Source organism: Gambusia affinis, linkage group LG04 (assembly GCF_019740435.1).
Source record: "Gambusia affinis linkage group LG04, SWU_Gaff_1.0, whole genome shotgun sequence".
NCBI classification, from domain to species: Eukaryota; Metazoa; Chordata; class Actinopteri; order Cyprinodontiformes; family Poeciliidae; genus Gambusia; species Gambusia affinis.
This window is the reverse complement of record NC_057871.1, coordinates 15,589,798-15,732,311: the sequence shown is the minus strand read 5'-3', so window position 1 is coordinate 15,732,311 and position 142,514 is coordinate 15,589,798. Positions and strand designations below refer to the sequence as shown.

The 142,514-nt window shown below is 37.1% G+C and overlaps 3 protein-coding genes and 2 long non-coding RNA genes across 10 annotated transcripts; 2 read left to right on the top strand and 3 right to left on the bottom strand.

Annotated features, from left to right (window-relative positions):
- Positions 1-12,047: 12,047 nt before the first annotated feature.
- On the bottom strand, positions 12,048-16,877 carry LOC122829024. Its single transcript, XR_006370315.1, has 2 exons — positions 16,627-16,877; positions 12,048-15,505 (listed from the first exon to the last, which is right to left on the bottom strand). It is a non-coding gene; the product is annotated as an uncharacterized LOC122829024 (long non-coding RNA).
- Positions 16,878-21,253: 4,376 nt separating this feature from the next.
- Positions 21,254-38,337, top strand: LOC122829023 (TBC domain-containing protein kinase-like protein). Its single transcript, XM_044113187.1, has 4 exons — positions 21,254-21,389; positions 35,665-35,828; positions 37,122-37,281; positions 37,947-38,337. The coding sequence occupies exons 1-4, from the start codon at positions 21,306-21,308 to the stop codon at positions 38,055-38,057; spliced, it is 519 nt and encodes a 172-aa protein (XP_043969122.1). The 5' UTR covers positions 21,254-21,305; the 3' UTR covers positions 38,058-38,337.
- A 536-nt stretch (positions 38,338-38,873) lies between these two features.
- Positions 38,874-54,924, bottom strand: LOC122829021 (arachidonate 12-lipoxygenase, 12R-type-like). The gene is made up of 15 exons (XM_044113180.1): positions 54,871-54,924; positions 54,445-54,621; positions 53,649-53,853; positions 53,450-53,531; positions 45,787-45,909; positions 45,600-45,703; positions 45,053-45,219; positions 44,807-44,950; positions 43,117-43,320; positions 42,814-42,900; positions 42,551-42,720; positions 41,715-41,836; positions 41,180-41,280; positions 40,352-40,522; positions 38,874-39,520 (listed from the first exon to the last, which is right to left on the bottom strand). The coding sequence occupies exons 2-15, from the start codon at positions 54,595-54,597 to the stop codon at positions 39,341-39,343; spliced, it is 2,013 nt and encodes a 670-aa protein (XP_043969115.1). The 5' UTR covers positions 54,598-54,621; positions 54,871-54,924; the 3' UTR covers positions 38,874-39,340.
- On the top strand, positions 47,009-49,536 carry LOC122829025. Its single transcript, XR_006370316.1, has 3 exons — positions 47,009-47,059; positions 49,358-49,379; positions 49,485-49,536. It is a non-coding gene; the product is annotated as an uncharacterized LOC122829025 (long non-coding RNA).
- Positions 54,925-76,831: 21,907 nt separating the features above from the next.
- On the bottom strand, positions 76,832-140,744 carry npnta (nephronectin a). Of its 6 annotated transcripts, XM_044113181.1 has the most exons (14): positions 140,348-140,697; positions 139,158-139,169; positions 126,731-126,837; positions 119,346-119,396; positions 115,061-115,153; positions 99,348-99,467; positions 97,519-97,638; positions 94,691-94,825; positions 93,812-93,934; positions 91,763-92,149; positions 84,579-84,668; positions 83,359-83,457; positions 81,428-81,687; positions 76,832-80,304 (listed from the first exon to the last, which is right to left on the bottom strand). In XM_044113181.1, exons 1-14 carry the CDS (start codon positions 140,425-140,427, stop codon positions 80,194-80,196), a joined length of 1,788 nt encoding a protein of 595 aa, XP_043969116.1. In that variant the 5' UTR covers positions 140,428-140,697; the 3' UTR covers positions 76,832-80,193. The 6 variants fall into 6 exon arrangements, with proteins under 6 accessions (XP_043969116.1, XP_043969120.1, XP_043969118.1 ...); XM_044113185.1 differs by lacking the exon at positions 99,348-99,467 and having other exon boundaries at positions 140,348-140,698; XM_044113183.1 differs by lacking the exon at positions 119,346-119,396 and having other exon boundaries at positions 140,348-140,696.
- Between the last annotated feature and the right edge of the window lie 1,770 nt (positions 140,745-142,514).

The window sequence follows — 142,514 nt, the reverse complement described above, 5'->3', positions numbered from 1 at the left end:
CAACACATAACTTGGATGCAAAACTATTTCTCTGCATAGTTATTTGATTAAAATCCCTTCTTACCATGTTCTTACCATGCAAAAGGATTTAGCAAGAACTTGTAAAAAGGACGGTCTTGTAAAAAGTCAACAAAAAGATGATTTATTTGCACATTATCTGTTGCTGATCTTTTGGCAACATTATGAAACTATTCATTTCCTCATTTAGCAAAAAGCTTGATGTTTAATGCAATACCTGTGATGCAGTATCTGACAGTTATGTGTCATGTTTGGTAAAGTACAGAGATGACATTTCACTTGCCGTAAATGTAACCTGTTCTCGACCTATAATGTTTAGAGAGGGTTTTGGATGCTATTTAATCTAGAAACCATAAAAATTGCTGGACAAAAGCGAAAACTTGTCTGCAGTCTAAAACTGAACGTTCAGGTTTCATAACTCAATTTTCTGGTGCGCGTGGAGTAACTGTCGCTCTGTTGTGCAAATACCTGTGGTAAAATAACTGAAAACGTGCTTAACGTACCACAAGCTTCTGTCACACATTTTACCCTGACTAGCTGAATTGTTGTCTATGTTCAGCATTGTTAAAGCACATACCAACTATGGTAAATGTTCTTCAATCCATTGATTTCAACAAATAGAAACAACATGCAAATAAAATACTGTTAGATGAAACAGTTATTTCTTTCATTTGGTTTCTTATTGCAAATTTAGCTCTGGATCAAAATCTTATGACAGGGGAACAAATAAGTAATACACACAACACACATGTAGCATCAGTATTTATCTAAAAACATATCAGTTTTATTAATTAAAATAGAACTTTTATCAGTCTCCAATTGTTTGTCATTGCAATGAACAAATTACAATGCAAAAAATTTGAAAACCTTCAATCACACAATGCAGACAAAGCAGCAAACAGAACAACTTAAAAGACCAGAAAGTTAAAAAAAAGTGTTTAAAAGTCATATTGAAGCCATTTAGGGCTAGTGGAAATGTTTTTTCTAAGGCACTGCAAGTGCATTAAACATAAAGTAGGGGGACGATTTTGCTCTGCATATTTAATGGCTGTGGCAATATTTTTCAGAGTGCACCCTGGTTGTGGTTGTGATTTAAATGCAATGTTTAAATGCAGTGTTTCTGTGCTCATATAAATGAAATGCTGAAAGGTAACCCAGACCTCTGCAAATAAAAACACCTTAACATCCCACAGTAGTTGAGCAAGATAGAGGATAGAGGAAGTCTGTTAAGTTGCACCAGCTGTATGTAATTAAGTGATGAGAAACAAATCTGTAACCAACAGATTTAAAAGTTACAACAGTAACAACATATTGTAATTGAACAATATCCTACACAGTTCATTAAGACTATTTTTGTAAAAAAAAAAAAAAAAAAAAAAAAACCAAATAAACAAAAAAACAAACAAACAAACAAAAACACATTATGGTCTCAGTTGTTGGTATACGGTCATTTCATGGAAGTTAAATGCTCAACCAAGTTTTTGATTTTATAATATTGGTGAAATAAACTTAAGTTTTCAAATAATATTAGTGTTCTCACATTTTACAATAAGTTAATACTAAAGAAAGCAACCTAATAAAATTTATTTTAAATTTGGGTTTGAAGAAAAGTGTGACTATTAACTTTAACATAGTAATAGCCTTCAACTTGGTGTCACCTAATTCCAAAATTTAATTATTTCAGATTGATCTTGATTGGTCTTGATTTTATTAAAACAAATTATAAGAATTAGTTAGAACTTAAAAGTGAACGGGCAACCTGAAGCTTCGTTTTAGCCTGCTGAACATGCCTCTCACTACAACTAGTTCATCAAGTTCTGTAACTTTTTAAAGCAATTTTGAAAACCGTAAATTAACAATTAATGTTCTATGTTTCACTTGAATCTAAAGGGAAATGCCTTTGACTCAAAACTCTGGCTGTGAAAGCTGTAGCAACAAAAGCTTTCATGTAAATAGCTTAGTGATTCTCAGTAAGATAAAGAGAAGGAATGCTAAAGGACAAATCAAAGCACACAACATCTAAACTTTGTACTTTAGTACTAAGCAAGAGTGCTTAATTGTCTTGTCTGTTTTTGCTAAGATGAGTCAGAAAGCAAGTTTGAGGGAGTAACTTTCAGAAAATCTGGTCTGATTTTATCTTTGACTGTGATGTAAATGGGCAGAAACAAAACCTTTCCTATAAGAGAGATAAGAGCCGATCTAATCTATTTGACTTTTGATTTTTATCTGTCTGTATTTTCAAACTCTAATTTATATAAAAATAGAAAGGTTCAAACTTTTTAAAGCACTCCATGAAGACCCATTCATCGACGTCAAATAAATAACTCATTGTCATGTGCTAATGTTAAATATGTTGTACACAGAGCAAACATTATTATTTTTCACTTTGAGAAAGAAAAACTAGCAAAATAATAAAAGAACTTTTGTAAAACAGCATGAGTTGCTATAAATTTTTAGACTCTGGGAAAACAATTATTATTACCATTTTTACTGTTTCATATAGCAAACAGGAACAGAAAATCTGTTTTCTTTACTGGCATGGGCCTTAAACACACAGAGCTGTGGGGTGAAGGAGCATAAAATAATGAGCACTTATACTTTCCCTTTAAATGCCAGTAAAGGGTAAATGTAAAACTTTTGATAGTAAGGTCGAGGTTGCAGCTCACAGTAAGTGGATGCATTTCTTTGCAAAAATGTTGATGCCTATTCTGCAGTAGACTGAAATTTAAATCAAATTCATTTTTTTTATTATTCCCTTCTGCATATTTGATTGAGCTGCATCACCAAAATCATAAAACTCAAAACAACATCTTATTTGCCATCAAGTATTATTAATTATGAAAGTGAGAACCCCGGTTTCTATTACTTTATTAAAACGTTGGTGAATAATTCTCTACTTATCTATTTTTCTATTATATTTTAGTTTGTAATTCCATGAGATATACACAACAAAATAAATTCAAGAAGTAATTTTGTCCTTTTGGAGATTTAGCTAGAAAGGTGTAGATGCAGAGAGCCTCAAGCTGAATGGGTTACTTGTAAAGGTCTCTTTCAACAAATAGTAAAATACATTTGATGAATGAAAAACAGACTGTGACAAAGCTCCAATCTATAGGTACATATAAATTTCAACAAAACTTGCAATTCATAGAAAAATCGACATTACATTACTGTGATTGTTTAAGGAAATACAAGTAAAGATGTGTTAACAAAATATGCTATTATGTGTTTTCCAGTCACATAGTGCCATTTTGTAGCACAATCAAGAAACTTTGTTACCTACAGTCGCTATAAAAATGCTCAATCTATCAAACTTAACTTAAAAGAAATTGATTTAGCAATTTGACGCCTTTAAAACGTATATTTACGTATTTGTGGGTTTCAGATGCACATATCAAATTTGTGGCTAAAGTATGGCAGTGTAAATCAGAGCAGTTAATGAAAATCCCTTTAAACTACTTGAAAATTGTGGTAAATGTGTAAAAGTCCTTAAATAAATGCGTCTTTTATTTCAGTTGGCATAATATGACAAAGAAGATTTTGACAAACTGAGCGATTAATGTGATTAGCTTACACAGTGGATGTAGACTGCGTACATTTAAATGGTTTTAATAAAGTTTATAGCTGTTGCTTAAATTATATGTAAAGCCTTTTTTTCAATCTAAAGTTTACTCTCTTAAATTTACCAGTGTCTAGGAACATTCAATTTGTACTTCTTCTTTTGACAAAATCTGCAAAGGTGACATAGTAGCACATTTCACCTAACCATTCTTCGAAACAGGAAAGCAAGAAAAGAAAAAGTCTTTGTTAGAAATGAATGCAAAACATAGCCAGTCATTCAAACACATGGAGTCTAGACAATGACCCAAATTTATTTTGCTGCCATAAACGATCAAAATAAAGGTCAGGGAAATTTTTTTTTACATTTTTATTTTTAAAAAATATCCAAGGCTCACAGTAAGAAAAACTGTTGCCAAACTTGCATCTTGGGATCGCCTAGTTTCCATATAAACATTTGTTGTAGAAAGCTTTTGTATACATTTTACCAATGCTGTTGGGAAATATAAAACCGATATGCACATTTGTTCAACTATCAATAAAAAGTTTTGCATAAATCCGCTATTTTGCAGAGTTTAATGCTCCCGAGTGTTAAAGCTATTTGTGCCACATTGGCTTTATGCAATTTAGCTTCTTTTTTCTACCGTGCTCTCATCTGCTTTTCTCTGAGCAATGAAAAAAGGAAAACAATTAAATTTCTCCTGCTAGCTTAACAATATTTTCCCTTGAGCATTGTAAGACTTCTAAATGTTCACTCAGCAAACACTACAAGGTTAAAAACAAAAACAAAAACAAAAAGACAAAACAAAGAACTTCATTGCTATTCAGACAGGGGGTGACTGGTGTTTCCCCAGTACAATTCTGAAGAAACTTAAGAAATCCACACACATACTTAGAGACTGGATTTGCCCTGAGTGCTCTGCCTTGTCGAATAGTGTTTGTGTTTGGTTTATCTTTTTGAAAGAAATGTAGGCTTACCCTTCCGGAGTTCAAAAAGACGCCTTTAACAAAAGTTGTTTCTTCAATCAGACTGATTTAATACTCAGTCTGATGGAACTGGATGAATATCTTTGACAGTCAGTACCTGAAGTAATCTTCTAGAAATTAACTTTGATGTCATAGCTCCTTTCATGTTAATACGCTGAAGCTGTCACATTTATGTCAAAGTACATATTAGATTTTAAACTTAGTGCAGTCCAGATTCAATAAAGAAATTGTAAAACAAATTGTTAGTTTAGATGCCATATGCTCAACGTTCTTGCAAACAGAAAGAATCTTTTCCTGTCACCTTTTCTTTTTTCAGTGACAACATATTGCTACACAAGCAGTTTCAAAGAGGTAGAAGCTCCTTCAGTGCTTTTGAAGTCTGTTGTCATATGCCATAAATCACATCTTGAGCTTTCAACACAGCCATTACTCAATAACTACTTCCTATTACACATATTACGAACTCTTGCATCATTCGATAAAGTGACACGATTACAGAAGATAAGTATCACCTACCGAGGCAATCTTCAATTTCACAAGATATATTAGTACGTTTTATCACAAGACTTTGTTTCATAAAGACAACTATAGAGACTGCATGGCACTACCCTGACTCACATTATGTTGCCCAAACTGTCCCAACACCATAATTTCCTGAGTAACTTTTAACCCTTCGTACATGTTACTTTGACACAAAGCTACCAAAGAGATGGCGTAGGTCCCTCTCAAGGACAGCACCCTTCACTGGAACACCTCAGAAACAAAGTGCTCACAACAAGAACCTGCCATTCAAGCTCCACATGGTTGCTATGACAAATATTATCCATAGGTGGAAACATGGTAACTGGCAGGTTTCAAAGAAAGTTGAAAAAAGTGTTAGTCAAATTTGAGGTCAATTTAGAGGGTGGATAGATCAAAACCATCCTGGAAACTTAAAGAAAAACAAGATGTTACACAAGGGGATCATCATTTTAGTGCTGAAACATCAAAGACCTGGTATTTGAGATGGTGTTACTTGATCTGAATTATAAGCAGTGAAAGGCACGTGCTTTTATATAGTACCAAAATTACCTTCTCTTTTTTGTCAATTAAATGTTAGGTGGAAACAATAACTCAACTATGTTTCCACTGAGGGGTTCAAGAATTCAAATTTTTTGATTAAAATTTAAGAAACAGGAACAGAAAAGAATGTTGAGATAATAACACTCAAATGTTCTTATAATCAATGCACATTTGTTTTAGTAAGTGAGTAAAATGTCTGAGATATGTGAAACTGCCATAATATTGTAGAAATAAAAGTGGATCTTGACCAACTCATAGAAAATTTATAACAGTTTCACACTTGGATCTGAAGTCAAGCACTTCAGTTAGATTAAATTAGAGATTGATTTTATTAATGCATGCATCAGGTTTTAAAATTTAACCTAAAAGAGCTTCTGGGCAGTTGCTGATTAATGCTGATGTACGTATTTTGCTTATGTGGCAGAGCGTTTGTTAATTACTGAGGTTCCGCTAGGTTTCGGTAAGTTGCAGTGCCTTTCTGCATCATTGATGAGTTCCCTCTAAGTCAAACTCATTGCTCTTGCAGGCATGTGTACCCCAGGCAATCTACTCAAAAGGATACTACACCAATCACAAAGTATAGTATGTGAAGTTGGACACAAATAAAACAACTGGACTGAAACTGAACTGCTCTGACAAAAATATGTTACAAATTAAAATGTTGAGTTTTAATTACTCCTCATACAATTTTAGATGTTTTTTGCTAAAATTCTTTAATTACACAACTAAAAAAAGGGAAAGTCCTCAAACTGCAGTCAGAAAACACACACAAATAAAAGCAAAAAAGGAAAAAGGTTGTTGTAGAATCCAAATGTACCTAAGGTAATTTAAACAAGACCAGGGCACCAGTGTCCTGTCAGCATATTTTAGCATATTATTTTCTTGTCTAAACTCAAAGAAAAACTAAGTCAGAGTCTCAGTTAATGAAGCCTCTGGCTTCAGTGATAGGCCATGTAATCCACTTCACATTTGAATTTCTTTGTAAAGCAAAACACACTGATCTGCAAAGGACAAATTACTTCCCTGGACTGATGTTTAGTTTGACCGGTAATTAAACAGAACAAAACTGATTTTCTTTTAAACCGTGTGTTTGTGTATACCCCAATATAAGAACAAAGCACTTCAAATGTTGACTTCTAAAGAAAGCATGGATGTCAAAGGGGGTTACTTTGCTCCTCGATTACCTTTTGGATCAGGCATCGTCTCCCAGGTCTCCATCTTTGTTCCTGATCCAACCACAAAGGCTGCCATCAAAGGAACAGCTCAAGAAGCCTGAATGAGTAGAGGAAAACATTTTAGACAAAGTGAAAGGATAACAAACAGACTTTTGCACACAGCTTAAATGATATTTCATCCTTTATCCCTTATCTATCAGCAAGAGGACAGATGCTATATTAAAGAAAATGCAGTAACTGTGTAATGATTGGTGCTTTTGTAAAAATAAATTGTGTAAATGCAGTTGATTTAGTTTTATAATGGAACACGTATTACAAAAAAAAAATAAACTATAACAGTGATATATATTTAAGTTGTTGTGTTTGATGATGTTGCGGTGTTTTTATTAGTGTAAAGTTGGAAGGATTCAGACGCTGAGTGGTTTGGGTGACAAAATCCTTCTGAACCACTGTCCGTAAATTATGGACAACAATCAGATCAGGTGAAAGTGAAAGACCAATATGATGAAGACCTGGCAGCTCAAATCAGTTCACCTCACAATTCTAACCCCTGACTGAAAATAATTTATGTCACCAAATTATTTTTAAAACGTTTTGTTAGGGTTTCAAAAAAACAATTTTGAGTTCCACAGGGTAACTCTGATCAATCAGAATACTAACACTGTTTTGAGATAGAATTACGCATTAGCATTCAATGTCTGGCACAACCAACAATTAGTTTTAACAGTTATGACTATCCACTACTCAATTCAATCTGGAGAGACTCAGACGGAGATAGACAGCAATTAAAAAGGTTTATTGACGTACATGAATTAAAGTTCTGTGACACTCGGGCCCCGGCTGAGGACATCGAGCTGTGAATTGCAATAAGCTCGGATGAGCATTCCCGATGCTGGTTAGGAATGTCATCCCCCGGGATCCGACTCTGGAGGAGGAGGTCGGTGAAGGATGCGTGCCTGGAGAGCCAGGAGAGTGGAGGTGGAGAAGGGGCGGAGGTGGGTTGAGTGCAGCTGGAAAGCGGAAGATGTCATGGATGGAAGTCCTTTTCAACTGGCGCTTAGTCGGTGATTGGCCGTGAGGTGGCTTGGTCCAGTGTTGATAGGTCGTCGATGAAGAGCGGGACGCGCCGATCGGATGATGCAGGTGGGGCTAAAGAGTCTTCCAGTTTGAATTTATGCCTAGGCTTTATTTCTAAAATAGCTGAATTTCATAATAAGAGAAAAAGACTTAGAAGTTAGATGGAATCATGAGAAAACACTTTTTACAGGCTTTCAGTTTGGCCCCTTACCTGTTATGAAGACACCGGTGTCATGACCGTTCCAGATATATGTATCAAATTCACTTTGACTGGTGCCAGATGTTATTAGGAGAACTGATAGTACACAGTGGTTTAAAGCTTTAGCTTAAGAAAGCCATGGTTTTGCAACAGAGAGCCAACCATTAGACACCTTTGCAGTCATATAGCACAAACATTTCAAAAGGTTCTGTCTATTCACAAAGCCCTCAGGTGTTATTAAATGAAATCCAAGATGGAGGATCACTTTCTGAAAAGAGTGGAGCATTTTTTGGGAGCTTTTTTTAGGATCTGAGGCAACTTTTACACTGGTAGAGCCAGATTTCAGTTGTCTTATCAAAACTCAGCTGGTCATTATACTGCCTGACCTCTACAAGCAGAACTGCAGGTGTTTAATGTCAGTCTCATTCTGCCCACAGACCATTTTGAGTCCTATATGATAACGTGTTAGCAGTTGTGCCTGCCATAAATGTCATGTTTGTCAGTCAAGGCTTTCTCTGAGTTATTTCTGAGCTCATTTTCAAGATTGGTGTCAAGTAAAGTGTTCTCAGTTTCTGAAATCCAATAGATTAGCAATGGGAAAAAAGTTTGACAAAGGACTATAAGAAGTAACTATTCTCACTGAGTCATTTGCTTAGAGCTGTTGTATGAGTTTAATACATTACACAACAAAGGACTTTACAGAGATGAAGCAGTGTCACGGTTTAGTGCCAACAAACCCAGAGCTATGCCTTGCAAAGTGCTTGAAGCAGCGCACCAAAGAAAACATTTTAGAATGACTCATGAAAGTCATGGGAAATGAAAGTTTGTCTGATGCTATATCTGAGTAAATGTTTGTACTTTACAAACATTCCATAAACACACCTTAAAACAGCCTCTAACCTTGCCCATTAAGGTCAAATTAGTCAAATGTTCAAGGCTTGCAATGTAATGTGGTGGATTTAATAGGCTTTGTTGTCCTTTGCATACTTACATCTGGTCCGATGCTCCCTGCACAGAACCTAGAAATCTGAACAGTGCCACTAACATAAACCTGCTCTCTTTTCAGGCTGAAAGCAAACATCATCTAACCTGTTGCATTTAAACATGATTTATTTCCACTGAAGCTTAGAATCCCCAGATAATAAAAATGATTTAAAATCCAAAAAGCAGTGAAATAGTTTCTTGTGCCAACATTAGAATTGAGAGTAGGTTAACAAAATATTGTAACGATGTATAATAACACACAGGCACAAAAAGAAACAATTTGTCTTGTTAGTATGCTCTGTCCAACACAGAGAGTGGTTTGGTGGCAGAGCATGACATTTTTCAAAATTCATTTGCTAAAAGGTTCTCATAAATACTGATGATGACGTTACCTTTTAAATGTCAGTAAAGGTTAAATGTTACATTTTTACATTAAGGCAACAGCACACTGTGAGTGGACTCATTTCTTTGTCATAAATGTTAATGATAATGCTGTGGTGCACTAAGATTCGAATAGCATTAAAGCACAATTGATCTTTTTCTGTGTCTTCTTGATATTTGGCTGAGTGAGCAGTACCACTAAAAAGGTCTCAAAGATTTCTGATCGTCTTGTGGGGGGCACATGTAAACTCCTTATCAAACAGCAAATCAGAAGAACTTTTTAACTTTTGTTAATAGATTCAAGATGAGCTGGAACATTTGTTCCACTCATCCGCTATTTAGTGATAGGTCTTAGGAAGGCTTTACCTGGGAGAAACTGAGCTGTCCTAGTGTTTTCTCTTGACAGAATTCACACACAAGAAGAAATAAATCTCACTTTGCCTACAGCTTTGTCTCACAATTCATCATTTGATTAAATAATTAGTTCATCTTCTGTCTCAGTCTTGACTTTGATATTGAGTTATAAGATCTTAAAAGAATGGGAATTTTTTTATTCTCAGGGATTTTCAGAACCAGCTGTAAGCTATTTGGTACATAACTATGCACAGCCATATTCAATACATTTTTATATTATTAAGAAGTGAATTTATTTCAGTAAAAAAACAAAAAAACAAAAAACACTTTAGATTAGTTTCACACACACTGATGTTTTCAAGCCTTTTTGCTGTTATAGTATGATGATTCCTTTCTTCCATCTAATGAAAACACACTTAAGATTAGAATAAAAGTCAAACATTTTGATATAGAAATCTGGTCTTGTATCTGTAGCACGTGTTCACAGGTTGTTCATTAAAAACAAAAATACTTTTAATCTGACAAGCCAAATAGGAACACATACTCAGATTTATTGAATATGAGTGTATGTAAAGTTAACAAAGCATTGATGTAGGGCTGCACTGTAGCACAGTTGTGAGCATTGCTACCTTGAAGCAAGGACATCCTGGGCTTGACTCTTGGTTGGGGTCTGCTTTTTCCAAAACAAAAGATTTGGGGAAAAAAGTGGTTTGTCTCCAGATAGGTAGATAATAAAATGTCAAAATAATCATATTAAACAAATCTGAAGTTGTGCAGGGGAAATATATACTGAAAATTAAAGCATGAGTAAACATGAGAGACATAAGGAACATAAGATTACTCTAGTTGTGCCCTATTTGTCTTCCTGTTTAACGTAATCAACAATTTATATGAAAGAACCTGACATTAATATTCATGCTTTTTGAAAATGCCCTTTGAACTATATAACAAAGTCAATTTTATAAATAAATACATGAGCAACAAATTTCTGAATACTTTAACTATATTGGTCTTAAGGTGAAGGTTTCAGAAATTTTCATTGTGACACTTATTTGCATTAAAACCCAAGGTACTTTCTGTGTGTAGGTTACAGAAGAACAAAAGGCCCCAATATGAACAATGACAGAATAATCAGAGGCTGACAGAGCTCAATCTGAAATCTCATTGACAACCCACAGATAAGGGCATAAGTATCTCGACATTTTCTCTGGATTTCTAAAAATAAAAAATGAGTCATGATGTGGTACTTTATTTCAGAATTCATATTCTTATTTTCATGATGGAGCTAGTTCTGATATTCTGTGTTTGTTGTAAACTTCCCATTGCATCCAGGACACACACATTTTCCTAAATGTGCCACTGAGATTTGCAAAAGTTCGACCCATGAGACCATAGTGGGACTTTTTGTGGTCTAGCCATACAAATGTATTGATGTCTATATATTGATCCTCCGGTGCAGATCAAAGATTCGATCATAAAATCTCAGGTCTTCCTGATTTATCTAATAATGTCTAGTGTTAAGAAGCAATAAGATTTTCTGTAATGTTTGAATACTTGAGTGTGTATGATTCTTTGTTTGTGAAATGTTTGTTACCTTGTGGGTAACCTGTCTTACCAGCAAGTCAATAAAAAGGAATAAGATTCTAAGCTTCAAACAATGGTTGAAAAAAGTTGCTTTTGGATAAAGTTTTAATCCCTCCTTGTTTATAGTTTTGGGGTAGAACTGAAAAAGCTCCCTTCTTTTAATGAGAAGCAGGACTCAGCGTGAATTTTAGATGCATGGTCCAATTATATGTACACAGCACACATAATTAAGATGAAACACAATAATCACAAAATGATTTGATTCAGTTTTGAGATGAGTTTTATTCTGTCCCACCTCGTATGAATCTAATTTGTAATTTGTAATTTGTTTTCTACTTTTCATGCACCCAGAGTAGTCAGCTGAACATTTTTGAGATTTTCTTTTTACTAAATTAGCACTAGGGTTTGGCTAAAATGGCCATGGGAAAAGCTAGTAGTCTAGTTTTTAATGGATGTATCAGCTGCACCAAAAGGTCTGAATAAAATCCCCAAGATTAATCGCTTAGTTCAACATCCATGTTCTACATTTAAAGATACGCTTTACTTAATTCTGTCTTTTAATTCAATTATAAAGCAGGTCTGAAAGCATAAAATATCAGATGAAGCTTCTGAGCACATTGATATGAGATAAATTCCCTCACTATTACGGCAAACAAAGGGGTCACGTGTAAGGCTTCCACCGGGTCTTTAATTAAATACTGAAATACCAACCAAGTCCAATCAACATTCATATATGAATTTACATAACATATAAATCACACCAGCTTATGGCATTGTACAGAGTATGTACACATGAATACATTTACAAATATACCATTCTGCTCATCAATCAATGTCAGTAACAAATACATCTCATATAACAAAGCACAATACAAAGAAAACGTTCAATTGTGAGTGCCCGAAATCCTTTGCCCCTTCTTTTCGAAACACTTCAGGTAGTTCGTCTGCAGGGGGCATCAGACAAAAGTAGGGATGGGGATGGTACTGAACAACAAAATCATTTTGCAAAACGAAAAAAAAAAAAAAAAAGAGGAAACCTGGTGCTCTTCCAAGATATGCAGAAGTAACTACCATAACAAGTTATGTCAAAAACCAGGAATATTCAAAGGCTTTTTTTTTTTTTTTCCTTGGAATACTGAGCTTGTTCTTACAGGGTATGAATATTTAGACCACAATCGCATACAGGTGAGTGAGATTTTCCATGGTGAAAGAGGAGGCTGAAGTGGTAGAGCAAGATTTTCCAGGGGCAAACTGTAGAAGAACCATAACGTCTGCTTTCAAAATCACTAAATTGTAAAGCTATTTCTAAATGTAGACAAAACATTTTACAGTATGGTGCAGTGCATTCCAGGTATTATATTTGGTATGTTTAATATTCACAACAACCATAAAATTATGTATTTCTCCAAGAAATCAATGAGAACCGAAAACCCACCTGTACTTGACTGTACTTGACTGTACTTGTCTGAACTTGACTGTATTTGTACTGTCATGTCAGTAGGTTCTTGAAATAACATATAAAACAGTATTCTCAGATAAACAAAAATATGATTTCACAATTCTTGGGTGTTTTTTTTCTTTTGTTTTTGTAGGGGATTGGTCCATATGAGCGCTTGTGGACAGTCAGTATCTCACTTACAGGAAACAACAGAGAGGTCTCAGTTTGGAAAACTTATTGGAGTCAAAGATCAACTCAGAACTCAATAAACTCAAATAAAGGTTGTTTTTTTTTTACATCTATATTAGCTAAAATGAGAATTTTTAACAGTGGTTCTTTGTTCATTGTTACCGCTTTTGCATCAGTCAGTTTTTTACATCGAAGACTCTCCACACTTGGTACCAGAGCACAACTCTTTTAAAACATCACACACAACTAAATGATCCAAAAGCAATGCAAAGTGTTTATAACATGTCATTCGCCTAAACTACGAAAACGTATTCTTAGGTGAAAATATTTAATAAAAACTGAACTGTCCCTTTAACTTATCGGTTTCAAATTGATAAAGGAACAGAAGGGCTTCTAATCAATAAATAAACAATTTGTGAAATACATTTATATGTGACAGTTTTTAGGAAACTGCAATAAATACATACAAGAAAAGAAACTATGTATTTTTATTTAAATATGTCAATATATTTAGAATATACATTATAATTAAATGCAGAGATAACTAACACTTCAATTAATATGTGAAAATCATATCCTATTTCATATTTCAGTATCTATTTATTATTTAATATTTCTTGTGCTGCTGTCCATCATCACATTTAATAGGCAAAATTGCACAACCAAACTGTAGATTAATCCCTTTTTGTATAGCAGTGTTAGCTCTGCTCACTGACTTTAATGAGTTATAGTCTCAGTCAATTCATTGTGTGTTGCAAAACACACCCTTAAAACAAATACATCAAAGCTAAAACATTTATATCTTTTTTAACATAAGGTGAGTAAAAATTTTAATTATTTTCACATTTAATGTTTTGAAAAAAGCATTGAGTTAAATATCCTCAAATATGCATATATTTATTTGCATTAATTACATTAGAAATAATATTTTAGTCTCATTTCTATAACTGTTCACATATAAATATTTGACACCTCAGTTATGCATTCAAATATCATGTTGTACTGTAGATAAAAGAAAAATAAAAACTATCCGCAGAGACGTAAATCTTCACCAAAATCTGAAATTTTAAGATCAATTTCACAAATTTACAAGGAAAAACTTGACGTTTTAAATAGCAAGACAAAGGATACACTTCTTCATAAAATGGGCACAAATTTCCAACAACAAAACAAAGATATTTTCTGATATTATAAAGCCAGAAATTTGAAAGGTGCAGAAAACAAAGACCTTTATTGAGATTATAAAGTCAGACATGTGTGACAAAAAGTGACGGAAGTCGTCTAGGGCTTAAGTGGTAAATTTAAGAGATGCACAGGGTGGGTGGTTCTAGGCTCTTTTCCTCTTTCAGAAAGACATCTCCTGAGTTTAGACCTGACATAAACACTTCAACTGTGATTCAAAATGCACATCTAAGACAATGAGGGAAAAAAGCGTCAACATGGCTGCATCAGGTCTGAATGTGGGAAATGTCATTCTGATGCAAGAAAAGAAGCCAGATCTACCACTTAAATTATCCAGATGTGCAGCTCCTGACTTTATAATCACAGAAAACTTCTGAGATATTTCTGACAAATAAAATAAATATCTAACAAATTTCTGACTTTAGTTTTAATGTTTAAATTTGGTCTTTAATCACACAGAATGTTAATTATTTTGAAAAGTGAAGACATTTCAAAGTCTTTATCCAAGTAAATATGTAAATTAATCTAAAAAATTCTGAAATTTTTGGCGGAAATTTACAGCTTTATTGCATTGAAGTTTGACACAGGGACCGTCGATGTGAACTCTGGAACTACATCCATTTAGAAAAATCCAATTTTAAAACCTAATTTTGGCAAATTGAACTTCTTCTAAAAATAAAACAGCACCAAGTCTAGTATTGTTCTTTATCAAAAACAGGAACTGCATTTGTGGTCGTGTGTTTCACAAGCAAACGAATTAAAACATATAGACTGTGTTTACAATATTTGGACAAAACAAAAATGCTAAGCAAGGGAACAGATTTCTACTTAGAAAAATGAATGAATCTTCCTGGTGTGACTGGAGGCTGCCAGAGCCAATGTGAGATGCAGTACATTTCCATAATACATCAGTACATGCACAGTTCAGAGAACTGAAATTGTGGGCTGAGACGACCGGAGAGTGCTGCCAAAAATATCCCCGTGAGAACTAAGGTCTTCTTGTTCATGGACAGATGAATAGGAAAAACCTCCTGTAACACTAAACTGTATGCATAACTTTTGATACCACTCACAGTAGGGCTGGGGGGTGAGAAGGACAAAGTAAGGATCAGAGCAGAATAAGGAGGTGTCACAGCAGAGTCTCTTCTCTTTAGGATGATTTTTCCTCTCGTTGTGCTTTTTGTCTGCCCTTCACCATTTTTTCAGTCAGAGTCTCCTTAGATTGTGCTCCTCTGTGCAGGAGCCTTTCCTCAAGGTAATATCATCCACAGCCATCTCTCCACTTCTGCCTCTCCCACGTTCCCCCTTCAAGATGACCTGTTGAACAGCAGGAAACAGGTATTTCTACAATGAAAAGGTCATCATGCTCGGATTATTGATAAAAGAGGTCATTAAAGCTTTTACACTACCTATCTTGCTATATGCTAAACTTAAAGGGCACATTTTATCCTACTATAGAGCAATGAAAAATGATTAATCTTTAAAATGTCTAGCATAAATCCCAATCAGCCCAATTGATAATTTTTAAGGCAGTTGACCAATTTAAAACATGTTTTTAACCCGAAATGAGCCTTCAGAGAAAGGTCTCTCCAGAACGTAAGGATCAAGAGCAGACATTGGTGATGGGTGTGACTACCAGTTATTTTATAAAGCAAACAGTTTTCCTCTCAAACGTTTCCTATGTCAAACCCTTGGTCGCTCATTCATTGACAACACAGAATAGAATTGTGGAGGCATTTGTATTACAGCCCCAGATTCTGCTAACGAACAGAAGTTAAGACTGTTAAGAGAACCTCATTCATCTTACCCATTAAATAGCGCCTTTTTAAAACACAATGCTGACGAGATCCAAAACAGAAATTAAAATGTCTTTCCGACTGCTGACAGAAAATAATGGTTATTTTAAATATTTGTTGGTAAAAAGCAGTTATTCACTGTTATCCACAAATTGTTTTTCAATCACTGGACAGGGCACTGGTCTGTTATGTCCCCAAATTACTGCTTTCACCCAAAATCTTTCCTGACTCTCTCCACCGTACTGGACACATTGCTGCATAAGCTGAACACTTTGTTCTTACTACTTTTGAACATTGTGTCACATTAATTCTGACCAATCAGAGAGCACCTGGACTTGCTTAGGGCACATTTTAGAAAATATCCTAAAGAAAAAGAAGACATGCTGAAGTCACCTGTGTGATTCTGATTGGTAAGTTGCTGCTGTTCTCACCTTCTTTGATTTTGGAGTAACCATTCCTACATCATTCTTAAAGTTTGGTTCCCGCTTGCCATGTTGCCTTTATTTTTTTCATGTCTTTTTTTTTAGGTATATTTCTAAAAACATATTTCTCAAACACAATTTAGAAGAACATCTGTAAAAAGAATGATGATTTCTCTTCCAAACTAGATTTTTGATTGGAAATTTGTATAATTTTACTTACACTTTCCAGGCCTGTACCCCATAAAGTGATCTGGGTGTGCCTCCAGCCATTGCCCCCCGTTCGGCCCCACACTGCAGGACTGTACTGCTTTCCCTTTTTCACAAACACTTGAAGCATTCCCACATGGTGGCCTGCCAGCTTGTGCCGGAATGACAGGCACAAATTGCCATCATTCCATGGCGGGGTGAGAGGAAGTACTAGCCGGGCCCCTCGTCCCGTCCTCTTGTTTCCTGTTTCTGGGATCGTGAGATACCATCCGCCTGTGCAAGCAAATGAATGATGCAAATAAATAAACACCAACTGCCATAAATGGTCAGGTGCAATGGAATTTAAAAAAAAAAATACCTGGTTATGTTGAATTGGATCTAACACATTGTGCATGTCATAATTTAGAAATTGTGTTTTAGTATAAAGTTGGTTTAATTGTACAAGGAGAAAAAGATGTAGTTAAGCAAATGTTTCTAAATGTAAAACTATTTATTGTGGTTGCAATACAAGTATGTAGTGTCATCTATTGAAAGAGCTACCAAAGCTTAGGGTTCTATGGCAATAGAATAAGATCATACTTTATTACATATACACAAATATATTAATTAAATGATTGGTATTGTGAGTCCCCAGCAAAAGTCAACTCCTGATATCTGCTTTAGTTCTTCTGTCTGAGGTAAAGAAATATGTTACAGAATGAATAATCAAAGAGTAAAATCAAAAAGCAGAAACATGCCATGACCTAAATCCCTGAAACAGAGTCATACATGAAAACGGTAACAAATCTGCAGAAGCAAGATGAGAATTTCTTAAGGTCTCCAGCTGTTTGTTGAGTCAGACAGTTTGCATATTTTAGAAAAATTATAATTCCTGTTTTATGCAGCTCAATGTAAAAATAATTCTCTGTACTGTGAGTGTTATGTTGTTCAACTTGGACTATTCCACAACTTTTTGCTTTTCATTTAACATTTACCTTTGAATTATTTAGAATACTTTTTTATCTTTTGAGTCAGCTGTTTTTGCAAACAAAAACTCCACAAAATAATTTCACACTTTGATCTGAAACTGATCTATTCAGTTGCCAGGCCAATTAGAGATTCATTTTATTAATGTATGCATCAGAGCAATTTAAATTTAAAGTGCTTCTGGGTTAAAGCTGATAAATGCTGATGTATGTGTACTTTGCTTCTCTGGCAGAGCCACTTTACGGCTATTGTTAATTTCTGAAGTTGTAGTAAGTATCTGTTGAAGCTTTCTGTATAAGTTATAAGTTCAACCATGTCAAAAGTATTCAGCTGAGAGTGATGTTTGCCTTTGGGGGTCAAAAGGAAGGAGGCAGATAAAAAATACTCCTTCATTCTTGACAACATCAAGAAAATAGCATTTATAGTAGAGACATTGTGTAAACAGAAGGGAAAAGGCCCTGAAGTATTTTAATTCTACATCAACAAGCTGGTACTCACTGAAATGTTGCATCTTATTTACTTAAGGTCAGCACTTATCTAGTATGATATATAATTTGGTGAAAACACCCAGTTAGCTTCTTTAACTGTACAAACAAGCTGTAGATTCTTAAGAGAGACCTAGAAGAGATAATGTGCTTTTTAGACTTGTTGTGTCCTCTCAACATAATTTACCATGTCTTTCCTTGTCTAATTTTATATTTATATTTGATAAAGCCTAAGGCTTCAGTGATACACCATGAAATCCAATTATCATCTAAATTTCTTTGCGGAACAAAGCATTAATCTTCAGAGGACAAATTACTTCCCTTAAGTCGTTCTCATCTTGACCTGTAATTAAGCAGGACTAAACAGATTTTCTTTCTATACCTACATGTGTATGCATGCCAAGCCTTTCTAAAATTCATGTATAAACAAATTATAAACAAACTTTAGTCCTTAAGTTGGGGAACTTTGTAGGCTTGACGCCACTCTTCAATTACCTGTTGGATCAGGCGTCGTCTCCCAGTGCAGGTCTCCGTCTTTGTCGCTGATCCAACCGCAAAGACCGTCATCAAAGGAGCAGCTCAAATACCCCGAGTCTGAGAAACAGAACTGATTGTAAATGTCTGATTTCATGCTGTGAGACTTCAACATCAACAAAAAAGAAAGCCGAACCTCTGGTGTGGTGAAAATTAAGTGATTTTATTATTCATGAGAACATTTAATACCTCCAGAAAAAATAGAAAAAAAAAACCCACTCTATATCTCAAACAGAAATTCATTAAATAAAGGAATTCCAGAGCAAAGTGAGCCTAAATTATGTGTTATCTACCGTAAATCCAGATCAGTTGGGAGTGAATACAGTCATACTTATTAAATTAAAATATGTGTTCTGATTAGGCTCATTTCTTATATTGAAGGCTCCTCCTGAAAAAAACATTTTCAGCATGTATTATACTTTCAAGTCATCAAGTTCGCATCTACGTGTTAAAAATAAATTTTTTATTGGTTTCATGTAATATTCTAATCTGAAATGTCATGTGGTTGTAGAAAGAAAAAATTGTATTTTTGATGTAAAAATAGGTTTGACAAAAAATGGTGCATTTGCGGTACAATTTAATATTCACAGCTTTTACAAAATCTACATATTCATTTTGATATGACTGAAAAAATATAGATCAAAGAACAAACTGCAAAAGAATAGGAACCGAGCCGAAAGACAATTCTGCCAAGATGATCTCCGATATGTCTCTATTTACAACAAAAAATAAAATGCTATGAACCCAAAGCAACACCAAACCGAATCCTTAGACCATTTAATCCATATTTTTCTCTTGGTATTAATAAATCACATCAAGCTGACATGACTTCACAAAAGCTTACTAATGATATTGGGTACAATTGTGCATTGACTCTTGCTTGATGCAGAGGCCTGGAGCAGAAAACTAATGTGCTTCCAATCAATTCATCATTGAAGCAGCAAGACGAGCAGAGTGAGAGAAACAGAACATTTTGGCAGTGTCTCGTAGGCAGTGAGCCATCGCTTAAGCAACACGTCCAGATGCCAGGCGTCACCTCCTATTAAAACACACCTGGTCCCTATATTAACTTCACCTTGGCAAGAAAAACTCCAGGAGTTTGTTTCACTTACACTTTGTCCCAAAGCTCATGTTTGTTATTTTCTGAACCCTGTGTGGTTTGTCATACACGGTGTGCTTACCTGGGTCATCCTTGGCTTCATCTGCTGTATTGCCGAGCTCAATATCAAAGTCTGTGTTCAGAACAGTGTTGTGACCATTATTCCTAGGGACTGAGGAAAGAGGCATGGGTTTAGATTAAGGATTAACAAAGATATTACATTGATTCAATGTTCTCTGCTTGGAGCTGTTGTATGACTTTCAATTACACAGAAAAGTACTTTACAGGGATAAATGAATGTCAAAGCTGAAAAACACCAGGTACGAGAGTAGCTTCTTCAAAAATCACGTCTCATTTCATCATTATTCGTCTGGGTTTCTATGAAATTCAAAACTGAGTATAAGACACTTCTGACTGCATACAAAGTCCTCAACAGCCTACTTTGACCCATTGGCTACTATCCTATAAGAGCACTTCATCCCCAAGATGCTTGTCAACCCTAGAAAATTCAAAGCAAGAGTAGGAGACTTTTAGTTTCCAGGCTCCTTTACTTTGGAATTAGCTTCCTCTTTTGGTAAGGAAAACTGGAACTCCAAGCTTTTTATTCTATTTATTTTTATTCTATTTTATTTTTTCAAAAAAGTTGTAAGCCTGCCCTGTGACAGACTGGCAACCTGTCCAGGTTGCACCCCACCTCTCGCCTTAAACGTTAGCTGGAGATTGGCACCGGCACCCCTCCTGACCCCACTAGGGACAAGAGTGTTAGAAAATGGATGGATGGATGAAGCTGTAAGCCTATCATGGTATTTATTTATTTATTTCCTTCACTAATGCATATTTCATAAGACTGTCTTCAGCTTACATTGTGGCTTGTTTTATGTGCCTTTTATTTACTGTTCTTAATTTAATTGATTTACATTATTATTTTGGATTTTCCTGCTTTGAGAATTATTCTTTTTATAAACCTTTTATCTTAAAATTGCTATTAAGGCTTGATAAAGAAAGAATGTTTTGCCTTCTTTCTGCTGTCTGCTTTATCTTGAGGTTTTGCTTGTTCAGTGCTTTGAGTTTCATATGTGGTTGAAGGTGCTTTATAAATAAAGATAAATTAAATTGAACGGAGTAAATCTCATGTGGTCATGATTCCTGCAAAATGAAACATGACCTCCTCCCAGTTAGTCATGAGCAGGGGAAAAAGTGTTTCTCCACCTTGATAACAGAGAGAGTGAGAAGGCAAGTTTTCAGAAACACCTGGGTTATAAGCTCTTCTAAAGTTAAGCAGATTGAGACGAGGTGGATTTGCTCATCAGCAGGGAGTTCAGTCAGTAAAAGAAGCCTGTAAAATATCTTTTTTCTGAGAATCATGGTCAGAATGTTGACTCCGTTCTTTCACCATTACTCCTCCTTTCACTTTCATCGCTCTCATGCTAAAAGTCAATTTGTGTCTTTTGTGATTATTATGTTGTTTTTCTACAACACACAGGAACAACATGGCCTCTGTCTTTCCCCACTAAGGTCAAACTGCACAAGGCCAAGCTGTTATGAAAGGTCATCAACCTCTTCTGCTGGACTCCAAAGAGCGCTACCTACCGACAGTATGCTCAGCCAATGAAAGCTGGTGGTGAAGGCATCTTTGGGAAAACGGCAATATATTTCTCGTCTGACTACCAAGACATGCCCAAGACAAACCTGGTTAGTCTCACACACGCTTATCCAGATATTTACTTTAAAAAAATAAGGTGGGGGCAATTTATAGTTGCTTTTTGCTTTACAATTTTCTGAGCTAATTAAGTGAGAGAGAGTAGAGGCTGGGTCAATCTTATAATAGAGACTGGTTCACTGTAAATGTGGTGTAAAACGATAAAATCTTACAAAAAATTAAAATTGACTGTTTGCATGCCTTTATTCAAATCAAATACTTCACAATGCATAATAATCTCAATTGTAAAATACTATTGATTGATTTTTGGATCTGGTTTTTAGCTTACCAGGGATAATTGATCTGTTTTGTAGTGTAGTCATGTGAAGTAATTAGTAGGTCAGTCTCATAATGAACATTATAAGGGCATGATTTCATCTTGGAAACTCACCATCAAGTTAAGATAAAGATCTTACTAAAAATAGAATATTTTTACTTTACAAAAATATTATGAGGTAAAAATATAAAGCAAACCAAAAAAAAAAAGAATTCATAGGAGTTGAAGTGTGTGCTGTCACGTAAATGTTCTTTCCTCCACGCTATTGGGTTGGATGCTCTTTGGTTGTTGGACTATCCATCTGATAGGTACTTTTCCTTGAACCTAAATAAAGAACCACAGACAACGTATATATGAATTTTATGACAAAGCTTTTGCAAAAGGAGAAATCTCCGATATCAGCTTCTCCAAGCTGTTCACAGAGAGTTCTGATCTCCTTTCACGTGAGCTCTTGTTTTATTGTCAAAGAAAAACAGCCAAGGGGGCAGTTAGTAAAAACAGCAGAGGTCGTAAGTCATGTAGCAACCCATTTCCAGATGTGGCAACTAATCTACGATCTAAGCCCGGTTCACATTTCAGTCAAGCTGTTAACTGCTCAAATGAAGATAAACAGACAATCCTGACCTCCAGGTCAGAAGAGAAACAGAACACTTTAACAGACTGACTTTGAACTAAAACTGAAGTAATAACAAAATGATAATACCGAAAATTCTCTAACATTCCCCCCTTTTTATCATTTTACCATGTGTATAAACTTTATGCAAAAGCTAAGCATAGAAAAGAAAAAAGAAAAAGGAAAAAGAAGAAAAAGACCAATAAATGCAAGATTTCCTTTTCCTTTCCTATCTCAACGTGGTCCCGAATCTCTCCTAGACCAACCCACGGAAAAAGGCTTTGCATGAATTTTTCTCCCCCGTTCCAAATCCGGAATTCCCATGGAACTCCAGTATGTGTTGTGAGGCCTCCCCATCTTTTGACCTCTGACGTAACTGTTCGTTTAGAGCGGGCGTGTAGATCATTCTGGGCTTTCCTGATGAACGCAATCGGGTTGATCAAAGGAACCACAGCACACAGTCCTCCCCAATTTTTCGGCAAGAACATGTATGCTTCATTTCCGCATATGAAATACCAGTCTGCCAACATCCGCGAGCCAAAATCTCCTGGCACTATGGCGTTACACAGTGTTGTCTCCTGTCTCCTCTTTGTCTTATGCGTGATGTTGAAACTCCTCTGCTGAAGCAGGTTGTCACAGTCTGGGTTGTCCTTCCAGACTTTGCAGCGTGGAGTCGTCTGTTGACCCCTGCAGGCTGTGCAGGTGATGAAATCCTGTGTCGGTTCGCAGTAGGTGTAAACTCTGTTACACAAATTCCAGGGCACCGTCCAGTTTGTTGAGATGACGGCAAAGGAAGTACATCGTCTGCAAGTGAACAATTTAAAGATTGAAATAGGCTTTGCACAGTCTCTCCCATCCGGAGGTCAGCTGAATAGTCCTCCTCTCGTGGTCTGTCTCCTCTTAGGGGTGGGATACGCCTTGGTCTGGTGCTTAGAACATAGAGACACATCTGTTTGTCGTCAGTAATGTTACCTGGTCGTAAGCCTGAGTTATGTATGGAAACCGGCATCTGTGCACACACGTAGCAGTTCACAGCATGTCCCTCATAAGCGGTTCTATTCATCAGCTTCCACCACAGATTCGTACTGTAGTCATGCGGATGAAGCTCAGGCTCGTTTCCTTCTCCAAACATCAAAAATACAGCTGTCACAGTACAGTAGAAAATCCATCTGGCATATGGAGTTTCCATTACTGCTCGGCGTGCAGGGATGTCAAAAATCCCCAAACTAAAGGAGTGAGAATCTTAGCGTTTCTTCACCGGGTTCCAAACGAACTACAACTATAATGTAACCCCCCTGTTTACCCCGGGAGCTTTTAAAAAGCTCTCCTTCCTCTCTACTCCGACTTTAGGGATCAAACACTCTCTGTAGCTTGCAGTGACTGAGATGAATCCATCTGGGTCTTCAGTAATCTTTATAGCTATTGGTGTGGTGATCAGTGATCAGCACTTGGAATGGTCCCTCCCACCGTGGACTGGCCCAGTTCTTTCTTTTTATGACTTTGACATAAACCCAGTCTCCTGGCTTGATGGGAGGGGTTTCCTGTGGGAGAGCAGAGTCAGAGGGCAGTAAATTTGCATTTGACATCTCTTTCTGTCTTAGAGTCCTGATCATAATCTGCTAATGTTTGCTCCTCATCTGCTTTCTGTAAATCTGAAGAAAACATCAGTAATCTATATGGTCTTCCATGAAATATTTCAAATGGTGTTAGTCCTTCCTGTGTGGTTGTAATTTTCATGTACAACTTTACCAAATCTAAACATTCTGGCCATGGCCTGTTAGTTGATTCCATATATTTTCTTAATCTACTTTTTACAGTTCCATTGATTCTTTTATTAGGTCAGCACTGTTTTTTTTTTGTTTTTTTTAAAATCCTATTCCTAATGAGTGGCCATATTTTGTATAACCTTGTTTAAAAATGTGGTCCATTCTCACTATAAATAGTTTGGTATGCCATTTATTGAAATAATGGTTTTACATAAAGCTTTAGCTACTGTCAAAGCATCTACATGCTTTGCTGAGACTGTTTCAACCCCTTTAGAAAATGCATCAATCATTACCAAACAATTTGTAAGGCCCACTTTGTGAAAGTTCAATAAAATCCATATGCATAGTTTAAAATGGATAAGATGGTTTTGGGAACCTGCCTCATTTTGGCCTTATGTTTCCCTGAGAATTATATTTCACACAAACTGGACATGCAGTACAAAAACATTTTTTCTTAGTAAGAATTTAAACCATATGTTGTGAAATGCTGTTGTATTATAGTTTCCATTCCCCCCTGTTGACACATGGCATTGCCCGTGTGTCACAATTGCTGCTGCTTTTAATAAAGATTTAAGAAGGACTGGTTTGTCATTGACTTCAAAAATGTTCTCATCATTAATTTTCGCACCCTTAGTTATCCACATTTGTTTTTCTGCTTTCGGAGCATTATCTTGCATGTCAGCTAGAACAATGTATCTATTATTTGTTCTTTTTCATCTTATTTTAGAAAGTTTCAAGTTCTATGTTATCCTGTTTTAGGTATCGTGCACATTTTAAAAGAGCTATCTCAGACATGTGGTAGAATCCAGCAACTTCCTGTTGCTGGAACACTTCACCCATGCAAATTCATTTATAGAATTTAATTCTAAATTAACTGTTCAATTTAAATCCAACAAATACTTTATGGTATATTAACACTTCAGTATCAGTTCTTTTCAATGCTCAAAGATATTTTATTTAATTCCAAACTAACATGTATTACCAGGATACTTCTTCAAAAAGGAAAGAAGAGAAAAAAAACTTTTGCAAATCATTTTTGGCTTAGACTCTTTGATGATTTTTAGTTGGTGTAATTTAGTGGCATGAGTTTTTTGTTAGGTCTTTGCTGACCTTTTAGTAATTGCAGTTTTCCCTTTAGGTTTCCCAACTGTTGGAGCCTGTAAAGGGTTGGATGAATTTGTTTTTGTTGATGTTGCAGATGAGTGGTGGATTTATTGTTGTTTGTTTGTTTTGTGCTGGGGCCCTCCTCCTCGTCAGTCAGCCTACTTCTATAATTGGCAGGCAGGCAGCAGCTGGGAAGTTCTGGTTGTTTGATAGAGGAGTGAGGAGTGGAATGGTTTTCTTTACCGTCAAATAAACTTTACTTATTATAAGTCAACTCGGAGATTATTTTTGATTAAAAGTTTTGATATCTTTCGACAAGAAGCCATCTCCGCGAGTGCTTTTTGGATTTGACGAGTCAGAGACCTCCTCCTTAGGACTACTCTGGCGAAGAGAAAATTTGGAGGCTTGTTAAGACGCCAGAGTAGCCATAACACCAACCTATGGCTCATGGACCCTAAGAGGATCCTTAGCAGTGGTCCTGCTGTACAGGACTCAGAGTTTACGGGAACAAACTGAAAGAATTTGTCTAATATTGAACATAAAAGCCTCTAAAACTTTCTTTTCTGGCTAGATAATATGTGAAAAGGGTTAGTAAGAAAGCAAGTCTTCATTGCAATAACAGTGTATAACAACAGTATGTGTGATACACTTATCTTTTGATGTCTCCTTTCTGTCCCATTTCTCCCTCCTCCTCTTGGTTCTGGCGTCGCTGGGGTGCAATCCTCCCTCCCCCCTTTAACTCACTCTGCAGTTTCTGGTGTTGGATCTTGAGTTGTCCAGACTGTCCCTCTGTCAATGTCCAAACATTTCACAAATGAAACAAGCATCAAATAGTTCAGTTTGTTGTCTTCGTCTCTGAAGCACATTATCTTTTCCTTCTCCACGCTGATATCAGGGAGTAGATCAGCGGAGATTGTAAGAGTTCAGTTGCATTTTAGTGTCTGGATGTGATGGAACTCTTCTTTGTCTTCTTGATCGGTGTCAGAAGCTGGTGATGAGGGAGGGACTTCATCTGATCCATTGCAGGACAGCTTCGAGTTGAGGTCAGAGGTCAGATGCACCGCAGCGAGGCTCAGACAGAGGAAAAAAAAAAAGATGCAAATAGGAGTCAATGAGGGTTTATCTTTCTTTTTGTGTTTTTTTTTATTTCTAAATATCTCATGTATATCTTTTCTCTCTTTTGATTTTATAGTTTTAGCCACTTATTACCCAACATTATTTATATTTTATAATTCTAAATCATTTAGAACACATATAAACATGAAACATGTTAAACCTGTAATCTCTTTATATTCTTTGCCATGTTAGATTTTAAAATGTAGAATGTAAGTTAATTTAATTAACTTAGGTCGAGTGAACATCTTATCAGAGACCAGTGAATTACTTAAGTTTGTTGATCCTTAATGCTGAAGCTGTGAAGCCAGCGAGCAGCCCTCCTCTCATTTTGGAATTTAAGTGAGATATGAGGCTGGATAAAGTCCAGGTCGGTACCATACTCTGATCGCTGACCCCTCCAGACATACAGCCAAAGGATCATAGCACCAAGTTGGTGTTTTAACCTTTTGTAATTATGCTACCCAGTAATCTATGCAGTATAAAACATTGTTCTCTGAGAAGAAATGTTTTTTCCTTTTTTTTTATTGTTACATTTAATTTCTCATCAAGTTGTTTTTGCACCTGTCAAAATTCATTTACTTAAACTTCCCTCTTTAGGAAAGTCATAACTCCTTTTCAAATCGTAGACGAAAGTTGTCCACATCTTCGCCTACTTTTTGTTTAATTCCTGACAGATGACTATAATTTGCCCTTTTACGAAAATTTGTTCTAACTCTTTCACACAATCTTTCACAGCAACATGAATTGTAACACAAACAGAGACACAAAACACAAAACAATTGGTCAGATTTGTAGTCAGTCAAAATTTCATCAGTCACCAATTTTCAGTCAGTCCTCATCATTTTCTTTACTCCAATTGTTTATCAAATTTTACTGAAGCTTCAGGAATTTTCCAATGTTTTTTTTTTTTATATTTGTCATGTTATAATTTAATTAATTTTTAAACACTAGTCTTTAGGAACCTATTTTAAATAACTTGTGCACATAATCATCCTGTGGATCATTTAGGATGTTCATTGTTACATGCAATTGATTGTAGTTCATTTCTGTCTCAGGTAAGTCCAGTTGTCCTCAAGCTTCTCTGAGAAGCTTTCCTGGGACATGAGGATTGTCAGCTGGCTTTAGATCATATGAACAGTAGATTTTTTTTTTTTTTTCTTTTTGAACTGTATACAGATCAGAATGTTTTAGTCTGACAGCTCTCATGCCATCTTGTACAGGGACTACTGCTATCCCTAATTTTGTCATTAGGTCTCTACCTAACAGATTTATTGGACATTGAAACGACATTACAACAGAAGCTTTTACTTTAATTCCTGTTTCAGGATCTTTAAAAGATGTATTTTTATTTATTTATTTTTTTTTTACTACTTTTTCTGCATGACGTGCCCACGTCATCAGCTGTGGGACTGAGGCAACATCATATTCAACCAGGTGTTTTTTAATCCAGCCCTCAATTTCAGGGCGGAAACTAAACATTAAAGCGTTTTTTAATTGTTGTTGATATACGCTTTCTGGTCCTCCATCATAAGTGATCCCACTGTGAACTTTGAACTCCTTTTTAATTTGTTCTTTACGGTCTATGGCTGCTTTTAACCATAGTTTAGCACACCTTAGCTCATCCTCCTTTTGAGCCTTTTTTATCCCCTTTTTTTCTTGCTACACTACTCTCCAGAATTCCCACAATTGTTTGCCATTTCAATTTTCAGCTTCCCATCTATTTTATATTTCTTTTTCCATTTTTTTATGTGTACAATGCTACCAGGAAATCTGGACAGCATGTATTTCTCATCTCCGTTGAGGCCCTCAGCGAGTGAGGAATTACAAGAATTTGTGTTTCCCATTATTTAAATCACTTGCAATTTTAGCTTGAAAATTTTTGGTATTTTGTGCTTCCTCAGAGAAAGTGCTGTAAATCAGCGCTCAGTGCCTTCTGAAAAACAGGCTTCTACTTGGAGCCTAGCTTCCAAGCGGTTTTTCACTTTGGATCCTAATTCCGAAGGCAGAGAGGTTTACTCCCAGAGAGAGAAGCACCATTCACTCCTTCATACACACACATCAACAAAGCAGCAGACAAAAACACCAATATCAACACAGCAATAACAAAACAGTATTACAAACTTCCTATCTTACGTGAGGACTTACTCTTAAGGAGCGTCCTGTAATAAGGCGGCTCTAAAAGCCGTTCCTTTTGCCTTTAGTTGAAACTCAGTCAACTGGGACTCTAACCCTTTTTATAACTTCTTTAGTCAAAACGATATTTGACAAGGACTCAAACCTTCATTTAGTCAAACTGATATTTGACAAGGACTCAAACCTTCATTTAGTCAAACTGATATTTGACAAGGACTCAAACCTTCATTTAGTCAAGCTGGTATTTGACAAGGACTCAAACCTTCATTTAGTCAAGCTGGTATTTGACAAGGACTCAAACCTTCATTTAGTCAAGCTGGTATTTGACAAGGACTCAAACCTTCATTTAGTCAAACTGATATTTGACAAGGACTCAAACCTTCATTTAGTCAAGCTGGTATTTGACAAGGACTCAAACCTTCATTTAGTCAAACTGATATTTGACAAGGACTCAAACCTATTACGGAATTTAAGCTTCTAGCAGGACTCCGACATCCTTTTGTTACGGAACTTAAGCGACTGTGTCTCGCAGGACTCCGCCGTCCTTTTGTTTTAAAATTCACCTACGTTTCTGTAGTTGTCTGGTTGTCCAGTCGGATCTCGTCTCTCCGCCGTTGACAGACAAAGTCGGACATGCGTCGCTGGCCCAGCGAAGAATTTGCTTCCTGGGTCTTTCTTTCCAGGTCCAGTTGACTCTGGCCGTGCACGGATTCAGCGCGTCTTCCTCTGCCTGGCAGCGGAGGAGGGAGAGATCCCGGGTTTCGGCACCAAAATGATAGGTACTTTTCCTTGAACCTAAATAAAGAACCACAGACAACGTATATATGAATTTTATGACAAAGCTTTTGCAAAAGGAGAAATCTCCGATATCAGCTTCTCCAAGCTGTTCACAGAGAGTTCTGATCTCCTTTCACGTGAGCTCTTGTTTTATTGTCAAAGAAAAACAGCCAAGGGGGCAGTTAGTAAAAACAGCAGAGGTCGTAAGTCATGTAGCAACCCATTTCCAGATGTGGCAACTAATCTACGATCTAAGCCCGGTTCACATTTCAGTCAAGCTGTTAACTGCTCAAATGAAGATAAACAGACAATCCTGACCTCCAGGTCAGAAGAGAAACAGAACACTTTAACAGACTGACTTTGAACTAAAACTGAAGTAATAACAAAATGATAATACCGAAAATTCTCTAACACCATCTGTTGTCACTTTGATCCTTTCCCAAACATGCGAGTCTGGAGCTTATCCCTAAATAATTTCTGCCTCCCAAATCAATGCTGGATTTTGATAGTTGAAGGTTACTGACACCTATCCAGTGCAGAAAGCTTTCGATCTGACTTATCAAAACTGCAACATTTCCATTAAAAATGCAGAGGTGAAATTTTTTAATGTTTCGAAACCGTAGTTATTTTTATTTTTTCAAAACCACAGCCTGCCTTGAGACTGATAGCTGGACCATGTATTATAAATGCAATTACACTGAACAAACAAGTGATGACCATGATATCAACACTGAGAGTAATGCTAAACTAACGGTATTAAAAGTTAAAATATGGAAGTGCAAATATGATTACCATCCTATTTCCATTCTATTGAAACTTATTAGCATCATACTGCAAATTTATTCTTCATTTCTCTTCCAGTGTCATCCATTCAGACCTGGGCATTAGAGATGTAATAGGTGCTGACAGTTTTATAATAAGCTCATTAAAAGTGTATTATCTCCATCTGAGCTACTTGTCTCTCTTACAGGTGGAGACTTTTATATCTAACTGAAAATCTGTTACATTTGAGTCTCTGAACAGATAATTCCCAAAATGTAGATGAAGCTCAGTGTAAATTATTATGTACTTCTCACTCTAACAGAGCTTTAACTGCAGATGTTATTTTAACACGCTTTATTTTCCAGAAGTTATCTTCACAAAGATTATTTCTGTTACAAGCGTCTTGTAAGTTAATTATCAAATTACAATTTTTCTGATAATTAAATGAAAATATATTGTAAACACAAATTGTAGTACTTTTCAATGTAAAGACATGTATATGCACAGTCCCCTCCAAAAATATTGGAACATCAAGGCAAATTCCTTTGTTTTGTTGTGAAGACATTTGGATTTAACATCAAAAGATGAGCAGAAGAGTTCAGATTGCTTACTTTTATTTCCTGATATTTACATGTAGATGTGTTAACTCAGGGCACACCTAAGAACTTGACTGGCCTAGACAGAGTCCTGACCTCAACCCAACAGGAGACATTTGGGATATGCCTGTACAATTTATTCCAAATGTATTACTTTACACTGTATTTAAATCACAAAGAACTACCTGGAGTGCATTAAATGTGAGGGAGGTAGTTTAGTACCATGCACACTGACACTATGTTCTTGAGGTATATTTGATGACACTTGTTGTTTAATGCAGGATAAAAAATATTTTAGAAGATAAAGAGGTGGTATCGTGGTTTAAAATTTTCATATCCAAAACAGCAGACATCAGTTGAAAGTAACTTTATTAATACAACCTTGGTTAGATGGAAATAATAAATGTAATTATTTTATTCCAGCAAGTAGCTAGACTGCTCGTCATCGGGAGTTCTTGTTTGCTATGCAACCAAAGCACAAAGACACTGTTCTATTATGAATTTATTTATTCGTCACAAGTTGTAACATTCACCAATATTAACACATATTTTCCTAATATTGTGCAGCCCTAATGTGGGGTAAATTAAAGGAGAGGCTGAGAGCCAGGCCTTCCTGTCCAGCCTCAATATCAGACATCACCAATGTGCTACTGGAAGAAATGTTAAAAATTCTCATAAACATTCCCAAACCTTGGAGAAAACCTTCCCAGAAGAGTAAAAGCTGTGATAGCTGCAAAGGGTGGTTAGAGATCATATTGAACGGTTTGGATTAAAAGTGGAATAACACTTAAGTTCACATTTGTGTGAAGGTAGACAAGCAAATACTTTTTGGCAAGATAGATTGTATTCATACACACAAAAGAATAAACGGATCATTTGCTGGGCTCCTAGATGATTGCTGTGCTCTCTCCTTCAGACGAGGCTTATTTTTATGATCTTCAGTATTGATCCGTTGTTGCATTTGTGTGCGTCTCACCTCACTTCTTAAAACATCCAGTCAACAGTGTATTGTGTTAAGCTAACAGTCTCAGAGGCCTGAGTAAAAACACTTTACTTAGAAAAACAGAGAGCACAAGATTTGATACGTTCTTCAGGCCCCGGAAATAGGAGAGAGGTGATGATATCCTTAAGGCAAGAAATGATTACATCCTCAGAAAGCTTAAAAGGAAATTGAACACACATATAAATAGACATGTGGTAAAAAAACAATTTCAAAAGCTCAAAATGCTTCCATAATGTTCAGGGTATTAAATTAAATTCAAATTCAAATGTATGGCATTTATCTCAAGATCTATACTTCTATAAATACTGCGTCACAGTACTAACAAATAATGAAGAAAAACACATACCATTAATTTTTTTTAATTTTTTATTTTCAATTAAGCATTTCTACTAAATGTAGAATAATAATCTGTTAAATATTGCAGTTGTGTAAATATAATTGCGAATAATCCTAAATAGTTATTTTAATTTTGACAACCTGTACACTAACCTAAAGAGAAATAAACATCCTCCAATCTTAGTTGTAAGTTTCATGCTCCTATTGCACAGATTATTATATAATAATCAAGACATTTGTTGTGAATCAGTGTTTTATGAGTAAACTTAATAGGACTGAACTGAACCTTTCGTAAAAGCTCGAGGTACCGTCATACTGTGAAATATGTGGTGGAATAGATGAATCACATGCAATGAATGATTGTGTCACACTTTTCTCTAGAATATCAGGAAGCGCTGCTCTCAGGTTTTCCTCTGAGAAAATATTCATCTCAAACTGTCTAGACTGCAGACATTGAACAAGCTCTCCTTCTCAGATGGAGCCAAACTAATTTTTTTCGCTTTTGTCCTAATGTACTCTAACTGAACTGGACACGAATATAAAAAATCAACACACAAAACCCCCCTATATAGATGGATTTAACAATTTGACATCCTCTCCCCATAACTATCCTCCTCCAGTGCAATTTGGTCTAAAATTGCAGGGTTTTTCTCTGACTTCAAGAATGTTTTAGGAATTGAAGAATACCTGTATTGTCACAGGTTTATTCAAAACCTTGTTTCATGTGAATCTTTAAAACATTTTTTCATATAGCTTAAATTATGTGTTTAGGTTTAGAATTAGCTTTATTTGCCAAGCTGTTCAGACAAACAAGGAATTTGACTCTGGTTCTGATCCGCCTCGTGTCTTTCTGCTGACCCATCATTGTTCTCGATCAGGCCAACAACTGGGATGTCAAAAGCAAAATTCAGGAGTTGTACAGACTGATCTGGGGTTTAGTCATTTGTGTTCTTTATAAAATTGGAAAGATGTTTTATTTAAAAAACAGTTGAATGTTACACTAAGGACTTCTGTGTGGCCAGCTACGTTAAGCCAAAGAAAAATGGAAATTTTCTTTTCCCTTCAAGCCTCCCCCTGTTTTATAGTTACCTTCTGTCTGGATGTTGATAGGTAAGAATATTTGTTGTCAGCATTTCCTTGGATTATGACCACAGTTTTAATGGATCATATTTCCCCATATTGTGTGACTAGAGTACGGGGAACTGATATGTGCTTCTGTTTTTATAATTACACTCCTACTCTGTTAAATATTTTAGCATCTTAGAATTTTGTCACAGGAACAATAATCCAGTCCAGGCTACTTTAAATTAGCCTTTAATTAGTCATTAAAGGGGAAGTATTGTGTATTTTCCAGACACACATAGTGCCACTTTATAGCATAGTCAAATAACTTTTACCTTCAGTTGGTATACAACTGCTGCATTCATCATACATAACTTAAAAGAAAATTGAATTTGCAATTTGACACCTTGAAATTTGGCCTCATTCTCTTCAAGAAGCTGGTGCTCTTTCCAACTCTCTGCCCTCACTTCATCACAATAACGCTTCGCATTATGCCATTTACAGTCGTCATTAGGAGTTTTGGACTGAGAAGTAGTTTGCATAATAAGCTCAGCAGACACCAGGTGTTTAATAATTGGAGCTGTGTGGGGAAGCCACAGAGGATGAATACTTTGAGGCAGAAGCTCAACCGCGGGTTCAAGGAGGAGCTTTGTGGAAATCGGTGGTGCTTGGTGAGAGCAAGCGTTTACTTGCTTAAAGGAAGTACCGTCCCTTTAAGCTCGTCCTGAAGCAGTACCCAAACACAACAACCTATTCATTTGTAAACAGCGTTTTCTTTCATTGAACATTGCTTAAAATTGGAGGTGCACACACAGACTCAAACTCTTAGAGGATTTGTGTCTGGTTTAGACTCATCACTGTCTCGTCAGTGAAATGCCAAAGTTCCTGTAAGCCATCCTTGACTCTCACCCTGCTTACTTTGACATTTAAATAACCATGCAGGGTTTCATGAGCCCATAACCCTGACAAGATGTGCATTTTCCCTGTTTCTGTTCATTAATGGAGGAGGTTGGACCACAGATATCTCTCTGTATGTGTGTGTATTTAAAGAAAGAGGTTTCTCAAAACTGAACGTTCCTCACTACATTTTTGACAGCTACCATGTTAGTCATCCATAAGCTTTTCCCCCCCCCCCCCCCCAATACAGTCCTGGTCAGAAGATCCACTCATTAATCACAGGTTGATTTAGCATTTATTTGAACTGTTCTTTTTACAGCGGGGCGTAATTACATAGCACACAACTTTAACAAATTTTAAGGTTTTATTTAAGTTTTGAAACCTTCTGTATTTATACAGTGTGATTGTATAAATGCCATCACATTATGTGGGGATACACATACAGGAAAACTGCTGTTCTGGGATATTCATTTATTGCATTTAATTCCATCCACTTTATGTAAGTAAGCATAGCCATCCAATATTGAACTTGTTCTTACGTTATCAGTTTATCTTCCACAAAACTTAAAGGAAAACATATCTAGTGCAAATTTGCCTGACGTAGCTTTACTGGCTCAGCCTTCCCTGCTAATAAAGGTAAGGTCAGACAGTTAGTTGTTTTAATCACTTCAGTAACCATTTGAAAAGCCCTTAACGTGTCTAAAATTAGACCCAAGACGTCATGACTGTGTTCATTCCTGTTGTTGTTTTCTATTTTGCCTTGTTGAAAACTTCTGCCATCCTTCTGTCACAACCTACAGAATTTGATCTTGGACTGCTCGACATTTATGGCACAGAAAAAATAAATGTGATTTATTTTTCCAATACAAAGAATAAGGGAAAATATATTTCTTTTCAAAACAGAAATTGAAAGTTGCAGAGCTGTTGTTTGGAAACAAAAATTGTAAATATTGCTGTTCAAATATTTTTCTTTTAAATCCACATCTGAACTTTTAGAAGGTGTCGAGAAATGCATTTGATTATTTAAAAAATATGCTTGAAAAGAAGTTAAATAAACCAGAACCAATCTTAGATGCAGTTGGCTGTAATCTGATTCAACCCTCTTTGTTCTTGTGTCAAAAAAGGTTTTATAATACAATGAGAACTTTGTGATTTTATTTTTATTTTTTTTATTGCTTTACTGTCACTCAGGAAACAGATGTACTGTTTTTACATGTTACCTTTTAGGAAGGAATGATTTTCAGCCCATTTGGGTGGTACAACACTTGGCCACATGCAGAGAAGAGCTCTGGGTCCTGCAGCTATGCCTCTGGCTGCCTGCTGCATTGAATCTGTTTGGCAGCTCATGAGCAAACCCACCACAGGATTATGTTCTGGCCATGGCTGCTGCTCATCTGTCAGTATTACAGAGGGGAATTATTTAACCCTTTCAGTCCTGATGCATCATTTATACGGTTTTTCCTTTCAGACTGAGGGTAGATTTTTACCACTAGATCCATTGACAGCATTGTAAAGTTACACATTTGAAGAGGCACTTTTTTTTTTTCAAATGATCAACTCAAGGGTGTTATAAATCTAATTTCTTTGTAATGTTTATGTTGGAGAATGAGTGGTTTTATGTGGGGCTATTGTTAAAAAAAATTCTTACATCTGGAAGGATAAACATGGGAGTCATTAAGATGTAATTGTCTGTTTATTGGTTATCTAATGACAATAATCAAGCTGGCAGGTTTCACTTCATCTCTAAATGATTAGCTTTTCATCATAAGAGCGTTCAGAAATTCTATCCTGCTTCATCTCTTTTCCTGTGACCTCCTCTCTTGCAGTCCCGAGAGCCCCTGGCGCTGTGTGACCTGAAAGCTGAGGTGTCTCCCCGAATCTCGGCTGAGGATCTAATTGACCTCTGTGAACTCTCTCTCGCCGGACCGTCCAAAAGGAATAAAAGTGGCAAGCCAAAAATTGTTGCTGTCGACATCCGCAATGTGGAAGAGTATCCTTACCATTTAATAAACATCATTCATGACTGGTCTTGTTTCTCAGCATTTTATCAGCTTAACAATGCTGAAACTACTACATAAATTCCTACATAAAAGAGGATGCTGATACAGTGGTAGGTTTTACTATATTGAAAGGCATGACCCAGTGAAGGTTGTGGAGATACAAGGACAAACAATCTGGCAACAACAGCGCTGAGCCCCTCATTTCTTGCTACATCATTAAGCATCTCTTCACAGAAACAGCCAGTTAAATCTGCCATCTGAAACCGAAGCCTCCATCACAGTCACCCTGTGATAATTTGTGGTGACGTGGGATCATTGCTACTTACCGTTAGCATTGGCTATTGGGATTCTGGTTTGAGAATGTTTCTATTTTTTGTAGGATAACTGCTGTTACCAATCCAATCTGATGATGTATTTCTCAGCAGTTTACATGTTCAGACACTGAAGCAAATTATGTAATTACTCTTTTTCTGCTTTTATGTTTTCAACAAGACATTTTTCTCAGCCATCTAACAAATATATGTTGTCCAACTTCCTCCTCGCGGTATATTGTACTATTTTCTGAAGGTTGAGTGTTTTCTTATGTGATGAACTGCATAATTACAGTGTTACCTCTGTTAATGTTGTCTTATATCTCTTTTTCTGATAACCTGTCTGAAAAAGAGACCGGTTACCTAAAACCAGAGACTGGCTTACTGACACATTTGTTCAAACAAATATGACTTAAAACCTATTATTTCCATAAAAATACATACAAATGTTCTTCTTCTTGTCTTGTGTATGTAACTTTTTGATATGCTTAGCTTTCTTGGTAGAGTTACAAACACACAAAGATCACAGACTAAATTGGCTCTGTGTCTGGGAAAGGGAAGTGGAAAGAAATTTAGGAGGGATGAGCTTTTTCAGTTTCTGGTCCAAATTCTGTAACATGCAGTAAGCCCAGCACAAAGCTGCCCAACCAAATACTGCAGTCTGGGAGAGGGGATAGCATAAAGTAGAAAGATTAACCAGGGGACTCAAGCATTGTTTTGGCTTTTGAATGCTCTATCTTTCCTCTTTCATGTAGTGTTGGTGTCTGCATTCTCTTTAACAGAACTGATTATCCTTTTCTTTCTTTTCTAAAGAAGGCATTTTTCATGCTGCTAAAGAACATTTGCAGCTCACAATATTCAAAGACTTGTATTGTGGGAAAGATAAACAAAGTTCACCACAGTTGTAGGCTTTGCTTCAGAGGGATTAGCACACCTGCCAAACATTGCACTCCTTAACTCTCCTGTCTCCAGCTTTGGTAGAGGACATGTTTCAGGAAGCATCAACATTCCCTTCAACAGCGTCTTCGGTGCTGATGGTGAACTTGTGCAGTGTCCTGCTTCAGGAGTCCTCCAGAACTACAGAGGCCGTGTAATTGTGATCATCAGCCATGCTGTAAAGAGTGCAGCTTTGGTGAGCAAGCCGAGCCAAACATACATCAGTATGCCACACACTACATTAAAAACTTTATGTATTAGTAGTAAGGCTTGGTTATTAATATTCATTTTCTTTAAAAGATCTATTTTAACAGACTCCTATAGAAATATTCTATGAATGCACCTCCTATGAGAACATACATAAAGCAGTGTTGTTAATACATGAAATGTACCATTTTACATACAATTTTATACAGTTTTACTCAATATTAAAAAATGCATAATTTACTTGTATGGTAATAGTGCCATCCTTCTCTTTGCTAACAAGTGGATGATAATTAGATCAGTAGAGCAAAATGCTGCAATTAAATTGTTAGCATATAGGATGGAAAGCAATAAGGCCACAGAAATGTGGAAAAATTAGTAACCAAAACTTTGAATAACCACAAATGGACATTAAATATAGCTGGACTAGAAAAATCTAAAAGGCAGACAAGATATTTTCTGTGCAGAGAAGCTATTTTTCTTTTACTTCGATTGAAATGTACCTCAATAATTGCAACAAAAACATATTACACCAAGGTGATTTGTGATTATAAATTCTGTTTTACATTTCAATAAGGAGGTTACTCCTCCTGTAGAAAATTACGATTGCTGTTTGAATTTCAGAAATGACCTTGCACATATTTTTCTTCTTCCCAGTTTGCTGCACATCTGGTCAAGGTGAATTTTTCTCGTGTTTGTATTCTGGATGGAGGGATCAGCAAGCTGAAGCCCACAGGACTCCTCACTGTCCCCTCACCTCAGATCTGAACTCATAATCCACCTTCGGATTAAAATGATAACCATGAGGACTGAAAATTGTCTGTGGATAAAATTTAAAAGAAAAAAATCTGTTAGTGAACAGATGTCATCATGTCACTCTGTTAAAAAATATCAGTTTGATTAAAATTTTAACTAGATTGTTGATGATTCTTCTTCATTTGTTGTTTTGTGGTCAGAAAGTGTTTTTTGTGTATGACTTATTGTAAAATTGACCTGTAGTAACTATGTATGTTTGTGATTCAATAATAAATTGACGTTTCTTTTTAAATAAATGTATCTCTTTATGTCCTTCATATGGTTGTTGTTGGATCTAGTGATATAGGCCAGGTCTTTAACTCAGGTTTTGCATGCTACCCCTAGCAAAGGTGAGAAACCATTCCTGGTTAATACTTACTAGCCTTATTTTATTTATATATTTCATGAAGAGCATTTGTTTTTAATGTTCCCTAGTCTACAGCTTCAAGTAGAGAGGGAATGTTTACAGTCATAAAAAGATCCCTGTCTTATTCAGGAGGAAACCTTATTCAGGAGGAAAGTTACAAACATAATTTCCATCCTTACATCTACATATGCAGGGTTTTACTGATGGAAACATATGAAAACTGAAGCATTTTGTAAAACCTTGTGGTTCTCTGAGGTTGACTTTGTTTCTTAAAACCCATCCATGTGTTCTTGGCTGGCTTTTCTCTTACCACAGTAAATAATTTCATCAGCTTGACTTCTCTTAATGGAAGAACTAATTCTACATTCATTCTTCTTGATTTTGTTTGTTCGGCTAAAAAGTGTAAGTGAAATGCACAATAATTGTTTTCTGCTTAAAAGCGTTTTTATTTGCACTTTGCCATAGATTCTTACACAGATATTTTTTAAGCAACAAGTTAGAGAAACTCATTTTCTAAAATGTTGATATTTTCATTTTAGTACTTGATCATAAACCCTGAAGATTTGTTTTCTGTTGCAAAAATATCTCTTATGCAAGACATGTCTCCAAAACACAATGTTAGATATTCTCTTTGGTGCAGAATATTATCCCATTACCATATGTATAAGGAAAAAAAAAAACTCTATAGGGTCGGTACACTCGTTCGTTTGATATTTCTCTGCATGCATCCCAAATAATAACATTGCCCTCAAATCTGCATTATACATTTAAACTGAAATAAAATGTAAAATAATTGTCATGTCCTCCTATGATCCCAATTTAACATGAAGCACATCAGTGTGGGATTATTATTAACTAAGAAAACTGAAAGGAAACTTCTCTTCCTTTCCTAAATAGCCACACTGTTTTCTACCTCCTCTGGATCCAAGTATTTGTACGGCACTTCCAGAGTCTTGTTTCTCTCTTTGATTGCTGCACTCAACGCTGCCAACTCCTTTTGAAAGTTCTCTATCACCTGCCGTGGAGTCTTCTCACTGAAGTGGTCCTCGGGGTACTGACCAAGAGGTACCTGATGAAATCAATGACACTTAGTTTTTCTGCCACCGAGATGCAAATGTTTGAAAAATGTAGACTAATCGTGTAAACATATGGAACCATGAAGAAGTCATGGAGTTGAATAGTAGCGTTTTACCTTATTTATATACAGGTTCATCTCAAGAAAATAGAAAACCATGAAAAACCTAATTGTTTAGGTCATTCCCTGCAAAAAATGAACCTAATATATTATAAAGAAACATTGAGTGATCTATTTCAACCATATATTTATGCTCATTTTGTGAATGGATTGAAGCTACAGAAAATCCAAAAGGAAATTTCTCAAAGTTGCATAAACCAAATAATACATGGACATTTTTTTGACAGAAATTTAGGGTGGGATGGGTAATTGTTTATTTTGTTTTGTGGGTTTGTTTTATTGATCTGTACAGCATTTTGAACTGCTTTTAGTATGAAGGATGCTTTGTAAATAAAATCGATTGGTTGACTGGATTCTCCTTCCATCTGGTGGAAAGCTGTCAAATCATCTGTCTTTATTCTCCAAGGCATAACATTTCCTTACTACAAATATATCTGTATCCATCTCGTGTAATATTCAAGATTTCAAAGAAACTGAATTTTGGGTTTTCAATAGCTGTAAGGCATACTCATCAAAATGTGCTGAGTACATTAGACTGTGTAATCAATTTAAACAATATATGGGTTTTTTGGGGGTTTAAAGCTAAATAACTGAAATGGATTCACTTTTAAATTATTTTCTGCTTTATTGAGATCAACCTGTTCAAATGTTCTTGATAAAGCTTGACCATATGTTTGCAAAACATACTGAAGTGTGAACACTCACAAAGTCACTGGACCGCTGGCTGAGCAGCCACAGGGTGGCCATGCCCTGAACTGTGGTGTTGACATCCGGCAGTGTTTTCGGCATTGTTTCTTCAGTCGCTTCCCCTTTTTTGGTTGGAGGTGGCAGTTGCAGGGAAACTGGAGTGTTTGGCATCCAGCTACCAAAGTCAAACTGCAGTATAGAAATGAATATTATAGTTTGTTATTGATTTCTTTTGCTTGTGGAATTTCAAAATACAGCTCTATTAACTTTAAAGCATAATGGGTATAATTATAGTTGTATCTGACTATCAGTCAGATAGTCTAGAACTATCTGACTGATAGTTTTAGACAGTTTGCTGACTGGATTCAGGCCATAATTCCTTGAACCTTTAGATGGTTTAAAATAGTGTTTACTTGGTTGTTTGTTGTTTCTATTTTTACAACCAACCGTTAAAGCTATTAAACTAGATATGACAACCTACCCTATCTTAACAAAATGTATATCATTATTAGAATCAAGGTAGAAGGTGCCCTTTGGTATTGACCTGAGACACATTTATATTGATAATTCAAAGATAATATGGACACAAATATCCCTGCATACCACACAGGCAGTATACCATATCAGAGCCACATGAGTTACTGTTTTAGCTATGCTGTAAAGTCTGTATTCAAAAAATTATGTGATTTGAAAACCGTGTTTGGTGAATTTGAATTATGTTCTAGCATTTGTAGCATTATTTACAGTATCAATTGATGGCTTTGTATTCATTTACTCTGAAATAACACAGCAAGCTTCAATTCATGTGCAAATAATACAAATCATATCTAAATCCCAAACCCTTACCTGTCCACTGTTCACAGCAGCATGCTGGACTGAGCCGGTGAAGATCACCATGGTGACAAACTTGATGAGCTCATCCACTGTGGTAAGTTTCTGTGGGATTCCTGAGAATTAGAAAAAGTAAACTTAACATTTAAACATTCGATGTTTGATCAATTCTTAACCGTCTGTCCCATCCCACTGATTGTCTCTAACCACTTGTTCTTGTAGGTCTGTAAGTGGGTGAGGGTTGGGGTGGGTTGGTGCCTATCTCCAGCAGTCTTTGGGCAACATTGGGACACGCAAGACAAGCAACCATGCACACACAATCATATCTAGGGGTAATTTAGAGACTAAATAACATAATAGTCAATTGACTTTTAGGAGGCAGCTGGAGTACCCAGAGAAGATCCATTCATACATGGAGAAAACGTGCAATGTTCTGGGTTGGGACCCAGAACGTCCTTGCTACCAGCAGCACCACTTTGCAACCCAAATGCTTCCATTATACAGATCTGTGATATGTTTATCAAGCCGTATTATATTCTTTAATGTATACCTGAGCCAGGCTGGGAAAGGAATCCATGTTCAAAAATGTCCAAAATCCACTTTTGAAGTTCGGAGTCTTGCTGAACTTCAGCATTAGACTTGTAGTAGTAGCTCAGGATACCCCGCACAAATCTTTCAGACACACAGAAATATTTTGTGAAAGACATCAAATACATACCCAGTAATAGTGAAGTGTATTTCTCATTTCATGACTTTTTTTCAGGAATATTACTGAATTTATGATACCTTTTTTCTTTTCTAATAATTTACATTTCTAAAAAACACAGATTTTTTTTTTTTTTTAATACCACAAATTATCTGCATGAGGAAAATGACCATAACTGATACTGGACAACAGTTAAGATGATTTCCAGAGTAAGTTACTTGATTTAAATTTGGGCTGATTTAAATTCAACATGGGAAAGAATTAAAGAAAAAAAAAAAAAAAACTGAAATCCACTAAAATCTTTCTTGAATTTTTAAACAAAGCTTTATTTAGCCCCAGACATAATTCTACCCATCTGTGGTTTCTGGAGAAGTTTTTTATTTTTGCTGGTTCACAGTATAATCATTAATGTTGTTCTTTACAAACATGATTGTTTTGCAAGCCAAAATGGAAGGCCTTAGTCAGTATAAACAACAAAGTATTAAAAGAAAGCAGTCTGAAAAGCATCTCAGACAAAAGGGAGAAAAAAAAATAACTACCTGTTTCTCTTCTTAACACATTTATACACAATCCTAATAAATAGAAGTGTGGAAGTTTTGCACAATAAGCCATCTGATGATTTGTCATTAAGAGATAAAGTAGCATGATGTAAGATGCAAAATGGAAATAGCCTATTATACCTGTTGATAGTATCCCACACTCTGAGTGCATCATCTCTGTAGTAGAAGTTTGGTACGTCCTTCAGTCCGCGCTCAGCAATGTCTTCAGGCACACAGAGAGATCTGTATGTTACGGAGGACAGCGATCTCCTTAGAATTGTCATCATACCCTCTCCTCCAGAAGCTGAAAACTAGAGAAAAGTAAAGTCAGAGTTAAAGACAAACACTGTCATTCAAAATTTAAAATAATGTCCTTTTGAGTAAAGTTTTTTTTTTTTTTTTACTTTGGTGAAAACACCCTCCTCAGATATGAGTCTTTTCCGAGCTAAGACGTTGATCTGCAGAGTGTAGCGAGTATGAGGTATGAGAAGCTGAAAAACAAGAAAACACTGTTGGTTATACAACAGGAACAGTTTGCAAATTAAAAAAAAAAACCAAATGTATTCTGAATTACAATAATACAAAGTGAAAACTTAAGAATGAGTGCAATTAACAAATTAAAAGTTCATGTTTTTTTTACATGTTGCATCATCATGAGAATCTGTCAGTACAGGCATAAACACAGAGGGACCTGCAGCTTCAGTTACCTTGAAGAGAGGATGCACCATGGGCACGTTGCGCAACAGTGACACTGCAAAGACCTCAGCCAGCAGGTGAGTGCGCAGCAGGTGAACGTTGAGCTGATGCTCATTGAAATCTGCACTTCTGACAAAAATCTTTGCCATCAGCCAGTCGTACTCGGAATCAGATGGCAAGAAGATTGGATTGTCCTCTGCTGGTTTCTGCTTCAGCTACATCAGAGTTTAAATAAAGTATCGGCATTTATTTCATTACAGGTAAATCATACAGTTGAATAATGTTTCTGAAATTGTTTTGCATTTTTTCTGCTGACTCATTTTTTTCTTGAGAACCTCTGTGAAGAGTTTTAACTTAATCCACACTGATAGTCTGAAATCAGATTAGACAGAACAGTAGTCAGATAGGCGTGTGTGTTTGAAGATATAACCCTTCGACAAAAGAACAAACCAGACTGGTGGTGGTAGTGATACATTTCTAATAATTGTGTTATCTGACTTCCAAGTTTTTCTACAAGTCTACTTTCTAAGAAAGGGAATTTCGCTTTTGACTTCTGTCAATTCTTTTCAAAATAAACAATTTGGATGTCATTCTCTTGTTCTTAATACATTTAAAAATGGCTTGATTAATTCACAAACTTATCACAACACAGTAATTGTTGCCATCAGGCATCAATGTCTTGCTGAAAGCACAAATGTCTCATTTCAGAATCAGAAAACCAAAAAAAAAAAAAAAAATGTTGATAGTGTGAAGGCTTCATGAATTGCAATTGTTTTTAAAAGCAGATGCAGGATTCAAAAACACTTTTTTTTTTAAACACAAAAGGTTCTTTGGAGTCACGTATCCCTAAAACAGAAAGAAACAAAAAAGAATTTTGTTTTAAATTTAACAGGAATGTGTTGAATTAATGTCTGAGAAGCAGAGAGTGATCAGAAGAAAATCTTATGAATCAGCAGGTTTTAACCTTCCCCCAAACAAAAATACAGTTATGAATTAAGTTAATTGGAGCATAAGTACAAAAATACAGCACCTGTTAGTGAGGGGGTAAATCCCTCTCACACTGACTGATCAATTTATTGAAAAGAAAAACTTTTATCTGCATTCATTCACTGCTGAAATGTGTATTGTACTGTTGATAACAATGCTAACACCTGCACACCTGTTAACACCAAAGTAACAATGCTAGTCACAAAATAATCTGAATACTGGATACAGCCAGGATTTTACATATTAAAAAAAATCTTTAAAATTACAGGTTTTGTGACAAGTGGTCATGAATTACTGACAGACCAGGGTTATCATAAAAGGCTTACCAAACAGCTACTCTGGTGGGTCCTCTAGCTGTGATCAGACAACATTTCTCCTCACTTCCTCCTCATTGACAAACATTTCAATTATCATAAAAATGTTTGTCTTATGAACTTGATTTGAAAATGGCAACTTTGCAATGAATGCTTTTATCTTGAATGGCTGTAGTGTTAGACATTGATGTGCATGTTTTAGGTTCCAAACTCAACCTAATCAATGGCTGCTTGGTCTTAAGTCCCTGGTTCTTTCTGTTAAATATTTTTCCAAAGTTTGTTATTCTCGACGGTTTGGTTCCTGCCAAACTTTAATCTTTTGGTTTGTACAAAAAAGATATTTAATTGAATACTTAATAATTTGTGTACTTTAATTACTGTATATGAGTGCTAATCTCACCTGAATAGCAATTGGCATGAGTTTATCATCTGGAGTTTTGTGGAACAAGACAAGAGGAGCCATCAGGTACTGTTTCTTGTCATTGATGGTGTTTGCTTTCACTCCATCCATTTGCTTGTAGTCACAAAGGAATATGTTGCCTTTCTGTTTAACATTTTCAGAAAATGTTAAAAGATTTTATGTAAAAATACAAGAACCTCAAATCTACTAGGAAATATCTATAATTTTTTTTGTAAAGGTAATCACCTTAATTTCTTCTGCCAAGCTGCAACAACCATCAGGGAAAACCATGTTGTCCGTAACAGGAAAGTTGCCAGGCAGGATGGTGCAGCGGCGAATCAGCATGGGATTAACCCCGTTTAGAAACTGGTAACCAAAAAAAGCATCGTCCTTCCAGTGTTGTTGGACATAGACTGTAAAAAAAACAGAAAACAAAACAATAGCACAAATCTTTCACAAAAACACTATAAATTTGTTTAAAAATATAAATGAAATGATAAATACAGCCTTCAAAAATGGTGGAAGAGCAAGCTGAAAATTTTGCAGGCCATGAGGACACTGAACGTTTTGTTGTTGAAGCATAAACAGTCTAAAATACATTGTGAATACATTCAAGAAGAATAATTTAACTTTTTCGTCCAAATCACCACAAAAGTGTCACTGTGCACTTTTTACAAGGAACTTTTTGTTACAAAATACATCTTAAACAATTACAACAAATATTAAACCCACACCCCGGTCTTAACATGTTTCATGGCTTAGTACGATTAACTTCAGTGCAAGTTGTCAATACCAGATATATCAGACTGTCTGTTGTAAAAGACTCTTTTGATATCCTCAATGTTCTTCCAATTTGTCTTATCATCAGCCATCCCCTTCAGTTTCAGCTCAGCCAGTCTAGTTAAGAAAAAACAAAACATTAATGTGACATAAAAATCTCAAATTAAAGGCATATTTGTATCAGATTATTAGGAGTTTACCCTGCGCTTGCTGTGAAAAGAAATTCAGTCTGCTTGGTAAAGGAGAACCAGACTTCAGCAGGTAGAGACAATGAGCCATCTGTTTTTATGCAGTGAGGAATTCCTTCCACATACACATCCCAGCTGAGAAAAAAAAGAATTTGTATGGTGTTTTATTTTAGTACAAATAAACTAAAATTTATTTAGTTTCTCAATACAAAACACATCAGCATATACACTTGCAACCTAGTAAATTAGAATTTTCTTCAAAAAGGTAATCTGCATTTTGGGAACCTCGGCCCTAGACTCTGGTAAACTGCTGAGAAAATAACAACGCGCTTCGGGCTATGCAGCAGCGGCAGTCTGAGCTAACGCAGAGCCTTTCCGAACTGTCGCAGCAGCTGAAGGAGATAAGTGCTAAGATCAAGCCGTCTGCTGCAGGGACCGATACTGCTGCCGCCCCGCCTGTTCCCGCCCCTACCTCCCCTTCACCCAGCTTCCGTGAGGTTATTTCCCCTCTGCCGGAGCCGTTTTCCGGGGAGCAGGGTAAGTGCAGGGGTTTCCTGCTCCAGTGTGCTCTGGTTTTTGGCCGATCGCCTCAATCCTTCCGCGATGACGCCAGTAAGATCTCATATGTCATTGGTCTTTTAAGAGGTAAGGCCCTGAAATGGGCTGAGGCGGTAATTAACGAGGCAAGCATACACCTCTACTCATACGATGACTTTATTGAGTCTTTCAAGCAGGTTTTTGATATGGTAGCCAGTAGGGAGGACGCTAGTAAGAGACTTTGGGAGTTACGACAGGGGAACCGGCCTGTCTCTGAACTCGTGGTGGAGTTCCGCATTCTGGCTGCTGAAACGGGGTGGAATAATGCGGCTCTTAGAGGAGCTTTCAGCAACGCTCTCTCCGAGAGGATGAAAGATGAACTCTCTTACCGTGACGAATCTAAGACTCTCGAGGAGCTAATCAGTCTAGCAGTCCGTATTGATAACCGGATACGGGAGAGGTCCAAACAACGATCCGGGACCTCCGCAGTCCCGTCTAGGGCCGAGGTTCCCAGAGTCACGTCCCCGACCCCGAGTCCTCCTTCGTCCCCATCACCACCGCCTGAACCTATGGAGATTGGTCGGGCCCGGCTCACTCCCGAGGAGCGTAAACGGAGGAGAGACGCCGGATGCTGCCTGTACTGCGGGGTTCCCGCCCACTTCATCGCCAACTGCCCTGTTCGCCCAAAAGCCGGGGCCCGTCAGTAAGCGTGGGGGTACTGGCGGGCAAACTCACCACCAAACCTCATGTGAGTATCCCTTCTCTTCTTTGTATCTGTGGAGAGACGCATCCCATACTAGCATTTATTGATTCAGGGGCTGAGCAAAACCTAATCAGTCCAGAGGTTGTTAAGGAGTATGACATCCCGGTCCACACTCTCTCTGCCCCCATTCCAGTGTCTGCGTTGGACGGAGGTCCATTAACCACCATGACCTGCCGTACTGACCCACTCTCGTTAGTGGTGTCAGGAAATCACCATGAACAGATTTCTTTTTTTTGTGTTTCCGACCAAGTCCGCCCCCCTGGTGCTTGGTTACCCCTGGTGACAGACTCACAACCCGCACATTAACTGGTCCATTGGTCTCATTGAGTCGTGGAGCGAACACTGTCATAATTGCTGTTTACAATCTGCTGTCCCCAGGGGGCCCCCTAGTCCTACTGCAGAACCTGAACTGCCAGACTTATCATCAGTTCCCACCGAGTATCATGATCTTAAAAGGGTTTTTAATAAGACACTAGCCCTATCTCTCCCTGCTCACCGCTGTTACGGAAAATTATTATTTTTAGTGCTTAATACAGCTAATCTTACCCCAGGTGTAAAAGGTATATTGAACAGTCTGATTTTGAACAAATTTCTTAACAGTTAATTTTATGTCATATGTAAAAGGTATCTTGAACATTCTATGTTGTATAAATTTCTTAGTTTTAAACAGATATTCTGTGAAGAATTTACAGGAAATTATCCACCAGAGTAAATGTCAAAGGTCAGGAACTAGATGCAGATCAAAGGGGATCTTTTAGGATTGTTATCAGGGCTCAGGAAGCCACGAAATTAGCATCTATTGCAGGGCAGAAGCCTGTATGGTTCACAGAACATCAAAGGTTTTTTAGAACCACATCTGGCAGGGTTTGGAACTAAAATGCAACATAGAATGTTGAGATCATTAACATTTTTCTAAGTATTAATAGCAAGTTTATAACCAAAGTGTATTATCTAAGTTTAGAATGGTGAATGCTGAATGTATTTGAAAATTGTACTGTCTATGATAATATCTGAACCAAATGGAAATTGTTTCAATGAAAATGTGTTGTTTAGTATTAGAAAACTGTTCAGGATTTTATGTGATAAAGCAAGGACTTAAATCTTTGGAAAATGCTGAATGCAGTAGACCAGAATTAGGTTTGTGAAGATAATCTTTCCTTAAACTAAATTACTTGATTTGGCCGGGAGGCACTCCGAATGTCACAGGTATCTGTTAGAGCCAGAAGACTAGGATGCAGCTGCTTGCTCCATTGTTCTTCTAGAGACCAAATGGCCTTTGATCTCTGGCGTGAAATTAAGGGAAGGTCTAAGTTCCTCTGAGTGTCCAGGGGAGCTCCTGGTTGGTCGAACCAGGGGTACGCCTTAATGAATACATTAACAAGGAGAGAAACGCCTCCACTATAAAGAGATTGAACACGATAATAATGATTCAGATCGCTGTTATTTCCTGCCGTTTTGGCATTCAGCCTTCTCCAAAGACATGTCTTTGCTTTTTCTTTCTCTGTCTCTGTCTTTGTTTTTATTCTTTGTCTGTCTCAGGTAATGAGTCTGTATCTTGGCTGTTTTGCAGTTTGTGTTGTTACTTCATTGTGGTTTCCTATGAGATTAAACGCTGTAACTCTGTGACGTCATCACGCATCCTTGTTCCTGATTGGCACACACTCCTCGCTGGAAGGACCCGGGAAAATAGGAAGAAAAGAGAGCCAAGCTTTTTCCAAATTAAGTTAACTTAGTAACTTTCTTCCTTCAACACCGCCCTTATGATTGTGCCATTGAGTTGCTCCCTGGAGCCCCCCTGCCCTCAGGCAGACTTTACAATCTGTCAAGACCCGAACGAGAAGCCATGGAGAGATACATTTCTGAGTCTGTTTCCGCAGGCATAATCCGTCCATCCTCTTCCCCCATGGGGGCGGGGTTTTTCTTTGTCCAAAAGAAAGACAAATCACTTCGTCCCTGCATTGATTATCGGGGGCTTAATCAAATTACCGTCAAGAACAAATACTCTCTCCCCCTCATCTCTTCATCCTTTGAGTCAGTCCAAAGGGCCACCATTTTCTCCAAATTAGATCTGCGCAATGCTTACCACTTAGTGCGGATAAGAGAGGGAGACGAATGGAAGACTGCTTTCAAGACCCACATTGGACATTTTGAATACTTGGTTATGCCTTTTGGACTTTGCAACGCCCCAGCAGTTTTCCAGACCTTAGTAAATGATGTCCTTCGGGATTACTTGAATGTTTTTGTGTTTGTCTATTTGGATGACATTCTAATCTTCTCCAACAGTCTCACCGAACACCGGACCCACGTAAGGAAGGTTCTTCAACGTTTACTGGAGAACAACCTGTTTGTGAAAGCAGAGAAATGTGAGTTTCATAAACCATCCTTGACCTTTCTGGGTTTTGTGTTTGAGGGAGGACAGGTGAGGCCCAGCCCTGAGAAGACTCAGGCTGTCCAGGAGTGGCCCGTTCCTACTTCCAGGAAGCAGCTGCAGCGCTTTCTAGGTTTCTCGAACCTCTACAGGCGGTTCATCAGAGGCTTCAGTTTGGTGGCCGCCCCCCTCACGCCTCTTACCTCTATCAAGAGACCTTTTTCCTGGACCCAAGAAGCTGACCGGGCCTTCTCAGAGCTCAAGCAGAGTTTTGTTGACGCACCCATTCTGATTCACCCAGACCTATCTACTCAGTTTGTTTTAGAGGTGGATGCATCTGACACCGGGGCTGTTCTGTCCCAACGGTCTCACCTCGATAATAAACTTCACCCATGCGCCTTTTTCTCTAAACGTTTCACTCCTCCCGAACGCAATTATAACATTGGCGATAAGGAGCTCCTAGCCATCAAATTGGCTTTGGAGGAATGGCGACACTGGCTTGAAGGCACGGAGCGGCCCATCCTGGTCTGGACAGACCATAAAAACTTAGCCTACCTGCAGTCTGCTAAGCGCCTGAACCCAAGACAGGCCCGCTGGACGCTGTTCTTTTCCCGTTTCAACCTGACAATCACATAAAAAACTCTAAAACTCTGGGTCCAAAAACTCTAAACCAGACGCCCTCTCCAGACGGCATTCCCCGGACAGCCTGGATGACTCCTCCAAGAGTATCCTCCCGCCCACCTGTACGGTCGGTGCCATCACATGGGAGCTTGAGAGTTCCCTCAAAGCAGCCCAAGCTGGTGAACCGGACCCTGGAGGTGCCCCCAATCGCACCTTTGTCCCCACCTCCATGCGGGGTCAAGTGATCCATTGGGGTCACGCATCTAGGTTCTCCTGTCACTCTGGGGTTAGCCGCACCATTGGGCTCCTCCGACGCTATTTCTGGTGGCCATCCCTTAACAAGGATGTGCAGGAATATGTCAGGGCCTGTGCTAGGGGTCAATCGTCCTACCGTCCTCCTGCCGGCCTGCTTCAGCCTCTCGATGTCCCTTCACGTCCCTGGTCTCACATTGCCCTGGACTTCATCACTGGTGTCCCCCCCTCCCATAATAAATCAGTCATTCTCACCATCATTGACAGGTTCTCCAAGGCATGCCACCTAGTGGCATTGGCCAAGCTCCCGTCGGCCCCCGAGACAGCCAGACTCCTTTTGCAGCATGTCTTCCGCCTGCACGGCATCCCATCTGTGATTGTCTCCGATAGAGGGCCTCAGTTTGTCTCACATGTGTGGAAGGATTTTTGCTCCGCGCTAGGGGCCAAGCCCTGTCTATCTTCTGGCTTCCACCCCCAGACCAACGGGCAATGTGAGAGACTTAATCAGGAGCTAGAGAATACCCTGCATTGTGTTTGTGCATCTAATCCTGGTTCTTGGAGCACCCACCTACCTTGGGTGGAGTATGCACACAACACTCATGTCTCGGCCGCTACAGGCTTTTCCCCGTTTGAAGCCTCTATTGGCTACCAGCCCCCTCTCCTACCATCCTCTTTTCCTGAACCAGCCACCCTTTCTGTTAAAACCCACCTCAGAAGGTGTCAGAGAGTGTGGGAGCAAACTAAAGCTGCCCTGCAACGTATCTCCTTTCAGAATAAAAGGATAGCAGACAGACTACGTATGCCAGCTCCCCAGTACACCCCGGGTCAAGAGGTTTGGCTCTCTTCAAGGGATTTTCCCCTTAAGTCCACCTCTAAGAAACTCTCTCCTAGGTTCCTTGGCCCTTTTACTATTATTTCGGTTATTAGCCCCTCTACAGTACGCCTAAGACTCCCGTCTCACCTGCGGGTTCACCCGGTTTTTCATGTTTCTCAGATCAAGCCTGTTCATTCCAGTCCCTTGTGCCCTCCACCAGGACCCCCTCCGCCCTCCCGGCTTGTGGATGGCCATCCTGCCTTTTCTGTCCAGCGCATTCTGGCGGTCCGCCCTCGTGGGCGCGGCCGTCAATATCTGGTGGACTGGGAGGGGTATGGACCAGAACATCGGTCCTGGATTCCCTGTTCCTTTATTTTGGACCCTGATCTTATCTCTTCATTTGAGAGGTCAACTGCTTCTACCTCTAGTTGTCCGCCAAGAGGCGTCCATTAAGGGGGAGGATACTGTCATGTCCCATAGCGGTGCTGCGAGTGTGTGTTGTCCCCTACCCTCTCTCCTGCAGGGCGTGTCGGACAGGAGCGGCCAGCTGGAGCTCATCTATCCATTAGGAGGAGAGGTTTTATAGAAGCCGAAGCCTGATATCGCTGCCAGATGGTTCTACGCTTCCAGTGAGACCTCGTTCCTGGTCATAAAGATTCCCCGTTCCTTGGTCCGAAGTAATCCTCGTTCCTGATCTGTAAGAGGGCTTGGTTTGGCTTCTCGTTCGGCTCTACGCGGCTCCTGCTCTCAGCCGTTCCCCGTCTCCTGTCTGGCTCCGTTTTCCTGTCCGTCCGCCTTCGGTGCTGGATCACCCCCGCTCTACGCGCTTGCCTGCCTGTCCACCCATCGACCCCTGTGGAGGCTCCGTCCACCTGGCTTTTATCGAACCCCCATTCTCCGAACTTGTCAAACCCAAAACTCAAACAGACAACTCTTAGCGGTGGATCACTCGGCTCGTGCGTCGATGAAGAACGCAGCTAGCTGCGAGAACTAATGTGATTTGCAGGACACATTGTGGATGGCCATCCTGCCTTTTCTGTCCAGTGCATTCTGGCTGGTTCCTTGGTTCCTTGGTTCCTTGGCTGCTGCCCCCCCCACCGCTGCTGGTCACAAATAAATTCGAACTTACCTTTTGCTGGTGTGGCGTTTGTAGTTGTTTCTGCACTAGAGTCTGGTGAACAATTATGTCATAATCAAAGTAAAACTCACACCAAAATCAATATTTTTTGCTGATAAGCTATCTAAATAAGCTATCTGGGCTTCTGCCTTTAGGTTTCTGTGAGAATTTTGACATTTTTGTGCAATTCTTTTAGTGGTGTATTATTTTGCTTAAAATCGTCTCACTACTGGTCTCTTTGGTCAAACGGTTCTTAGACATTTGAATTGTCCTATTGGTTGCAGCAGTACAGCTTGGTACAATGTTATCATTTCTGGTATAAACACACAGCCCAGGATATGCTGTGGTGGCGCAGGGGATAGCGTGACCCACATTTGGAGGCCTTGAGTCCTCGACGTGGCTGGCGCGGGTTTGATTCCCGGACCTGGCAACATTTGCCGCATGTCTTCCCCCTTTCCTATCAGCCTACATATAAGTAGGCTGATAGAGCCCACAAAAGACCCCCTAGAGGGGAGAAAAAATAAATAAAAGCACAGCGCTCCTTTCCTCCCCACCTCTTGCTCGCCACTATCCCATTGGTGAAGATTTAAACGTAAGAAGCGCTGCCATGGCGACTGGCGGGCATTGCTAATGGAGTTACTCAGTTTTACAAATGTGTGATTTATTTTCAATGTTGTGTTACATTGTTACATTATATTTAGTGTACTTTATACCATTTTTCTTCTTTTAATTCCTCTTAAAGTCTGTTGTCTTTTTTCACCATAACAGGTAAAACACTTTTATCTTACCTGGGATTAATTGCGTACAAATACTTCAGACATGTTTTTTTGGAGAGGTACCTTTTATAGTTTCTTTTTTTTCTGTAGAACATTCTTAATATTTGTCATGTTTGGTATTGTTGCAATCATATGCAGAAAAGAAGTGTATTTGTCCACCCCAAAGCTTATGGGGGAAACGTAGAAAATCTTAAATAGATTAAGAACATTTAAAAAACAAGCTGTGCTCAATTTGTGATTACTCATGAATAAACATTTTAGTAGTTTGACAGGCCTGTCTATAAATTAGAAATTTGTAATAAAACAAGTTTCAGTGTTATATTGATTTGCTGAAGTAGATTTACTTCCAAGTTAAGATGTAGCTACTTGTAAATATAAACTCAAACAGGAAAAAGGGTTGTTTGTGTTTTTGCCACTGATTTCTCACCAATAGTCCTTCTGACGCTGCTTGAGCTCTTCTTCCCGGCTGTACCTGCCAAGATGATGATTATCTTCGAACCCTTTCAGGGCTGGGAAAAGACAGAGGAAAAAAATCATGTGACGATGTGTTGGTATTAATTTGCTCCTGTCTTCCTCTAGTTGAACAGAACCAAGCGTTTAACAGAATTTGCGGCTGTTCCACAGACCTGTTCCTTCTCTGAAGCGGTGCACCTTGCTGTCAGTGATCCAGCGGTAGATGGGAAACTTGTAAATGTCTCCCTCTGGGGATTTGACTTCAACTTTGGCTGGGAACCAAGCATCTTCTGGGAACACCAAAAAAGGCTGTTTGTCAAGCTCCACCAGCACCAGTTTTCCAAGGGAGGTGGGGCTGGAAACTGTAAAAGATGCCACCTAACACAATAAAAACAATAATTTGAAATCATAAAAAGACTTCAAGTGCATACTTACAGCAAGCCACAGCAACAAAATGGTTTAGATCAATGAATACTTGTCTACATTAGAGTATCTTGCTCAAATATATTTTTCAAATAAGAACAGGGAAATATCAGCCTGTACATCTGCAAAGCTGGCAGAGACGTACGCTAAAATAATACCAGCTGTAGTTACAGAAAATGGAGGTTGTTTTGACTTAAGGGGGCAAATTCATGACTCACTTTTTTCTCTTTTTTTAAAAAAAAAACATTTTTGTAATTATACATTCTATTCTGTCCACTTTGCAATTATGCATTACTTTGTGTTGGTCTATCCCAATTAAATATAATGAGTTTGTGGTTGTAGAATGACAAAATGTGAAAACTTCAGTGACCTTAAATACTTTTGCAAGTCCCTGCATTGTACATATCCGGGATGTGTTACATGAAGCAATGCAGTGACTTTATGGCATTACACATACCCTGATGTGAAATAAGTGACAAGGATTTTGTGATTCTTGGTCTAAAGCTGCTCTACATTTGAATTTGAAGCTCAATCTTTCAGACTTACAGCTCCTCTGACAAATGCTGAAGGTCCTCTCAAGCTCAACAGCCACTTGTGTTCACTTTCCCCTCCTGTGCCAACCAGCGTAATGTAGATATTGTTGAAAGTGGTGGCATTGGTGAGATTAGCAGTGTACACAGTTACTTCATAATCCAACATTTTTGCTGTTGAAAATTGATCCACCTTGATGTCAAGGTAAAAACAACAAGAAAGGGAAAAACAATCATCATCAACACTGATTGGTTAGTTGTTCTAGTTCATTGCAATACAATTAAAAAGGATTGTCCTGATAACTAACAAAACGTTTTACAGAGAAACTGATGAAAGATACTGGATCACAATGAAATGGACAAATTCATCTTGAAATAACTACAAACAGAAGATTCTTGTTTGTTTCTGTTCTTCAGCAACTTTTGAGTGTATTAGTCTTACCTCTGCTAGTGAGATCACAAAGGTTCCCTGAAGAGCTGCTGTGTTGATGCAACTTAGCACCACTGATTTCTGTATATATACACGTATTCAATGGGAGTGTTTGTTCAGTACCAAGAAACTGCCATGGTGATGAAACTACATGGAAAGTAAACCTCCCACCTCTCATCTTTAGACTTTTTCCTGTTCTTATTTAAATATGGGGACTTTCATGTCTGAACACGTCGGGTTTGCATACCCCCTGAGATATTGATAGCAATAAAACCTGCATGTACCTACAGAATGACACATAGACAATAACAAAAACCAAGATTTTTGTTTACAATTGTTTTGTCCAGAACAACAAAACAAACTGAGTGCATGTTAATTTATTACTTAACACAAAGATGGTTTTTTACTGTTTTTCACACCAAACCTCATTTAGAGTAACCAACACATAACTTGGATGCAAAACTATTTCTCTGCATAGTAATTTGATTAAAATCCCTTCTTACCATGTTCTTACCATGCAAAAGGATTTAGCAAGAACTTGTAAAAAGTTCGGTCTTGTAAAAAGTCAACCAAAGGATGATTTATTTGCATATTATCTGTTGCTGATCTTTTGGCAACATTATGAAACTATTCATTTCCTCATTTAGAAAAAAGCTTGATGTTTTCTGACAGTTACTGCATCACAGTAACTGTCAGATACTGTGATGCAGTATCTGACAGTTATGTGTCATGTTTGGTAAAGTACAGAGATGACATTTCACTTGCCGTAAATGTAACCTGTTCTCGACCTATAATGTTTAGAGAGGGTTTTGGATGCTATTTAATCTAGAAACCATAAAAATTGCTGGACAAAAGCGAAAACTTGTCTGCAGTCTAAAACTGAACGTTCAGGTTTCATAACTCAATTTTCTGGTGCACGTGGAGTAACTGTCGCTCTGTTGTGCAAATACCTGTGGTAAAATAACTGAAAACGTGCTTAATGTACCACAAGCTTATGTCACACATTTTACTCTGACTAGCTGAATTGTTGTCTATGTTCAGCATTGTTAAAGCACATACCAACTATGGTAAATGTTCTTCAATCCATTGATTTCAACAAATAGAAACAACATGCAAATAATATACTGTTAGATGAAACAGATATTGCTTTCATTTGGTTTCTTATTGCAAATTTAGCTCTGGATCAAAATCTTATGACAGGGGAACAAATAAGTAATACACACAACACACATGTAGCATCAGTATTTATCTAAAAACATATCAGTTTTATTAATTAAAATATAACTTTTATCAGTCTCCAATTGTTTGTCATTACAATGAACAAATTACAATGCAAAAAATTTGAAAACCTTCAATCACACAATGCAGACAAAGCAGCAAATAGAACAACTTAAAAGACCAGAAAGTTTAAAAAAAGTGTTTAAAAGTCATATTGAAGCCATTTAGGGCTAGTGGAAATGTTTTTTCTAAGGCACTGTAAGTGCATTAAACATAAAGTAGGGGGACGATTTTGCTCTGCATATTTAATGGCTGTGGCAATATTTTTCAGAGTGCACCCTGGTTGTGCTTGTGATTTAAATGCAATGTTTAAATGCAGTGTTTCTGTGCTCATATAAATGAAATGCTAAAAGGTAACCCAGACCTCTGCAAATAAAAACACCTTAACATCCCACAGTAGTTGAGCAAGATAGAGGATAGAGGAAGTCTGTTAAGTTGCACCAGCTGTATGTAATTAAGTGATGAGAAACAAATCTGTAACCAACAGATTTAAAAGTTACAACAGTAACAACATATTGTGATTGAACAATATCCTACACAGTTCATTAGGACTATTTTTTGTTAAAAAAAACAACAACAAAAAAACAAACAAACAAACAAAAACACATTATGGTCTCAGTTGTTGGTATATGGTCATTTCATGGAAGTTAAATGCTCAACCAAGTTTTTGATTTTATGATATTGGTGAAATAAACTTAAGTTTTCAAATAATATTAGTGTTCTCACATTTTACAATAAGTTAATACTAAAGAAAGCAACCTAATAAAATTTATTTTAAATTTGGGTTTGAAGAAAAGTGTGACTATTAACTTTAACATAGTAATAGCCTTCAACTTGGTGTCACCTAATTCCAAAATTTAATTATTTCAGATTGATCTTGATTGGTCCTGATTTTATTAAAACAAATGATAAGAATTAGTTAGAACTTAAAAGTGAACGGGCAACCTGAAGTTTCATTTTAGCCTGCTGAACATGCCTCTCACTACAACTAGTTCATCAAGTTCTGTAACTTTTTAAAGCAATTTTGAAAACCGTAAATGAACAATTAATGTTCTAGGTTTCACTTGAATCTAAAGGGAAATGCCTTTGACTCAAAACTCTGGCTGTGAAAGCTGTAGCAACAAAAGCTTTTATGTAAATAGCTTAGTGATTCTCAGTAAGATAAAGAGAAGGAATGCTAAAGGACAAATCAAAGCACACAACATCTAAACTTTGTACTTTAGTACTAAGCAAGAGTGCTTAATTGTCTTGTCTGTTTTTGCTAAGATGAGTCAGAAAGCCAGTTTGAGGGAGTAACTTTCAGAAAATCTGGTCTGATTTTATCTTTGACTGTGATGTAAATGGGCAGAAACAAAACCTTTCAGAGAGATAAGAGCCGATCTAATCTATTTGACTTTTGTTTTCTATCTGTCTATTTTCAAACTCTAATTTATATAAAAATAGAAAGGTTCAAACTTTTTAAAGCACTCCATGAAGAACCATTCATCAACGTCAAATAAATAACTCATTGTCATGTGCTAATGTTTAATATGTTGTACACAGAGCAAACATTATTATTTTTCACTTTGAGAAAGAAAAACTAGTAAAATAATAAAATAACTTTTGTAAAACAGCATGAGTTGCTGCAAATTTTTAGACTCTGGGAAAACAATTATTATTACTATTTTTGCTGTTTCATATAGCAAACAGGAACAGAAAATCAGTTTTCTTTACTGGCATGGGCCTTAAACACACAGAGCTGTGGGGTGAAGGAGCATAAAATAATGAGCACTTATACTTTCCCTTTAAATGCCAGTAAAGGGTAAATGTAAAACTTTTGATAGTAAGGTCGAGGTTGCAGCTCACAGTAAGTGGATGCATTTCTTTGCAAAAATGTTGATGCCTATTCTGCAGTAGACTGAAATTTAAATCAAATTCATTTTTTTTTAATTATTTCCTTCTGCACATTTGATTGAGCTGCATCACCAAAATGTCAAATTGTTCTTATCATAAAACTCAAAACATCTTATTTGCCATCAAGTATTATTAATTATGAAAGTGAGAACCCCGGTTTCTATTACTTTATTAAAACGTTGGTGAATAATTCTCTACTTATCTATTTTTCTATTATATTTTGGTTTATAATTCCATGAGATATACACAACAAAATAAATTCAAGAAGTAATTTTGTCCTTTTGGAGATTTAGCTAGAAAGGTGTAGATGCAGAGAGCCTCAAGCTGAATGGGTTACTCTTTCAACAAATAGTAAAATACATTTGATGAATGAAAAACAGACTGTGACAAGGCTCCAATCTATAGGTACATAAAAATTTCAACAAAACTTGTAATTCATAGAAAAATCTACATTACATTACTGTGATTGTTTAAGGAAATACAAGTAAAGATGTGTTAACAAAATATGCTATTATGTGTTTTCCAGTCACATAGTGCCATTTTGTAGCACAATCAAGAAACTTTGTTACCTACAGTCGCTATAAAAATGCTCAATCTATCAAACTTAACTTTAAAAAATTGATTTAGCAATTTGTCCCCTTAAAAACGTATATTTACGTATTTGAGGGTTTCAGATGCACATATCAAATTTGTGGCTAAAGTATGGCAGTGTAAATCAGAGCAGTTAATGAAAATCCCTTCAACCTACTTGAAAATTGTGGTAAATGTGTAAAAGTCCTTAAATAAATGTGTCTTTTATTTCAGTTGGCATAATATGACAAAGAAGATTTTGACAAACTGAGCGTTTAATTTGATTAGCTTACACAGTGGATGTAGACTGCGTACATTTAAATGGTTTTAATAAAGTTTTTAGCTGTTGCTTAAGTTATATGTAAAGCCTTTTTTTCAATCTAAAGTTTACTCTCTTAAATTTACCAGTGTCTAGGAACATTCAATTTGTACTTCTTCTTTTGGCAAAATCTGCAAAGGTGACATAGTAGCACATTTCACCTAACCATTCTTCGAAACAGGAAAGCAAGAAAAGAAAAAATCTTTGTTAGAAATGAATGCAAAACATAGCCAGTCATTCAAACACATGGAGTCTAGACAATGACCCAAATTTATTTTGCTGCCATAAACGATCAAAATAAAGGTCAGGGAATTTTTTTTATTTATTTTTATTTAAAAAAAATATCCAAGGCTCACAGTAAGAAAAACTGTTGCCAAACTTGCATCTTGGGATTGCCTAGTTTCCATAAAAACATTTGTTGTAGAAAGCTTTTCTATACATTTTACCAATGCTGTTGGGAAATATAAAACCGATATGCACATTTGTTCAACTACCAATAAAAAGTTTTGCATAAATCCGCTATTTTGCAGCGTTTAATGCTCCCGAGTGTTAAAGCTATTTGTGCCACATTGGCTTTATGCAATTTAGTTTCTTTTTTCTACCGTGCTCTCATCTGCTTTTCTCTGAGCAATGAAAAAAGGAAAACAATTAAATTTCTCCTGCCAGCTTAACAATATTTTTCCTTGAGCATTGTAAGACTTCTAAATGTTCACTCAGCAAACACTACAAGGTTAAAAACAAAAACAAAAAGACAAAACAAAGAACTTCATTGCTATTCAGGCAGAGGGTGACTGGTGTTTCCCCAGTACAATTCTGAAGAAACTTAAGAAATCCACACACATACTTAGAGACTGGATATGCCCTGAGTGCTCTGCCTTGTTGTCTAGTTTTTGTGTTTGGTTTATCTTTTTGAAAGAAATGTAGGCTTGCCCTTCCGGATTTCAAAAAAGACACCTTTAACAAAAGTAAGAATTATAGTTTCTTCAATCAGACTGATTTAATACTCATTTAATACAGACCTTATTGAACTTAATATAATTACCCTTTCTCTGGGATTAGGCAAATGGAACTGGATGAATATCTTTGATAGTCAGTACCTGAAGTAATCTTCTAGAAATTAACTTTGATGTCATAGCTCCTTTCATGTTAATATGCTGAAGCTGTCACATTTATGTCAAAGTACATATTAGATTTTAAACTTAGTGCAGTCCAGATTCAATAAAGAAATTGTAAAACAACTTGTTAGTTTCGATGCCATATGCTCAACGTTCTTGCAAACAGAAAGAATCTTTTCCTGTCACCTTTTCTTTTTTCAGTGACAACATATTGCTACACAAGCAGTTTCAAAGAGGTAGAAGCTCCTTGGGTGCTTTTGAAGTCTGTTGTCATATGTCATCAATCACATCTTGAGCTTTCAACACAGCAATTACTCAATAACTACTTCCTATTACACATATTACGAACTCTTGCATCATCAGATAAAGTGACACGATTACAGAAGATAAGTATCACCTACCGAGGCAATCTTCAATTTCACAAGATTGTTATTGCGCCACATCCCCCCCCTCCTTCTCTCTCTACTCACTCACTCTCTACTTCCTCTTCTGAGAGGGGAGATGTGGTACCAGCTCTCCATCTAACGGGTTAATCGAGTTTCCTAAATCTGCTGAGATTTACCCTGTCCAGAACTGAAGTAAACTCTGTTTAAGCTGGCATCGAGAAACGATTCGCCTGGTTTCTGACGACCTCCATCCAGGTGTCCCACCCTTCTTCCCCCTGTGAAGTAGCCAGACTGAGCAGCCTGCAGCCAACTAGTTTCACAGAGCACACCTGTTAACGGTCGCTCGTTCTCTTTTATTACAATTTGCTCTTGTTACTGAACCAGGTAGGTTTTAGTGACTCGGGCGAGTCCCAAGGATGATGTTTTAAATTTGGGCTATCAGGAACCAATAAACATTTTCCACCTCTTCCTCTCCAGAATCGAACATCATAGCTATTTTACAACCATCAAAGAACTTTAAGGTGACTCATTAATTGAATGTCCACAGCATCTTTTAGATTTTCTTTATGCTAAATATTTTATTAGTAAAGCAATTTTGCAAGGGTCAGTACAGCTTAATTCAGTAGCAGAAATAATCAAATAAGAAAAATCAATCATCTAGTCTATCTTTCCCTAATACTGACACTGAGAACTAAAAAGGGAACCTTTGAGAGAGACGGACAGTTTGGCTTTTCGAACCCCAGACCTGGCCTGATGATGAAGGAGGTGTTGCAGCAGGAGGAGGATGTTGGTCGACGAAGGCAGGGATCTCTGTAGGTCTGATGAGCTTTCTTCTCCTCATGGATGGTGAGGTCACACAGGACTTGGGTGCTGGCAGAAAGGAAGGCATCAGTTCTTCTTCTTTGTCTTTGTTCTTTGTTCTTTGTCTTTGCCTTTGTCTTTACCTTGGTCTTCATCTTCGTCTTTGGAGTCTGAACCCAGCTGATGAAAGAAGTGCAATTTGAAGCCACATGTTGCGGGGCAGACGGGTTGGTCCCCATGATCAGGACAGTCTTCGGCTCTGTGGCCCCGGCTCTTCTTCAGCTGCAGAGTTCTTTGTCCATCTCGATCTTGACTCGAAGCTGCCTGGAGGATCCAACCAAAGTTTCCTCTTTTGCACCCACCTTTTATAGGGTTCATCCACCCTTTTGGTTCATTTGCATTGGCTAGCACTGTTGCTGTGCTTATTTCATTGGCTACCTGCTTGGACAGATGATCTCATCTCCATCACTGTCTTAGAGACATTGTGTCCTGATGTCTGTGCTAATGTCTCAGGTTGCTTAACAACCTGTTTCCAAATAAGGCGTTGGCCATCTCTGCTCTCCTGTTAGTTCCCCTTTTTCTCCTAACCTTTCACCTACCATTTACCTCCTAACATGTCAGTGATCTTTAATTGCAGTTACACCTTTTACACCATTTCAAGTTCAGAGTAAAAATCACATTTATAACTTCTTTTACTTCTCTGATTTATCATTCATTTATAATGTTATGATAACCATAATTTATCAGTTATTCTTATTATAATCTTAATGTGAGTTATTACAAATGTTTTCTGAAAAGAAACCAAGAATAATTCATGATTCTTATTATTTGATATCAAAGTTACAGTTACTTGTTTTACCTGTAAGAGTTCCCACTAATGTAAGTGTAAGTGTAAGTATTATTACAAGTAAACCAATATTAATATAAGTATTTTACTTTGAATCTTATCCAATTACTCACAATGTTTAGATTTCTTTCTTTAAAACTTTCATGCTTTGAGATAAGTAATAGTCTGAACTATTTTTATAAAACTGCAGGCTGGAAACTTACTTCCTCTTTTTCCAGGAAACCTGCTTTTCCTGTTTCATGACTCTCTCTGTCTTGACTATGATTTCTTATGATTAAATAGAAAAAAGTAGAATTAAAGCAAAGTTTGCAGGAGACAGAAACAACACACACAACCAAATTGATTTTATTGACATTTAAGTCTAATGTTGGGTCTAGATTTTACTTGAGTAATTAATTTTAAAGATAACTTTATTTATTGTTACTGTTAAACTAAAATCTCCAGCATGGGGAAGTGGGATGATCTCGGATTTTCTTGACAAGATATATTGGTACGTTTTATCACAAGACGTTGTTTCATAAAGACAACTATAGAGACTGCATGGCACTACCCTGACTCACATTATGTTGCCCAAACTGTCCCAACACCATAATTTCCTGAGTAACTTTTAACCCTTCGTACATGTTACTTTGACACAAAGCTACCAAAGAGATGGCGTAGGTCCCTCTCAAGGACAGCACCCTTCACTGGAACACCTCAGAAACAAAGTGCTCACAACAAGGACCTGCCATTCAAGCTCCACATGGTTGCTATGACAAATATTATCCATAGGTGGAAACATGGTAACTGGCAGGTTTCAAAAAAAGTTGAAAAAAGTTTGAGGTCAATTTAGAGGGTGGATAGATCAAAACCATCCTGGAAACTTAAAGAAAAACAAGATGTTACACAAGGGGATCATCATTTTAGTGCTGAAACATCAAAGACCTGGTATTTGAGATGGTGTTACTTGATCTGAATTATAAGCAGTGAAAGGCACATGCTTTTATATAGTACCAAAATTACCTTCTCTTTTTTGTCAAATAAATGTTAGGTGGAAACAATAACTCAACTATGTTTCCACTGAGGGATTCAAGAATTCAAATTTTTTTATTAAAATTTAAGAAACAGGAACAGAAAAGAATGTTGAGATAATAACACTCAAATGTTGTTATAATCAATGCACATTTGTTTTAGTAAGTGAGTAAAATGTCTGAGATATGTGAAACTGCCATAATATTGTAGAAATAAAAGTGGATCTTGACCAACTCATAGAAAATTTATAACAGTTTCACACTTGGATCTGAAGTCAAGCACTTCAGTTAGATTAAATTAGAGATTGATTTTATTAATGCATGCATCAGGTTTTAAAATTTAACCTAAAAGAGCTTCTGGGCAGTTGCTGATTAATGCTGATGTACGTATTTTGCTTATGTGGCAGAGCATTTGTTAATTACTGAGGTTCCGCTAGGTTTCGGTAAGTTGCAGTGCCTTTCTGCATCATTGATGAGTTCCCTCTAAGTCAAACTCATTGCTCTTGCAGGCATGTGTAACCTGGGCACTCTACTCAAAAGGATACTACACCAATCACAAAGTAGTGTATGTGAAGTTGGACACAAATAAAACAACTGGACTGAAACTGAACTGCTCTGACAAAAATATGTTACAAATTATAACGTTGAGTTTTAATTACTCCTCATACAATTTTAGATGTTTTTTTGCTAAAATTCTTTAATTGCACAACTAAAAAAAGGGAAAGTCCTCAAACTGCAGTCAGAAAACACACAAATAAAAGCAAAAAAGGAAAAAGGTTGTTGTAGAATCCAAATGTACCTAAGGTAATTTAAACAAGACCAGGGCACCAGTGTCCTGTCAGCATATTTTAGCATATTATTTTCTTGTCTAAACTCAAAGAAAAACTAAGTCAGAGTCTCAGTTAATGAAGCCTCTGGCTTCAGTGATAGGCCATGTAATCCACTTCACATTTGAATCTCTTTGTAAAGCAAAACACACTGATCTGCAAAGGACAAATTACTTCCCTGGACTGATTTTTATTTTGACCGGTAATTAAGCAGAACAAAACTGATTTTCTTTTAAACCGTGTGTTTGTGTATACCCCAATAAAAGAACAAAGCACTTCAAATGTTGACTTCTAAAGAGAGCATGGATGTCAAAGGGGGTTACTTTGCTCCTTGATTACCTTTTGGATCAGGCATCGTCTCCCAGGTCTCCATCTTTGTTCCTGATCCAACCACAAAGGCTGCCGTCAAAGGAACAGCTCAAGTAGCCTGAATGAGTAGAGGAAAACATTTTAGACAAAGTAAAAGGATAACAAACACACTTTTGCACACAGCTTAAATGATATTTCATCCTTTATCCCTTATCTATTAGCAAGAGGACAGATGCTATATGAAAGAAAATGCAGTAACTGTGTAATGATTGGTGCTTTTGTAAAAATAAATTGTGTAAATGCAGTTGATTTAGTTTTATAATGGAACACGTATTACAAAAAAATAAACTATAACAGTGATATATATTTAAGTTGTTGTGTTTGATGATGTTGCGGTGTTTTTATTAGTGTAAAGTTGGAAGGATTCAGACGCTGAGTGGTTTGGGTGACAAAATCCTTCTGAACCACTGTCAGTAAATTATGGACAACAATCAGATCAGGTGAAAGTGAAAGACCAATATGATGAAGACCTGGCAGCTCAAATCAGTTCAGCTCACAATTCTAACCCCTGACTGAAAATAATTTATGTCACCAAATTATTTTTAAAACGTTTTGTTAGGGTTTCAAAAAAAACAATTTTGAGTTCCACAGGGTAACTGTGATCAATCAGAATACTAACACTGTTTTGAGATAGAATTACGCATTAGGATTCAATGTCTGGCACAACCAACAATTAGTTTTAACAGTTATGACTATCCACTACTCAATTCAATCTGGAGAGACTCAGACAGAGAAATACAGTAATTAAAAAGGTTTATTGACGTACATGAATTAAAGTTCTGTGGCACTCGGGCCCTGGCTGAGGACATCGAGCTGTGAATTGCAATAAGCTCGGATGAGCATTCCCGATGCTGGTTAGGAATGTCATCCCCCGGGATCCGACTCTGGAGGAGGAGGTCGGTGAAGGATGCGTGCCTGGAGAGCCAGGAGAGTGGAGGTGGAGAAGGGGCGGAGGTGGGTTGAGTGCAGCTGGAAAGTGGAAGATGTCATGGATGGAAGTCCTTAACAACTGGGACTTAGTCGGTGATTGGCTGTGAGGTGGCTTGGTCCAGTGTTGATAGGTCGTCGATGATGAGCGGGACGCGCCGATCGGATGATGCAGGTGGGGCTTCACGCCTAGGCTTCATTTCTAAAATAGCTGAATTTCATAATAAGAGAAAAAAAAACTTAGAAGTTAGATGGAATCATGAGAAAACACTTTTTACAGGCTTTCAGTTTAGCCCCTTACCTGTTATGAAGACACCGGTGTCATGACCGTTCCAGATATATGTATCAAATTCACTTTGACTGGTGCCAGATGTTATTAGGAGAACTGATAGTACACAGTGGTTTAAAGCTTTAGCCTAAGAAAGCCATGGTTTTGCAACAGAGAGCCAACCATTAGACACCTTTGCAGTCATTTAGCACAAACATTTCAAAAGGTTCTGTCTATTCACAAAGCTCTCAGGTGTTATTAAGTGAAATCCAAGATGGAGGATCACTTTCTGAAAAGAGTGGAGCATTTTTTGGGAGCTTTTTTTAGGATCTGGGGCAACTTTTACACTGGTAGAGCCAGATTTCAGTTGTCTTATCAAAACTCAGCTGGTCATTATACTGCCTGACCTCTACAAGCAGAACTGCAGGTGTTTAATGTCAGTCTCATTCTGCCCACAGACCATTTTGAGTCCTATATGATAACGTGTTAGCAGTTGTGCCTGCCATAAATGTCATGTTTGTCAGTCAAGGCTTTCTCTGAGTTATTTCTGAGCTCATTTTCAAGATTGGTGTCAAGTAAAGTGTTCTCAGTTTCTGAAATCCAATAGATTAGCAATGGGAAAAAAGTTTGACAAAGGACTATAAGAAGTAATTATTCTCACTGAGTCATTTGCTTAGAGCTGTTGTATGAGTTTAATACATTGCACAACAAAGGACTTTACAGAGATGAAGCAGTGTCACGGTTTAGTGCCAACAAACCCAGAGCTATGCCTTGCAAAGTGCTTGAAGCAGCGCACCAAAGAAAACATTTTAGAATGACTCATGAAAGTCATGAAAAATGAAAGTTTGTCTGATGCTATATCTGAGTAAATGTTTGTACTTTACAAACATTCCATAAACACACCTTAAAACAGCCTCTAACCTTGCCCACAAAGGTCAAATTAGTCAAATGTTCAAGGCTTGCAATGTAATGTGGTGGATTTAATAGGCTTTGTTGTCCATTGCATACTTACATCTGGTCCGATGCGCCCTGCACAGAACCTAGAAATCTGAACAGTGCCACTAACATAAACCTGCTCTCTTTTCAGGCTGAAAGCAAACATCATCTAACCTGTTGCATTTAAACATGATTTATTTCCTCTGAAGCTTAGAATCCCCAGATAATAAAAATTATTTAAAATCCAAAAAGCAGTGAAATAGTTTCTTGTGCCAACATTAGAATTGAGAGTAGGTTAACAAAATATTGTAACGATGTATAATAACACACAGGCACAAAAAGAAACAATTTGTCTTGTTAGTATGCTCTGTCCAACACAGAGAGTGGTTTGGTGGCAGAGCATGACATTTTTCAAAATTCATTTGCTAAAAGGTTCTCATAAATACTGACGATGACGTTACCTTTTAAATGTCAGTAAAGGTTAAATGTTACATTTTTACATTAAGGCAACAGCACACTGTGAGTGGACTCATTTCTTTGTCATAAATGTTAATGATAATGCTGCGGTGCACTAAGATTCGAATAGCATTAAAGCACAATTGATCTTTTTCTGTGTCTTCTTGATATTTGGCTGAGTGAGCAGTACCACTAAAAAGGTCTCAAAGATTTCTGATCGTCTTGTGGGGGGCACATGTAAACTCCTTGTTAAACAGCAAATCAGAAGAACTTTTTAACTTTTGTTAATAGATTCAAGATGAGCTGCAACATTTGTTCCACTCATCCGCTATGTAGTGATAGGTCTTAGGAAGGCTTTACTTGGGTGAAACTGAGCTGTCCTAGTGTTTAGTCTTGACAGAATTCACACACAAGAAGAAATAAATCTCACTTTGCCTACAGCTTTGTCTCACAATTCATCATTTGATTAAATAATTAGTTCATCTTCTGTCTCAGTCTTGACTTTGATATTGAGTTATAAGATCTTAAAGGAATGGGAAATTTTTTATTCTCAGGGATTTTCAGAACCAGCTGTAAGCTATTTGGTACATAACTATGCACAGCCATATTCAATACATTTTTATATTATTAAGAAGTGAATTTATTTCAGTAAAAAAAAAAAAAAAAAAAAACCACTTTAGCTTAGTTTCACACACACTGATGTTTTCAAGCCTTTTTGCTGTTATAGTGTGATGATTCCTTTCTTCCATCTAATGAAAACACACTTAAGATTAGAATAAAAGTCAAACATTTTGATATAGAAATCTGGTCTTGTATCTGTAGCACGTGTTCACAGGTTGTTCATTAAAAACAAAAATACTTTTAATCTGACAAGCCAAATAGGAACACATACTCAGATTTATTGAATATGAGTGTATGTAAAGTTAAAGCATTGATGTAGGGCTGCACTGTAGCACAGTTGTGAGTATTGCTGCCTTGAAGCAAGGACATCCTGGGCTTGACTCTTGGTTGGGGTCTGCTTTTTCCAAAACAAAAGATTTTGGGAAAAAAGTGGTTTGTCTCCAGATAGGTAGATAATAAAAATGTCAAAATAATCATATTAAACAAATCTGAAGTTGTGCAGCGGAAATACATATTGAAAATTAAAGCATGAGTAAACATGAGAGACATAAGGAACATAAGATTACTCTAGTTGTGCCCTATTTGTCTTCCTGTTTAACGTAATCAACAATTCATATGAAAGAACCTGACATTAATATTCATGCTTTTTGAAAATGCCCTTTGAACTATATAACAAAGTCAGTTTTATAAATAAATACATGAGCAAGTAATTTCTGAATACTTTAACTATATTGGTCTTAAGGTGAAGGTTTCAGAAATTTTCATTGTGACACTTATTTGCATTAAAATCCAAGGTACTTTCTGTGTGTAGGTTACAGAAGAACAAAAGGCCCCAATATGAACAATAACAGAATAATCAGAGGCTGACAGAGCTCAATCTGAAATCTCATTGACAACCCACAGATAAGGGCATAAGTATCTCGACATTTTCTCTGGATGTCTAAAAAAAAAAAAAATGAGTCATGATGTGGTACTTTATTTCAGAATTCATATTCTTATTGTCATGATGGTGGTAGTTCTGATATTCTGTGTTTGTTGTAAACTTCCCATTGCATCCAGGACACACACATTTTCCTAAATGTGCCACTGAGATTTGGAATAGTTCGACCCATGAGACCATAGTGGGACTTTTTGTGGTCTAGCCATGCAAATGTATTGATGTCTATATATTGATCCTCCGGTGAAGATCAAAGATTCGATCATAAAATCTCAGGTCTTCCTGATTTATCTAATAATGTCTAGTGTTAAGAAGCAATAAGATTTTCTGTAATGTTTGAATACTTGAGTGTGTATGATTCTTTGTTTGTGAAATGTTTGTTACCTTGTGGGTAACCTGTCTTACCAGCAAGTCAATAAAAAGGAATAAGATTCTAAGCTTCAAACAATGGTTGAAAAAAGTTGCTTTTGGATAAAGTTTTAATCCCTCCTTGTTTATAGTTTTGGGGTAGAACTGAAAAAGCTCCCTTCTTTTAATGAGAAGCAGGACTCAGCGTGAATTTTAGATGCATGGTCCAATTATATGTACACAGCACACATAATTAAGATGAAACACAATAATCACGAAATGATTTGATTAAGTTTTGAGTGAGTTTTATTCTGTCCCACCTTGTATGAATTTAATTTGTAATTTGTAATTTGTTTTCTACTTTTTATGCACCCAGAGGAGTCAGCTGAAAAATTTTTGAGATTTTCTTTTTACTAAATTAGGACTAGGGTTTGGCTAAAATGGCCATGGGAAAAACTAGTAGTCTAGTTTTTAATGGATGTATCAGCTGCACCAAAAGGTCTGAATAAAATCCCCAAGATTAATCGCTTAGTTCAACATCCATGTTCTACATTTGAAGATACGCTTTACTTAATTCTGTCTTTTAAACATTCAATTATAAAGCAGGTCTGAAAGCATAAAATATCAGATGAAGCTTCTGAGCACATTGATATGAGATAAATTCCCTCACTATTACGGCAAACAAAGGGGGTCACGTGTAAGGCTTCCACCGGGTCTTTAATTAAATACGGAAATACCAACCAAGTCCAATCAACATTCATATATGAATTTACATAACATATAAATCACACCAGCTTATGGCATTGTACAGAGTATGTACACATGAATACATTTACAAATATACCATTCTGCTCATCAATCAATGTCAGTAACAAATACATCTCATATAACAAAGCACAATACAAAGAAAACGTTCAATTGTGAGTGCCCAAAATCCTTTGCCCCTTCTTTTCGAAACACTTCAGGTAGTTCGTCTGCAGGGGGCGTCAGACAAAAGTAGGGATGGGGATGGTACTGAACAACAAAATCATTTTGCAAAACGAAAAAAAAAAAAAAAAAAAAAAAAAGAGGAAACCTGGTGTTCTTCCAAGATATGCAGAAGTAACTACCATAACAAGTTATGTCAACAACCAGGAATATTCAAAGGCTTTTTTTTTTTTTTTTCCTTGGAATACTGAGCTTGTTCTTACAGGGTATGAATATTTAGACCACAATCGCATACAGGTGAGTGAGATTTTCCGTGGTAAAAGAGGAGGCTGAAGTGGTAGAGCAAGATTTTCCAGGGGCAAACTGTAGAAGAAGAACCATAACGTCTGCTTTCAAAATCACAAAATTGTAAAGCTATTTCTAAATGCAGACAAAACATTTTACAGTATGGTGCAGTGCATTCCAGGTATTATATTTGGTATGTTTAATATTCACAACAACCATAAAATTATGTATTTCTCCAAGAAATCAATGAGAACCGAAAACCCACCTGTACTTGACTGTACTTGACTGAACTTGTCTGAACTTGACTGTACTTGTACTGTCATGTCAGTAGGTTCTTGAAACAACATATAAAACAGTATTCTCAGATAAACAAAAATATGATTTCACAATTGTTGGGTGTTTTTTGTCTTTTGTTTTTGTAGGGGATTGGTCCATATGAGCACTGAGATTTGCAATAGTTCGACCCATGAGACCATAGTGGGACTTTTTGTGGTCTAGCCATGCAAATGTATTGATGTCTATATATTGATCCTCCGGTGAAGATCAAAGATTCGATCATAAAATCTCAGGTCTTCCTGATTTATCTAATAATGTCTAGTGTTAAGAAGCAATAAGATTTTCTGTAATGTTTGAATACTTGAGTGTGTATGATTCTTTGTTTGTGAAATGTTTGTTACCTTGTGGGTAACCTGTCTTACCAGCAAGTCAATAAAAAGGAATAAGATTCTAAGCTTCAAACAATGGTTGAAAAAAGTTGCTTTTGGATAAAGTTTTAATCCCTCCTTGTTTATAGTTTTGGGGTAGAACTGAAAAAGCTCCCTTCTTTTAATGAGAAGCAGGACTCAGCGTGAATTTTAGATGCATGGTCCAATTATATGTACACAGCACACATAATTAAGATGAAACACAATAATCACGAAATGATTTGATTAAGTTTTGAGTGAGTTTTATTCTGTCCCACCTTGTATGAATTTAATTTGTAATTTGTAATTTGTTTTCTACTTTTTATGCACCCAGAGGAGTCAGCTGAAAATTTTTGAGATTTTCTTTTTACTAAATTAGGACTAGGGTTTGGCTAAAATGGCCATGGGAAAAACTAGTAGTCTAGTTTTTAATGGATGTATCAGCTGCACCAAAAGGTCTGAATAAAAACCCCAAGATTAATCGCTTAGTTCAACATCCATGTTCTACATTTGAAGATACGCTTTACTTAATTCTGTCTTTTAAACATTCAATTATAAAGCAGGTCTGAAAGCATAAAATATCAGATGAAGCTTCTGAGCACATTGATATGAGATAAATTCCCTCACTATTACGGCAAACAAAGGGGGTCACGTGTAAGGCTTCCACCGGGTCTTTAATTAAATACGGAAATACCAACCAAGTCCAATCAACATTCATATATGAATTTACATAACATATAAATCACACCAGCTTATGGCATTGTACAGAGTATGTACAAATGAATACATTTACAAATATACCATTCTGCTCATCAATCAATGTCAGTAACAAATACATCTCATATAACAAAGCACAATACAAAGAAAACGTTCAATTGTGAGTGCCCAAAATCCTTTGCCCCTTCTAAACACTTCAGGTAGTTCGTCTGCAGGGCGTCAGACAAAAGTAGGGATGGGGATGGTACTGAACAACAAAATCATTTTGTAACGAAAAAAAAAAAAAGCTTAAACCTGGTGTTCTTCCAAGATATGCAGAAGTAACTACCATAACAAGTTATGTCAACAACCAGGAATATTCAAAGGCTTTTTTTTTTTTTTTTCCTTGGAATACTGAGCTTGTTCTTACAGGGTATGAATATTTAGACCACAATCGCATACAGGTGAGTGAGATTTTCCGTGGTAAAAGAGGAGGCTGAAGTGGTAGAGCAAGATTTTCCAGGGGCAAACTGTAGAAGAAGAACCATAACGTCTGCTTTCAAAATCACAAAATTGTAAAGCTATTTCTAAATGCAGACAAAACATTTTACAGTATGGTGCAGTGCATTCCAGGTATTATATTTGGTATGTTTAATATTCACAACAACCATAAAATTATGTATTTCTCCAAGAAATCAATGAGAACCGAAAACCCACCTGTACTTGACTGTACTTGACTGAACTTGTCTGAACTTGACTGTACTTGTACTGTCATGTCAGTAGGTTCTTGAAACAACATATAAAACAGTATTCTCAGATAAACAAAAATATGATTTCACAATTGTTGGGTGTTTTTGTCTTTTGTTTTGTAGGGATTGGTCCATATGAGCACTGAGATTTGCAATAGTTACCCATGAGACCATAGTGGGACTTTTTGTGGTCTAGCCATGCAAATGTATTGATGTCTATATATTGATCCTCCGGTGAAGATCAAAGATTCGATCATAAAATCTCAGGTCTTCCTGATTTATCTAATAATGTCTAGTGTTAAGAAGCAATAAGATTTTCTGTAATGTTTGAATACTTGAGTGTGTATGATTCTTTGTTTGTGAAATGTTTGTTACCTTGTGGGTAACCTGTCTTACCAGCAAGTCAATAAAAAGGAATAAGATTCTAAGCTTCAAACAATGGTTGAAAAAAATTGCTTTTGGATAAAGTTTTAATCCCTCCTTGTTTATAGTTTTGGGGTAGAACTGAAAAAGCTCCCTTCTTTTAATGAGAAGCAGGACTCAGCGTGAATTTTAGATGCATGGTCCAATTATATGTACACAGCACATAATTAAGATGAAACACAATAATCACGAAATGATTTGATTAAGTTTTGAGTGAGTTTTATTCTGTCCCACCTTGTATGAATTTAATTTGTAATTTGTAATTTGTTTTCTACTTTTTATGCACCCAGAGGAGTCAGCTGAAAAATTTTTGAGATTTTCTTTTTACTAAATTAGGACTAGGGTTTGGCTAAAATGGCCATGGGAAAAACTAGTAGTCTAGTTTTTAATGGATGTATCAGCTGCACCAAAAGGTCTGAATAAAATCCCCAAGATTAATCGCTTAGTTCAACATCCATGTTCTACATTTGAAGATACGCTTTACTTAATTCTGTCTTTTAAACATTCAATTATAAAGCAGGTCTGAAAGCATAAAATATCAGATGAAGCTTCTGAGCACATTGATATGAGATAAATTCCCTCACTATTACGGCAAACAAAGGGGGTCACGTGTAAGGCTTCCACCGGGTCTTTAATTAAATACTGAAATACCAACCAAGTCCAATCAACATTCATATATGAATTTACATAACATATAAATCACACCAGCTTATGGCATTGTACAGAGTATGTACACATGAATACATTTACAAATATACCATTCTGCTCATCAATCAATGTCAGTAACAAATACATCTCATATAACAAAGCACAATACAAAGAAAACGTTCAATTGTGAGTGCCCAAAATCCTTTGCCCCTTCTTTTCGAAACACTTCAGGTAGTTCGTCTGCAGGGGGCGTCAGACAAAAGTAGGGATGGGGATGGTACTGAACAACAAAATCATTTTGCAAAACGAAAAAAAAAAAAAAAAAAGAGGAAACCTGGTGTTCTTCCAAGATATGCAGAAGTAACTACCATAACAAGTTATGTCAACATCCAGGAATATTCAAAGGCTTTTTTTTTTTTTTTTCCTTGGAATACTGAGCTTGTTCTTACAGGGTATGAATATTTAGACCACAATCGCATACAGGTGAGTGAGATTTTCTGTGGTGAAAGAGGAGGCTGAAGTGGTAGAGCAAGATTTTCCAGGGCCAAACTGTAGAAGAAGAACCATAACGTCTGCTTTCAAAATCACAAAATTGTAAAGCTATTTCTAAATGCAGACAAAACATTTTACAGTATGGTGCAGTGCATTCCAGGTATTATATTTGGTATGTTTAATATTCACAACAACCATAAAATTATGTATTTCTCCAAGAAATCAATGAGAACCGAAAACCCACCTGTACTTGACTGTACTTGACTGAACTTGTCTGAACTTGACTGTACTTGTACTGTCATGTCAGTAGGTTCTTGAAACAACATATAAAACAGTATTCTCAGATAAACAAAAATATGATTTCACAATTGTTGGGTGTTTTTTGTCTTTTGTTTTTGTAGGGGATTGGTCCATATGAGCACTGAGATTTGCAATAGTTCGACCCATGAGACCATAGTGGGACTTTTTGTGGTCTAGCCATGCAAATGTATTGATGTCTATATATTGATCCTCCGGTGAAGATCAAAGATTCGATCATAAAATCTCAGGTCTTCCTGATTTATCTAATAATGTCTAGTGTTAAGAAGCAATAAGATTTTCTGTAATGTTTGAATACTTGAGTGTGTATGATTCTTTGTTTGTGAAATGTTTGTTACCTTGTGGGTAACCTGTCTTACCAGCAAGTCAATAAAAAGGAATAAGATTCTAAGCTTCAAACAATGGTTGAAAAAAGTTGCTTTTGGATAAAGTTTTAATCCCTCCTTGTTTATAGTTTTGGGGTAGAACTGAAAAAGCTCCCTTCTTTTAATGAGAAGCAGGACTCAGCGTGAATTTTAGATGCATGGTCCAATTATATGTACACAGCACACATAATTAAGATGAAACACAATAATCACGAAATGATTTGATTAAGTTTTGAGTGAGTTTTATTCTGTCCCACCTTGTATGAATTTAATTTGTAATTTGTAATTTGTTTTCTACTTTTTATGCACCCAGAGGAGTCAGCTGAAAATTTTTTGAGATTTTCTTTTTACTAAATTAGGACTAGGGTTTGGCTAAATGGCCATGGGAAAAACTAGTAGTCTAGTTTTTAATGGATGTATCAGCTGCACCAAAAGGTCTGAATAAAATCCCCAAGATTAATCGCTTAGTTCAACATCCATGTTCTACATTTGAAGATACGCTTTACTTAATTCTGTCTTTTAAACATTCAATTATAAAGCAGGTCTGAAAGCATAAAATATCAGATGAAGCTTCTGAGCACATTGATATGAGATAAATTCCCTCACTATTACGGCAAACAAAGGGGGTCACGTGTAAGGCTTCCACCGGGTCTTTAATTAAATACGGAAATACCAACCAAGTCCAATCAACATTCATATATGAATTTACATAACATATAAATCACACCAGCTTATGGCATTGTACAGAGTATGTACACATGAATACATTTACAAATATACCATTCTGCTCATCAATCAATGTCAGTAACAAATACATCTCATATAACAAAGCACAATACAAAGAAAACGTTCAATTGTGAGTGCCCAAAATCCTTTGCCCCTTCTTTTCGAAACACTTCAGGTAGTTCGTCTGCAGGGGGCGTCAGACAAAAGTAGGGATGGGGATGGTACTGAACAACAAAATCATTTTGCAAAACGAAAAAAAAAAAAAAAATGAGGAAACCTGGTGTTCTTCCAAGATATGCAGAAGTAACTACCATAACAAGTTATGTCAACAACCAGGAATATTCAAAGGCTTTTTTTTTTCTTTTTCCTTGGAATACTGAGCTTGTTCTTACAGGGTATGAATATTTAGACCACAATCGCATACAGGTGAGTGAGATTTTCCGTGGTGAAAGAGGAGGCTGAAGTGGTAGAGCAAGATTTTCCAGGGGCAAACTGTAGAAGAAGAACCATAACGTCTGCTTTCAAAATCACAAAATTGTAAAGCTATTTCTAAATGCAGACAAAACATTTTACAGTATGGTGCAGTGCATTCCAGGTATTATATTTGGTATGTTTAATATTCACAACAACCATAAAATTATGTATTTCTCCAAGAAATCAATGAGAACCGAAAACCCACCTGTACTTGACTGTACTTGACTGTACTTGTCTGAACTTGACTGTACTTGTACTGTCATGTCAGTAGGTTCTTGAAACAACATATAAAACAGTATTCTCAGATAAACAAAAATATGATTTCACAATTGTTGGGTGTTTTTTGTCTTTTGTTTTTGTAGGGGATTGGTCCATATGAGCACTGAGATTTGCAATAGTTCGACCCATGAGACCATAGTGGGACTTTTTGTGGTCTAGCCATGCAAATGTATTGATGTCTATATATTGATCCTCCGGTGAAGATCAAAGATTCGATCATAAAATCTCAGGTCTTCCTGATTTATCTAATAATGTCTAGTGTTAAGAAGCAATAAGATTTTCTGTAATGTTTGAATACTTGAGTGTGTATGATTCTTTGTTTGTGAAATGTTTGTTACCTTGTGGGTAACCTGTCTTACCAGCAAGTCAATAAAAAGGAATAAGATTCTAAGCTTCAAACAATGGTTGAAAAAAGTTGCTTTTGGATAAAGTTTTAATCCCTCCTTGTTTATAGTTTTGGGGTAGAACTGAAAAAGCTCCCTTCTTTTAATGAGAAGCAGGACTCAGCGTGAATTTTAGATGCATGGTCCAATTATATGTACACAGCACACATAATTAAGATGAAACACAATAATCACGAAATGATTTGATTAAGTTTTGAGTGAGTTTTCTTCTGTCCCACCTTGTATGAATTTAATTTGTAATTTGTAATTTGTTTTCTACTTTTTATACACCCAGAGGAGTCAGCTGAAAAATTTTTGAGATTTTCTTTTTACTAAATTAGGACTAGGGTTTGGCTAAAATGGCCATGGGAAAAACTAGTAGTCTAGTTTTTAATGGATGTATCAGCTGCACCAAAAGGTCTGAATAAAATCCCCAAGATTAATCGCTTAGTTCAACATCCATGTTCTACATTTGAAGATACGCTTTACTTAATTCTGTCTTTTAAACATTCAATTATAAAGCAGGTCTGAAAGCATAAAATATCAGATGAAGCTTCTGAGCACATTGATATGAGATAAATTCCCTCACTATTACGGCAAACAAAGGGGGTCACGTGTAAGGCTTCCACCGGGTCTTTAATTAAATACTGAAATACCAACCAAGTCCAATCAACATTCATATATGAATTTACATAACATATAAATCACACCAGCTTATGGCATTGTACAGAGTATGTACACATGAATACATTTACAAATATACCATTCTGCTCATCAATCAATGTCAGTAACAAATACATCTCATATAACAAAGCACAATACAAAGAAAACGTTCAATTGTGAGTGCCCAAAATCCTTTGCCCCTTCTTTTCGAAACACTTCAGGTAGTTCGTCTGCAGGGGGCGTCAGACAAAAATAGGGATGGGGATGGTACTGAACAACAAAATCATTTTGCAAAACGAAAAAAAAAACAAAAAAAACAAAGAGGAAACCTGGTGTTCTTCCAAGATATGCAGAAGTAACTACCATAACAAGTTATGTCAACAACCAGGAATATTCAAAGGCTTTTTTTTTTTTTTTCCTTGGAATACTGAGCTTGTTCTTACAGGGTATGAATATTTAGACCACAATCGCATACAGGTGAGTGAGATTTTCCGTGGTGAAAGAGGAGGCTGAAGTGGTAGAGCAAGATTTTCCAGGGCCAAACTGTAGAAGAAGAACCATAACGTCTGCTTTCAAAATCACAAAATTGTAAAGCTATTTCTAAATGCAGACAAAACATTTTACAGTATGGTGCAGTGCATTCCAGGTATTATATTTGGTATGTTTAATATTCACAACAACCATAAAATTATGTATTTCTCCAAGAAATCAATGAGAACCGAAAACCCACCTGTACTTGACTGTACTTGACTGAACTTGTCTGAACTTGACTGTACTTGTACTGTCATGTCAGTAGGTTCTTGAAACAACATATAAAACAGTATTCTCAGATAAACAAAAATATGATTTCACAATTGTTGGGTGTTTTTTGTCTTTTGTTTTTGTAGGGGATTGGTCCATATGAGCGCTTGTGGACAGTCAGTATCTCACTTACAGGAAACAACAGAGAGGTCTCAGTTTGGAAAACTTATTGGAGTCAAAGATCAACTCAGAACTCAATAACCTCAAATAAAGTTTTTTTTATTTTTTTACATCTATATTAGCTAAAATGAGAATTTTTAACAGTGGTTCTTTGTTCATTGTTACCGCTTTTGCATCAGTCAGTTTTTTACATTGAAGACTCTCCACACTTGGTACCAGAGCACAACTCTTTTAAAATATCACACACAACTAAATGATCCAAAAGCAATGCAAAGTGTTTATAACATGTCATTCGCCTAAACTACGAAAACGTATTCTTAGGTGAAAATATTTAATAGAAACTGAACTGTCCCTTTAACTTGTCGGTTTCAAATTGACAAAGGAACAGAAGGGCTTCTAATCAATAAATAAACAATTTGTGAAATACATTTATATGTGACAGTTTTTAGGAAACTGCAATAAATACATACAAGAAAAGAAACTATGCATTTTTATTTAAATATGTCGATATATTTAGAATATACATTATAATTAAATGCAGAGATAACTAACACTTCAATTAATATGTGAAAATCTTATCCTATTTCATATTTCAGTATCTATTTATTATTTAATATTTAATATTTTGCTGCTGTTCATCATCACATTTAATAGGCAAAATTGCACAACCAAACTGTAGATTAATCCCTTTTTGTATAGCAGTGTTAGCTCTGCTCACTGACTTTAATGAGTTATAGTCTCAGTCAATTCATCGTGTGTTGCAAAACACACCCTTAAAACAAATACATCAAAGCTAAAACATTTATATATTTTTTAACATAAGGTGAGTAAAAATTTTAATTATTTCCACATTTAATGTTTTGAAAAAAGCATTGAGTTAAATATCCTCAAATATGCATATATTTATTTGCATTAATTACATTAGAAATAATATTTTAGTCTCATTTCTATAACTGTTCACATATAAATATTTGACGCCTCAGTTATGCATTCAAATATCATGTCGTACTGTAGATAAAAAAAATAAATAAAAACTATCCGCAGACGTAAATTTTCACCAAAATCTGAAATTTTAAGATCAATTTCACAAATTTTACAAGGAAAAACTTGACGTTTTAAATAGCAAGACAAAGGATACACTTCTTCATAAAATGGGCACAAATTTCCAACAACAAAACAAAGATATTTTCTGATATTATAAAGCCAGAAATTTGAAAGGTACAGAAGACAAAGACCTTTATTGAGATTATAAAGTCAGACATGTGTGACAAAAAGTGACGGAAGTCGTCTTGGGCTTAAGTGGTAAATTTAAGAGATGCACAGGGTGGGTGGTTCTAGGCTCTTTTCCTCTTTCAGAAAGACATCTCCTGAGTTTAGACCTGACATAAACACTTCAACTGTGATTCAAAATGCACATCTAAGACAATGAGGGAAAAAAGCGTCAACATGGCTGCATCAGGTCTAAATGTGGGAAATGTCATTCTGATGCAAGAAAAGAAGCCAGATCTACCACTTAAATTCTCCAGATGTGCAGCTCCTGACTTTATAATCACAGAAAACTTCTGAGATATTTCTGACAAATAAAATAAATATCTAACAAATTTCTGACTTTAGTTTTAATGTTTAAATTTGGTCTTTAATCACACAGAATGTTATTTATTGTGAAAAGTGAAGACATTTCAAAGTCTTTATCCAAGTAAATATGTAAATTAATCCAAAAAATTCTGAAATTTTTGGTGGAAATTTACAGCTTTATTGCATTGAAGTTTGGCACAGGGACCGTCAATGTGAGCTCTGGAACTACATCCATTTAGAAAAATCCAATTTTAAAACCTAATTTTGGCAAATTGAACTTCTTCTAAAAATAAAACAGCACCAAGTCTAGTATTGTTCTTTATCAAAAACAGGAACTCCATTTGTGGTCGTGTGTTTCACAAGCAAACGAATTAAAACATATAGACTGTGTTTACAATATTTGGACAAAACAAAAATGCAAAGCAAGGGAACAGATTTCTACTTAGAAAAATGAATGAATCTTCCTGGTGTGACTGGAGGCTGCCAGAGCCAATGTGAGATGCAGTACATTTCCATAATACATCAGTACATGCACAGTTCAGAGAACTGAAATTGTGGGCTGAGACGACCGGAGAGTGCTGCCAAAAATATCCCCGTGAGAACTAAGGTCTTCTTGTTCATGGACAGATGAATAGGAAAAACCTCCTGTAACACTAAACTGTATGCATAACTTTTGATACCACTCACAGTAGGGCTGGGGGGTGAGAAGGACAAAGTAAGGATCAGAGCAGAATAAGGAGGTGTCACAGCAGAGTCTCTTCTCTTTAGGATGATTTTTCCTCTCGTTGTGCTTTTTGTCTGCCCTTCACCATTTTTTCAGTCAGAGTCTCCTTAGATTGTGCTCCTCTGTGCAGGAGCCTTTCCTCAAGGTAATATCATCCACAGCCATCTCTCCACTTCTGCCTCTCCCACGTTCCCCCTTCAAGATGACCTGTTGAACAGCAGGAAACAGGTATTTCTACAATGAAAAGGTCATCATGCTCGGATTATTGATAAAAGAGGTCATTAAACCTTTTACACTACCTATCTTGCTATATGCTAAACTTAAAGGGCACATTTTATCCTACTATAGATCAATGAAAAACGATTAATCTTTAAAATGTCTAGCATAAATCCCAATCAGCCCAATTGATAATTTTTAAGGCAGTTGACCAATTTAAAACATGTTTTTAACCCGAAATGAGCCTTCAGAGAAAGGTCTCTCCAGAACGTAAGGATCAAGAGCAGACATTGGTGATGGGTGTGACTACCAGTTATTTTATAAAGCAAACAGTTTTCCTCTCAAACGTTTCCTATGTCAAACCCTTGGTCGCTCATTCATTGACAACACAGAATAGAATTGTGGAGGCATTTGTATTACAGCCCCAGATTCTGCTAACGAACAGAAGTTAAGACTGTTAAGAGAACCTCATTCATCTTACCCATTAAATAGCGCCTTTTTAAAACACAATGCTGACGAGATCCAAAACAGAAATTAAAATGTCTTTCCGACTGCTGACAGAAAATCATGGTTATTTTAAATATTTGTTGGTAAAAAGCAGTTATTCACTGTTATCCACAAATTGTTTTTCAATCTCTGGACAGGGCACTGGTCTGTTATGTCCCCAAATTACTGCTTTCACCCAAAATCTTTCCTGACTCTCTCCACCGTACTGGACACATTGCTGCATAAGCTGAACACTTTGTTCTTACTACTTTTGAACATTGTGTCACATTAATTCTGACCAATCAGAGAGCACATGGACTTGCTTAGGGCACATTTTAGAAAATATCCTAAAGAAAAAGAAGACATGCTGAAGTCACCTGTGTGATTCTGATTGGTAAGTTGCTGCTGTTCTCACCTTCTTTGATTTTGGAGTAACCATTCCTACATCATTCTTAAAGTTTGGTTCCCGCTTTCCATGTTGCCTTTATTTTTTTCATGTCTTTTTTTTTTTAGATTTATTTCTAAAAACATATTTCTCAAACACAATTTAGAAGAACAGCTGTAAAAAGAATTTTGATTTCTCTTCCAAACTAGATTTTTGATTGGAAATTTGTATAATTGTACTTACACTTTCCAGGCCTGTACCCCATAAAGTGATCTGGGTGTGCCTCCAGCCATTGCCCCCCGTTCGGCCCCACACTGCAGGACTGTACTGCTTTCCCTTTTTCACAAACACTTGAAGCATTCCCACATGGTGGCCTGCCAGCTTGTGCCGGAATGACAGGCACAAATTGCCATCATTCCATGGCGGGGTGAGAGGAAGTACTAGCCGGGCCCCTCGTCCCGTCCTCTTGTTTCCTGTTTCTGGGATCGTGAGATACCATCCACCTGTGCAAGCAAATGAATGATGCAAATAAATAAACACCAACTGCCATAAATGGTCAGGTGCAATGGGAAAATTTTTAAAAAATACCTGGTTATGTTGAATTGGATCTAACACACTGTGCATGTCATAATTTAGAAATTGTGTTTTAGTATAAAGTTGGTTTAATTGTACAAGGAGAAAAAGATGTAGTTAAGCAAATGTTTCTAAATGTAAAACTATTTATTGTAAGGTACACAAGTATGTAGTGTAATCTATTGAAAGAGCTACCAAAGCTTAGGGTTCTATGGCAATAGAATAAGATCATACTTTATTACATATACACAAATATATTAATTAAATGATTGGTATTGTGAGTCCCCAGCAAAAGTCAACTCTTGATATCTGCTTTAGTTCTTCTGTCTGAGGTAAAGAAATATGTTACAGAATGAATAATCAAAGAGTAAAATCAAAAAGCAGAAACATGCCATGACCTAAATCCCTGAAACAGAGTCATACATGAAAACGGTAAGAAATCTGCAGAAGCAAGATGAGAATTTCTTAAGGTCTCCAGCTGTTTGTTGAGTCAGACAGTTTGCATATTTTAGAAAAATTATAATTCCTGTTTTATGCAGCTCAATGTAAAAATCATTCTCTGTACTGTGAGTGTTATGTTGTTCAACTTGGACTATTCCACAACTTTTTGCTTTTCATTTAACATTTACCTTTGAATTATTTGGAATACTTTTTTATCTTTTGAGTCAGCTGTTTTTGCAAACAAAAACTCCACAAAATAATTTCACACTTTGATCTGAAACTGATCTATTCAGTTGCCAGGCCAATTAGAGATTCATTTTATTAATGTATGCATCAGAGCAATTTAAATTTAAAGTGCTTCTGGGTTAAAGCTGATAAATGCTGATGTATGTGTACTTTGCTTCTCTGGCAGAGCCACTTTACGGCTATTGTTAATTTCTGAAGTTGTAGTAAGTATCTGTTGAAGCTTTCTGTATAAGTTATAAGTTCAACCATGTCAAAAGTATTCAGCTGAGAGTGATGTTTGCCTTTGGGGGTCAAAAGGAAGGAGGCAGATAAAAAATACTCCTTCATTCTTGACAACATCAAGAAAATAGCATTTATAGTAGAGACATTGTGTAAACAGAAGGGAAAAGGCCCTGAAGTATTTTAATTCTACATCAACAAGCTGGTACTCACTGAAATGTTGCATCTTATTTACTTAAGGTCAGCACTTATCTAGTATGATATATAATTTGGTGAAAACACCCAGTTAGCTTCTTTAACTGTACAAACAAGCTGTAGATTCTTAAGAGAGACCTAGAAGAGATAATGTGCTTTTTAGACTTGTTGTGTCCTCTCAACATAATTTACCATGTCTTTCCTTGTCTAATTTTATATTTATATTTGATAAAGCCTAAGGCTTCAGTGATACACCAGGAAATCCAATTACCATCTAAATTTCTTTGCGGAACAAAGCATTAATCTTCAGAGGACAAATTACTTCCCTTAAGTCGTTCTCATCTTGACCTGTAATTAAGCAGGACTAAACAGATTTTCTTTCTATACCTACATGTGTATGCATGCCAAGCCTTTCTAAAATTCATGTATAAACAAATTATAAACAAACTTTAGTCCTTAAGTTGGGGAACTTTGTAGGCTTGACGCCACTCTTCAATTACCTGTTGGATCAGGCGTCGTCTCCCAGTGCAGGTCTCCGTCTTTGTCGCTGATCCAACCGCAAAGACCGTCATCAAAGGAGCAGCTCAAATACCCCGAGTCTGAGAAACAGAACTGATTGTAAATGTCTGATTTCATGCTGTGAGAGTTCAACATCAACAAAAAAGAAAGCCGAACCTCTGGTGTGGTGAAAATTAAGTGATTTTATTATTCATGAGAACATTTAATACCTCCAGAAAAAATAGAAAAAAAAAAAAACCCACTCTATATCTCAAACAGAAATTCATTAAATAAAGGAATTCCAGAGCAAAGTGAGCCTAAATTATGTATCTACCGTAAATCCAGATCAGTTGGGAGTGAATACAGTCATACTTATTAAATTAAAATATGTGTTCTGATTAGGCTCATTTCTTATATTGAAGGCTCCTCCTGAAAAAAACATTTTCAGCACGTATTATACTTTCAAGTCATCAAGTTCGCATCTACGTGTTAAAAATAAATTTTTTATTGGTTTCATGTAATATTCTAATCTGAAATGTCATGTGGTTGTAGAAAGAAAAAATTGTATTTTTGATGTAAAAATAGGTTTGACAAAAAATGGTGCATTTGCGGTACAATTTAATATTCACAGCTTTTACAAAATCTACATATTCATTTTGATATGACTGAAAAAATATAGATCAAAGAACAAACTGCAAAAGAATAGGAACCGAGCCGAAAGACAATTCTGCCAAGATGATCTCCGATATGTCTCTATTTACAACAAAAATTATAATGCTATGAACCCAAAGCAACACCAAACCGAATCCTTAGACCATTTAATCCATATTTTTCTCTTGGTATTAATAAATCACATCAAGCTGACATGACTTCACAAAAGCTTACTAATGATATTGGGTACAATTGTGCATTGACTCTTGCTTGATGCAGAGGCCTGGAGCAGAAAATTAATGTGCTTCCAATCAATTCATCATTGAAGCAGCAAGACGAGCAGAGTGAGAGAAACAGAACATTTTGGCAGTGTCTCGTAGGCAGTGAGCCATCGCTTAAGCAACACGTCCAGATGCCAGGCGTCACCTCCTATTAAAACACACCTGGTCCCTATATTAACTTCACCTTGGCAAGAAAAACTCCAGGAGTTTGTTTCACTTACACTTTGTCCCAAAGCTCATGTTTGTTATTTTCTGAACCCTGTGTGGTTTGTCATACACGGTGTGCTTACCTGGGTCATCCTTGGCTTCATCTGCTGTATTGCCGAGCTCAATATCAAAGTCTGTGTCCAGAACAGTGTTGTGACCATTATTCCTAGGGACTGAGGAAAGAGGCATGGGTTTAGATTAAGGATTAACAAAGATATTACATTGATTCAATGTTCTCTGCTTGGAGCTGTTGTATGACTTTCAATTACACAGAAAAGTACTTTACAGGGATAAATGAATGTCAAAGCTGAAAAATACCAGGTACGAGAGTAGCTTCTTCAAAAATCACGTCTCATTTCATCATTATTCGTCTGGGTTTCTATGAAATTCAAAACTGAGTATAAGACACTTCTGACTGCATACAAAGTCCTCAACAGCCTACTTTGACCCATTGGCTACTATCCTATAAGAGCACTTCATCCCCAAGATGCTTGTCAACCCTAGAAAATTCAAAGCAAGAGTAGGAGACTTTTAGTTTCCAGGCTCCTTTACTTTGGAATTAGCTTCCTCTTTTGGTAAGGAAAACTGGAACTCCAAGCTTTTTATTCTATTTATTTTTATTCTATTTTATTTTTTCAAAAAAGTTGTAAGCCTGCCCTGTGACAGACTGGCAACCTGTCCAGGTTGCACCCCGCCTCTCGCCTTAAACGTTAGCTGGAGATTGGCACCGGCACCCTCCTGACCCCACTAGGGACAAGAGTGTTAGAAAATGGATGGATGGATGAAGCTGTAAACCTATTATGGTATTTATTTATTTATTTCCTTCACTAATGCATATTTCATAAGACTGTCTTCAGCTTACATTGTGGCTTGTTTTATGTGCCTTTTATTTACTGTTCTTAATTTAATTGATTTACATTATTATTTTGGATTTTCCTGCTTTGAGAATTATTCTTTTTATAAACCTTTTATCTTAAAATTGCTATTGATAAAGAAAGAATGTTTTGCCTTCTTTCTGCTGTCTGCTTTATCTTGAGGTTTTGCTTGTTCAGTGCTTTGAGTTTCATATGTGGTTGAAGGTGCTTTATAAATAAAGATAAATTAAATTGAACGGAGTAAATCTCATGTGGTCATGATTCCTGCAAAATGAAACATGACCTCCTCCCAGTTAGTCATGAGCAGGGGAAAAAGTGTTTCTCCACCTTGATAACAGAGAGAGTGAGAAGGCAAGTTTTCAGAAACACCTGGGTTATAAGCTCTTCTAAAGTTAAGCAGATTGAGACGAGGTGAATTTGCTCATCTGCAGGGAGTTCAGTCAGTAAAAGAAGCCTGTAAAATATCTTTTTTCTGAGAATCATGGTCAGAATGTTGACTCCGTTCTTTCACCATTACTCCTCCTTTCACTTTCATCGCTCTCATGCTAAAAGTCCGTTTGTGTCTTTTGTGATGATTATGTTGTTTTTCTACAACACACAGGAACAACATGGCCTCTGTCTTTCCCCACTAAGGTCAAACTGCACAAGGCCAAGCTGTTATGAAAGGTCAACCATTTTTTGGTCTTCTGCAGCAAGTCAGAAGGTTTTTTTTTTTATATATACAGTAAAATGTATCAATTTTAGAGACTTTAAAATCAAAATTTTAATATCAAATTATCAAAAGTTTGTTTTTGTATAAGTCATCTATGAATTGACTGTGTAATATTCAACTGATCCTTCGAATTCTTGAGCATGTGCCCTGAATCAGTCTGTCGTCTTGCAGGTTCATGACCACCTGGCAGAGTGCAGAAGTCGGTCAAACGAAGAAATCTGAGAGTAGGAGAGGTCATGCATACACCAGGCTCCCCAGCAATCCTCGGCATCCTGTTCTATCTCTTTGTGCGCGCGGGTGCGTGTGTGCATGTGTGTGCATGTGTGTAGGTTTCAGTGTCAAGATAAAGTCCCGTTTTCTAATCTTGTACTCAGAGTGGATGTAAAGTACATTGAAGAAATCGGAAGAGAAACTTTTATAGCATTCCCCCTTAACAGTTTTCTTAAAATCAGATTAAAACACTTTGCTTATCACAAGTAACTGATCACTTAAAATGCAAAGGTTTGTTTGGATATTTTTCCTCTAAGCTTCTGCTTACAAGTGGGAAAGATCAAGATTAGTTGGTCAGAAGGCCTGTGTGACCAAGAGGGAGTGTAGCAGTGAAGAAGCTCTGTTAAATTAGGCAGCGTAAGGCTGTTTAAAACTTTAACAACAAACAAACAAAAGAATTTTAAAACGAACTCTAAAATACAGAGGCAGCCGGTGGAGAGAAGCCAGGACAGCGGTAATGTGCTCTCTCTGACATGTTCTTGTTTAAAGATGTGCAGCAGCATTTTGCACCAGCTGTAGTCGTGTAAGTGGAGACTGGCTGACTTTGAGACAGAGGGAATTACAGTAATTCAGGCATGATGAAAATGAAGGCATGGATTACTGTTTCAAACTGCATTGCATTACAATTATGACATTTCCTACATAGGCTTTGACCTTAAAAACATATATAAATACATTTTTGTCAGAGTGAGAATCACAATCTACAAATCTATGGTTAATAAAAAAAAAAGCATTTTGTCATGTGCTTGAGCTAAAAACTTAGAAATGTTCCAAATGAAGCAGGCTTGTGAAACTGGTGCAGCTAAAGTTAATAAGGTCATGGACTGTGATTTGTTAAGGAAAGAATCAGATCATCAGCTTACAGTGATATACTACATTGTCCTAGTTGCATATCTCAGAGACAAATCTCTCTATTTAGAAAAAAAATATTCAAATGTATTGAACTATTGCAATTCCTTAAATTTAGTCAAAAATAAACCGACCCTTATGTTGACTGCAGATGCCATAACATACAAGTGAGAAGCCACTTCACTGACTTCCTGTGTGTTACAGGACAGATTTCGCAAGGCTCTACCAACATCTCAGGACAGGAAATGGGCTGGCCGTGTGTCGCCAGTACTCTCACCCCATTATGGAGGACAGACATGCAGACAGCCATGTACATGCCATGTAGAGGTTGATGTAGTATATGTTTTTGGTTTACTTGAATTTTATTGTACAGGACTTTCATAAATTGTGCTTAATTATAATTAGTTTAAATAAATAAAATTACACTGGTGCTATTAAACGCTGCTTTATTTTATGTGTGACTGTTTTCATCTTTCCACAGAGTCCAAATTTTTGAAAAGAGATTTGATGTTAGGATCCCATTTGCTTTTTCTAAATGCGGACCAAAGAGTTTCAGCTGAGCAGATGCTAAATAGTCCGCTTCAATTAAAGTTTGCATCCCTAAAAGACTGTTTTTATGGAGCTTAAATAATCAGGTGCTTTTAGTCAAATGGAGGGGATTTTTTTTTCTTTTTTTTCGGGACACATAGGGAGTTAAAAGGGTTTTAATTGTCACACAGGATTGAGGATTTCTTATCCTGTGGGGGGTTTTGCACTTTCAAAAAAGGTACATTTGGGAAATTTACTTGTTTGCTTTTTAATTGAGAGCTTTGATGCTAATCTTGTGTCTGTGCATATAGAAACTGCAGTGGAAAAAGATAAATAAAAAAGGAACAAGGGATAAGAAAGAAAGAGCAAAGTAAATACATTTTGCAAAGAAAAACCTGTCATAAATTATAGAATGTATTCTGATAAAAGAAAGGATTGAAAAATGTTGATTATTTTGCCCAGTGAAAAGATTATTTCTTACTGGGTTATTATCAAGACATTGGGCTACTGACATGAAAGTCACACTAGATGATGGTAAGATATCAATAAATAAAAAATAAGTTCTTAACTTATGTGTAATTACATGATAGTGCAAAAGGGGAAAATATTAACCACAAGAGAATAATCCCCAACAGGGCATAAAGAATCAAGAAATCAGGCAAAAATTGTGTAAAATCTATTTTTAAAGTAATCATGCAGTGTTTTCTATACAAAACAATATCAGCTGGTTTAGTCCTAACTGACGGCCTAAGAAGAGGTTTGTCTTCAGGTATCAGACAAGAAGCAATCTGTCATGTAGTTGTAAATTTACAAATGAAGAAACCATAATCCAGAAGTGGAGAGAATAAGATAAACCAGTCACGACCAGAAGTTACTTGTACAATTTCAGATAGAGGAGTCAAAAAATAGTCAAAGGAGTTGTCCAAAAGCCAAAAGCCACTGGCTGAAAAACCTGGGATGAACAAGTACAGGGGTTATAAGGAGAATACTAATTAATGCACTTAAGCAGGTTCACAGCACCCTGCTAAAAAAAGTATGATGAAGTTTCTTTAAAGTTTGCTGCAGAACATTTGAAAAAGCCATGAAAATACTGGGAGACGATAATCTGGTCAAATGAGGCCAATATTAAAACTCTTCATGTCCAACTGGACATATCATGTTTGGAAGGGGAATGGTATCGCATGGAACTCCAAAAATAGAAAAACAGTAAAGTTTGGCAGTCGAAACATCAGCTCCGTCTAAAACAATTTTCATGGAAAATATGACAGAAACATGAATTTTTTGGTGAATTTGTGTATCTCAAAAATCATTAATATGGAGTTCAGAACAAGTCCAAATAAAAAGGGCACACAAGTGCATTTGCACATCCTGTCCTCCTGAAAACTCTTGTTGACCTGCACAAAGACACACTTGTTTCAATTCTGATTAATTATTTGAATAATTACCCTAAGCTATGTCCCCTCCCTTCCAATTTTCTATTCATCATATCACCTACAGGAAGCTCTGCTTTCTTGAATTACTCTGCTGGGGTGAAAACTATTAGACTTGATGTCTTCCTCAAGCTGCGTGGACAGGTGCTAATGCAATCTTCTTTCCCTATTCGGTTTTCTAATTATGAGGTGCCATCTGGCAAGACGAATGGCAACCAGAGTGTCTAATCCCTTTTTTGTATTGAACTGTTTCATCTCAGCAGAAAACCGGTGAAACATCTGGGTTTTAAGCTAACTACTCTTTGTATAAGTGAGATTATCCATTATTTTAACATGGTTTATTTGAATTATTTTGTTATATGTGTGCATGGTTGGTTGCTCATATATATATATATCTGTGTGTGTGTGTGTGTGTGTGCGTGTACATACATGTATATTTGTGTGTGTGTATTATATATATAACATATATAACATTTATAATATACATAACATGGTTACTTGATTTTGCTACAAAATGGCACTATGTGCATGGAAAATGCGTAATATCGTCCCTATAAGATGCTGGTATACAGTCCTGTATGCTATGAGGTCAAATGAGATCTCTAATTTTTGTGCAACATTAACGGCTCATGACAACACAGTCATTTCTCAACAACTGTAATTGACAATGAATCCCAAAGAAAGAAAATAAGTTAGTAAATTAAGATCTTTGGTCTAAATTTCACTAAAACTTGGGAGTTTATTTATGTTTAGACAGTAATTGTCAAAAGTACCGTTGAGCCTTTTTATCTTTTCTAACACAAACATCAATATATTTTATTGCAATGTCAGATGATATATCAACTCGATATACTGCATGACTGTGGAATGTGGAAACTGATGCAGTTTCCAAAATATTTTAATCATGAAAATCTGAAAACTCTCCAGTGTATTTGTATTCAGTACCCTGAGAACGACACTGTCGAAAAACCTTTTGCTCATTTTACAGGAGCAAGTCTTTTTTGGTCACATTTGACCAGATCACCTTTTTGTACATGTTTTCTGTGTACTTCTTGTGGCAAACATGACTTCCAATGACTTTCTTTCATTAATATGTTAGGGAGGATGAATACTTTTACTAAATCTATGTTTTTGAAGAACTACAATTTATAGCAGGACACATTCTATAATGACGCAATTTCCATCTACTTAAACATTTGAAAGGTGAAGATAAATGCTGCTTTTATTTTTGACATTTTTAGAATAAGATTAGATTCCAACCTCTGTCTGTGTCATTTAAAACTACTTAGTTCAATTATTCTCATTACAAATGTCCAGTAAAAACGAAGACGGTCAATGTACTTTTAATGAAATACGTGTCAATGATTCATATTGTGCTGCAACCACAATGTGGTAGATAGATAAGCCAGAAATAACATAGTTTTAAGATGAAAATGTTATCTCAACTGTGCAATTAGGGAGACTGATTTTCAAATTACAAACCAGGTCCAATAAAAAAATAGTAAAACAATAGTAATATTTCTCTTTCTATGACATTCTACAATATTTGTTGTCAAAGATATTTATACATATTAAACATTATGTGTAGATTATGGAGTATAAAACAAATTGGGGAACATCTGTAGGAAAAGGTGAAACCTTGACAAACACCCTGCTAATCACTAATCACTGCTTTTGAGGACTGTTCTTTGCCTCTTCCTCCACTTAGAAATGATAAATCAACCTCATCAACATTAGTTAGTCTATTTTTTAATTTTTTACCTTTGATTTGGTTTGTTTCTTTAGACTTCACACATCAAAAACAATGATAAGACGTGATTTGTTACGTGATAAACATTTTCCATTTACATTTTGGGCCATATCAACATTCCAAATAACCTCAAAGTACCAGTTAAATGAAATCATTGAAAATCTTCTCACATTGATGTATTTTGGTAGCACAAAGATAAAGACTGCTTTCGCTTGATTGATAGAAAAACATTTCAGCAAACAACTATACCATCACCACCATCATCATGAATATGTTTCATCTTAGATACGTTTTACAAAGCAAGGAAGCTTAGTTTTATAAATAAATGTCATACCTGAGACTTCTTTCTATAGCTAATATAGGAAAGTTTGTGTTTTATTCAAACTGTCTGCAAATGATGAAAAGAAAAGAAAAGCAAAAACAACTTAAAAAGTAATCTCTTGGTCCTTTGTGAAATAAAGGCTCATTAGTAGCAACTTGTAATAGAACTTCACATTTGAATAGACAGTTAAGTGCACCCCAACTTTTGGCAGGTGGTATGAGTCACATGCGAGCTTGTGTGTCGGTAATCTAAGCAGCTCTGGAGTGTCACTTTGTTTTATGGAGTGTTTTACCTCATTGCTTTTGTTTAATAGCCTGCAGCTTTTCTGTTGTGTTCAGCGTCACTGGATTAGTTATTTGTCAAAGACACAATAGCTGATCTCAGAAAAAAATAAATAAACTGTGGATGTTTAATGCAAACTTCCCACTCTGCACCAAAAGGCAGCCTCAAATGCTGCCAGCAATTATCAATTTAAATACACTTGCTCATGTAATTGTCAAAAAAAAACAAAAAAACAATGTTGTTTCTTACTGTGCACATCTCCTCTTTGTTTGGTTACCTCCCTCTGAATGGTGTTGTCTGGTAGAGGGGTTACAGGTGGGGGTTTTTCTGTGGGAACCACAACCCTTGGAGGGATGTAAGGTTTGCGTGTGGGTATTGATGGCTTTCGAGTAGGGATGAAGGGCTTTCGAGTGGGAACTGCTGGTTTGGGTGGAAGTGGGGTGATTGTCCTGGGGGCCGGCGGGGCTTCAGTTGTAGTTGTGAGTGGTGATTTTGGAACAACGGGGAAGGTCTTCTTTGGAGTTACTGGTGGGCGGACTGTGGTAATCCTTTTGTGATCCAAGTCTGGGATGTGGTTGTGATGATTGGGAGGCAGTTTGCCTGGTCTTGGGGGGTCAATAACCACCTTTGGAATGGCTGCAATGATAAGAGAATGCAGATGGAGGGCTGAAAGATGAGCACTTAGGAGTTAATGAGGCACAGAATTGCAGACTAACTGCAGTGATTAGCCTGGCTTTTGCAGTGAGAGCCTTATTTCATCCTCTGAGACTTCTCAGCGATATCTATTAACTAACGATAAGCAGACTGAAACAACCTGGTTCACTCATGTCTGGCGGAAGCAGAAGTTTAGTTGCAGAGGAGAGTTAACTCTCAGGTAAACACATGAACAAATTCACAGAAAAACAAAGGTCAATTGTTTCCAAGATTAATTTTCCAAAGCCTAATTACGGTATATCATATTTTTGTCAAAAATGCAAACATTTTAAATATACAAAATAACAGTCCATCTGTTAATTATTTTCAAATCAGAGAAGTAACATTAAAATATAATTTATTGAGACAATAACTTAGAGAAGCTTACATTTCTAATTTGAGTCACTGTTACTATTTATGGAAATTGATGTGTTTTTTATAAAAGCAGTTTAAACAGAGAATAGATAAATATTTAGATAAAGAAAATCTTTGTAGATGGAAATTTCTCTGTCTTGTAGTGCATTGAGAAGTTTTGTTTTCAGCATAAATTCAATTGTATTTCGGTTCAAAATTACAGTGTCTACCTGAAGGCTGCCATATAAGTCTTACCATTACATACTTAATTCTCCCAGCAAATGCTCCTAGAAAACATTTCTTTTTATAAGAAGAAATGTTTTCTTCTTACAAAACATTTTGATGAAAAGATTAGAATGTCAATTTTAGTGGAAAAATTTCTTTTAGATTCATGAAATCACATTTCTAGTCACACATAGCAAAACAGCTATGTTTTCTTTTGTCATGGTTGTTTTGTGCTTAGTTTCTTTCTTTGCAGCCTTTATACCAATTTCTATCATGAACAATAAGTCCAATTTCTACTAAAAAGGAAAAGGTGCACAACTTAGGTTATATACCCTTAATATACACTCTTTAAAATAATAAATAACTGCCCATGAGTATAAGTTGATTTTTTTTTATTTTTGAGTTACTCCTTTCTTTCAGTTATTCTTTTTTGTTAAGGGTTTGGAGTTAGTGGTTCTTGAATCTTTCAGGTTGCAGACTGAATTGAAATGGAATGACAAAAGAAAACTTTCAAATTGGCTCCTCGTCTTCTCAATGTGTTGCAAACTTTGGTTAGGTGACATGGTGAAGTGTTTGCAAAAGGCCTCTTCTTTGCTCATTATACCAAAACTCTAGCTGAGTACATTAGATGGTTAAATAAAATTAAAGAATAAATGACTTCATTTGCACTGGACTGCTTGCAAGCTAATGAACTTCATGGTAGTGATTAAAAAAGAGGAACATCATTTCCATTTGATGATGACTCCCCCTTTTGGCTGACTAAAATTGTCACGTAACAGGAACAGAGTTGCTCTGTGCACATGAGATAAGGGAAGCAGAGTCATTTGAGCACTGACTGACAACCATTACAAAGAAAGGAATTCCAGCACCAACTCCTGGCTTTCATGATGATTCCTCCCTCTTTCTTGCTTGCCTAACTTTTTTAAAGAAAAAGCCAAGGAAAACAAAACAAAATGGGGGGCCCCACTGGCCCTTCTGCAGTGGTGAACATTGGTGCCAGCATTTTTGTTCCCAGGCAGTACTTACGTATACAGTCGTGCCCCATCCCCCTGTAGCCGTCTCTGCATTTGCACTTGTATGAGCCTGGCGTGTTGTAGCAGGTGGCAAAGCTGCTGCAGTGGTTCAGGCCTAAAGAGCACTCATCCACGTCTGAAAGATAATAGAAACATGAAAACATTCAGCGACAGAGTGCGAGTGAGGAAACCCTTCAGACATAACAGCGGAATATCAAAGGGTAATTGCTCAATGTGCACATGAGGGGAAACTCATAGTTTATTTAACAGAAGCACCTATGTTTTCATGAATGCCTGAGAAAAATCGTTATGAGGGTTACTTGGGAGATAGAGGGACAAAGCAAGGTCATGTAAGCATCCTCCGAGCAGTAAGATATTTGATCTATAAATAATAAGCCTTCTTAAAGCAAATCGTTTGTAGGTTTATTACACTCAGCGTTGTAAATGTAAATTGAGCCTTCACTTCTGTTAGCTTTGATGATTATGGGTTACAACTAATGGAAGTTCAAAACTGGAACATGATACAAGACTGGCAAGAATTTTTAATACAAAAACCTACTGAAGAGTATGTCCATATACTGCACAGAATATGTAATCAATAACTCGTCCCAGCTAATTTACAAAAACAAACAAGAAGCGATTCTGAATTTTTAACAGAGGCACAATCAGGTGGACAGGAAAGGAAGTTATTCAGTCACTTCTACATCTTCAAGTAGTACAAATGTTAAAAACTTCTGCCCTTGGTTGGTATAAAAACCTACTAACAAACTTTAAAAAATATATTTCATGATAATGAAATGTTCACACCAGTTAATAAACAACTGTTAATTTGGTTTGTGTGCACATAAAAGTATGGGTAAATTACTTTGACTCTGTAGTACTGTGACCTCACCTATGCACTGGTATTTCCCATTGATGTATTGTAGGTCAAATCCTTCGTGGCATTTGCAGATATAGCTTCCAAAGGTGTTAATACATTTCCTGAACCTGGGACACACTGCTATCCCTGCTGCACATTCATCCACATCTACGGGAGAAAAAAAAAAAAAAGACTTACAGGTTATTACAAAAAAGAAGATATTCGAACAAATTCAGCCAAATAGTTCACACCTCCTCTGAAACTTTTTCATATGTCAGTTTAGAAACAGTTTAAAATCAGGCAATGCAAATCTTCGATATTAAAGGACAGAAATTATATCTATGACAAACCACTGTTATTCAAAGCAGCAGATTGCTTCACTTTCTCTGCTTAACATTCATTTATGAATAAAGCATTTTCTTCTCTGTGCACAGCGCAATGCCTTGTTTCATTATTTAAAGCCTTATTTCAAGTAGGTCTTTTGCTCACCATAGCAGAAATGTGAGCATTCATACTTAGAGACTAGTACAATGCCCCCAAAAAATTCACTCATTTGGTGCACATCTCAGCTGAGCAATTTATTTATTTAAAAAAAAAAATTAAACATGGTGAAATGTTGATTTGTTGCACATCTTTAGTTAATTCAAAGGCAGTGCTGACTATGTTAGTTTGAATTTAGTCTGGATTTCCTCAAAAAATATATGTTCACACAACCCAGCTAATATTTGGCTAGTTTACTGTTAGCAAACTATGACTAGACTATTCTGTGACCTTCTTGTCAGATTTGGTCAAGTTCATGAGAACTGGTTGGTTTTCTCACATCAACCCAGTTTTTAACCATGATCCACTGATTTCCAATGAAGTTGATATTGTAATTTTGGGAAAAGGACCCAGAAGGTTCCTATAAGCTTGCTTTATCCTCACAAAAAGTCTCAATGTGTATTAGGGGTCATTGTCTTGTTAAAACACCCAGTTAGGTCCAGGTTTTATCCCACAAGGTGCTGCTTCCTACATCACAATGGTGGAAGAATCAACTTCATTCATTCTCCCACACATCTTCTCATTGTGAAATAACTCTATCATTATCTTATTTGGCTATAATATTTTTCTCCAGATGTTTTTGTAACTTGGCAATGTGGGCAGCTGCATGTAAGACTTGAAGCCATCGATTTTAAAACCAGAGAGTACTTGGTCACCAGTCTGCCGTCTTGCTGCAATGTTTAAATTTAATATTGAGGGAATCATTGGTGTTCAGGAAATTTCAGTTCATTGCAGGTTTGGGTGATATTTCTTTCTGGCTTGTGTGTGAGCATCTTAACAAACTTGGTGACTTCCAGTGGTTTGCAAAAATAATGACACATCTGAAAAACCTGTATTGATCGTCTATAGCCTGCAACTATAGACGATTCTGTAATCTATAGTTATATAGAAATGACCCCAAAATGCTTCAAATTTGAATGTATTTCTCTATTACATTAATAACATTTCTGTCAATATGCCAGTTGGCCAATAGGCTATTTTTCACCTGCAATCCATAGACAGATGGCAAAAATCACCCTAAAAAATAAGACCAAACTAATGTAAAGCCACACCTGACCTTCTTAGAGCTCCAGACTCTCTTTCCCTCTGTCATTCTTCCAAAATTGATGTCTGCCTGAGAAACCCACCCACACAATATCTAACCAGTAGTTAAAGGCAATATTAAAGGAACACACTGTAGCAATCAAAGTATTAATACTGACATAGGTTAACTGCTTTAACCTTCCTTCCCACCCTCCACACATTTTATCTGTTAAGTTACCCATCTAAGCTGCAGCACCAAAAAAAAATCTGTAACGAATGGAGGACTGTTGTTTTTTTTTTTTCTCTGCTGTGAAATAGACAGACTGTAAGAGGAGTGGAATCTCTCTGTGGGCAGGAGCAGTGATAGATTTATAGTATTCTTGACAAGGGGAAGAAAAATTAACAGAAAAATATTTTAGATATTCCCACCTCGACTGCTTTGCTTTCAAAAGAAATTGTTAAGAAATCTTAAGGCAAGTTCTGTTACAAAGCTGTGAGAAGTCATTTTAGGTGCAGGGAATAACTCCTGTATCACCTTCATTTAGTGTGAATTCAGATTGTGTTCTCTGAAGCTGAAGCTCGAGGCTAGTAAGATAGAGATCAAGACTGAAGTGGACTTCAGTCTTTAAACTCTAATATCATAAATGTCAAAATAGTTTTCTGATATGGGCAGTTATTTACAGAGAAACCGATGATTATTTACACAAAAAGTAGAGATGCATGTTCTGTTCATAGAGCATTAGGTAAATTATTTATTGTCCGAGCAACTAGAGCCATTTTATAGCAGTCGAGTGACTACGTTATCTTCAGTTGTTATAAAAATGCTTTAAATATCAAAAATGACGTAAAAGAAACTTGGTGTTGCAATTTAACACCTTGAAATTGGGCCTTTGTCTCTTTAAGAAGCTCTTGCTATTTCTGACGTTCCACCTTCAGGACATCATCACAACAGTCCCTCCCCATTAAGGGGTTTCCAACAAATATTGGACTGAGAAGTAGCTTAAGCTCAGCAAACTCAAAGTTCCTCCAGGTGTTTGCTAATTGCTGCTACCACTAGTCTGCTGGAGCTGAATGGGAAAGGCATAGGGGAGGGATGCTTTGTGAGATGGTAGTTTGAAAGTCTGCAGCTCCAAAATTCGTGGAAGTAGGCTGCATTGATTTCTTGGTTCAAAATTTTCCTCAGATGACTTAGAAGCTGAGAAAAACCCACTCAGTTTTTCCTCAGTCACTGGTAGACAGGAGTCTATCAGCAACATCTCAGTTTTCAGGCCAGAGGATATATTAAGACTGGGACGCACCCACACAGGTTCTTCCATCTGGGGCCAGCTGCAAGCCCGGTGATGGACACTGACATCGGACCTCTCCTTTCAGCACCTCGCAGCCGTACTGGCAGTTGGCCATGGCGCAACTCCGAGCGTCTGATGGAAAAAGAAGCAAACCACATATTAACTCAAGCATGTGCCACAAGGGGGTTCAAAGAGGAACAGTTTATTCCACTCCCTCATATCCACCCATACACACACAAACATACATCTCTTTTATCCTCTGGCCAATTTGTTAGAGTAGTGCCACTCGTCTGTCTTTTCTGATATTTGCCAGCTTGACCCCGGGTGCAGCCAGGAGAACAACACAAGCACTGCCATTATTAGATTCCTCTGGTGAGGAGTTGCTGTGTGCTCACACCTTGGCTCAAAGCTCCCTCCTTCAGGCGCTTTGATCATTTCTTACACTGAGAGTCTCATTATCCATCTTCACCGTATTGTTGTGGCAGGGTACGGCCTATTTCCTGTTGATTCACACAGAGAAGATCAAGACCCTCCAAAATAATAATATAATAGAGGAGAAATGGTTTGGGCTTCCCTGATAAATTCATGTCCTAAAAAGGAAATTAAAAGCAGGGCTCATGCTGCTGCAGCGACTTTGGCTGTTTTCAGGCTCCCCGGAGTACAGTTTGATGACACAGGCAGTCTGGGCTGATTAAATGCCACGGCGATCCATTGATCAAAGCCACAGCAGGGGGAGAAAAGACGAAAAGCAAGGTGGTTAACACCATCACAAAAACAACACCTAGACTAATTTCACATAGCCTCAAGTGGAGAACAATTCAGACTTCATAAGGTGGAAGAATTAATGTTCTTTTTTTTTTAATCTTATCTTAAAAAAGGAGCTAATTAAAAAGAGGCGGCAGCAGTCATATAATCCTGAACTGAAAATGTGTGGAGAAATAGTAATCAGGGGGGAAACTGAACTTGCGGGAGATGGGAGACGTGCACAGGCAGCGGTTCGTATTATGAAGGAAAACCTCCTGGCGTCCAATAAAAACTGTATATTCACTGGAGGGTTGGAAGACTTTCTTTTGTATTTTTCATTTTACCGCTGTAAGGGCTCTTCACAGGCGGCTTTCCGAGAGAGGAGCAGCTATAATGAAGCAGATCAACACGGGGCTTTAATCAAAACAGTCTATCAAAGGATTGCAGGGCTGCTGTCAGGACCCTTACACTTGCAGAAAAATACATTTTTATCACCAAGGGCAAGAACCTTCCAAGAACATTGGTGCAAGCATTTGCAGTGCCAGACCAAAATTTACATACATTCACAATGATTATTAACAGCATGTTAATATTGGCCTTTTAATGATGCATTTGAATCCTTTATTCCCACAATGAAATAATTACAAAATATAAAATGTAAGATATTTTTCCAAACATGAATTTGGTCCACATTGACAACAGGTCAGTTATGATAAAACAAGACTTCAGAAGGATAAAGTAGGGAACATTGATTTTCTGCAATCACCCTGATCTGAACTGAAGAATTAAGGAAACAACCAACTTAACTGAGTTGAACCATTTTTGCCAAAAATTGTGCTCAAATAGAAATTATCCAGAATTTTACTGACAGCCACAAAACAGTGTACAGCGGTCAATAACTTATACGTATACCTTTAATTTATCACTAAAAGGAAAAAGTACAATAACTGTGCATGCATTATTGTATCATGGAACACACCATGGTTGTACATAAAGGTTAGGAGAGAGGGGAGTTTATGCAAAGAGAGAAAATAAATACCCACACCAGTACAGATAAAGTGTAGAATAAAATTTGTGTGCATGTGAGAGAGACTCACTTCCACAGGTCCCATCAGGCATCAGCATGTAGCCGTTTAGACAGTAGCACTTGTAGCTACCGTATGTGTTCATGCACCTGTGCTTGCAGGGCCTCGGCTTCAGCCCACATTCATTCAGGTCTGCAGACAGACAGACAGACAGAGAGAGAGAGAGACAGACACAGACAGAATGTAAATGGACTAGAGGAGACAACCCCCCCACCTCCCCTAAACAAGGTTGAAATTAGGCAAGGGGCAAAGGTGATGGGGCCAACTATGTCAAACCACCCCCTGCATTTGTATGTGGGTCAGACATTGTCTTTTTGTCTGTCTGTATATGCGTTAATGTGTGTGCTTTAGAAGTGGGGGTTATCTTAAAGGCAGTAAAGGTGTTACCATGTTCCAACAGGCCCTGAACTTCTCTCTTTGATGATTTACCAGAAAGCCAGTGTCGACTGTCAGCAATCCCACCACCTGCATTACACTCTCTGAGTCACCATGACTCCAGGAGACTCCAGCCTCACCAACCACCACTCTTTGACAGATATGTACAGATCCACTGTCTTTTGCACATCTGCAGAAGACAGTGGACCAGCAGCCTACAGAAATCAGACAAGGGAAGAATGCTGACAGTTTTTCTCAAGGGAGAAAGACATACTCTCTAAGAGCAACACCTGTCAAATGCTCAACCATATCCTGGCTGTTATATTTTTCTCGGAGTAGACATTTTCACTTGTCAACCACAGATAAAATTAAGAACATTATAAGTGTCTGTTTTTGATAATAGCTTTTTAGAAGTAGGGTGTTATGTAAGCTGCTTCGCTTGGATTATTTAAAAGCTTTAGTTACACTTTTGATCCTTAATAGTGTTCTTATTATAAATGATCTTTATAGTTGCTCTTATTTCCCTCAACTATAGATCCCACTGAAATCTAATATTTAAAAAAAAAACAGGATGTTTTGCTATCAGCTGCACTGATGCATTCTACGAAGTGGATAAAACAAAGATGGATTAGTTTGAAATTCTTGAACTTCAGCTCACATCAACAGCAAGAATGCTGCAATTTGCACACAGTTGTATATTCCAATGGGGTCAAAGTCCAAAAGAGTAATCAAAACTGGGTTTGGTGAGAAAGAGGAAGGCAAACATGAAAACCTGACCTGTATGGTGATCAAAACCCAGACAATATGCCAAAAACTCATTGATGGGCACGGAATTGTAAAAGAAATGCTGAAATCCAATTTGATAAGACAAATCTTGTGACTGTTGTGTCCACATATCACAGCCCATGTATAGTTTTGACCCTGTAAGGCTAGATGATTAAACAATAAATTGGAAACTGTTGCTTCAAAATATTTTAATGACAACAATTTAAACAAATATTTTAAAAGTCCCAAACTAAAGACTTTCATTCCTGTTTGTGTATACGTATAGGTCAGATGATGTATTTTTCTATGGTAAAGTCTCTGACTAAGCTTGTTCATTTTTATTTATCAACATTTGCTGGTGCTAAGATCCCTAAAAAAGGTTTACTGTTGGCTCATAGCTTAATGCAATAATATAATAAATGTATCAAAAATAGCATATGTTCACCATCAACATTTTGATTTTATTAATCTTAAAAAAAAATAGGTGCATGGAATGAAAAAATATGAGAAAACCAAAGAATCTGGTATCTATGCTACAATCAATGATTTTCTGTCAGATATTTCTTAAATAACCCTTTCCTTCGACCTACAAATACTGTAAAGTATAGACCATGTTTTTAATTTGTTCTACCAAAGTAGCAGCTTTTTAATGATAAGAGCTTCAGCATGAAGAACTGTTTCTCAATACTCGACAGTCAATATCTGCTGTAGTGTACAGCACTATTATTATTTACATCGGCACTCGTTGGTCAGGTATTCACTGTGGCATGTAGCTCCTTAGTTCTTGGTACCTAATTATTCCTCAAGTTGTGAATTAAATGTGTTGTGGTGTGCATTTGGACAGTCTGAAAGCAATCAATATTTAATAAAAGCATGTCTTGAGTCTTTCCTAACTATTAAAAAAAAGCAGATGATGTAAGGAGTACCCTGCAGGTATAAAAGTATATGATACAGGAAGAGAGAGTTTTCATTTCAATTTTTTCCCTGAAGCACTTTTTAAAATTAAGTTTTCTTATGGAGGATATGGTGTCACTCTTGTTGGAGGTTATCACAGAATTAAAGGAGGGACTGGATGGTGGAACTTGTTCATACTGAACCACAAAACTCGCTTGCCAATTTTAAAAGGAAGCTGAAGTAGGTTTAAGTCTCTTTTTCTTCTATGTATTGTTATTCTTTCCAGGTACTGTGACTTCTTCCCACACGCCAAAAACATACATTTTAAGATAATTGGCCAAATTGTCATTAGGTTTGAGTGTGTGTGCATGGTTGTGTGTTGTGGTGTGTCTTTCTGGAACACTGTGATGGACTAGTGACCTCTTCAGGATGCATGCATGTGCCTCTCACCTACTGACCAGAATGAACAGAGAAATCAGTCTATGAGCAGAATTGCATGATGTTCAGAATCAGTAGTAAAGACCAGCGATACAAGTCAAAAACTAAGAAATCCAATCTTTTCCACCCAGTAAACCCATCATACCAAAGTTCTACCAGGTCATGCTAACAATGATAGTCTTTGATGTGGAGGTTGTTACTGAAAACTCAGGGTTACAAATAAAATTAAGCTTGAGGATCCTGGAGGTCAGTCCCTGGCTCATGCGGAGAAGTTCTAGTTTTTTTTTACAATGTTCTATGGACATGAGGTAAGGATGGATGGATGAAAACCAAAGAAAAATGTCTCTTATGCAAATTAATTAAATGGGCTTCCTTCACAAGGCATCTTGGCACAGTCTTACAGATAAGGATTTTTATTATCCAAAGAATTGTCCAGTATTATTTCAATAGCTGTGAACATACACCTGAAAGAATTGCAGATGTTGTATAGAGTATATTTTGATGTATTTCACCATGTCACTACTTTTAAAAAGGAATACCAAGTCAAACGGAAAAAGTTTAAAGAACCAACAAATCCTGGATTTACAAAACTGTGTACAACACACGGGGATGTGTGTTCTTCTTCTTTGTTTTATTGATTAGTTTGTTCATTGTCTCTGGCTGTAAAGTTCCAGCTTCTTTTTCACTTTAGCTAATCTTTACACAAATCATTGTTTCAGTTTTGGTCCTGGTTACATTTTTTGTTTGACCTCGGTTCAGTTTTAGTTTTTTATTGTTCAGCCCACCTTAACAGCACTTCTTGTTAAAATAAGGTCTGTTTAATCATTTAATCATCTTTGAGCTTTCTCCTGCCTGGGTTTTCCATCAAGTCAGGTTCTAGGAAACATAAACAGCTTTATCCACTTAGTGAATTTTACCATTTGTTTCTCTGCTACAGCAGATCCTTTGCAAATAGACTTCCTTTAACATCAGACGTTGGCCCTCCCTGCCCTTGCAACACTATATTTGGCCCCATCTATAGCACTGTGAACACATGGCAGGGTAAGCTGCATACCTTTGCCATTTAAAAGACACTGCAAGGTTTAATCTGGATAAATGATGAAGCAGATGCACAGTTTCTATGATCTACCCAAACACCCCTCCTCTTCTATTAATAGAAGTTTCTGATCTACTGACACTGCGCAGGCTGACTGATCCGTGGCTGTAACAAGGCTTTGGAACGCTTGCCTCTTTAAACCCACAAAGTGCCAGCAGGCTTAAAGCAGCATTTCATCCCTGGGAATACTTCATATCCAGCTTAGGGGTCAGTTTTTTAACACTTGTTACAAAAGGGCTACTATTTAAAAATTTAAAAGCTTTACTTACCATCATTTTATAAGTGAGGATATCAGGGACCAAAAATAAAACTGAGAGAATATACAAAATAAGGAATTTATACACTTTATGAAATGGCATTGGATACGAGTTTCATTGTTACAACAGTGGACAGATAATCCACTGTTGTAACTTCCAAGAATATTTGTCTCGGAAGTGCAAACATAAACTATATATATAGCGAAACATGGCTCTGTGTTTTGTGTAATTCAAATTCCATTTTGATTTTCATAGCAAAATTCAACGCTTTTCTCTCAGTCATTGTTTTTTTTTTATGCTTTGGCCACAAATTTTAATGTGTTTAATGGTTTTTGTTCATTTTTTTCTAGATAAATCAAGACAAAGTAGTGCATATCTGCAAAGTAGAAGTAAAAGGGTAAATAATTTTTAAAATTTCCAACAAATAAAAAATTGATGTTTGCCATATATTTTTATTCAGTCAGTCAAAAGTTGTTTTTATTATAATTAAATTATAATGTAATGTAATTGAAATACATTTAAAAAATATTCTTTGCAAAGTAGCTCAAACTTAGACAAATTTGATATCAGTACTAATTTCGATATCATGCCATAAATCTACAATTTGATTTAAGCAATAGCTCTGACCAGGCCATCCTATTATATGTTCTGATCTAAACCATTCAATAGCAATTCTAAATTTATGCATAAGGTCAATCTAGAATTCAGTGCAGACCTCCTGATGAACTTACACCTTTGCTTTAAAGGGACTGAACAAAAATGCATGCATTTAAGATTTTTGTTTATAAAGAATGTTTAAAAGCATATATAATTTTACTTCCATTTCACATTTTTTGATAATTTTTGTTGGTCTATTGCATGAATTCCCAATTACATACAATTAAGTGTGTTTGTATTGTTCAAAAGGGGTATTTGCCATGGGATTTTCTTCTGCAATTAATTATCTTTGCCCCTTAATATTCACAGCAGTTATGACGGACACTCATTAATGCATTCACAGAGACCCCATGGCAACAGGACATCGCCCGCATGGCAAAGAAACAGGTCTCCGCTCGCCTGGTGGACTGAAAAATATCTTAGAAATGTAAATGAGGCATTACTGAAACAGTTGCATTCTCAGATAGTGGAAGATCAGTGAGCGTGAGCACAAGCCAAACAAGACTCAGCCAGAATGACCTCTACGGAGACAGATAATATTAACCAAGAAATACACAAAGACCAAAGGGAGAGAAGGCAGTCAAATAGTGTGGACTCAGATTGATGGAAAAACTGAGAGATAACAGGCAGCTATGAACAACAGCTTAACTTCTGAAATTGGCCCCAGGTGGAAAACAACTTATCCTACCACGAGTTGGAAAGTCCCTCTGGGGTGTTCACTGAATGGTAAAAAACTGCTGAGACACATCTGAAGAGATGCAGGGTGGATTGATTTATTGGGTCAAGCCCCACAGAGGTGTGCCATGCTGCATTCCCGACACGCCTCTACCACTGATGGGGGGGATTAGCAGGAAGCTCTTTCCTGGGGATTCACCTGTCTTTAAAGCAGGTAACACCAGGTAAAACAGGTCATGTTTGAGCTGCTCTGGTTGGGGAGAAAAAGGTTGGGACCATACAGATAATTTCTACTAAAGTGAGAAACAAGGTTTACTCTGAGGACAGAAAAAAAATAGAATAGCGACTGCTTTTGTGTGCCGAATATAATTTTTTTAGTGATAAGAAGAAGAAAATATATTGTGGTAAGAAACGTTGACATGCTGTGTGATCATGCTGGCATTTCAGCTCAGTATCAGCTCTTGGGTGGTGCTTCATCTGTCACGGACGACAGTAAGTAGCAACAAAAAAGCAGAAAGTGACATTCACGCCCCCTCAGGTGGCTGCTCCATGCAAGCTGCTGAGAGGCAGCAGTGACACTGCCGAGAGGAGGCTTAATCGAAGAATCTCACCCTCCGTCACTACTCCCACTGGCTGATGGTCCACGGGAAGAAAGACAGGAAGGTGGCCATCCCACACCAGGGGTATTAAATGGTCCGGCGTTTCTTCTTTGTGTATAAGAAAAGAGGTTAGAGTGGGGAGAAGGGAAATGTGATGGATAAGGGTGTTGCCATTTGTTTGACATAAAGAGGTGAAGGAGAAAAGAGAGAGACAGTAATAAAGTAAGAATAGAAAACTCCAACCAATGGATTAGAATGTCTCTGATAACATCAAATTCCTGGACAGCAAAGACAAACAATGCTCAAAAAAGACAATTGCACAACTGGGAACTGGAGATGAGAGAAACAGCAAGCTTGCTTTTGTTTCTCTTCTCTGTGTTTCTTCTTCTCTCATCTCCATCCCTTTTTAGTGGTTAGTGTGAAATAGGATCTGAAACGATAACTGTATCTCACAGATTCAGAAGATCTGTTGTCGGCGTGTGACTGGACTTTTAAAAGTTGACTAAGGTTTCCATGTAAAGAGGGAAATCAGTGGCGGACTACCGTACAAACACTCGAGACTCAGGAATGACAGCCCCTCCCTTCTTGTGGGGCCGTCGCACCATCCGTCAGTCAAGGATCATTTCCTCTGGCAGAAAACTAACAGCAGCTTTTGTTGGGTGACAGGGAGATGATACAAGCCCTTTTGACTAGTCTGGACACTCATTCAAGTGGTTCCCTACTGAAAGATAAGATAACCTCTTGGAAGAACTTTGCAAACTTTAAGCAACACTTGTCACCACCTTGAGTTTTTTTCACAAGTTGTCACTTTGCAACTGCAAAATGTGATGTTTTTGTGTCACTGTGTATTTTATTGGGATTTTGTACGGTAAGGTAACACAAGTAGTACATTTAGCATTAAAGGAAAGCTCAAGTTTTCAACATTAAAAAAGAACATAAAAGTATAAAAGTTTAGTTAAAATACATTGTTCTTGATGAGTTGAGGCAAGAGTTCAGTCCTCTTCAATTCCCTGAGGCAGAAAAAGTCATTGTGGGGCCTTTCTGACCAGAAAACAAAGTGTTCAGTGACCAGGTCAGGTTTGAGGTAATCTGGATGACCAGGAATTTGATGTTGTCCACACGCTACCACCTTCCCTTGAATGAGACGAGGTGGGTGTTAATCCCAACCGTCCTTGGTGTTGAGCACCAGCTTGTTCAAAGAACACCCCTGGGACAGGTACTGGTTCTCTCTGTAGAGGGTATCGCATTGCTTGTTATAAAACCACTAAGGTGGAGTCATCTCCAAACTTCAGAAACGTGTTGAGGAATAGATAGCTGTGCAGTTGTAGGTGAATAGTGGGAATAGAGCCGGACTGAGCACACAGCCCTGCGTCATGCCTGTCTTTGGGAATTGTCAAGTTGATAGAGAGAAGCTTTCGACATCAATGTGACCCTGAGCCCATCAACTTGTATGGGAAGATGGTATTGAATGCCGAGCTAAAGTCTACGAATAGCATCCTAAGCTAGGTGTCAGGATGCTGCAGGTGTATCAGGGCTGTGTGCAGAGCAAATGCTAAACTTTCTCACTGAAAGATATAGTGGCCACCATGTTTCACTGTGGGGATGATGTGTTGAGGGATGTGCCGTAGTGCTAGAGTTCTGTGAAAGAGAGTTGTTATATCCACACCAAAAACATTCATTTTGGTCACATCTGATTAAAACACTTTCTTCCACATTTTACCTTGTCTGTACAATGCAAAGATAAAAAAGTAAAACATTCCAGTACCCTAATTTTAAAACTGAAGCTCATAGCACATCAAGTGGATGATGATGTGTTTTGCCACTAATATATGGCTTAACACAACTAAGTAATAGTGAGCTTTTTCAAATTGCATTTAACTGTAGGTATAGAAATGTACATGTTGTTAGGATACACATTATATGGGATACAAATCTTATATTGGATGAAACAGGGAAACCAAGCAGCTTATTTGGAACAATCCCCATTGAACAGACTCTGCAGGATTATGTGATAAGATCGGGGCAAATATGTCCAGACAAAAGAAACTCCCTGAGGTTAACTGCAAGATGCTGATGTGATCAATGAACAATCCCTTAGCAGAAGCAGTCTGAAGGCTCACGCTCTGCTCTTCATCAATGTGACACCATCCTGTCATTCTCCATGATTGTACTCCTGATAATGTGTTTTCTGTAAGAATATATCTCCTTCTTCACAGCTACCTGAACTCCTGGTGAAGAACGAGAAAAAATAAATGAATAAAAATAGTGACTTCATCTCTAATTGCAGTAGTATAATCCAATACTTAAAAATATATATTTTAAAAAACTTAAATTTTAGTACATTTATTAAATGGTAAAAAAAAATTCCACATTAGGATTTATTTGTATTTTTTTTACAAAGTCACTATTGCCATACAGTAATTATAGGAACTCCTAACAATTTTTGGTATAAATGCAACCCATTGCTTCTTGTTTTTCTGGATGTGGCACAGAGGGAATAAACAATCTTTGAATTCTCTCTGAACACCCAACCCCTTAGTGGAAGCATCATGCTGTGGGAATTATTTACTTTGGGAGTGATGGGGAAACTCAAAGTGGCACAAGGAAAGACGAAAAAGTTAAATTCAAAGCAATCCAAGAAAAGAAAAATGGATATAGGGCACAGGTGTCAAACTCCAGTCCTCAAGGGCCACTGCCCTGCAACTTTTAGATGTGTCTCTGCTGCACCACACCTGAAAAGAATAATTAGGTCATTAGCAAGGCTCTGGAGAACTGATCTACAAAAGAAGGAGGTAATTAAGCCACTTCATCCCAGTGTTTTGTACCTGTGGCACATCTAAAAACTGGAGGACAGCAAACCTTGAGGACTGGAGTTTGACACCCCTGATATAGAGGCTGCAAAAGAATTAACCCTTAAGCTGAGGCAAGAATTGAAAATTACTGGCCATAGATGTAATCCACCCAGATGTTTTTCAACAAAGAATGCGCAACAATGCCTGGAGATATTCGGTATTTGGTAGAGACATACCCACAAAGACTTGCAGCTGTTACTGCAGCAAAAGATGTATAAACTGTTGATTCAGGGGAGCAAAAATCAAAATGCAAGCCATACGTTTTTGTTTTATTATTTGTAAACAATCTTGAAGCCAATATGATGTGTCCCTTCAACTTCACATAATAAAGTACCATGTGTTGGCCTATGATATTGAAGTCTGAAGTTATGTGACAATGCATGAAAAGGTTTAAGTGGAATAAATACTTTTGCAAGGTATTCTTTATTTGTTTAGCTATGAAAGGCACTCTCACGTTCATTTATCTTCATATGTACTTAATGACTGCACTTAATTGTCTAAAGAAATTTAAGTAGTTTCATTTAAAGCCAGTTAGTAAGCTACTCTGCTCACAGAAAGTTTTATGTTTCAGACATCCAAAAATAGATTCTGTGTATTGTGATTCTGCACACAGTTCTTCTCACTGGCTATTAGCACTGCGGGAAGATGGATGAAGAAAAATATTAGGCTTCCTCAAATGAAAACCTTCATCAAAGTGCTCAGAATCTCATGTTGGGTGAATGTTTTAATATTCATTGAGACAATCTGCAGAATCTTCAAATATAATTAGTGGAAATTGCACCTAAATGTTAATGAAAACATACTTTCTTTGCAAGGGAGCAATAATAATCAGGCAGTTAGCATAACAGAGGGATTGCTTACCCAGGTGCAAAAAAAAAAAAAAGAAAGAAAAAATCACTTTTGGCCCTCAAGATACAAATAGTAAAACAAAAGACTTTGAAAGTCTTGAGGAACACAGTCAGATTCTACACCTCCTGTCCTGGTACGCCCTCTAAAGAAAATAAGAAACTGAGTATGTTTTGACCTCTTGCCCCGTTTGGTTGTTCTTCTGCAGAGAACAATGTGGAAAAACTTCAAAAGGTAACAGATATCAAACTGATGAGATCATGACCATGGAGACTTGAGACTGCTACTTTAACCAAATCTGAATAATTATGCTAATATTTTAGTGCTCTATTTTTCATATATTTGCAAGAGGCAGAATCTCACCATGGCACTTTGTGTGTAGAATAGGGCTAAAATAACTGAAAGCAATTCATACAAATCTGTACAAAAGCACCTATGCATATATATATATATATATAAGTATATATACAGTACAGGCAAAAAGTTTGGACATACAGTTGTGTCCAAACTTTTGGTCTGTACTGTAGATATATTCAGTATATTTATTCGTTCCTTAGTTAGCACTCCTTTTGGATGGATTCCTGCATTAATGCAGTGTGGTGTGTGAAATTTGTAGCTCAATTGCTGAACAAACTCTTGAGTGTACTTTGCTTTACAATTCTTTACGTTTTCTCCTGCTCAGCTCCCTGATTCTGAGAATATGGATAGAGCAGTCTGTGAAAAACTTTATGTTACTTTTTGCTTCACCCCTCTTGAGGAGGATGTTAATGATGGCCTCCTAAGCTTTTGCATTCCACATAACTGTCAATACATGGTACTGCTACAATATTTTTTTTTAAATTGAAAATCAGCTTCTACTGTTCTCATATAATACTGCAATTTTGCGCGACTTAAAATTTCTTGTTTTTCATTTGCAAAAAAGGCATAATCATCAGAAATAAACACATAAAATATAGCACTTTGCGTGTGGTGAGTTGTATTTATATGACTTTTGAAACTACATTACTTTAGTAAAATAACTTTTCTGCATCGTTCTATTTTATTGAGATGAAGCATTAAAACTTGACGTGACCGTGATGAACTTGTGTGGCTACAAGGAGCAAATAAATAGATTTCCTGCATGCTATGCTCTAACCAGTTGCAGCTGTAACCAGCAGATCGTCGGTTAGAAAAACAGTGACACACAGGGTTCAGTTCTTAAACCAACTCCAACTCTTTGGAGGAGTAAACCACTGCATAATCTAGATGTTAAGTAATATTCTAAGAATAATACAGCAAATTATTTGAACATGTACGCCACAGCTCTTGTCTAACATTCTTAAAGAAGCATTAATTACATATCTGGCTGATGGATGAGATGTAAGAGAAGAATGGTGTCTGGAGGCATCCCTCCCCAGAAAAATCATTCAATTGTGTCAAAACAGCAGGTCAGCACCAGCTAATTAAATCCACCTGGATGCAATAATCATCTTATTAAAAATGCTGAGATCGGCGGTGGGGGCGTGCTGCCAAACTGTTGCACAAATTATCCCTTAATGAGTTTATTTGTGCAGCAGGAGCACAGTCGTATATCCTCAACAAACTGTTAGACAGGAGCAATTCTCCTCCTCCCGCTCTGTGCTGGAGAGATGAAGTGCCTTCTTAAAAGAATGATAGGGTTTTATTGCCGTTGTGCTGTGGGTATTAATCCTGACAGCAGAGTGGTTGATTGTTTAAGGATGAACATAATGACATTTGTGTAAATATAATCCATTCAGAGGATTCAAAAATTCCATTTAGTCCTTTAAAAGAGCAAGTCAAATCTCAGAACTTGACTCTGAAAGAAATGAATATTAATAGCATAGGGCTTGTTTTCAGTCTCAACAGCAATAAATCCTTACGTGGTTTGCTCCTGCCTAATATAAGCAACGCTCCAGAGGTGTCTGGCATGCTTGTTAATCAGAAAGCCTGCAGGGTGACGCATCTGTCCACACGTCTTACTTAAACCTGTAAGAATGTGTGTCAATTACAACATCTTTAAGTGGCTACAAGTTTATGTATACAGATTCCACTTTATTACAAGTAATTGCCCTCCTATTTCTCTGCTGGAAACTTCAGTCTCTTATAGCACCAGATATTTAAATAAAATCCTCATGGAATGACCTTTTTAGCTGAACAGCTACAAAATTGGCAGAAAATGTGGAGGAGGACAAAAGGGCTTTGTAATTATTAGCTTTTAAAGAAATCATAAAATTTGCAATAATGCACTGGCTTAATATTTAAAAGAAAATCCATTTATTCATATGTTCTTTTTTAAATAAGCTGGCCTGGAAGGAAAATTAAGAATGCAACTTCCTGCGTGGATTTTTATAAAATCAGGCAAGGGATGGCGACAGGTTTTGTAACTCATTTATCTACAAATGACTTTACAGCATTTTATTAAGGATGTCAATGTTGCAAATTGCCTTTGAGATCAAAAAATATTCCGATGTAAGAAACTAAGATGTTCTTAGAATTTGTGCTGAGTTTTGTGTTTTAACAGTGACACATTTCTTGATATTTTTTTGCCTGAATAAGATTGTCCTGGGTGCACCACTGTGACTCATCTCATTATTTTATGTGCTGGACCTATGCAAAGTAGCGCATAATTGTGAAAAGAATTGAAAAGGTTATGTGGATAAATTGTTTTCATTAAAAAAAACTGTGCACAAAAAAACCCAAAACCCTGACCTTTTCCCTACGAAAACATTTTCTGTTCACCTAAGCTTAGGAAGAAAAGCATCTATCAGGAAAGTTGTCAAATTGCTTGTGGTAACTCTGGAGGAGATGCATAGATCCAGTAGTTAACTGAAGGAATCTATTGACACAAAAGCATTAGTCAGGCCTTACACAAGTATGTAAATGTAAAATGAAACAAGCAAATATTGAAATATATCCAAAAGATGTTCAAATTGTTTCCAGTCTTCCACCAGTTACTTAGGAGAAACACAGTTACCAAAAGAAGGTAGCCTGCGCTGGTCAGAGGAGACCAACACTGCAGGAGATTCATCCTCCAGTAAAACAACCTTAAACATACAGACGGAGAACATTCAAACTCCATGCAGGAAAATCCCAGGCCATGATTTGAACACACAACCTTTTAGCTACAAGGCATAAGTGTGAACTATGCTAATGTGAATTTGTACTCCAAGCTTATTGCAGAAAAAGGCAGAGCTAAAAGATGTCAGGAGGACTGAATAAATGTGAATAACACACTTTTCAGAAAATATCGGAAATTCATCCAACATTTCCATCCACTTCAACCTTTGGTCACATAAAATCCCATTGCACTACATTGATGTTTGTGATAGAAATGTGACAAAATGTGAAAAAGTTCAGTTTGTCTTGGAAACAGGCTGAAATCAGGTATATTTACAGAATTTCTGGGAATCTCTAAGTTAAGGTAAAGATCTAGACTCTAAGGTAATGTACAGAATGGCAGCTTATATATATATATATATATATATATATATATATATATATATATATATATATATATATATATATATATATATATATATAAAAATAAAATAAAATAGAAAATAAATAAAACTAGCCACACTATAAGACACAGAAGACAGTTTTACATCGTTCGTCTCACAAAAAACTCTCCCCTGGTTTACTTGGTCAGATAAGTAGATCTGTGCAACTCTCTTTCCTCCTGGTTACTTAATGCAACAAAAATTAGTAACTTACAGTACTTCTAAATATTGTCCATCTGGCTCATTAATAGTGAAGTCTGAATCAATGTCTGAAGAGGCTGCATTTTAATGAGAAATTTTAATCTCTTACGTCTTAGTAATAACTTTAGCTTCAATAGAATTACATGAAATTAAACAGAAACCACTTCCATCAGACTAAAAGGTCAAATCTGAGGCTTCGATAAGAGTCAGTTTCAACATCTAAATCTGACTGTCTGCAGCCGAACTGGAAAATACAGAACATCTTCAGATTCTACTGCTTCATCCTTGAATGTACTTGGATCACATTTGTAGGATAACATGCTCTAAATGGTTGGAAACAATGTCTATTGTAGCTGAATATGGGATGCGGATCCTTTTCCCTCTTCCCTTTTGTTGCAGATCAAGACAAAGTAGGGACGTCTTGGCCCGCAGAGACGAGCCGCCAATAGCCTTGAAATGCAGGATGAGTCATTTGGAACATTCCGGAAAGGATTTTCAACGAGCCTTCCTCCTCCTTCCTTGTTTTTAATTACACACTATCCTATTCCTGTCTCAGGGCGTGAATTCCACAGGTAATTTAAAGCAGCTCGGACGTCAACGAGCAGCCAACTGAGGAGCTTCAGTGCTTTAAAACATGCCCAAACTGCCAATACCCAAAACCTACATGCACACACACCAGGAGAGACACTTTAAATACCATACTGTTGTACTTTGTTAGGCCAAGTTATCGCACATCAGTAATTGAGATATTATCTTCACAGGGTAAGATGCGTTCAACACAGCCTGCTCCTGTTTCCATTTGAGCTGAATCAGCGCTCTTTCTGCTCCTCCTCCCCTGTGATTAAAGCTCCTCACTCCTGTCAGCTACAGGAAAATCGGCTTGGGCTCCTGCTCTAGCCACAAAACACAGTGATTACGCTGCTGTTTCTCTGGAGCTGGGAATGTCCTTCACTTTTGCTCCTTGTGAAAAATGTACATGTCAATATACTTGTACAGAGCCTCGCAGCAATATTTAGTCCCAGAGAAACGTTCCCATTTTTGTCTCGCTACAAGCACAAACTTTGATTTTGTATTTTATAAGGTTTTCTGCAGAAGCACAACACAAAGTAATGCATAATGCAAAGAAGAAGGAAAATTATTTATGGTCTTCAGTTTATTTTAAGAACTGAGACTACTAAAAATGGAACACTCACTCTTTTTGGGGAATACCTTGGCAAATTTTGCATATCTAAAGAGAATGTGTTTTTATCTAAACTCAGAGAACTTCTGTGGAGAATAAATTTTCATGTCTTGCTGCAGATACTGAATTGGAGTTAGGCAACCACTTTAACTGGAAACGTCCAACACAAGAATATGTTTTGATCTTAACCAATCAATTCTTGCTGTATGTTTAGAGTTGTTGTCTTGGAGAAAGGGGAACCTTCACAATGGGATCAAGTCTTTTGCAGCCTCTAACAGGTTGTCTCCAGGACAACCACATATTTAGTTTCATCTATTGTCCCATCAACTTCGACCAGCTTCCCTGTCCCTGCTAAAAAACATTTTGACCACCACTTTTCTCAATGTGGTTGATCTGTTCATAGTGATGTAATGTGTTGGTTTTCCAACACACATTTTCAAACTTTAGTTTGATTGTTAGCAAAAAATTTTACATTTTGCTTTTCTCTGACCATACTATCCTCTTCCACTTATTTACCGTTTCCCCTGCATGAGTTGTGGATGATTTGAAGAAGAGGCTTCTTAATGTTCATGTGGGTTTTTCTTGTTATTCCAGACTTGTGTGGTGCACTCCTAATAATAATCCAGTCAAAATATTCTCATACCTAAGTTAGGAACTCTCAACAGCTGTTTGGAGCAGCTGTTGAGAATCCCTAAGTTACTGCTAAATTAGTAAAGGTTTTTGTTTTATAAATAATGCAGACCGAGCAACTTTTGTGTAAAGTGTTTGTGAAGGTTTGTGCTTGGACCACTTTTTAAGAGTGTGAAAAAGGTAACATACCTCACTTGTTATTTCTGGGAATCTTTTCAAACAAACAAATTTGAAATGAATACAAAATGTAATTTTTGTTTTAGAGAAAACTAGCTGAATTGGACCTATCATTTGCACGAAAATCAAATTAACCTTAAACTTAGCCTAGATTTCAAGACCTCAGAGTTTTTTTTCCTGATGTGTTTCTGAGTGATTTTCTGAAGTTTGGGTAATATATTCTCAGATATGTGCCAGAGAGCTTCTCGGCTGCATGGTCAGCATGAGGGACGACAGCACGGTTAAGAAGTCAATGCAATCAACTGTTCATAGTTGCTGCATTGTCGCCCAACACAAGTCAGTGACTCAATGTAATGGGTTGGGTTTCGTTGGATAGAAAATATTTTTACCAAGTAAGTGGTAAAAAAACTTGAAGTTAATATAACTGACTTAATTCAGTTAAGAAAACTTTTGTAAGGCAGGATTGCCGTGTGGTAGAATACCTATGTGATTAACTTGAAGGGGTAGATTTCTCTGTTTCAGTGTCCTGTTATGAATAAACCAGTTGACACAAGACTTGCCAAAGCACCTTCAGAGAACTCACCTTGATTGCAGGTCTTGCCAGTGAAGCCGGGTTGGCACTTGCACTTGTTGGGTCCCACACACTCCCCATGCTTACAGCTAGGTTGACACACAGCTGTTCAGAAAGGATTTAGAGAAGAAAAGAAAGATCAGTGCAGCGTCCCACCAGAGAATTTTGTGCCAGATAACGTTGGGAAAAGGACACAATCCTTCTGCTTTAAAACGTCCAAAACCACTCAGACTTTAAACGGTCTGTTTACGCCACAATTTTTCTACAATGATGCAGCGCCATGGCTCAATGACATATGAAATGTACTTGTTTTGCTTCTTTTTCTCTGGCGGAAATTTACTAATAGAAATGGAGAAATAATTTTCAGCCAAACTCAATGTACACACCAGCCTTTGTTGCTGTGAGTGATCTTGGAAAAATAAATCATCTCTCCCTGCAGGTGATAAGCGAGAAGTTTGACCTTTTAACACCAAATAACATATTCACTTGCTCACTCATAACCCAGCAATGATATTTACACTGGCAAAGAGCTAACAAGGAATCACCAAGGAGGACATTTGAATATGAGTCGGAAGCTGAAACAATGAAAGCACCCAAATAGAAGCTTTTAATTAGTTCCTCAGTAAAGAGCTGCCCTCCAGATTTTGCACTGTGCGCAGAAGTTGATAATTTGAGTCGGAACAAAGATGAAGCCTTACAGCTTCACTGATTCAGTGTTTGGTCTTAGTGAGCTGGAGGCCTGCCCTGCTTATCTGTCTGGACTCACTGCAGTTGCTGCTGAGCATGTCTGATAGAGCCAAGTGGTACTAATTTTCATTAAAAAGCTCCATTAATTATGCCATAAAAGGCAGCCATCAGAGGATTTAATTGTCACTGTTGTAAAAGAGTCCATGCATAATAATGTGAGTTATTTTTTCTCTCTCTCCAGGGGGTCTTTTTGTGGGCTCTAGTGTCCCTTATATGACAGTAGGCTGACAGGAAAGGGGGGAAGACATGCGGCAAATGTCGCCGGGTCCGGGAATCGAACCCGCAACGGCCGCATCGAGGACTCAAGGCCTCCAAATGTGGGTCACGCTACCCCCTACGCCACCACAGCACGCTCCATAGTAATATGAATTAAAGAGGAAGAGAGGAAGGGACTGTGGTGAAATCTGTCGGACTTTCTGTATTTCCTTGCGGCAATAGAATTTGCTGCTGATGCATTTAAATATCACAAGCAGGTGTTACAATCAATCTGGTATATGCATATTTTATGTTTTGTTTTGTTTTTTTTTCATCCTTTTTATCAGAAGGACCTTCAGGGTTGCACCACATAGAAATTTCCAGTCAGCTGAAGTAGATGCTCAGAATTCAGACTGCAGCATTTAGAACAATCAATGGCTTTTGTTGATGTGTGTTTTTTACTTCAGGGTGAACAACCACACCAATTAAAACTAAATGTTTTTTAAGTCTCTCTATAGCTCCACGTCTGACATTTCTACAACAGAACATTTGAAAACTCAATTTCAGCAGACTGTGAAGTAAAAGCAGCAGTGGAGACACATGAGGTTTTTCTACTTTAATTTTTTAAACAGTTCTTAGGGAATGTTGTACTAGCTAAATAAACTGAAAGCATTTTTAGTTTAAGAGTTGTGAGCCTGTTTAACCCTGGAATAAATCATTTAAATTTGTAGATAACTAAATAACAAAATTGTCATTTAAAAGAAAGGGATTAACAAGGACTGACCCTGCAAGCAGCTTTTTGGGCAACATTTATTTATTTTTTGCTTTATAGTCTGATGCCTGGTTCAAGTGGAACCGATAGAACTATGGATGAAGGAAATATTGACATTAATATCAGATTCGTTACTCATTTTTTAGCATATTGATACTATTCTGAGGCAGTTATCAATCATCACTTTTTTTCATCTTGTTGCTTTCATGTATGCATTTCAGAAAGAGTAGAGAGGGCGTTGGAAAGGTGGTATTTGTTTAAAGAAGTGACAGTGATAGAGGCGTAGAGCATTGCAGAGTGTCAATTAAAGCAAATAATTATTGAAAGATTACAGAAATATATGCATAATGTTGGTAAATACTGTTTGTTGGCCTCAGCAGCTCTATTAATACTGTTTATTAATGGCCACCCAAATTTTCCTATTGGTGCATCCCTAGAGCATTTCCAGTGTTAACCCAAGGCCGGTGCTAAAGATGGGTTCTGTGAAAAAATGAACCTTTATGGGTCAGTTTGTTTGGTAGGAAATGTTCTGTGGCAGACAGGTTGTTTTCATACCTGAAAATGCAAATTTCCAAACAACCACAACACCCCTAAGTTGATGGATGAGAACATAACAGAGTTTATCCCAAAGCTATGGGATAACAAATGAATGAAAAAATATTGCAACTATAAGTTGCTCTGGAGCGCAAGTCACATTGGTGCCTGGATGCATACAGTGTAAATCCAGGATAGAGAGGTGGTTGCATTACAAAGGATGGTGATTTTTCAAGGTACTTCACCCAAGTGGCTTAACATGGGCGTATCATTCCAAGATTAATTTGTTCAGAATCTTTTTTTATTGAACTCAGCATGTAAGACGTCAATTGAAATCTTCCACAATTAAACGTTAACTAAATTACAGCTTAGTGAAGTATAAAAAGTAGCTAAATAATTTTAAACTCAGATCAGTTCTGTCCAAATACATTTTCTTTTAGTAAAGACAAAAAATGTAAACTTATTTTGCAAAAAAAAAAAAAAAGAAACTTATGGATCCATAGCTCTGGTATAATCAGCAACTGGCTCATTGTGATGAACAGTAAACATTAAGTATTATTGCTGAATATTGCCTGTATGACTGGCCTCGCCTGTATCTATTCTGACATTTATCTTTAGCATTTCATCCACAAGTGTCAAAAATAGTGTGGGCATCCAGGGCAGTGAAAGTTCACCTAATGACCAAGTGTATTATTAGCATGAGGTTGAACTGAAATGTAACAGTATGCCATTCACTGTCATTGAAAAAGTCCTTTGATGTTTTAAATGTGCACACAGTTAATATAAAGATGGTAAAATGTTAATTGTCAACACAACCTTCATTAGGCCTTTTGTATTAAGACGCTTTCAATTCAAAACATACAGTCACAACACAATGCCATTTTAAATATTTAGCAGCGTATTCACAAAATAAATTGGGTGTGTAGAATCGACTTTAGCGCACACAGAGACGCACACTTACATTATAATACTGAGAAAGAAGCACTGTTCAATTGTTCAAACCAAATTCAAAGGCACAAGGGGATGAGGAGAGTCCTTAAACAGGAGTAGATAGCATCTTTAGACTCATTCAACTTTATTGAGCTATGTAATCAAATAGAATGAAGGCATTGTTAAGCCACTTTGAGAACTCAGTGGAACAAGCCTGGATGTCCACACACTGTGTTTCAAGAGTTTACAGTTACAAATTAAAAAGGGACCCATTTTTAAACGGAAATGAAAAGAGCTTTTCTGTAGAAAGCATTAGTCAGTCAGACCTTGGCTTTGTTCAGACTTGAAAACACAACTAATGTTTTAACTAGACTGCTACGCCATGCACTTATGCTTAAATATTGTGGAGGACAAGACAGCTCCACAGAGATCTGTGTAATACATTTTAAACAACACAATAAATGTAGAAAAAAGTAGAGAATTTTACATAATCACTTGCATGATGTACTAAAGCATTTACAATTTGCCCAAAGGAATGGGAAAATGCTTTTTTAATCTCCATTTGGGTTCTGAAGGTCGAACAAATAGTTTTAGAATAAAATTTCAATTCTGTTCTGAAACATCCACCAAAACGACTGAGAAAAACTGTAAGTAAACAAAAAAAATGATTAATATATTTTACTTCAACAGCTTAAAACTGTTCATACTTTTAATTTATAACCTTATCATCTGAAATCTAGAATGATCAGCACTATTCTTTAATAAATGCTGCATGAATATATTAATTAAACATATCATGGTTTATGCTTTTAGGGTCAGATTAATATCCCAACACGATGACCAGATGAGCAATTAAATATTAATAGGTCCCCTAAAAACAGTCATAATTTATGCTAGACAGGTTTTAAGCAAAATGTGACTGCACAGTTTAATTTATTTTCATAGATTTGAAGCCAGAGATACGTTGGCTGCTGCCAAGAGGAGTGAGGTGTTACTTGGTGCTGCAAGGGGGGGAGTGGTAGGCTATAAATAAATGAGCAAGTGCATGATTCAGAGGATGTGCCCCCAGCATTGCATGTCTAGTTAGGTTATTGCAAAAAAAAAATGTGTGAGGCTAACCTTGGGACTGGCACCTTATCCCGGCTACCCTGTGAGTTAAGACGAAGAGAGCTGCAAAATAAGTAGCCATACACACACAAAAATGGGGGGCATTACTTAGTGTCTGGGAGAACACAACAAACAAGCAACAACAAGGTTAAGAGAGCACATTTTGTTCAATTCATGCACAAGCAAACATGCCTGGGAAGAAACACACATGCACAGTTTGGAGTTCTGGAGTCACACACATTCCCTGTTTATCAAAAGGAAGTCATTTGAAAAAATCACAATGCTGATTGTGAATGAGATTCAGAATCCATTTCTTTTCATGCCGTAGCTCTGTGGTTTTACAGTTTTGTTTTAATTTTTTGTTTCTGGAGAGACAACATCCCATATGACATTTTGATTGCTTGTTGAAAGCCATAAACACGTAAGAAGCTGCAGACTAAAGTGATTCTTTCCTATGGCCCATGTCAAAGTTGCAGAGTTTAGATCTACAATAAGTGTGCCACAGAAGCCAAAGCCCAATCTACAGCCTGGGCTGTGATGCATTTTTAATAAGCCTCCAATAGAGCAGACAGAAAACTAAATGAGAATGCAAACAGCTGTGCCACTCCCAAAACACTTACAATGAAGTCAGTGGGTCCATGAGGACACCAGTGTCGTCATGACAGCTAAAGGGTTTGTCTACTTATTATAGTCTAAATACAGGAGGAGGCAGTGGGGAAAGAAAGTAAGATGCAAAAGTTAATTAGATTGTAGCAAACGCAGCACACTGCATGCGCATGCGGCCCTGTCCTGCTCTACTCCTATCAATCACACATCCCAGAAGATTTGAAGTTGACTCACCCTGTGGCTACCCAAAGTGACAAAATAGAGCTGGGAGATGCTAAACAAAGGCTAGAAATGGGTTACGCTACTAAGCCAGCTAAGTGCAAAGTCAGAGGTCTGGAAGTATTTTCGGGTTAAGGCCTCTAATTATAATGAATTAGTTAATTAGTCAGCTTGGATCGGGATTGGACACAACATCTATGGACTCAGTAAATTGTTTCAAAAAATAAATATTTAAGGTTGTGTTACAATCTAAATTTTCAAAAACCCAAATGTTAATGTTCATATACAAAATTCCTTTTAATCTTAATGAAACTTTAAAATAGGACAACAGGACTGTCAATGTTAAAACCAAACATTACCTTCTGCTCATATTTTTGCTCAAAAATGCTTTATGAAAAATCTATGTTTTGGTATTAAATATCTGCATGATCCATCTTTCTTTCTTCTTTTAGAGGCAAATTTCTGGATGTAACTCTCAGATTAAATACAGCAATCAAATCTGGCTATGGGTTTTGAAATAAAAGAATTCACATGTCATTTTCTGTTTAAATCATTTGTAAATCACACTGATTGCTTTCAAAACTTATTTTTTTGAAGCTGAAATCTTTGTTGTTGTTTTTTTTTGTTATATGGCCCGGGACGGATCCTACCTCTTGATTTGTTTCCATAGACATGGAGTGAAGTGATGTTAACCGTACAATCATGTAATACTTCCTAAACTAATAGAGAAATTACTAAAAAGTAAGAAGATGTTTTATTTAATGATGAACTTAAAAGGTAAAAGTTTAACAATAATGAATAAATATTTCAGTTGTGTCATAATGTTATTCATACCTTGAGACATACATGTTATACTGCTGTTTTATGTCAATATTCAGTTTTATTTCAGTATCACTGATGCTTTTGCAGTGCATACTGTGCACCTTCATTCACTGTACACATTTCCTTTAACTTTCACAATAAAGCTCTTCATAGACTTTTCCAGCCCAGTAATAATGAAGCTAAAGAGCACAGAGAAAGAAACTACTGAGAAAAATCATGATAAAAAGAATTAATCTGAGGTCTCACTTTTCTCCTTTCATTGCTCACTTGTTAGCTCACATTACCAATTCAAAGAGTTGCTTTAATTCGGCCCACAGCATCCAGAGAAACAAAGCCTGCACTCAATCAAACTAAGTCCTGGTCTTCGGGGATTTGTAAAATCCACCAGAACCTCTGGGGAAATTATGCCTGATGTATTTAAGTCAGAGATATTAAATCCAGTTCCTTCAAATATTAAAGGAAATCTATGCATATTTTACCTTTATAGTAGTGTAGAAAAAGTTAAGGAGCAGTTAACTTTGTACATTTGCTGACAATATACATTTACTTGCAGAGGTACAAAGAACAATTACATATATGCTAGATGTTATCCAACATTGTTCTTTTTCAGTTCTATCACCACAGTTTGACAAACTTGCTGTAAGGAGGTAATTCTAAGAAATGTGTTATTAATACTATGTGTTTTCATTTTCAATACCAAGTGAAAATCATACAGTGTAACTGTGCAAACAGCAGACATTTTAAGGCAGGAAAGACATCATTATGTTGTGCATCATCCCAGACGAAATGTATTATGGGGACTTTGACTTGCGTAACTCTTCTTTTAAAACCTTTCCTAACAACCCCAAGACACTTGTGGTAAATTACTCCAGTAATAATATTTCTGTGTACAATATCTCTGAATGCAGCATTGATGCTCACAGTTCATGGAGGCAAGTAAAGTAATCTATATAATAGTCCTGAGCAGCCAGACAGTCACCATTTGCTCAAATCTCCAATGTTTCACAGACAAACTCAAAGCTCCAATTTATTTTTTTTCCATGCAGATCATTTCTGTAACATATTTAGAAATAAAAATAGTGCAAGCTATGTAAGGAAGTGACATGACATATACTTACGTAAGGAGGATTGATGATATTGAGGGCTTTCAATGCATTTTACCCATGGTCCATTTTTAATGGATTTATGTATCTACAAGTTGAAACTGCAGCCTTAAATCATTCACATTCTCTATGGGTGACAGCATATGGCTCTTTTTTTTATTTTATTTTGCAATATGAATGTGCTGAAATAAAATCCCCATTTTGACTACATTTCAACAGATTACAGCTTTAAAAAAAGTATAATCCCACCAATGAATGTGGTTCCTCCTCTAAAGTTTTTGCTCAATCTAATAAACAGGCTTAAAACGATCGGACAATTATCTTTTGAATATGCATTTCAGCTTTGCTAACCCCCATTGTTCCACACTGACTCTAAACGGCTTAATGGAAATTGAAACTAATCTCTATGAGTGAGGCATAATTGTGCTTAAGCGTGTGCGTAATTCAGATTTCTTTCCTTATGATGTTTAAGATTTGATGGAAGCTTTTTAGAACATTACAGGATTACTTGTTAAATTAGCTTAAAACCAGTAGCACATTTTATAAGCAGAAAGAAATCCAATAAAATAAAAATATGATGATGTTAGCTGAAAATATTTTAAAAGGTGAACTATTACGCTTCCTTGTACAGGTTAGGATATGTCTGTGGGCTGTGCAAAACATGTTCATCATATTTTAAATCATTCTTGGATAATTAGATATTAGATCATTAGAACAGGAAAATGAGCCTCCTGCAAACAAACAAGAATGCAGCAAGTACGGTAGTTCCTGAATGCCAAGTCATCAACAAAACACTTTTCTTATCCAACCGCCATTGTACAACACATACAGTGGTAAAACCAGCTGACCAAATGTGCTGGAGCGCTGCTTAAGTTGCTAGGTGAGGGGCTGTGCTCACCAGCAACGGCCACTTTGCTGGCAAAGTAGCCGTTGAATGTGACTCAACAATCAGGAAGCTTATGAAATGGCTCATTTTCGAGGCTCTAGAAAACACTAACTTATTGCCAAATAACATTTGGATGTTTTTCTTTAGCATTTGGACAGTTTTAGAAGCAGTTCAGACCCAATTGGAAACGTAAAAATAATTGGTCCTGTTTAACCAATACAAAGCTATGAGAAGCCATTTCTAACCTGGTTTTCAAAGAAATAAAAAGCTGAATTTTAAAAGCTTGAATTTTAATTGGTTACTTTGATTGTAGTTGTAGTACACACAATGGCAGAGGAACATTTATAGTGTTTGAATGTACTTGTTATAGGATCAAATACATTTATTTATCAAGTACTTGATACAAGGTCAATTTCTGATAGATTTTATTTATTTTATCTATCGATTATTCTTTTTTTAAAACCATACAAGTTAATGTGTAGCCCAAGTCACCAAAAGCCCACACTTCATCTACTTAACCTGTGAAATTGATCACAGATGAAGAGCAAAGGTTTAGTGAAGACATGTTTACGGTAATGCAGCTTAATCTCTGTGAGAAAGAGGTTTAGATTTTATTAAGAATTAAGACTTTGATAAGCAAATAGTCAAATACTTTCTGTGACAGATAACATGTGATGACATTTGGTCAAAAGAGGGCTTCAACTGTGGCTCATCCTCACTGATGGTCTGTCAGAATGTCATGAATGAAGCTTTATTCTTTCCTAAATCTGAGAGCTTCATGCTCTCTCTCTCTTTCTCTCCCTCTCTCTCTCTCTCCATCTGCCTGATTTTCTGTTTGTGTCCATTTTCAGACATCGTTCCCCTACTACAGCAGTGATTATCTCTCAATTTCTAGCCTCTAAACTATTTCCCTTACACAAAATGTGTTTCTTTTTTACTTGAAGTCCTTTCTGCCCAGTACCCTTTTAGCTTTTAGAGCTAAGCAGAAAAAAAAAAAAATCTTTGATCTATTAAGTTTTTCATTCTTTGAGAACAGTTTCGTAAAACTGATTTCTGGGCTCTCTGGCTGAAAGCCACAATCCCATTGCTCCGAACTAATCTCTTTCATCTCCACTAAAACCTACCAAGACCTGCAATCTGTGATGACTGCATCCTCTCACACACATGCAGCCAAACACACACAGGTTGCTGATTACACTCGCTTTCTTTCCAATACCTTCCAGCTCACCCGTCTAAAGCTTAAATCAGCACCTTGCTGACTTGATGGAATGCTGATTGTGAATGAATGGATTTGAGCTGTGCCTGACGAGGAGCATTTGGAAGCATTAAGGCAAGCACTCATCCAGTGATTTGACTCTAAGGGGGGAAAGGGGGATATCTGTGGCTAAGTTAAAAATCAGCTTCTTTCTGCTCATAATGGAACGTGTGGGACTCCAGAACCACCAAGAAAACATGCACACATACTGCTATTTGGGCTGAATGTAGTAGGACATCTTCATAACGTAGCAGGACAATTGATTATCCAAGAAATGTCCCCGGTGGTGGCATAAATGCAGCATTTCTTTACTTTCTAGGAACGAAGCAACTCGAACAATTTTCATTCGTTGAATATGAAAACATAACTCCTTTCTCTTCATCGTGATCTAAGCACCTTCGTCTTGCCTTGTTAGCCAAAGCAAATAATGTATCTATTCTACTGTGAATTTTTTGAACTTGAGAAGCTGTGAAGGCAAAGAGCCCAGTGCATATCACTGGGAGGCACTGGGCTCTGAGAGGACTGCCTCGAGCCAGGATTACAGTTCAGTTTGGCCCAAACAGTGCTGCTTTTTCCCATTGTATTTTAGCACGGATTTTCTAGTCAAGACCCTGGGATGACAAAGCAGGCCATGTTAAAAAAAAAAAATCTCTTTAACTCTAGTAAATATTCTGCCACTTTTACATGAAAATGGAGCCGCTGCATTCAACAGTTTCAGTAACGACTGAAACCAAATAAGCAGTGTGACATATTTTTCAGAAAAAAGAAGATAAAAACACACTTACACTGAAAGGGTTAAACATAGAACCTTGGGAAGATTTTTAACATATATGACAATGAAACAAAATGTAAGCGTAAGAAAAAAAGGAAACAGGATATTTCATCAGTTAGAAAGTTGCTAAAATTATCATGCAAGCAAAATCAACATGCGAATATATGGACCATTCAGGCCTTTTCCCTGGCAGAAACTTAACAACCAGAACTTGTAAGTGCTCTGCTCCATCTCTCCTCGTGTATTTTACAAACCAGATCATTTTATTTCTCTGAAAATGAGACACCAGTTTGAAGACGAGTGCCTCTCTACACCAGAAAGTGGAGAATCAAGAGCGGCTTTTTTCTTATTTTACTTGAGTGAATTAAAACAATACAAATTTGTACATATCTATGTAATCCAGAGTTACTTTCATAGAAAGAATGTTACATCTAAACTCTAGTTGTTTGCTTTGATTGAACAACTTATGTGATCAAGTCAAAACAAACATCTCTGAGACTGGATGGTGGAGGTTGTATTGCTTTCGATTTAGTTTTGAAGCTTAAGTGTCAACTCAGTTTGGACAATAAAATAAAATAATTTCTCTTCATTTGTATGAGTGTGAGCACACAGCCAACATGAAAAACAAAGAAAGAAAAAAGGAAAGTATTGATGTTCAAATCGGACTCAGTGGTTAGTCTGCTGGTCTCAAAATGTGGAATAATCCCACTAAATACAAACTAAAGCATTATTGGTATAAAAAATGACAATTTTACATGTATTCTGTTCAAATAATTTTCTGAGCTTTATGGAGGCCATGGTGTTTTCATTATTTTAATCCTTGAAAATGGAGTAATTTTTATCTCTGGTGCTAAATCAAACACCTATTGGTTCAAGCCTGCAGCTACACATAACACTGACAGAGGTAATCATTTGTAGTCCAAAACAAACAAACAAAAAAAAAGTTTTTCTTATCTGTTCTCATGAATTGCAGGTTGATAATATCCCACAGAGGAAAAGGCATGTTTATGTATATCACTGCCCACATTCTTTAATAAATGTCCAAAGCAAAGCAGCAAAAACTCCAGGCATCAAGCCATGCAAAGGAATAGGCATTTGTGAGTAAATTATGCAAATGTGGAACCCACTAATGTATTCACACCTTCTTGGGTAACAGTATGGGAAAGTAGAGGGTATTTGGAGTGTGTGTATATGGTAAATACAGGAAACAAAAACACAAGGCAAACCTGTGGCGTGAAGGTCGTATATTAAAACAATATGACACATCCTCGGAATCCTCTGAACTGTTGCTCAATATTCTGGGGAATCGAGGCATGTCCATCTCCCCAAACCACGTACTGAGTTAACAGCAGCGTTTCTGTTTTTCTACGCCCAGTGCTAGATAAGGATTTGTGCTCCTTTCTAATATAAACCCAGCTCCTGTTTAACTTTAAATGTGATGACTTCCTCATTATGGCCTTATACAGCAGAAACAGAAAAATCAACAGACCTATTATTCAAACCAGCCATTACCATCAATCTATTCAGAAAGACTGCATAAAGGCAGGGAAGTTCTTCAACTTTGTGTGTCGTGACCATATACATTTGTGTGTAGGCGTGTGTATGGGTGTTTGTGTTTGTGCTCCTCTACAACCCGTCTTGTGTTTAAAAGCATCTTTGCCCCCAGCTTGAAACATTGCAACCTTGTTAGTCCCATTAGCCCCCAGCAGCACCAGCAAAAATGTTGGCACTCACGCTGGCAGTGACCCCAGGAGCGGCGCGTCCATCCCCAGCAGCAGTCCATCCTGCCCCCATATCGGCACAGGCCATTGGATGATGCCATCTGCCGCGGCCACCTGTGACTGGATGACACAATCAATTTTCAGTAAGTTATGAAAAGGAACTATCAAGCTCTTATTATCTATTCACAGACACTTCAAAACTCACATAAAACCTGTGCTGTTTCCCTGGAACAGCATAAAAAATTATCATGAATGGTTGTGCAGTTTATAGATGAAATGTAGTGTATTTTATGAAACCTCTATATAGGAATAATTTTAAGTACGCAAGTGGTTTGTCATTCTTGGCTGCAAAGCTGAAACTTCGAGGAATTCCTGGAGTATCATTCACTTCTTTATTCCCCCCCATTACATTTAAAGTATTTAGCTGTTGTACTCATTGTACGTATCTGTATATAATGTAATAAAAACAAATATTTTTGAAACCCCACTCTGTTCTTTCCAGTTCAGAAATAAAGCTTATAGCAGGACCTAAACAGTTGCAAGAACTAAAGGAGATTGCACCACTTTGTAAAGGGGGGTACCATTTTACCCCCCTTAGGGTAAAATGGTAGAACTGCAGTTAGATCAAAATCAATTTTTTCATCTCAATTTCTTTCAGCTTAAATGTCATGTAAACTCAATACCTTTTAAATAAAATCTGAGAACATTTTAATTTGCAAAGTTCAAGAAAGAATGAGTTTAAAAATGTCTAATCAAAATCTACAAATAGCCTTATATAGGTATATCTATCTATTTCACTATATAAGGGTATGTGTATAAGCAATTTTGCATGTCATTTTATATAGTGTATGTACACTTCAGGTTTCAACTATATAGATATAGATTAAATTATATATTAAATGGATATAATGTAGAGTAGTAACACAATTTTCCACTGCTTGAATATGGCAGATTATTATTTGCTCCCTGCCAGCAGATGTTTCAGCACATCGAATCATGTGAGTTTGTGTGACAGCAGACTCGAGGTGTGTTCTGAAAGCTTGCCAGACTCTACTGGAATTTAGCTGCAGCACCAACACTTGCATACATGAAGCACATCACTTTAGAGATCTAGATTATGAGCTATTCTGACTGTCCTTGAAAATGCAATATTTCTCTCCATTGCCCTTTTTATGACAGCTGAGGAAATCTTTAATGCCACAGATAGGATGTGCTGGAGTTAGTTTATACAGAAATGGGTGATAGCCTATTTCTTTCAGAGTTATGATGGCTGGATTTTTTTTTCTTTTTTTTTTTGTGTTACAGAATACTCTGTCCAGCTCAGAGTTGGAAAATAGCTTTCTGGCAGATACTACAAGTGGATTACCTTTTTATCTACACCATGAAGAGAGAAAGGAATGAGTCCTTTTAAGGATGTTGAAGAAAATCCAAGCTTCTCACTATGAGAGCTGAGATGAGATTTTACCAGTCATGCTAAAAATAACAGTAAGATTTTTTTCTTTTCAAATTAGGAGTACTGATTAACCTTTAATAACATCTGGAACATTTTTGTGATTTTCATCAAGTAAAGGAAATGAAACCAATCAATATCCAATTTAATCCTTTAAAAATATATAAAAATCTGCTAAGCACAGAAGATTTATTTATGTACACCCCTGAGAGAAAGTTTGGGGTTTTGTTCAGTATTCAAGGCACATCCTTTGCAGCTATGCGTGCCCGTTTGTGTCTCCATGCCAAGATGAGGAAATGCTAATGCTTGTTCCTGCTGCCAATCACGTCAGGAGAGATAAAAAAAACCAGATGGATACTAAGTGAGAGTGGCAGATACAGAGAAAATGTTTGCCCGATGCCTGGCAAGAAAGAAGCTAGCCAGTCAAACAGACTGAGGAGAGGAGAACATTGAAAAGGAGATGAAATAAGAGAAAGGCAAGCAAATGAGAAGAAATATTAAATTCAAACAGGAAGGTCCCACTCATGCTGTAAAAAAAAATGTTTGGTTTGCTGTGAATATGCTGTGTAGGCTAGCTGTCACTAAAGGTGTTTGAAAGGTCTCAAGTATTCATTCATGGGTGTAAATAAGATTGACAGCAATTGGAATATGCTCAGATATTAGGCGTGAAGATATACTGCAAATGAGACACACTTCTTCCTGGACAAGCTGCTAACCTCATTTTCCCTTTCCATAATTATCGCATCTTATGAGTCCCAGCAGAAAGCTACCTTTATTACACGGTTTCTAGTTCTGATATTGATTTTTCATAATTTAAACATACATTATACTGCAGTAACAATGATTTGCTGCCATGGATCATGGATTATTATTTTATATTTAATTCTATATTTTCAAACTGTTATTTTTTTACTAAGCATTAAATCCAGATGTTTGCTTCCACTTTTTAGGCCCGAGCAGCAAAGCGCTGCGAAGGCCTATTGTTTTTGTACTGTTTATTATTCTTCTTCTTCTTCTTATTATTCTGCCCCCCAAAAGAGGGGCCTCTTTGGGGGACTTATCATATTCAAAAACTCACCAAACTTGGCGGAAGCATAGAGACTGGTGAAAAATTTTGAATTTTAAGGTCGTTGCAAAAATCGCACAAAAAATGACTCAACAGCGCCACCTAGCAATTTTCAAAAGACCCTTTTCTATTCACTTACTTTGTCGTAGAGACTTGAAATTTGGTACAGTTGTAGAGCTCCCCAAGACGCTCAGAATTTACAATTATAGTCATAGTGCAAGTATCACAGGAAGTCGGCCATTTTGGATCGAAGGTCACATTTTGACCCGATTTTTGCCGTTTACAGCCTTCGTATTTGATCGAACTCCTCCTAGGGATTTCGATTGATCGGCTTCAAACTCGGTCAGTCTGATCATAAGGCATGGCCGATTAAAAGTTATCAAAACGGTGACTTTTTGAGTATGCTGAAGGGGGGTTAGCAGGGGTCAAAGTTCACCGACTCGCCACGAAACTCTAAACAGTTATAACTCCTACACTAAAAGTCTCAGAGGAACCAAACTTTCAGTGATTGAGCATAATGGGTTGACCTAAAATACCCTGGGGTCAAATGATGACATCACTAAGGCCACGCCCCCTGAGAACAGGAAGTGTCATATTTTACTGGGAACGGTCCCTATATTACACCTTTGACCTAATCAACATGAAACTGTGTTAACAGACAGGAAACATGTTGCTGTATTGAAGATTCCAGCCCCGACCGGCTTTGATGGAGCAGGTGGGCGTGGCGGCGTGGCGAAGTGACCTCTAACGCCGCTGTCATACGTTTGGCTCTGAATTTCACAATTTTGGGGCAAGGTGCTCCAAACTCACTAGGATGGATCTTTATCCACCCCAAGACGGGAATCCATAATAAAATTTGGTGGGCGTGGCCTAATTTCTCTATAGCGCCCCCTAGAAAATTTTAAATGATCAGCCCCAAGCTATGGTTTAACCTAGAATTATGAAACTTGGCACACATTTGTATCTTGTCAGGACGTACAAAAAAGTCTCTTGGAGCCATGGTCTCAACCCAACAGGAAGTCGGCCATTTTGGAATAAAGTTCCAAAATTGACCCCATTTTTGATGTTTACAGCCTTCAGATTTGATCGAACTTCTCCTACAGTTTTTCAGATACAGACTTCAAAATCGCTCAGCACACACGTGAGGCATCAAAGGTGAAAAGTTATCAAAGGAATTGTCGTACTTCAAAGTATGTGGGCGTGGCTATGTGTCAAACTTTGACTATTCGCCATGAAACATAAAACTCTTATAACTCCTACAGTAAAACTCTCAGAGGAACCAAACTTTCAGTGATTGATCATCATGGGTTGACCTAAAAGACCCTGTGGTCAAATGATGACATCACTCAGGCCACGCCCCCTGAGAACAGGAAGTGTCATGTTTTACTGGGAACGGTCGCTATCTTACACCTTTGACCTAATCAACTTGAAAGTTTTTCCAGAAACAGAAGACATGCTGGTGTATTTTGGATTCCAGCCCCGACCGGCTTAGATGGAGCAGGTGGGCGTGGCGGCGTGCCGAAGTGACCTCTAACGCCGCTGTCATTCGTTTGGCTCTGAATTCCACAGTTTTGGGCAAAGCTGTTCCAAACTCACTAGGATGGATCCTTATCCACTGAAAGAAATCCATAATAAAATTTGGTGGGCGTGGCCTAATGTATTTATGGCGCTGCTAGAAAATTTTAAATGATCAGCCCCAAGACATGCTTTAACCTAGAATTACCAAACTTGGTACATATGTGTATCTTTTCAGGACGAACAAAAAAGTCTCTGGGAGCCATATTCTAAATTCAACGGATTTTCTGTAATTTTAGATTCTTTAGAAAAAAAATATGTTATTCCCATTAAGTCCTCTTGGTGTCACTGTTACTCCACACATGAATAAGGCGAGAATTACACAGTATGAGAGAGGTGCTGTAATGGCGATATTAACCACTTGGTGTCACTATCACGCCATACATGACTATGTGTACATTTTTACCACTGCAATTCCCAAAGATGCATCTGTGTATTTTGTAGTTCCACAGTTACGTTGTTTTCGATACTTCTGCTGGCTCGTTGGGATAAAAATAGCCTCCACGGATAACATTAACGATCAAGCCTTCCTTAATCCCGTCCTGCATGTGCGTTTTTATTATGTAAGTATACATTTCCATCTCCTATATTTGCTTATATCACTTATTAGCACTAGAGAACTGAATATGACGGTTGACAGTCAAGCTAACGCAGCTAAGCTATCGAAGTGCAATCAAGCATGCATGATTTAACGGAGAGCAGCGCCTGCAGCTGCGGCTGCTTATTAATTTTCCTGAAGTAAAAAAGAAAAGAAGAATTTCTGATATTTTTATTTTTGAATCATCTTTATAATTAAGAAAATTGTGGAAACATTGTTTCAAAACATCTTGTACGTAGCGCATGCCAAAGCTTAAATCTGATTTCTCAGTTCGGTTTTCGCACGCCCCCACCCCTCCTCCCCCTCCGCCGCCCACATATACGTAGCAATGTCTGGCTCGTTGGGATAAAAATAGCCTCCACGGATAACATTCACGATCAATCAAGCCGTCATGATATGTGTGCAGTTCGATCTTTATAACGCGCGCACGCACGCAATCCCCGTTCCCCCCCCGAAGAAGTGAATATGACGGTTGACAGTCAAGCTAACGTAGCTAAGCTGTCGGACCTAACGAATAGGAGACAGATGTCATGGGTATTAGCGGTGAGATGTCCTGTTGTTGCATTCCAACTTATCAACGTGTTTGCTGCAGAGATGTGGATTCTGGTGAGTCTGATATGCTAAACAATTTCTTGCTCATTTAATGGAAGCCACATTATTTTGTTTGAACCGTACATGGGCTGCACACTCAAAGCTGTGGAGTTTAGTACTTTCAAAATATCCTTACAGTTAAAAGTTTGCCTGGCAAACCTATTAAACGATATTACCTCAAAGGTGTTGACAGGAAGTGAATTTTATTTATTAGACAATAAAATAAACTGGTCCAAAAAGGTGAAAACAGCCACGAATGAACGTGTCCGTAGTTGCTAAGAATTATAATGGAAACTTAACGGCACTATAATTATTAATATTGAGATAAGTGTCACAAATATGAGCAGGAGGAGCTGAGCTATGATATTAAACGCAGGGTCAGAACGCAGAACCTGGAGGCGGGGCGTGGGGTGTGGGGCTTTAAAGTAATTCTTAGAGTTTTCCACACAGCAGTGGACCACATAAATTACTCACGTTTTTATTTTTTGGACAATCTCCTCTTCAGTTCAACCTTATCAGTGGATACACATTGTTGATGTTACCATTATAAAATAGCTTACAATTAAGAATTGGCAAAGCTCAATGTGATTTTCACAGTAGACGGAGCTCAGAGGAACCAAACTTTCAGTGATTAATCGTCATGTGGTCAAATGATGACATCACTAAGGTTAAACTGTCACACTTAAAGTAAATATTTGTTGTATTTAACATATTTCAGGTAAGAAGTGAACATGTAATGAAATTGATCCTGTCCTCCAATTTTATGTAATTGAACATTACAGCTAACAAATGTGATGATAATGTGAGGTAATACATTTTATGAATTTTTTTTTATATAGAGTATATTTTTAAATACAAAATTAGTTAAAGGGGTCAAATGTAATAAAGATGAATGTGCTTCATCTATACTCTAGTAGAACAATTTCACCTTGATTTTGAGTTAATGGGCCACACGATTTGGAAGCTATTGTAGAAATCATATTATTTAATATTAAAATTATTTATCCAACCATCTTCTTACAGCAGGGGTGTCAAACTCCAGTCCTCAAGGGCCGCTGTCCTGCAACTTTTAGATGACATCTGTCAATGCTGGCTGAACAGTGTGGGCGTGGCCAAATTGCAAATGTCAGACCCTCGCCATATTCATACGATTGTCTTTAAATCACACATGGATGATCCGATTGGAACCAAACTTGAAATGTAAGACCTGTGGTAACCTTTAAAGAGCTCAAATGTTTTGAAATGTAATTTGACTCCACTGCGCCCCCTAGGTTAATCCATCAGCTATATCTCCGCCGTAAATGGACCGATCTGCGTCAGATTTTTTGTGAGTCGTCGGGGAGCGCTGCCGAACGCATTCACGTGTGTCGTCTGGCGGGCGATCGGGCGGGGAAGGTTCGCGACGGCTCCCGCTGCGGCGAGCGGGCGCCGGCTCTGGAAACGGCGCGAGAGCTTCCGCGGCGGCTGGAACTCCGCGGTGGCCGGTGAGCCGGAGCAGCGCTTGCTGCGAGGGCCGCACGAGGCTGCTTGCAGCTTTAATTCTATTTGTTTTGTCAGAAACCATAAAAAACTAAAGCACCAATGAAGATAACCATCAGTTGCTGAACATTTGTATTTGACTACAAAGCGATATTGAGGTCAGTGAGGTCAGTATACAATCAAGATGACACTAAAACATACATCTGTGATTAAACAATGCAGATCAAATAAAAGGAGCATTGTCTCCACTCCTACATAGGCATGAGAGCAGAGATGAGATGTTGATTATCGACTCAAATGTTTCCCTCTGATGGTCTCTACTTAATTACAAATGAATATGGCATCATGTTTTATGCTCCCATCTGACAAACCGATGGCTTCGTGTACTTTACTGGATTCCAATTGTTTCGTCTGATACAGTTCTGGTATGTCAAACTGGGTCCTTACTTGACCTTTTACAGATGAAAAGGTAAGAACTAATCAAAGTCAGTAGAGGGAACTGTGGGTGGACACTGCACGTTAAAGAAGAACAGCTTGTCCTCTGTGATAGTCGACTGAATAAAAAAACCGGCATATCAATTTGACACTAGTATAATACCTGCATTTATTACTCTGAAGGCCTGAATAATGATCCAAAATTGGACTAAAGCCTTGAGGGAACTCAAGCAGATAATTATTACCCTTCACGCATGATGCGTAACACCTCCTCTCAAGTACAGTCAAAAAGAAAAGCGTCTTTCCTGAGAGGCTGGTAATAATGTGGATGCTATTGTCCTTCCATTGTATTACTAAGAAACACACAGCAGGCCAATCTTTCATTTTAGACAGTAAACAGTTGTTAGTGCATTGCTTACAGAAAAGAAAGGGGCTTGATAATCACAACCATAAAAGTATACAGTCAGTATTCAGTGTGATGATGACCTAATCAATGTCTAATCCAACCATGGCATGCCCTGAAGCATGAAAAGAGTAGCTGACTGGTTTGTTCTCGTGGACATCCACGAACATTGTCTGCCACAGTAGAGACTCACTTCAACCTGCCGAGCTGAGCTGAAGGCTTGCAGGAGTTGTTAATGCGTCACACTATTTTTAATTAACCACCTCTGCTGAATGCCCTGCCAACTCTGCACACACACGGCCAAGACCATCACATTAACACAAAGCACCACGGGGCTGCACGACAATTATGGGGCAAAAGATTTATATTAAGGTGAGAAATATGATGACATATATAATGAATTTTCTGTACAAGGGTGAATATTTGTTGAGTGAAAATCTGGCTGGGTAGAGTAATACTGTATTTTAATTCTTTGTTGGCACTTCTAATGGAAAAAAAGGAGCTATTTGAGTTCAATCCACAGCTTATTTCGAGCCTCATACTGAAATAATGACAAAACAAATACCTTGTCATGTTTCACCAACATAAATTCCACTGAGTGCAAGAGTTAAATACTGTCAACATCAAAGCCTAATGTCTAGGTTGCAGCTAAAGTATGTTTGTTATGACAACCAGTTCTTAAAGGATGTGCTTTTTACTCAGACTGATTTTTTTTTCCACCAAAGCACTTGTGACATTTCTTACAGTCTGATACTCCCTATATTGTATTCAGCTTTTTGCAGTTAAGCCACAAAAATCTTTTTATTTGTTTAAGTATACCTGCAATCAGACAATTTAATATCAACTAATCCATACACACACACACACAGTTCAAATTTGATCTTCAACTGACAACAGCTTATTCTCAGGTTCCTTCAAAGTGTCCTTGTAGAACAGCAAGCTGTCTGGGATCAACGAACAGCCACAGCGACAAAAATGCTTCGAATTTACATTCTGAACTACTGTGAGATTTTGTACAACTAAAGCACAGGTGTCAAACTCCAGTCCTCGACGGCAGCTGACCTGCAGTTTTTAGATGGTCTAAAAAACACTGGAATGAAATGGCTTAATTACCTCCTCCTTGTGTAGATCAGTTCTCCAGAGCTTTGCTAATGACCTAATTATTCTATTCAGGTGGTGCAGCAGTCAAAGTGTTGCAGGACACCGGCCCTTGAGGACTGGAGTTTGAGAGCCCTGACTAAAGGAATGGCTACATTGTTTTTCTTCAAACCAATTATTATGCACCAGGAGTATGAAAGGCACTTGCAGCCTATAGTGACCCAGGGCAAGATTTACCTCAGCGCATGTATTTTACTATCAGCCTAAAGCTCCACTAGTGGTTCCAACAACTGGCATATTAGAGTTACAAAGGCCAAAAAACTGAGGATGAAATGGAAGAGGATAAAGAAATTCTTCGTGATTAAGTTTGTGAGATTTACAATCGAGTAAAATTGTTTAATCAAGTTACACATGTTGTCAATGCCTGTTTCTCTGGTTTTTCTCTCCGTTTCTTCCTTTCAGTGACTTCTGTGGTCTACAGCTGCAGTTAATTATTTTAGTAATCAAATATTCTGGCTGTTAACTGAATAATCGGACAAAAAAAATGTCAGTATCTGCAGGAACTAAAGTTCCTGCAGATACTGCCCGCACATCCTTTAAGAACTGGTTGTCATAACAAACATACTTTAGCTGCAACCTAGACATTAGGCTTTGATGTTGACTGCCCGCAAATCCTGCAAATCCTACTAAATCTAACTAACTACTATAAATACTTTCAAATTTGAAATATTAGCTAAATATTTTGATTCATGGATTTTTTGTAAAGGAATCCCTTAAGCTCTACTGAGGTCGTCCATTTTCCCTCCTAATTTAAAGGTGGTGAAAAATAAATGCAAGTCTTAAGGTAATTTATGCTCATATTGTTAAGTTTACAAAGACTGGATCTGAATCAATGTTTGCCATTGTGGCAGTGAAGCAATTAGAGAAGCATTTAGCACAAAATATGAAAATTACACCCCACATTTTCTTTTGTGAAATATTTTGACAGTGTGTGCCTGGGAGCAGGTGCTCAGCACCACAGGAGCAAGTCCAAGAAAGCGGCACCCTGACAAGTTTTCTTTACTCTGTTGTGTTTAAGCCTGTGTTTTGTCACCAACAGAATTATCCTCAAAGCTCCTACGTTATCCCTGAGATGGTGGTGGAGAGTGCAGTGTCCCTTTCAGCCATCTGTTAGAGTAACAGTGTCAGAGCTGGGTACTCAAACAAACAGAACAAATTGGGGTGCTGTGGTGGCGCAGGGGCAAAGCACGACCCACATATTGAGGCCTTACTCCTCGTGGCAGAGGTTGCAGGTTCGATTCTGGGCCTGCCGATATTTGCCGCATGTCTTTCCCCTCTCTCATTACCCTATTTCCTGTCGAACTACTTTCAAATAAAGGCCACTAGAGCCCACAAAATCTTAAAAAACAAAACAAATTGATTGATAAAAAACTAATTGATTTTGTAGGGACAGCTCCGGAGTTCACAGAAAGGACTCTAAAAATAGGGATATTTCTGTTTTTATGGTTTCGTTGTGGTGGAGTTGTTAGCACCAGGACCATGCATCTAGGTAATCTTGGGTTTAAATCCAGATGGGCCTTTTTGTGTCCAAATTAGATGTTCTCCCAGGGCCTGTGTGAGCACCATCACGAGCATACACAATTTCCTCAACCTGAAAACAGATTATCCAAAGACATTAAGAAACATGCATGGCCTCTCTAGCTGCCATGTCAAAACCGGGGGCAAAAACATCTCATTATTAACCTCTGTGTACCTTTTTCTCAAATGTAAAATAAATCAAATTTGAAGTTTATCTTTGTTAAATATTAATGCACAAAAATATAATTTCTATATTGTACTTTATTGTGCCATACACCTTGACAAACAGCAGTTATTTGCAAATTGGACCAAATAACAGAGTTGTTGTGCTCAATGTCTTTTTAGGAACTCTGAAGTTCTGCTCTTTCTACTTTCTTCTTACTTCCGTGCCTGAAAGCCCAAATGTGGATCTGATATCCCTACGTAACCTGGCACCCATTCACAAGCTTTGGATTATGACAGAGGATGTCTGGTATGCACCATTCGGCTCTGCAAGACTTAGAAACTTAATGACATCAGTGGTGAAGAATATCCTCTACTGTACAAGCAGCCTTTCACTTTCAAGTATTTTCTGTTATGACATGCAACTGGATGGGTTTTAATCCCTTCCCAGGACTAACAGTCGCATGTTGTGGAAACTCTGCAGTAGGTATATTAAATATATTGTGTGCTGCTATGGGAGAGCAGAACCATCTCACCAACGATGCCTGTGAAGGACCCTTCAGGCCCAGATGGATAAGCCTCTTAGGAATGCTCTCTAAAAGGCAATAAGTGAGCAGAACTAGGTGATAAATGTTTTCCTAGCTTGCACTCACTCTCAGGGGATATTTTCTCAATGAATTAATATTGAAGAGAGGGACTCAAGTCTGAGCATGTTTATACCCATAAAAATTGGCAAATTATGAGCATGGTGACAAGCCACTCCATCAGCAGGAATGTTAATAATGTACAATATGCTGCTGTGAAGGTTGAAATAAATGATTATTTCACAAAGGCAGCGCATGAAATAAAGTCTCCTGATGTGCCCTGTCAGACAGATATTAGCTCTGATTATTAGAAAGAGAAATAGCCTTAAAAAAACATCTGTAATATGCAGGTATGCATTGGCAAATGTTAACCCATTTCCCTCTTCTCTCCTCCGTTCTGTCTCACACAGAAACACAAATTTCTGTCTGGCTGAAACCTTTGATCTCCTAATTGCTTATTCAGAAAAGGAGTTATTTGAAGCAGAAACTGGGTTGACGGAGCTCAGCTTTGAAAAATAACTGACATATACACCTGCCAATGTAAAAAAAAAAAACTTAATAGGTGGAATGACAATGTCTTGCAGGGTTCTTTGAAGTCATTTAAATCAAAATTAGCTCAAATATTCATCAAAATATTTTTTTTTGCTAATTTGCAAAACGTTGAATACATGGGAAGATTCTGCTCTGAAGTTCAGTCCGCCTGAGAGAGATACTGTGGCTGGCAAAATAATTAACTTTCTCTTGGACATATTTTTTACATTTCATCACATGATGTGAAAAAAGAAACTTTGTCCTTATAAGATTAAATGGAAATTCCGATTTTTAGCCAGCATGGAAAACATTATACCAGAAAAAAATAAAAATTAAAAATAAAATTAACATTTCACTTCACCCTGAAACCACAATCCCCACACCGACACATAGTGGTGGCAGCATCATGCTATTGGAATGCATTCCATGCTTGGTTTACTAAATGGATTTTCTCGACAAAAAAGAAATAAAGATAAAAGAAATGTATTTGATTTTTGTTTTAAAAGATAAAACATCAAATTGAAAGATAATGACAGAACTTATCATTTGGTTTTCATTTTTAAAGTGAAATAAAAAATAAAAAAAAAAAACTAAATATAAGGTGGCTTTTCACAAGTTTCTTTTACACACAGACATACATGAACAAAAACATTTTTTTTTAATTTGGAAAGGGCCAATGGCCAGGCCAGTTTTTTGATAGCTTTGCTTAGTTTTTTGGTTATTTTAATGTGATAAGAAAATCAAGCCTAATTTAAATTTCTGCGCATCTTTTTTCAGCAATAAAATGGAAATTGTCTTGTGTCAATTTAGTACCTTGTATTTTAAACTAAATATCAAATCCCTTATGCTTCTGTTTCTGACAAATTACTCTCTGAAAAGAATTAACAAACCTGGATGCTTTTCTTGAACGGGAAGCCAGTCACAGTTGATGGGAAGATGGATGAATGGGAGTAGGGCCAACAAGATAAAAAACAGTCAGAGGTTGAGAAGGGCTTTGGACAGTGAAGATTCACTTTCCAACAAGACTGCACACATGCAGCCAGATGTACAATTAGATGTATTAGATCAAAGATTCATGTTTTAGGAATGCTTCAAGTCCACACCTAAATGAAAATCAGAGGCAAGACTTCAAAATTTATATTTCTACAAGCTCTCCATTTGAGCTGACTGAAGTTGAACAATTTGGCAAAGAAGAGACATATATGTCTTTCTGTAGATAGAGGCACGCCCCCAAAGATTGCAAAAAACCCAATAAAATAAGTTAAACTTTATGGTTACCATGGGGAATGAAAACTGAGGCAACATACATGAGAGGAAAATAATTACTTTGTGACCTTATCTGTGAGAGACAGAGTTTGCTGAGGGTTTTGTTTGTGTAACTTTCTCTGTTTGGATGGATTACAATCGGTCTCATTGTCTGAGCTCCATAAAGCCATCTCAATATGGTTAGTGAGAAGTAATGTATTGTTCTGATTTTACACAAGTAACTTCTTTTGAGCTGTTAGACAAAAGTGAACTTTGGACGCCTTGCCAATCAAAGCAGTTTCTCAAAAAAAGAATCTAAGAGAAGGGTGTGCAGAAACGTGTACCACAACGCAGTGTTATGGTGCAAAATAGTAAAAGACTATAAAAAATAGCAAACAGCTTTAATTCAAATGAACCCACAGGCAGATCGGAATCTCTAAAATGTGCGTTCTTTTGGTGCCTGGCGTCTTCTCACAAACACTTGGTGGAAATCGTGTTTGAACATGAAGCACCGGGTTGTGTTCTCTCTCATAACTTTTTAAATCAGCCTCTCTGCACAAGACAAGAGCCGCTCGGCGTGACTTCTGCGAATGTAAACATTGCTTCGGATCCGACAAAACAGCGTGTCTTCCCAGACGCGCAAACACGTTTGGAAGGATTTGACTGATGCTTCGGTTCGAGCACACCTTGGATATTTTAGCCGAGACGTTGTGAACTAATATTATAGTTTGGAAGCCTCACGGAACAACCTGCTGACTATGTTCAGGTGCAAAACATGCAAAAGGTCGAACATTGTAATTTCACCAGAACACCGCTGCATTAAAGTGTTCCTTACCTGCCATCGAAATCTGCACTTGCTCCAAAACAGCAACAGTAAAACAAAACCAACTTTATCCACAATTGCATGATTTCCATAGTTACGCGCCCAGTGTGATCTCGGTCTAACGTAATCCAAAAGGACCGGGTGGGAAAAAGTGACCAAAGCAAACAGACTATTTAAAACAGAGTGGGTTGTGCGCTGGAGCCTGAATGTTGTCGGGTGGGAAGAGTTTGCCTGCGTTCGTTAAACTGTTCATCTGCGATATCCAGCAGCAGGAACGGGGAAGACAATCTAGCTTAATGCCTGGAAGCAGAGTGAGTCTTGTTGAGTGTGCATGAGCGGGACGCACTCTGCCGGGAGAAGAGCGCACAGCCTTCTTCCCTCCTCCCTTCCTTTCCCTTCTCTTCTCTTCTCTCTCTCTCTCTCTCTCTCTCTTCTCACAAGTTCAGGTAGCGGGCTCTCCAAACTCACAACAAGCTCAGCAGGCTGACCCCTAACTACCTTCATGTGTTAATCCAGCACCTTGAAGAAAAATCCGCGGAAGCACGCAACCTGTGCAGCACGTGGGGCTCCACACAGTTTTTTTTTTTAGAAGTGCTTTAATTAATTGCATAGCATGCAGAGGCACGCACTTGCACGCGGCCACCCAGGTAGATAGCACTCACGAGAGAAAAGCAGACGCAGTGAAAATTATATATGCATGTGGGAGAAAAAGTAACAAATGGACGCTCTCGTGCAGCGTCCATTTGTTACCATAGGACTGGTTAGCAGAGACACTCAGGATGTAAACGAGACCAAGGTACAAAGCTTTCTGTCTGTCAGAAAAATAACCAAGGAAGGAATTTCAAACATTTAGTTTTGGTTTTTTTACATTAACATGTTCAACATATTTGTTGAACATGTACTTGATTACTGCACGTAATCAAGTACAAGTAGGCTACATCAATACAGTCTATAGATAAAAGCTTTTTGAGGCTCTAATTTTTACTCATTCCTGTTTTAACAAGAAGATAGGGCATGCTTTTCATGACATGGACGACATTTCAAAATTTAAGCCAAAATTGGAAAATAACTTAACTTTTGGTTATTCTTATTTATTTTTTTACATTCTTTCAATGCAGAAAATACATCTGTTACAATAATCTGTGAACTAATTCACAACACATACTAACGAGAATCTTGAGAGAAATAAAGTTGATTGTTTTGCAGAGAAAGCTGTAACAATTTTTACTATCTATTTCCCAGGGACAATATTGGGATTGTTGTACAATGTTGCTGTACCTGCACATTGGAAGATATGCTACCTTGGGTAATCGGCACTCCAGGATCACCTTCCTGCATCTTTAACATTAGTATACATTATTTGATCGCCAGTTAAAGCAGACTGTCAAATATTTTGGAGAAGTGAAACATTTATGCCTCATAAGTGGTGCAACTCTCAAATGCCATGTTTATCACCATGGCTTTGATTTCAGTGCCGAGGCTTTGCATATATCTCATTTAGACAAAAGTTATTTGAGGGTCTATGCAAAGCCTTGATTTAGACCATTCTTTATGTTTATTTTTTAATGACAGTGTAATGCAACATTGTTCATTTCTTCTGATTTAAATACATCACATTGAGAAGTTACTTTATGTAACTATCTGCACTCTCTGCACTCCTCTGATGTTTTTAGTGGGATAATATACTTCTCTAAAATGTGCCAACAGCAGAAGAAAGTTGTTACCAAAGCTCAAAATTATTTAAATCAGTATTTATTTAAAACAAGGGAAGGAAATGAATATATTATTCTTTCTCTTCTCCTCTATGTTATTTGTGTTCAAGTAAGCTTTACTAAAAAATCCAAATTAAACCAAGCAAAAAAAAAAAAAAAAAAAAATGTTAAAGGTGAACACTTTTTTGATGTGCCATTTACCTAATAAATTGATTAAAAGATAAAACATTTATACAATGAATTCACTTCAGTTTGTACAGAAAGTAAGCACTGACAATTTGACAGGGATGTCAACACAGCTGTTGTGCCTTGTGCGCTGAACCTGCAGCGATTCCACGTTTGAATTCTGTTTAGCCTCATTGAGACTTGTTCTGATTCAGTTTTCCAGCAGCTGATAAATTTGAGTTGCTTTGCACAAACTTGCAGCCCTCCTGCAATTACAAAAATTGGTTGAAAAATATTTGGCT

What these genes read in the sequence shown, in the direction of transcription:
- LOC122829023 (XM_044113187.1), top strand. Translation starts at nt 21,306, where the DNA reads ATGAAAGCTGGTGGTGAAGGCATCTTTGGGAAAACGGCAATATATTTC. An exon ending in ACATGCCCAAGACAAACCTG is followed by an intron (nt 21,390 to 35,664) that starts GTTAGTCTCACA and finishes CCTCTCTTGCAG; the next exon opens with TCCCGAGAGCCCCTGGCGCT. An exon ending in GACATCCGCAATGTGGAAGA is followed by an intron (nt 35,829 to 37,121) that starts GTATCCTTACCA and finishes TCCTGTCTCCAG; the next exon opens with CTTTGGTAGAGGACATGTTT.
- LOC122829021 (XM_044113180.1), bottom strand. Translation starts at nt 54,597, where the DNA reads ATGTTGGATTATGAAGTAACTGTGTACACTGCTAATCTCACCAATGCC. An exon ending in TCATGCCAATTGCTATTCAG is followed by an intron (nt 43,321 to 44,806) that starts GTGAGATTAGCA and finishes ACTCTGATGTAG; the next exon opens with CTGAAGCAGAAACCAGCAGA. An exon ending in GTGTGGGATACTATCAACAG is followed by an intron (nt 41,837 to 42,550) that starts GTATAATAGGCT and finishes TGTGTCTGAAAG; the next exon opens with ATTTGTGCGGGGTATCCTGA.
- npnta (XM_044113181.1), bottom strand. Translation starts at nt 140,427, where the DNA reads ATGGAAATCATGCAATTGTGGATAAAGTTGGTTTTGTTTTACTGTTGC. An exon ending in TGGGAAATACCAGTGCATAG is followed by an intron (nt 93,935 to 94,690) that starts GTGAGGTCACAG and finishes ATTATCTTTCAG; the next exon opens with ACGTGGATGAGTGCTCTTTA. An exon ending in GATGGGGCACGACTGTATAC is followed by an intron (nt 92,150 to 93,811) that starts GTAAGTACTGCC and finishes TTATCATTGCAG; the next exon opens with CCATTCCAAAGGTGGTTATT.